The sequence below is a fragment of the Ammospiza nelsoni genome, chromosome 1, assembly GCF_027579445.1.
Source record: "Ammospiza nelsoni isolate bAmmNel1 chromosome 1, bAmmNel1.pri, whole genome shotgun sequence".
NCBI classification, from domain to species: domain Eukaryota; kingdom Metazoa; phylum Chordata; class Aves; order Passeriformes; family Passerellidae; genus Ammospiza; species Ammospiza nelsoni.
Genome location: NC_080633.1, coordinates 150752003 through 150895755, shown reverse-complemented (window position 1 = coordinate 150895755; position 143753 = coordinate 150752003). Strand labels below are relative to the sequence as shown.

Genomic DNA, 143753 nt, shown 5'->3' with positions numbered 1-143753 from the left:
AAGCTCCATTTAAACTTAATCTAGCCACTGATGCGAAAGACTCTAAACATTGTGGTTTTGAATAAGAATTATACCAAAAGATAGCCAAGGAAAATTTCTGTTCTGTACTTACTTACTGGGGGGGGGGGGGGGGGTTTGGGGTCGGGGAGAGTGGGTAGTGTTGCAGACATCTTTTCATTAAAAATCCGTTCTTAGGATTTTTGTTCCTGAGAAGCAGAGAGGCTTCAGGAAAAAAACGTAAACAATGGTTATCTGCTGCTGTGGAATGCAACAGGTGCATCTGTAATTGGCCCATCTTGGATGTTTATAATTAATAGCCAATCATAGCCCAGTTAGCTTGGACTATCTGTCTGAGACACAAACCTTCATTATTCATTCCATTCTACTCTATGCTTAGCTAGCCTTCTGAGATGAAACCTTTTCTTCTATTCTTTTTAGTATAGTTTTAATGTAATGTATATCATAAAATAATAAATCAATCATTCTGAACATGGAGTCACAATTCTCATCTCTTCCCTCACCTGAAAACCCCTGTGAACACCGTCAGACTGGAATATGCCAGTGACATCCTGGTGTCAGCCATAGTGTGGCCAGAAGGACCAGGGCATTTATTGTCCTTCTGTGCTGGGCACTGGTGTGGCCACACCTCGAGTGCTGTGTGAAGAAGCACTAATCACACCATTAAGGTGTGATTAGTCAGAGATGCCCCTGTGTGAATAAAGGTGCTCAGGAGATCATCTACAAACATCAACTGGGATTTTATTTAACAATAAACGTGAGGAAGAGAGATAGAAAGGGGTAGGAAATAGGAAAGTGAGAGGAAAAGAGGGAGAAAATCAGGGATGGGGTAGGGAGAAGAAGAGTGGCGTTGGAAGGTTGTGGGGAAGAGCACGGCTGGAATGGGGAGGTGAAGATGTCTGACAGCAGACAGACCAAGATGTTTGTTGCCAGCAGCATCCCTTTGGTCCTTTGCCTCCCTGCACTTCTCTGCAATGGGGTCCCGGTGCTTTGTGTGGAAGGACACCAGGTCAGTCATCTGGAGTTAACACCTTTGTCCAGTCCGTGATGCAGGCATCCAGGGAGGCGTTTCCTAGCTGCCCTGTGAAAAGAGAAAGGGTTTGTCTTAATTTCCCTGCCATACAGAGGCCCAAGGAGCATTTCTCAGATCCAAAAGCAGTCTAGAGCAGGGTGGGGATGCACCCCCACAATGTAGCCTGGGGCTCAAGTCAGCTTCTGTAGGATTATGGAATGTAGTTTTGTCATCCTTCCTCAGCCGGCTCTCACTGACCAGGCTGCCTTGCTGGTGGCTTGGGGGTGAAGGACTGGGGCCAGCAGCACGGCCTACCTTCGCCAAGTGGTTGCCTCGGCCATCATCGACCCATCCATCCATGCATCCCACCTTTTCATCTCCCTAGAGCCGTTCCCTCTGGGACCTGCCGCTGCCCCTGGGAGCTGGGTGTCCCCAGGGTGAGCCATGGCATCTTTGGCCACCGTCCTGCTGCTGGCCCCGGGCTCTCTCCTCCGGCTGCCCCCTGAGGCAGCTGAAGGAGAAAAGGCGGCGCAGAGCCCGCCCAGCCGTCTTGGCCATGGAGCGCCATGGCCGTGGGGCCGGGGGCTGCGGGACGGCTGCGCTGCCAGCGGGGCAAGCAGGAACGCGGCGTTCCAGGGGCTGGGCAGGCACCGGGCAAGCTCCTGCTGGCGGCTCATCCCCGCAGGGCTTTTCCGGGGGAGGGGCGGCGTGGGCACGCCCAGCCTCCATGCCTGCTGCCACGGCCTCGTCCGCAGCATCAGCAGGCGAGGCACAACCCGCAAACCCCTTTGGCTCTTGCGGCAGTGCCCTGGGGAGAGGCTCGCTGTGCCCCTGGTCACTGAGGTCGCTGTCCGGAGGAGTAGGCGCTGGCTCCAACTCTTCGTCTCTCGGCGGGACAGACAATGGGCTCTCTACTTCTCTGTGACTCTCGCCCACTGCTTCTTCTGGCTCCCACTTCTCCAGGAACTCGTTCAGAAGAGTTTCCAGGGACAGAAAATCCTCAGAGTCAGACCCCAAGTCTGCCAACAGCTCAGGAGACATAAGCTCAGAGAAGCTTTGTGTCTCCACTCTGGCATCTTCAGTCACACTGCAAGGGCTGCGTGGCTCCGAGGGGTCTGCATCTGGTTCCAGGGTGGCACTTGATGAGCCCCAGAGGTCACAGCGGGATGTCATGCGGCTTTCTTCAGTGCTCATGGAGGAGATTTCTCCAAAGATCTCTGCACAGAGTTCCTTTCCCAAGAGCCTCTCCAGCGCCTCTCTCTTTTTGCGCATAATTTGGAGCCTAGCTTCAAGCCCCATGCACGGCTGCATATAAAGTGCAGCATGCTCGGCTGCCCAAGAAGCTGTCCTCTCCTCACCAGAGACTCCAGACAAAGGAGAAGCTGAGAAGTTTGAGCTTTCCTCAGGGTCTGATATGAGGACGAGCTTGCTGTGCCCGTCTTCCCAGGGATCTCCAGCCAGGGCAGAGGCTTCTCCCTCTACATCGGCCACTTTCAATAAGGAGTGTGACACACTCTGCAGGTCGCTGTCCCGCTCCCCTGCAGCCTGTATTTCTGGGAGCTCTCCCTCCTCCTGCTTTTCCTCCACCTCCTTTACAGAAGTGTCCCAGGGCTGCAGGTTTCCAGAGGACGGGCTCTGCTCTGCCAACTGGGCAGGGCACAGGAGCTCAGAGCAATTTGCTGCCTCTCCTGCAGAGCCTGTGGTTGAGCTGCAAGCAGTGGGCTGCTCCTGAGGCTCTACATCCATCACCTGGATGGCATTTGAGTGCTGACAGGTGCAGGTGGATACCATGGACCTGTCTTCTAACAGATATAGGCTCAGGGCTCCATAAGGGTCTTTGAAGGTGTTGCCACCATGCCCTGCCTGCACCTCAATCAGCTCCTCCATTTTGGAGCATCCCAGGTGCTGCCAACCTGGCTGGGCCCCAGTGCAGAGCAGCACGCTGCGTGCAGGTGTCACAGGTGGCAGGTGATGGCCCTGCCTTGCCGCTGACCCCTGCCAGAGCCCTTCCATCCTGCTCCCCAGGGAATGTGTTCCCTGGGCTCTGCCCGCAGCCAGAGTGCCCCATGGAGGAGGTGGCACACGCTCTGGCTGGCCCCTGGCCATGGGGCCCACAGCACGTGCTGTGCCCCTGGGAGAAGACCCAGAGGGAGCTGCTGCTGGTGCTGCTGGCAGAGGGGGCAGCTTGACACTGTCCCAGGCTGTTCCCACAGCACAATCTGTGCCTCTGGGAGAGGATTCAGAGGCTCCTGCTGCTGGCAGAGGGGCAGATTAACACAGTCAGTGGATGCTCTTGAGCTTTGACCACTGAGCTGGTGGGGAGGTACCAGTGTCAACTGAGGGCCCTGGAGAGGCGGCAAGTCCAACACTGCCTCTCCAGGACCCTCCAGGGTTCCCAGCTGGGCTCGCTGCCTCTGGGCCATTGCTGTGCCTGGGCCATCCCAGTGCTGGGCCCTGCACAGAGCATGGCCTGGTGCCAGGCCTGGCTGTCTCTGCCCCAGGGCTTCCCCCAGGTCCCACTGCAGGCTGTCCCTCCTTCCCCGGCCTTCACCTGTTGCCGCTGCCGGTACAGCAGTGGCTGCCCCTCACAGGGCAGGCCATGCTCATTCGCCTCCTGCTTCTTTGACATTGTGGGAGTGCTCTGCTGAACACTGGCCACAATCTCCCAGGTGAGCTGCTGCCTCCAGAGACGCTGCTGCCTCCTCAGACAGCTGCTCTCCTGGGAGTGGCCACTGCAGGGTATTTACAGCCCCAAAAGCTCATGACATGCACGCACATCACAATGGCCTCTGGACATGATGTCACTGTGGGTCACAAAGGCCTGGTGGCCATGGCTGAACCCTTTCTGCCAGAGGCCTGGCAGTTTCCATGCTGATGCCCCTGGACACAAAGGCCTTTTTAAAGCCTTTTCTCCTCAACTTTGCCTACCCTTGTTCCTTTCCCAGTGAGCTGCAGCTCTCTCTTTTCCCACCACTTGGTCCTCCCGTTAAACACACGCAAGGAAGCCCTGTGCCAAAGTGCCAAAGTGCTTTGCCCACCCACATCACCCTGTATCCCAGCCCTTGGCATCGTTCTTATGTAGAGAGACCATCAGAAACATAAAAGCCTTATTGTAAGAGCCACACACTGCCATCTGGCAGGCACCTGTTTCATGTGGTCAAAACATCAAACCCCAAAATATTTTCATTGTGCTTCTTTATCACAAAGCAAGTAGATGAATGTGCTTCTTGCCTGATTGCCATAACTTAATTTTCATGGTTTGATGAATAACATTTGCTCCATTTTCTATGGTGACTTTAACTCTCCACAATCCAGGTCACAGATCCTGTTTCTTGGCATCCTGTAATGTTAGTGCTGAAATTTGTGCTCCAAATCCTATTAGAAATTTCAGCAGATATTTCACTGACCAACTGGAATTAGATTTAATTTACTTTAGTGATGGGTATTGTCTTGTCACAATCATCACGATCACCCCAAATATCACCATCCCAATCTTCTAGGGACACTCTTTCCTAATTTGCTTGGGGTTAGGTGAATGTCAGGCACACATGGGCATCATCTAGATCTTTTCTTCCAACTTTTGCATTTTGTCCTTTTCTTCCTGCAATTACACCTGTAACTGTTCAATTTGCATGTACAGTAGTAACTCAGCTGCTCCCCTGCCTTCTACTCCCTCTCTCAGATCTTGACTCTACATTATGCTTTCTCCTGTCCTCACAGGTGGCTTTTAGGCAGCTGCCTAACATCTTACAAATAATTGCTTTTCCTCTACCATTTTCAATATTTTCTCTTGCTAATTTCATTTGCTTTGCAGTCGCACTCCAGTCATGTCAGTGGTGGTGAGCTCATTCTTCTGAGAATTTGGGACTCAGACTTATTCCATGCTGCCATAAGCAATCAGGGATACTATTCCCCATCCTGACAGCTACACCAATATATTGTGAATGGGTGATTTAGATCACTTAAAGAACCACTGTCAAAGGTATTAGCAAAATGTGGTTTGTGTCACCGTAATATTTTCTGAAAAATCCCTTTGCCCAGGATTTTCTCCTGGGAAGCTGAGAAGCCTCAGAGAAAAAGGAAAACAAATTCTTATCTCATTTGCTTCTCCTGTGTTGTGTTCACATGTGGAATGTGTTTGGAGATTGTTTATCCAACAGGTGATTGTTTCTTTGGCTTCATGTGAATTGTTTTGACTTAATGACCAATCACAGTCAAGCTGTGTCAGGACTCTGGAAGGACTCATGAGTTTTCATTATTATCATTTTAGCATTCAGTAAGTATCTTTTCTGTATTCTTTAGTATTGTTTAGTATTATATAATATAATATAATAACAAATTAGCCTTCTAGAACATGGAGTCAGATTGAGCATTTCTTCCTGCCACAGGGAACCCCTCAAATACAATAGGTTTGGTGGTTTTTTTTAATAAAAGGTTGCAAAAGTGTGACTTAACGAAGCTTGAGGTCAAGAGTCACTGTTTCTGATTGGCACAGTCATTTGAACATTGATTCTAAACTGTCATCTGACAAGTCGAAGTTGCCAAACTACAAGGTTATGCACAGTATCAGTCAATTACCAAAGATCTGCCACGAGTAAAAAGTCTCTCTGACTTCAGAATCATTCCAGCTCAAGGAGAAATTGCAGCAGAGCGAGGCAGCTCAGCTCTGAGTGGTGCCAGTCACCCCCTCCTGGCACAAGGTACTCTGCCTGCAAGGGTAATCAGAGCACATCATTATCTTAAAGGCAGCAATGAATATATTAGAGATGAGGCACAAAGATGTTAAAACTGCTGAATGTTCTTTTTGACAACCTATGAGCTCTCCAGTTGCTCAACTGTAGAACTGCAGCAGCGTTTAGGGCAAGAGACACTTCATTGCTTATAAGCTTATTTTTCTAGTTCTTTTTAAAAAGAGAATAATTCCCATTTCCTAAGGCAAACTGTTAAATATCTCTGTATCTATGCTTATTTTATGATATAACAAAATTCTGGAGCCAGCTCGGTTAGTTTATGTGCCTGAACAAGTAAAACTTGTCAAAATAAGAAACCAATTCATTTTTCAAACTCACTGCACTAAGGGGAAAGCCATCTCCCTGAACTACTTTTCTGCATGTTGGTGACAATAAACCCAAAGAGCTCATTCTCACCTCAGTTAAATTGGCATCAACCTGCTCATTTTCCATCATTGCCCAGTTAACTTCCACTTTCCAGGTGCAATACTGATACCTTTTGCACTTGAGGAAAGAGATGGCAAGACTTAGTTTCATTTTTATTTTGGAAAAAGAACTTTTCTCATGACCTGCAACCCTTTGCTCTGCCAGAAGCTTTCATTTTAAGAATTTTCTTATTTGTACTAAGATCTAGATTTAATTTCTATCTGAAAGTCAACAAAGTTTGAAATGGAAATGAAATACTTATTTTAACAGAGAATAAGTAATTATTGGAGCTGATTATGATGTGATGGGATGAAGGGAAATCTCCACTGTTTGACCTCCTTAATCAAAGTCAGATATTCTTCTAAAAAAGGTTGTGATAGATCATTAAGCAGCAATCTGAATGAAATTATAAAATCAGGTATAATGTCTGTTTTTCTCCACACTCCAAAACTTGAATCTGTTTGTTCTTTTGGTGGATCTAACATTCAAAGCACTGACCCATCACACCATCCAAGCTTATCAGGGAAGTGAACCTTACAAGTGTTAGCTTAAAACAAAATTTGTTATATAGTATCACTGACAATCTGAAGGCTTTTAAAAAGACTTCTACAGAGAGATGTGTGCTTTTCATTTAAGAAAAAAATCAGAAATCAGCAGGATATAGCCAAGCTGCAGCACAGAAAGGGATAAATTCTGCCAAGGTAACATTATCCCCTCCATTTATCTGTCAGTCTTTTCCCATTCTGGATTTTCTCACTGTCAAAAGACCAGGTGCTTCATTGCAGCATCTCAGGGAGAAATGGCCTAAGAATCTGTTTGCTTCTTAGAAAAGACAAAGGGAGAAGTCCATCTTCAAGCAAAGAAAGCTTTAGAGGGATTTTTCTAAAGCATCCCTAGAAGTTGGGGTAAAACTGCTGTTGACATTGAAGGAATTCCTTTCCCTTTCTCTTCCTGTTCAGATACATTAACCCAAGATACGATCTTCAGGGAAATGGAATCAATCTTCACCTCCTAGGATTGTACTGGGGTTTACAGCCCAGGCACTCCTCCACAACCTGAGGCAATGTAAACCTTCTTGATCTTTCCTGCTTTCTTCTAACAATCTTGCTCTTCCCTAGGTTTTGGGTTGTTGGTTTGTTGTTTTTTTTTTTTTTTTTTGTTTTGGGGTTTGTTTTGTTTTGTTTTTTCATTAAAATTATTAAATCTGTGAGAAAATGGCAGGCAAAGTTTGGAAGTGGAAGGATTACCCTGAGTATACTCTCACCCCATTTCAGACCCAGCTTTCCATTCTGTGGGTGGACCAGCCACTGGACACAGTGATTTCATGGACCACTGTTGACCTCTTTTAAGGAAAGGTCTAAGAAGGCCCATTCAATACCATGGGAGAATTAAACTTTCCAAAAAGTGGACCAGTTGCAGTTCAGTGTGAAACCTCAGTGTTTCTTTCCAGAGGAGGATAGAAACCTGTTTTTCTGGCTGACATTGTCCAGCCATCAGCACTGGAGACTCCAGAAGCTGAGAGTTCCTGGCAGGCAGAGTCCATCCAGGATGCTACTGGCACAGTGCTGGCAGGCAAGCCCCAAATAGAGCAGGCTTGTGAGCAATTTGCTGAAGGGAAAGAAAAACCACACTAAAACCTTCCTCAGGATGTTGCAAATGACACAGATCAGCAATTTTGGTAGCAGGTGTGTTTTTCTCAGCATTTTCCCCACCACTTCCCCTTACAAGTTGGATATTTCCTGCTGTATTTCTTGGTTCCCAGAGACTCATTGCTGCCTGTCAGGCAGAAGGATGTTTCAAGCTATATCCTGCCCTACTGCAGGAAAAATCCTCATGCTGGTTTTGGCTAACTTAAATTTCCTTTGAAGACTGTATTCCCAGGTGTTCAGTTTAGTAACTACACGATTTTCTGGATGATCTTATGTTTTACAAATAGCAAAAATTATCTTTTAACAGAGAATGAATAAGGAGAAAGGTACTCTTGACTGCGTAAGAATTGCAGGCTTTAGCTAACAGTTAAAATTTAGAGATGCTGTTTTGAAGGAAGGACTTGGAACAGGGCCTATCCTGACTCTGCAAAGCAAAGACCCATTGCAGCACAGGAGCAACACTCAATAATGTGCTAATTAATCAACTTTCCTTAGAAAGATATCAGAGAGAATAGTTCCCAGACAATTCAGCTGGACAAATGTTTCTGAGCCACAAGAATCAGATGTGATTGAGTGGATTAAAGGAGCAAAAGGGCAAAGGCACACATGGTTCCTGCAGATTTACTCTTCCCATTTCAAAACACTGCCCTAAAACACCACTCTGGGGCAGATTTGCTTGATGGAGGAGAGATTTAGGGTAGCATTTTCCCACAGCACATCCCCATTTCACTCCAAAGTAGCTTCAGTTCTGAGCAGCAATAAAAAGTAAATTACATTTATTAAATCCCTTGATCCCACCTTTAAGGACTGCCAGTAACAGCATTTTCATAAAAGGAAATGTCTCTCTCAGGCTCCAAATCTTCCCATTTCTGCTGTAATTTAAAGTGGGGAATAATTTCTTCAGAAAAGAGTTCTGCCAATGCCTGACATCCATGTTAGGCATATTTAATGTTTAATAAAATGTTGAACATACCATGCTGTATTTCAAATTCTTCAAAGCTAGATACTTGATGAATATCATGTGAGTGAGATTTCAGCTTCATGGAACAGTTTGGGTTGGAAGGCAACTTAAAGATCATCTCATTCCATGAACTTCTTCTGCTCAGGGCCTAATTACCAACCTGGCCTAATTACCAACAGCTCATTGCTACTGCTCCACAGACTTTGAGCTTCCAAATCCCTTTGTGTTTTGGGGAGATTTCTGGATGGATTCCCATCCATTTTGATGGATTCCCATGATGTTGGAGCAGACAAAGTTCCTCTTGGAAGCAGGAGAGGTCAGGAGGCTGGACACACAACACAAATGCTGCTTATTGACCTCAGGACCCCTTGGCTATTTGTTTATAATCTTGAAAAGTCTCCAGAACTTGCAGATAACTAATGAGATGAGCCTCTGTAGAGGCCAAGATCAGAGCTCCTGGTGTCCTACCCCAGGGTGTAGCAAGCACAGGGAGTCATAGAGGGGTATCAGGACAGATTATAAGAGAAAATAACTCTTCTCTGATACACCCTACCATCATCTGGTTTGGTGACTTTACTGATTTTAGGAACTTTCCTACTTGAGGATATGACCCACAGCATTTTTGACATACCCCATATGTTTAATAGCAGAAAATCCAAGAGATCCATGGGCTTGCTGGAGGAGTGCTGCTAGCACAGCAATCCTAAGGGAAGCAGTGGATAAAAGTGGAAGTATGGGACACAGGAAAGCTGTTTTGTTCCTCCCCATTCTCTGCTCTGGCCAAAAGCACCATCAGAACCTCATTTCATCAGTTTATCATTTCATGGCAACCAGATCTACTTTAGAATAGTCAGAAAATAACCCTGAGTCAGACTATGGGTTTTTTCCTGAGCAGATGAAATCAAGGGGATCCTCCTCTCTTGCAAATGGGAAGGGCACTCTCAGTGACCACCCCACTGCAGCTCCTCTTCTCCTCCAGGTGAAGGGAGGACCTTGTGATTGCATTACCACAGTGATACCTCCACCTCCCCATGAAGCAGCTTCCAGGAGTTGTACTCAATCTCCAGCCCATTTGGGTTGATACCATCCCACCTTCCTGCTGAAAAAAAATACATCTATTGAGACCATCTCCTACCACTGCTTTCTGCTCATTCTGGTGTTAGACTCCCACCATCATCTTTAAAGTCCTTAGAAAAATGAAATTGGCCTCCTCAATGAGCTCATTTCTCTACTGCAGGGCTGCAACAGCTGTGGTCAACAAAGATGTGAGAGGGCTTTGAGACCCTGAGACTTTGCCAGGGTGATGGATGGTTATTGGACTCAATAATTCTCTGGAAGTAGTTTTGTGATGCAATTCTATCCTAGCAAGGGCAGTACATTTCCCAAAAGGGATGACAGGTGACTTAGGCTCCAATTTTATCTGGGAAAAATTCTGCTGTCACAAATAAATAAATTCAGGTTATCAAAAAAAAATAAAAAAAAGAAGGAGGAAAAAATAACAGTCCTCTTTGTCCTCTGTGTGTTGCCACAACAATGTAATTATCAAGGAAGGTATTATTAACAACACATGCAAAAGCAGAAAACCTGCATCCAGTCCTTAAGTCTTATCTATTTTTAAATAAAATCACTTACTAGAACGAGATCCTCCAAACAAAGAGAAGTGTTACTTCTTTGGACACTTACAAAGACATTTAAATAAGAATATAAAGATAAATATAAGGCCTTGCAGAGAAGGAAGGATACTATCCAGCTGTGGAGATTTTTGTTTATTTACTGGTGAAAAGACTTCAAAATCTTTTTCAGGTCTCCTCCAAAACAGTCTGGGCTGTAAGGCAGAGCCCATGTTTACTCAGTGTGGCACTGATTTAGCTGTGACTCTGAGAGAAGAGTCCTGCAGGGGCTGAAGGGTTGTGACTGCCTCGGATTTACAGAAGGAAAAGCCTTTGGATCATTTATCTCTGAAGATGAAGTGCCTTCTCTTCACTGTACACAAGGGAATAACAAGGGTATCATTATATAACTATGGTGCTAACCTAATTAATATTTGACTAAGAAAGAAAAAACGAAAGAATAAAGCTTTTAGAAGTTCAAGAGTATTAGATAAAACCGTGGACTTAACAGTCTTCCTCTTTTCATTTCCCTGCTTTAATCTTCAGGTATAAAGAGACTAGTTTGAAATAATTTAGGATGTTTTTATGGGAAGATCACAGAATTGTTGAGTTTAGAACAGAAAACACCTACTCCAACCCTCTTATCAAAACAGGGTCAGCCAGAATAGTTTGCTTGTCTGAGTTTTGAACATCTTCAAGGAGGGAGACACAACATCTCTGGGCAAGCTGCTCTGCTGTTTGTCCACCTTCAAAACAAAATAAAAAAGGAAAAGAAAAGAAAAGAAAAGAAAAGAAAAGAAAAGAAAAGAAAAGAAAAGAAAAGAAAAGAAAAGAAAAGAAAAGAAAAGAAAAGAAAAGAAAAGAAAAGAAAAGAAAAGAAAAGAAAAGAAAAGAAAAGAAAAGAAAAGAAAAGAAAAGAAAAGAAAAAAAATTCTTATGTCTAAATGAAATCAAAGAAGCATAGAATGGGTTGGGTTGGAAGAGATCTTAAAGATCATCCAGTCCCATCCCCCTGCTATGGACAGGGATATCTTCCACTGATGCTCAGAGCCCCATCCAACCTAGCCTTGAACACCTGCAGAGATGAGGCAGCCCCAGCTTCTCTGGGCAATGTGTGCCAGGGTCTCACCACCTTCACACAGAAGAATTTATTTCTAATATTTGATATAAACCTTCCCTCCATCCTAAGGCCCTTCCCCCTTGTCCTATCACTGGATACCCGTGTGAACAGCTCAGCTGAGAAGGGACCTACCAGGATCATCCAATGTCTAACCCAAGCTTGCAGAGGCTGTGGTCAGCATGGAAAAGGTGGAAGAGAGGAGACTGAAGGAGAAATAGGACAGGGACCCTGCAGAGTGTCTCCAGGAAGAGTGAAATAGCTGGATTCAGGATTATCAAATAGACAGGATTCAGGCAAGGACCAGGTGCTGAAAGCGCTGGCGAAGCACTGATGGTGCTCAGCGTGGCAGCAAGAAAAATCTAAAATAAAATTTAAAATAAAGGTGTAAAGTAATAAGGTTTGCACATTAAGGAATTCCTCCAGGAGGAATGGCAGCAGACATAAGCTCACTAATGCCTAACAGCTTCACAGCACAAAAATCTTCTCTCCCCTGGATGTCTGCTTTTCTCACAGAGCCTGACATGCTTTTACCTCTTGACCTGCCTGGTCTGCCTTCAGCCCTGAGAGAAAACAGCCCACACGCAATAAACGTCTGGCATTCCCTCTGGAAAACACAGAGGTAAATTCTCAAAATGGTGTGGTGGAACCTTAAAGTATCTAAATACAAGTACCGTTTTCAGGACTCTCAGATTAAATGATTTTGTAGCATTCAGGTGGATGAATGCTTCACTTCAGCCTTTTTTTCATTTCTGGTTTGTTCTGGGTTTTTTTAATAAATAACCATTTTTGTATAGAGGTCCAATATTCTTTTAGATTGCTAGATTATCTCCAGGTAGTTCACATCATCATTCTACATTCCTTTTATCACTAGCAACTCAACACTCAAACTGATTTTTGGGGTTCCTGTCAAACTTCCCTCCCCTCCTGTAAAAAAAAAAAAAAAAAAAAAAAAAAATCTCTGCCATTTAGATATGGAGGATTCTTTTTTTTTGGAGGTCTCTATGACTTTTCTCTTCCCACCACAAGTTCAATACTTCCAAAATAATTTTAAATAATCTGAAGTATAATAAATGAAACAAGGTGGGCAAGGCAAAGGTCTATTGGTGAGAATCTAAGTCAAAGTCCTTGTGCCAGAGGGCCTTTTCACAGAACCTGTTGCTGATGAAGATTCCTGGCTCTGGTGACTGCAGGTGCCATGGATTTGGGAAAAGCTGTTTGACAGAGTTTTAAGGAAAACAGGTTCTTCAAGGAAAATAGGTTCTCCAGGTGTTGGTACCTGAGTTTTAATATCAAAAAGCATTTTGCAATATTCCTCCATGCAAAAACTTTGAAGTTCCTTCTTCTGATAAATAATGAGAGAAAGCCCTGAATTTATTTCCATTTTCTTGAAGATAAATTAAGGGAAAAATGGAGGAAATTTCTGGTCACCTCTTTTCTGACCACCTTCCTAATTGTAGGGCCATCATCTGGTCTTTAATTACCTCAGTTTTGCAGAGGTGACCTGGTAGAAAATCCAGCCTAATTCCTATGGCTTTAATTAACAGGCGAGCTAAAGAGATCCTGAGACTGTTTATTTCTGTTCCTTAGATGAGCAAAAACATTGACTGGCACAACAATATTTGTCTTCTTTTGGATCCCTGGTTCAAAATGATAGCAAAATACATCAAAACACAATGTGAGGGTATGAGATATTCGTTATTGCAATTACACATGGCAGCCACGTTAATTAGTCATCCCAGCATAGATGGTGAAGAGGGGAGATTATAAATTTAAACAGCTTGGGTCGCAACAGTAACAAAGTTAGAATATAAGCCAAAATGCATTGTGGGAAAGAGATAATATTTTAACTATCTCTATTTTGGAAATGTTCATCAATTGTGAAATGCCATAGGAGTTAAGAAAACATTTTATCTACTAAAACTGATTGAGTGTTGTTTCTCTGTAGAGAGGAAATTCTTGCCTGTTTCTATTTTTTGTTTCTTCAGAAAAATTTTGTCTCCAGAGACTATACCAGGATTCAAGCCCTCTTGAACCATTGCTACTAGCCACAAGCTTGAATATTTTGTTTTGTTTATTAAGGAATAAACTTGTAATTTTGTCCCAGTGGTTAAATTAACTTTGCTTTCTGCACAGTTCCCCAAGCCCAGAAGAACACAAAATATAAGCACTCATTTATTAGAGAAAAAATATCAGAACTGGAAGCTGGATTTTGCGGGGGTTTTAGCAAGAGATTTTCTTCCTTCTGCAAAAATAAAAGGAAGACAAACCATTTACCTACATCCTGCATTTTGGGTTCTAGAAACCTCAGTTATGAGCAATTCAAGAACGTTTGCCTTCATCATGGATCAAGAATGAACAACCTAAGGTGCCACAATATGATTCCTTTTTCCTGTAAGAATCCATCACCCTTTCACAGATCAAAAGTTTTGAGGTTTTTAAACTATGATTTTAGAAAATGTGAACAATTTGATTTCATTTTCTGGGTACACATCTAAAACATGGCTTTTGGAACTTCTCAAATAGGATTTGCAACAATGTTATCCTCCTCTGCCTTCCAAGTCCCTGCTTTTTTCATAGAATTATAAAGTCATTAATGTCCAAAAATCCCTCGGAGATCATTGAATCCAACAGTTAACCCTGTGCTGCCAGATCCAACATTAAACCATGTCCCCAAGTGACACATCCTTTGGTGATCCCACCACCTCCCTTATCAGAAGGTGACTGACCACCCTTCCCATGAAAAAAAAAAATCCAAATATCCAATCTGAACCTCCTCTGGTAAAACTTGAGGCCATTTCCTCCCATCCTGTCACCTGGGAGAAGAATCTGCCCCCACCTGGCTACACCCTCCTGTCAGGGAGTTGTAGAGAGCAATAAGATCCCCCCTGAGCCTCCTTTTCTCCAGGCCAAGCCCTCTCAGCTCCCTCAGCCACTCATCAGATGTGCTCCAGACCCTTCCCCAGCTCTGTTGCCATTTTCTGGACAGACAAAGGTGTCCCCTCTCCTTCAGCATCCCAAAGAAGGGTGCTTGTCCCCACACACCACCTGTGACCTCCCCACAGCTCTGCTGTGGAGAAAAGGATATCTATTACAACTGAGAGAAGGCTCAGATCTCTAGAAGTTTCTCAGGATAAATCCAAACCCTTCACTGCTGTGGTGGTGTAAGAAGTTCATCTCTTCACAGCTTTCCATCCCAAATCTCCTGCAAATTCTCTTCACAGCTTTCCATCCCAAATCTCCTGCAAATTTCCATCCCAAATCTGCTGCACAACACAAGATCTTTTTTCTCCTCTTGTCCCATAAAAGGAGCAGCTCAGCTCCTAACCCTGATTAGTTCTGCCTCTTACTAAGGAGCTTTGAGCCATTTTTAGTGCCAAAATGGCATAGCAAGTACTTTGAGACTCTATCAAAACTAATAACCACTGTCCAGAGTCGTGAAGGACTACAGAGGGGATGTGATTGTGAGTCCTGCCATGTTTTCCATCACTGGAAAGGAAGGAGTTTGGTGGGAAAGGCACCTGGGAGGCCTCAATAATCCCAGAAGTGCAGCCAGAGTGAATTCCTTGAGCTGAACACAGAATGGGGTTTGCCAAAGGGAGGATGGATCTGCACAACCTCGACACATGCAGACCCCATTTCCAACAGCCACTCACCTCCATTTATCTCCTGCATCTCTGGGGATCTGCTTGCCTCCAGCTTCAAACCGGAGATTTATGTAACCTAAAAAGGGCAGAAAAATAGTCAAGAATCATGTATTTCAATTTGCACTTTTGCTGTTGAGGGAGCAGGGGGGTACAGAGGAATTGGCTGGTGGTGATGTTATTTTGGTCAAGAACAAAATGTTCCAAACATGAATGTAGAAAATAATTAATTATGGAGTAACCACTCCTACTTCTTCCTTCTTGCAGATGCTTGAAGACTATTTCTCTCTAAATGGAAGAGAGATACATTTTTGCAGGAAATGCAGCTCTGATGAATACCAGTTGCTGAATTTCCCCTGTCCACCCTGAAACATTTCACCTGTTCATCTAATGGCTTTTTGGAGCAGCAGGGCTGATTTGTCCTTGCCACAGAGTGAACTGGCTTTTAAAATGGATTTATCCTAACTTCATTTTACAGGAGGATCAGTTCTCTTTTCCTGATCAAGTCCTTGGGTCACATAAAACCCAAACATTCTGGGACATGGGGAACAGAAGACCATCCAGGAAAACTATCAGTGATCTCTGGGATCACAGCAGCTTGGATTTACTGGCTTTCCTAGGAAAAAGAATTCACATTTCCTAGAGCAAAAAAAAATCATAATAGTACAAAAATCAAGAAGCTGCAAAGTAAGGAGACACACCGGTGTGTGAAATTCCCCGGATTTCATTTTAGGTAGCCTCAATTCCATGTGGGAAGAAAGGGATAAGAGACAGGAATGTAATAAAGGATTTGATATGGAAGCTCCCAAGACATAAAAATCTTGCCCCAAAATTCAAAGTGTAAATTGAACCTCTCAATGTGTGCAGGGTGATCACATGAGCTGAACAAATGGGGATATGAGGGCGGGTTTGATTTGGTTTTCTGGATTTTAATTTTTTGTAAGTACTTTGTGCTGCACACAGAAAACATGCAGAGATTCTGACTGTGCCACAGGCTGGGCTTACAAGAATTTAACTGAGAGGATAGAAATTCCAAAGAGTTCGGACTGGTTTTGGCCCATTTGGCTACAGGTGGAGTAGAATGCACAAAAGTAGTTCTCAATAACTTTGTGTTAGGTTTAAAAACCCCCAGTGAACACTTTGTTCATTGTATTTACAATTTTTCTATTGTTATTCTATAAAAGTAAGCAGAGTTCTACAATTCCATCTTAGAGATTTCCACAAGGGTGATATCCCAGGGTCATTTCCCCTGAGACAGTATCCAGCCATTTCAGTGGAAATTTCATATGAATAACATGTCCCAGTGAAGAGCTCAATTTCAAGTTGCTTTCTGTGGTAAGGCTGGGGCAGATAGGCAATCCTAAGGTAATATTGAAACCCTCTACAAAACATCAAACTCTAATGAGACAGGCGATAACCTTGGCCTCAAAGAGCCAAAAATTAACTGTCTTTTTTGGCCACTTTTATTCATAATCATAGCTAATCATGATTTTTCCCTCTTCTATAAATTCAGAGCCATAAAATATCCTCTTGGTCTCCCTTATTTCCTCTTGTTGGTGTAGATAAAGGCTACATTACAAAACACTCCATGCCTGTTTATTTACATGTGGCTTAACATAATGAGCCACTAATCTTATTTGAGGCCTCTGAGCAGTATTGAAATATAGATTGTCACTAATAACCATAGCACTTCCATGTCACTGGTGCTGAAATGGCAATTCAACTGTTGACCACAAAAATCCCATTTTTCAGGTTGTTTCTAACTTTACAATAAGTTGGAAGCATCTGTTATACAACAGTTTTCCACCTGTAAACAACATTTCTTGAAAACAGAGACATTGTGTTGAAATATTTTGATTTTGGTGAAATATTTGACAGGAAATTTGGATTGTTTTGACTTCTTCATTTCACTCTGGTGTTGAAGTGTTTTGTTTCAGTAAAGCAGAGAGGGTTTGTTTTGACTTTCTTACTCTGTTTTGTTTCACCCTAATTTTATATTACCATCCTTCCAATACTGTGTTTATGTATTTGCCTGTTACAGTAACAGTTCCTTTAGCCATCTGAAAATATGCTGAGATGAAAGAAAATGAGTATATTTCATCTTTTCTCTGAGTAGTATTGATTACTTCACAACATAATGTTTGTACAATCACTGATGTTTTGGATTTTTTTTCTTTTCTCATTTCACTGAAGCTCCATTTTGCTGTAAAAGCAATTTTCAAAATGGCACCTTTTCCCACAGACAGGGACATTTATTTACCATCAAAACTAATGTGCTAACTAATAGTGTCAAATCACATTCAGCTGCCACAATTAATTTCCCACTGCCTGGCCATGGCTGCCCTTTTTCCTCCTGATTTACAGGCCCTCATTGTACAACCTTCCCCTTGCATTGGAATAAGTTATTTGGCCCCCTTGCTGGCAAAATTAGGTTTTATTTCAGGTACAATTGAATACTGGGAGGTGTCCTTGCCCATGGAAGGGTGTTGGAATTAGGTACCTTCCAACCCAAACCAATCTATGATTCATTCTATAATCCTCTACAAAAGTGTCCACCAAAAGGCATTTTTTGACTCCTGATTCAAGGCAGTGGAAAGCCATGGCAGCAATCAGGTTAAGCTGCACATTAATCCTTAAGAGGTTGTGCAGAAAACTTAGGAATATCTCCAGAGAGTTGGGAACCTTGGTTCTGAACAGCATCCTTGGGATGATAATGGACAGTAGCAGAGTATCTCCACCAGCCTTACCCCCAGTGTGTTACCTCATGTCAGCTTTTGATCCAAACAAATCCCAGGAATTACAGCTAGGGAAAAAGATCTGTGCAGTCAGTGAAGTGGGAGTAGGATTTTTGCTGAAGATTGTTCTCCACCTGGAAGTTTAATGACTAAATTATTGAGCTCAAAGCCAGGTCTGTGTACAACACTGTGTCCCATTCTATATCCCCACACAACCCTGGGAAACCCTTGTTAATTCCTACCACTGTCTCCCCAATGCAATAAACCCCTTTCCTGTTTTTTGTAGCCCAACTTGTGCTTCCTAATGCTCTGGGATGTGACTCCAGGATACTCCAGTATCCATCTGATCTCTCCTGTGCTTTCATATTTATAACCATTTCCCCCCACCTTAACTTTTAATATTCTCCATACTCACCATGCATGAAAACTCTGATGTTTTATTCAGGGGCAGCTGTCTCTGGCCATACTTCTGCCAATTGAATACCAGCACCATAACAATGTTGTTGCATAACTTCACCTTTAATTCTCTGACAATAATTTTATTGCTTCAGATTTTGACTCACATATTCATATTTCTTGATGCTTTCCTTGTTCTCACATCTATTTCCACCTCTGTACTGCTGTTATCTATTATTACCAGGTTGCCACAGTAACTGCATTCCTCAACACTCCTTATTTGTTCCACACCAATTGTTATATGGACTGTGTTTGTTCCCATCATTGCCAATATCTTGATCCTTTTGTTGTTGTTGTTGAAATTTTGTCATGTTCCGTGGTTTGGAAGCTTTTGGCTGCACATCATGGGGCAAGAAAGAAGAGAGGTAACTCCTCCTCCGAGGCCCCACATTCACAGTTCTCAGCGAAAATATTGCTGTTCTCTGAGGCAGTTGGCTCTGACATGTTGTCCTCTGCAGGTCATCAAGTTTTCCACTTCTCTGACCATCCAAGGAGCAGAGATTCTCCCGGTTCACCTGATTCTCCCTGGTGTTCTCTGCAGGACTGCTCTGAGAGTGAGCTACTGCCCACCCCAGCAAACTTGTCCAGGCTGCAGAAACATCCCCATGGGCAGCACTGGAAAACCCCAAATCCCACTCCACACCAGGGCACCCTTCCTGAAACTGCGACATGAACTCCTGCACGCTCAGCCAGGGGATTTCTTTCCCTCTCTCTCTCAACCTCTGTGTTTTGCTGCCCTCTCCTGCCCAGCCAGGAAACCTCTCAAACATCCCAAACCGGAGACTGCAGAGCCCATCTGGAAATTTGAGGCTCCCTCATATGCATGACAAGTCTTGCCAGAGCAGACCATCCCTTATGGAAGCAAAGTGGCAGAGGCAGCAAGGAGGTACAGGGTATCAGTGGATACCAAGATTAACCCTTCCTGAGTATCTGTTCTGGAAAGAAAAGCAAACAAAAAAGCCTAAATCAAGAGCTGTGAGGAAATTGCTCTGCAAAAGAAGCAGTACTCAAATGTTTCTACAGCTTGACCCAAGCAGTAAAGAGGGTGTTATCCCCTTCTTCCTTAACTCTCAGGAGCTCAGGATGTGGTTGTGGGAGGGAGTCAGAGAAGTCATTGCAGCATTGCAGCCGCTGCTGTAGTGGAGCCTCTGAGCTCACAGTTTGGAGATCCCAAATGGCCCCTCCATGTCCGTCACTCCCACAGTATCATCAGCCCCAAAGGCTGGTGACTGTGACCACCTAAAACAGCAAAGGGCAGTGTTGCCATCCCATGCACACAAACCCTGTCCCTGGGAAGCACCTCACTGCCAATGTTCCAGCCTCAGCTATGTTATTGCCTACAAAAATTCTCCATTTCAGGCATCACTGGAGTGATTTCATGGTGCTTTTACTGATTTGTTGATTAATGACCTTGCTGTGCTGCACAACAAAAACTTTCTTGGGGCTGAAACAGAAGCCCAGCACTAAGGACATGAACTGCTACACTGCCATCCAAGCACCAGGAATGGAGCTTCTTTCTCCCACCAAAAACTAACAGAGGTAAGAGCAGATTTGGGCTGATTTTAGTGGGTTCACTCACTTTATTCCTGAAAGGAAAGCAAATGGTTTCCTGTAACTCACTCCTTGTGCTGGGGTGGCATGCCATCCCATGGTAATGCAGCCAGCCAAGTCATAAATCACTGAACCATGGGCTATTTTGGGTTAGAAGGGACCTTTAAAGGTCACAAAGTCCAACCCTTCTGCCATGATCAGGGACACCTTCAACCAGATCAAGTTACTCAGAGCCCTGTCCCAACCTAAACCTGAAAGTTTCCAGGGATGGGGCAGCCACCACCTCTCTTCTCTTCCTTCACTGCTCTCAAATGACAATTGCACACATTATTGAACCCTTAGCTTGCTTTAGACATTAAACATCAGTTTTCCCCACCTGAAAACAGATTGGCAAATATGTATGCATTGCAACATGTGTTTTACACTCACAACTTCCTTGTGTTCTTCATAACTTATTTTCTCTATGAAGCCATGGTAAAAATATTGAAAAAGGTATTAGGGACAGCAAAAGATAGAATTTAATTACAATAAGAATTTATTTACAAGAAGTCTGGAAGGGACTTTTTACTACCCCTTCCCATGGCAACAAGTCTGGGGGTAATCGTCAAGGAGAGGGGGTTTAGATTAGATGTTAGGAATAAATTCTTCCCTGTGAGGGTGGTGAAGCCCTGGCACAGATTGTCTAGAGAAGCTGTGGCTGCCCCCCATCCTGGGAAGTGTCCAAGACCAGGTTGGATGGGGCTTGGAGCAACCTGGGACAGTGGAAGGTGTCCCTGCCCATGGCAGGGGGGTTGGAACAAGAGAATATTGGGTCCCTTCCAACCCAAGCCATTCTAGGATTCTCTGGATATAATTCCCAGCTGACTAACACAGCCACCAGCTGATCCTCATTCCACACAAGCAGAGAGGAGAGACCAGGCCAGGGTGGTGCTATAGATGCTGCACAAACATGGACATGGACATAAATGTGACAATAAAAAAGTCACAGAGAAGAAAAGCTGAGAGGTGACCTTGACAAGTCAACTAATGCAATATTTATTGGCTTTTGAAAGAAGGGTTTATTGAACAAGAAAGAATGACATCAGCCAACAGAGGATGAAAACAAGCACTTGATAAGAGTTGGCTTAAAGCTCTATCCAAGCACATGTGTAGGAATATAAAGCAGGAAGGGGATATATCTAAGACAGGCCTGGTGGATACGCTGTCCACATGCTCAGTGCTCAGGGAAGTGCTACAGGTGAACTGGAGCAGGCAGTATCATGGAAAGGACATTGCAGAGCCAGCCTGTCACCAAATTACCCCAAATCTTTACCAAGAACATAGTCCCTTGTGATGATGTCCATATATGGAGTTTCTAAACCTAACTACCTACCTGAGGGAGAAAATAAAAACAAAAACAAAAAATTCAAAACCCATAAAACTTGGCATCAGCTACAAAGTGTATACATGCCTGGGAAAACTGGAAAAAACCCCACCAGTTTTATTTTACATTCAGATACTAACATTTACACTGAAATGTCAAGCCATAAGAGAATGGAATCAACTGAGCCTGTAAAAGCAAAATAGGCCACATTATTAGACAGCACTTTTAAAATTAGTCTTGATATTCACTTAATTATATCCCCTTGGCTGAGTCAGGAAAACAGAACCTTGCCTTATTATTACCATTTTGTATCATTATGAAGGTCCTTGATTGGGTTCTGTAGATGATCTCAATGGGATCTGTCAAACAATAGGATAATCTTCATTTCAGTGAAAAAGCTCTCTCTCCCAAAGGCACGGGTTTTTTTGATAAATGGCTCTTTCATGTAGACACAAACCTAGCAAGACATTGAATCATGTGTTCAAAATATAATGGCTTAGATGATTAACAAAAAGTTAACATGGGAAAGGTATAATATACTTAAGAAAAATCTCTTTAGTCCTGAGAAGAAAAGAAAGATGGGGTAGAAAAGTAACGTTTACTGCCAGCTCCACAGCAAGTACATCCACACACAGTATAATTATCCAAATTCCACTGCCCTCCAGTAAGGTGGGGTTCCAGAGAACTTAGGACAATCGATCACCTGGAGTTGCCTAAAAATGTAACTCTATTGGAAGGAAATTCTTTTATAAGTTTATCAAAATTATGAGCAATTTCTTCCAACACAGTTAGAACTTGAGTGTAAAATGAATCAAATCAGTGTAATTAGAAAGGTGCATTTGTCAAAGCAGTATTACCAGCAAGGAAGCACATTACAGCAAAAGTGTGGAAAACTGCACTTTCTTTGCTCAGAAAAGCTATAATTTGGCAAAGAACTTCAGTGTGTGCCTAAGTTATGAAGTACATTACATATGATGGAAATCAAGCAGTGAGGTTGTTATTCCCCAGAATGTTGTAACTTAATTTCCTCCATTTGTCAATTAGAAGTACATGGGAAAAATACTTTTTAAATTCAAGAATAAATATATCCAGAGAAGTAGGAGCACAAGTGTGATTGGTACAAGACCTCTGGCTGTGATGTCCAGACCTCACAGAGCTTGTACAACCACGTCCATTTCTGATTCACCTGTGATTGAACATGCTACAATTCTGCCAATAAACCAGAGTGCCTCAGGCCTTCTGGAAAGCCCTTTTATATGAGAAGCGTGAAAATCCTGACTTCTCTTATTTATGATTTAAAGCAGAATCTCCAGAGCTTTGTCAAGGCGGAGAGACATGCGCGCCTCAGGACATGTGGCCACCTCCAGCTAATAGAGGTCAGGAGGAACAACACTTCCCCCCTGGCCCCAGGAGGAACAACACTTCCCCCCTGGCCCCAGGAGGAACAACACTTCCCCCCTGGCCCCAGGACTACCTGCAGCACCTCAAGGTGTGTGCTATGGGCTACTGTACAAGGCAATTCAAGTCCTTTCTCTAATTCCTCCCTCTCTGCCCACCAGGGACATCTCCACGAGGATCTCAAAGGCAACCAGCAACAGGATGAAAGGACACAGCTTCAAGCTGTGCCAGGGGAGCTTCAGGTTGCACATCAGGAAGAATTTCTTCACAGAAAGGGTGGCTAAACTTTGGAATGGGCTGCTCAGGGTGGTGGTGGAGTCACCATCCCTGGAGGTGCTTGAGAAATGACTGCACATGGTGCTCAGTGCTGTGGTTTAGCTGACAAGGGGGTGATTGGACAAATATTGGACTCAGTGATCATGGAGCTCTTTTCCAACCTTAATGATTCTGTGATTCTATGTCAGCTTCCAGGTTAAAACTGAAGGATGGCAGGAAATGCAGCTGTGCACTGGGAACTAGAACTGGAAATGTGGGAAGACAGCAGAGTGGGGAGGATAATCAAAGAGAAGTGGATAAAGGAGATTGGTGTGTATAGTATTGCCCTTTATCTTTTCACCTCAGTCCTGAAGCAGCCTTAAAACTGTGAAGATGGCTAAGCAGAGACCTTTGGACTCAGGTGACGCTGGCAGTGTCCCCACCATCATATAACTTAGCTTCTCTGTCACCTCCAGGGTCCTAATTCTTGATTATCCTCAGATATGTAAACATCAGTTGAGTCCCAGGCTATTTTGCAATAAGGTTGTCAGTCTTCCCCAAAACAGCTGCTCATGGGTAGATTCTTTTGCTGTAAAATTCTTGTTCAGTGAGCAGTGCATGAAATTTCACCAGGTTTGGCTTTCCTTGCCTTACAGTGTGTTCCAACAGGGTCACCTCTGGCTTTGCATCTCCAGGGCACAGAGCCCAAAGCAGTGTAAAAGCAAAAGGTCTCTTCTAAAGGAGACAATTCTTGATCACTGTGGAGGAATGGTGAGCATGACCAATGAGGGGAATAGGGAAAGGGATGAAAGAAAGGCAGTGGATGGATGAGGAGACATAGAAGATGAGGGGATGTAAACCCCAGACCTTCTAATTTCTTCATGGACAGCACCCCACTGTAAAGAATCCAGTTCCCAGTTAAAACCCTGCACTGCAGCTCCTTTCCCCAGGGTGCTGACCTCCCATCTCACCTGCAGAAATCATGGCCAAACACAACAAAGCTGAACTCTGCAGGGCCAAAATTTCTCGTGGAATGGTTGCAGCTTTGGTATGCTCCGGTCTGTCCCAGTAGAAATGTGTGGAGCTTTGACAGAGGAAATCTGGGCCCAGTCCTCAAGAGTTCATGAACCTTTCAGTAAAATTGGCCCCCAATCCAAAAAATCCTGGGCTCACATCCAAGAAAAACTGCAGCTCCAAGAACATCCTGCCTTACCATAGCTCCTCTACATCCATTCACCCAGAGCAATGCCAGGAAATGCTTGATGCTCTTTTCATCTTGAATTGCACACAGAGAAACGGTGAGGGATCTTGGTAGCAAGAAAACAAGCAAAAGCAGAGGGGCCAGGTGTCTGTTAAAACCAGCTTGAAGGATTCTTTTCCTCTCTGGTAGCTGGTTTAACAACTGGGTATTAGTTCACATGAAATTACAGCTGCATTCCTATGGAATTATACACACCATCCATCTGTTCTTGCACTGAATATTGAGGGAGAAGTAAGGAAGATTTTAGGCTTTTCCTCCCATTCTGCAAGAAGAAGGGCATTTGGCTTTTCATATTTGTCAGCCTGCTCTGGGAAAATGACTTTCAAACACATGGCATGAACCCAGAGAGCTGCAAATAGAAAAAGGGATTTGATGGGCTGTGCCCTGGCAGACAATAGCTTTGCACAGGCATTGTTAGGACAGGCATGGCCAGCTTGCAGGTGCCAGGCTTCAGCTGGTTCCCACACAGCCCAGAAAAGGCTCTCGTGTACATCCCTGGCCTGGCAGCAGTGCTGAGCTGCCAGGACCTCCCAGGCTGTCTGGGTCCTCAGACACTGTAGGAGATCAGAGGTTGGACAACCCAAACCCTCCAGGTGGCTGCTGGGACTCTCTTTTGCAGCCCAGACAACTGATGGTGGCCCAAGCCCCTGATGTCATCAAATCATAGAATATCTCAAGCTGGAAGAGTCCCAAAAAGACCATTGAGTCCAGCTCCTGGCCCTGCATAAAACAGCCTCAAAAATCCCACCATGAGCTTGAAAGCATAGTCCAAACGCTCCTTGAACTCAGACAGGCTTAGGTTTGTATCCTGCCCTGCCCATGGACTACCCTTGGAGCACTTCCAACTTTCCAGATACGTGTAAAACCCCACATTTTTCATCCCTCAACAGTACAGAGACCCTGATATGCTGCAGGGAGGTTTCTACCCTGGAATGACAGTGTACACCCAATATCTGGAGTCTCCTCCCAGCTCCTTCTTTCAGGAATAGGGGAGGCAAACTGAGGGGACAGAGACACCCACCTGGCCACAGCAAGGGCCAGAGTTCTCTGTGCCAGGGTGTGAACTTCTTTCAACCCCAGGACACACAGCAAATATCTCAGGGGTTCACCAAGAAACCTTGAGGTGGATTTTTTCAGGTTTAGTCAGACAGGATTAGACCAGCAGGCTGCTGTCATTTGCACTGCATTCCTGGCTCCTGCATGCTCAGTGAGCAGTGAAACCCTGCCCATGGTAGATGTACTAAATGGGCAGGACAACAGTGGAACAGCTTAGCACAACATCACTCTGTAGCCTGTACCACTGACATTGATTTTCCTTTCAATCAAGAAAAAGCAGGGGGAAACTCTGCTGCTACAACTGCCACCTCCAGGAATTTCCAATCGTCCATGCAGAGAAGCCTGTTATCTTCACTTTGCAGATTGTAAAGGAAGCAAAAATCCTGCTGTTGATTTGACAAGCAGTGTCAGCCCTCTGAGAAGCAGGTTCAGGTCTTCCTGACACCTCCCATTCCCTCCACGGCTCTGAGAATGTTGTTTGATCTCTCAGTGTCCTTCAGATCTGCCTCTATAAAACAACACTAATGCTGCTGACCCAGAAGACTCTGTAAGGAGAAAGGTCTTCACTTATCTCTGGCACCACACAGAAAGAACCAAGAGAGAGCTTAAGAAGCCAAGAAGGGGGTTATGTTCTGCTCTGCTGCTTAATTGAATAAGCTGCTATTTGCTAGTAATTAAGGGAAAACTCAAGTGTCTGTGAGTGGGGTGAAAGAGGAGAATTCTTCTAATTTACATCTCATTGCCACTGAGATAAATATGCTTTTCTCGTTCTTATCAAAATGATTAACGAGACCTTCCTTAATAGCAATGTCTCTTAACTATGTTATCACCTAATGATTAAGCTAATGGGTAGCTAAAGCCTGGAAGTTTCACCTGCTTCTTTGTCTTGATTTGGAAAGACAGGGGTCTACTAAGGAAGGCAGGAGCCTCCCCACCCCTCCTGATTGCTATAAATTTTAAATTAAGGGGCTCTCAGGTAAAAATATGGGAAATAACAGTTCTTTAATAGGGAAGAAAAGAAAAACAGGATAAAATAAACAATGCAGTACACTAGAAAAACACTGACAGAGTCAGAACCCAACCTGACACCCTGTGGGTCAGGGTGTTGGTACCAGTCCAATTGGCTGCAGTCCTCCTGAAGTGTCAGGGGTGGTTCTGTTGAAGCAAGGGGGTCCTGTAGAGGAGGATGCATTCTTCCTCTGAAGATCCAGTGGAAGAAGAGACAGCTGCTGTTCCTCTGGGGAATTCAGTGGAGAAAGTCGTGCTGGTTTCTCAAAACCTCTGGATTATATCTGGGTAGCAATGCTTGGCTCCTCCCTCTGGGCGGAGCATCTCACAATGGGATGTTCTAGTTCTTATCAGTCATGCAGTGACATTCAATAGTCTGTTATCAGCAGATGTCCCCTCCCAAGGGAGGAGTGATTGTGGTCCGTCAAAGAGAGAGATAAAGCAAACTGCCCACTTGAGAAAGGTAATCTGCCATACAGATGGTAATTGGAAACATCTTGCATTGCAATCTGGAACATTGTTTCATGAAAAAAAATTTCTCTCCATCCAACCTCTTATCCAGGCCCAGTTAGAGACTCCAGTTCTGCTGCAGATTTACCCAATAATGGAACTGGGAGAGGTTTAAAGCTGCTTTAGTGCCTCACTCCATCCACTACATGATCCAGCCAAGTCTACATCGGTGGTTGTCAGACTGTCTGTAGCCCAGACAAAGCAGACACATCATGATTCCAGAAATCCAAGCTCAGATACCTCCCCACAAGTTGCACTTTTCCCTCACATCCTCCTCAGCCCATGTCACCTGGATTCCAAAATTCATGTAAGTGATGAGAATGGTGTTTGGGGTTGGACCCACACACGTGGTGGATCAGCCACATGAACAGACCTTTGCTGAGTGCACATGGTTTTGGATGAGGATCCACCAAATCCAGGCTGGATTTGAGCCTCCCCACGCTGACATCACAGGTAGCACTCAGGATTTAGGATATCCACATGTAGGTGTTGGCTGTGTAATAGTGTTTGATCTCCCTTTAAAATCAAGGGAGAGCACAGGCAGCACTCAGATGCTTAGAGCAGAGATCTCCACGTCCCTCTGCCACTCCCAGGCAGTTTGGGTACCAAAGGCCATATTGTGAAATTGCCTTGGAAGTCCAGAAAATCAAGTCCTTTCTGTGGTGAGCAGAGTCAGCTGGAGAAAGATTCACTCTAGCACAGATGCCTTTGAGCTATTGATCCAGGAAGAGGTTGGTCACTCATAAGTTCTGGGCTATTTCTGTCTTGCCCACAGAGATTTTTGGATGCTGCCAGGCATGTCAGATAGCATTGGGCATCTTCATTTGGCAAATGAATCCCATCTCTGTGCTGTAATTTGTACTAGCTAAAAAAACAATAAAATGTTCCAAAAAGAAATCATACCCAGTGTCAATGTAAATGATCTCATGAGGTATAATGCTGGTAAAAAAAACCATCCTTTTGGGTCAGTTTTTCTTTTCTCTAAGCAAAATTCCTACCTGACATTTTATGCTTGCAAGAGTGCATTAAATAGCAGCACAGCACTTAACTAATTTTACATTTAGATTGCTTCTCTTCTGTTTGCTGCATGGGATGCTCACTCTGCTCCTTGCCAATAAGCCACCCAGAGAAGCAGAACGACATTAATGATCAGGAAAAAAACAAAAGCTAGTCAATAATAACCTCAGTGGTAATTTCCTGATCAGAAATTCACTCATTTCTTTATTTGTGCCTGGGAGCTCTCGTTGTTCTTATTATGAATCCTCAGGCATAAAAAATGGAAGTGATTTCTAATTTAAATAGAGTCGGTATAACCCTCTGAAAATGAATCTTCATGAAATGATAAAGCAGGGGTCTAATATTGTGTTTTGAAGGGTGCCACATGTTCTGAATAATGCTGTAGGTGCATAACTGAGCAGGCAGCACTGGTTTGAGTGGGACAGAAATGGGACCCCTTTGAGGTTCCTCAGAGACTCCATGTAGCCACATGACAACATGGAGTGGACATGTTGGGGTCTCTAGCTTGTCAGAGTGACCCCGAGAAGAGTTTGAAAGTCTCTTTCCCAGCCCAATGCTTGAAGAAGGAGTCAGAGCTCTTAATTTCTTGGTTCTCAAGGTTGTTTATTGTATCTTATCTGTAAAATTCTTTCTCCTGCTCTGCTGAGGTCCATCCAGTAGGACAGTTCCAGGCACTCTGCCTGCCCCTGGGGCAGTGTTATGTCTTTATACTAAAAACTACGTATACAATGTTTACAATTACTTTCCAATACCTATCACCTATGTTAGACAGTGAGCTTCTACTCTAAACCAATCTAAAAGTGCCAACATCACAGCAGAAGATGGAGGCCAAGAAGAAGAAGGAGAAAGGCTGGACATGCCCAGTTCCCTCCATCTTGCCTCCTGAACCCCCATACCTAAAACCCCAAAATCTACTTTTTCCACCCCATGATACCTTCACTATATTCTACCTAAAACTGCTGTGGCTTGCTGATTCTTCATATTAGGTTGGTAATTTGCTCCACAGGTCATAATCAAAACCACAGGCATTTTGGGCTCCATGCCAGGGCTTCTGAGCCCCCTGGCAGGGGTCATGGCCATCCTGGACAGCCAGAGGGATGTTCTGGGTTCCCACATGGACAGAGGATCTTTGCTTTGGAGAAGACACATTTCACTAGCCCAGGTTGCTCCATGACGCATCCAAACAGGACCTGAGCACTGCCAGGGATGCCTGTGTTGGAAGTGACCTACAAGGATCAAATCCAACTTAGTGTTTTGTGGAATGTGCTGTGGTGTAGCCTCACCTGAAAAAGAGGGACACCTATCAACCTAGAAACTACTGACAGACATGAGACTCTCCCAGGAGTAAATGGAGTTTTCTCAACTGTTGCAGGTTATCTAAAGACTTTTCTTTCTCTGACATGACACACCAAGCCCTCATGTGGACACCAGGGTTGGCACCCTTTGCACACCACAAAGCAATGTGGCATCTCTCTCACTTAGCAGAGAACCAATAAAGCACCAGAGCCCTGCTCAAAGGATTCCCAGACCCTTAGATATGGCATAAAAGATGAACTAGCTCTACCACTTGACAAGGTTAAAGCAGGAAATAATATATTTATTTGAAGATAGACTTGCATCACTGTGCTAGAGTCAGAGGAAACTGTGATGTCAGATTTTATTTCAGTTTTGCAGAATAAAGACCTTCCTTAACTGTTGCACTATCTCAGACAGCTTCTATCTCCTGTCCTGAGCTGAAATCTTTGTCCATGGATTTTCTGGTGTTTACACTGTCTAAAGCAATTTGGGTGTCAAATACAAGCTTTGAAAGTGTCATTTATGTCCTTCCTTCCACATCCACCCCCTGCCCTACAGTGAGAAGGAACAGAGTTGGTATAAAGATGTTTCAAGATCATTTAAAATATAATTTCCCAGCCTCACTCACCTCCTCATGGTCATTTCCTTCCTATTTCCTCCCATCAGTGCAGTGTTTGTACCTGACCTAGCACCTGTCTGGCCCCACCTCCCTGTGTCTGTTACAGCTGCCTAAAACACATTTGTAAAACTCCTGAATGTTGAAGAAATATTAAGCAAAATTCTGCTCACTCCTACAAGGAGGACAAGGACACAGGGATCTGAGCCATTCCTGTTACAGGGAATTTCTGTGCCTGGCAAAGCAGAGCCTCTGTGAAGGCTAAATAAATCCTGAGGTACATGAAGAAAGCAGGACTAAGAGGTGGTTTTAACTTCTGTACTGTGATCTCATGCACAGTCTGGGATCAACTGGGCTGAAAAATATTTACAGGCCTAAATTAAACACTACTGACATTGTTAAAGAACTATGTAAAGATACTTTGGGGCAGGTTTTGAGGAACTGAGCACATAAAGGATGAGGCTGATTTGGCTCTTACAGAGCAAACTGAAGATATTATTTCACAAAGCACAGAAAGAAATGGAAATAAACTGGTTTGTCAGTCAATGTGCCATTTCCTCTTCAACCCTGCCTCTAGAATTCAAGGAGAATCACTATCCAAGGAACCTGTGTACCTCCATTTAAAAATTAAAACTAATCCTCTACTGTATTTTCACCAGCAAAAAATATGATTAAACCACCATTCTTCTGATCCTGGGGAGCATTCAGAGCTCTGATAAGACAGAAATAAATGCAGAGCAAGTGATGGAGAGTCAGGACCCTCGAGGAGAAGGGTTTGGAAAATATCTCTGGGATTCAGAAGGGTGAGCAGTTCTTGAGCATGTGGCTGAAGTAATTGCTCTCACTTCCTTGCTTCACAGAGCAGTTCAGGATAACCCAGCATGGCCTCCCAGCACAGTGGGGGAGAAGTCAGAGCATAAAAACCATATTTCTCTTCTATCTTAGTAAAGAAGAGCACGTGATTTGCAAATTCAGCACCAAATGGGCATCAGTGACATGAAAACCAGGTTATTGGCAGGATATGCTGGAGGTTAAGGTGAACTTGAGGGAATGCTGGATGATGGACATGAAAAAAAAAAAAAAACAACTTGAAATCAAAGGTCTGGTATTGTTGAATTTCTCTATCTTGGGAAAAAACAGTTCCTGGCAGGAAGTTTTTCCAATGTACTGGGACGTGAATTAACCCCTCCCTCTGGAAATCATTTTGTCTTATAAGTGAAAAATTATCAGTTCTATGGCTGTAGTGATGCCAAAATCCACTTTAATGACAGGTAAAAAAATTAGCAGGAAAAAAATATCTCCATCATATACAGAGGAAAATGGTGGCAAGGAAAGGGACTGCTGGGAGCTCAGAGGGGCAGGAGCTGGAGCTCAGGGCTTTGTGGCTGGCAGCTTTTCTGCCTGCCTGTGAATCCCTGATGGCCCAGAAACTTATGGTATATTCTACACTTTCAATAAAAAGAAGAAAAGCAGTTAAGAATCTTTCATCAAAAAGCTCAAGGAGGGGACAGAGCCCAGAGATCTGAGCCAATAAAAAAAACAAAAAAGCCATCTATAAAAGTTGAATCTTCAGAGATGAGCCCACAACTCCACCACTCATCCACATGAATCTGCTGAAATGTGGCAATTCTTTTTTTTTTAATAGAGGAGGTGGGAACCACAGAGAAGAGGGAGAAGGGAAATTCCTGACTGATGCCAAGCAGTGCAGTGGGGTCACCCACCAGCCCCCCTGAGCTGACTCCCCACTGCTCCACACTGGGAGGACGGCCCAGATCTCCAGGACATGAGCTCCAGCTCCCTTACATGGCAAAAACAACAATCACACTGACTAAAAATTTGTATGATTTTTTATTGGATCATAGATCAGCTTTTTGGGTGTGGAAATCTGTATCAAAGGTGGTTTGTGATTTCATTGCAAAGGTTTATTTGGCTAATTAAAAGAGGAAAAGGAGGGTACACTCCCTCTTACTGGGCAATAAATAGGGGGTAGTGAGTTAATAAAAAATAACTATCATGGGGGATGAGATGGTATTTTTTCAGCTTTCCACATTCATCTCAGAAAAAGGCAAGACTATGCACTGCTGGGTAACCAGAATTCACCAAAGGATGATAGACGACTACACACTTCCCATATTTCTTCTTTTGAACATGTCCAGTAAGCTTCACAAGAGAAACTTTAGCAAGCATCCCCTGTATGCTACTCATCAAATCCATCCTACAGCTGCTGTGCCTTTCCCCATCCCTTCAATACTCTGAGCCATGACCACCAACACCTGGCAGAGGAGCAAAAGGAGCTGTGCCTGCAGTGAAACCTACTAGAAAACAGGTGAAAATGGAAATCAAACCAGCAGGCACCTCATGGATTCTTTGCTTCTTTCCTGCCAAGGTCAGGATTAAATCATGAGAAGGTGTTTCTTGCTTGGACTCAGATGTTCACCAGTTCCCATCCACGTCTCACAAACTGCGAGCCTACAGTACTTTAGCAAGGTAAAAAATGCCAATGTATCTCTATCTACAAGGCCTTTTAAGGATAAACTACCTAATTAGGAAATTACACCTAAATTATTTTTACTTTTAACCCAATAACCAATCACCTGTGGGCCAAAATGTGGACTTTTCTATCCAATTACACAATACCACCCAAACCCATGAAGAAGAAGGTGAAGAGGAAGGACCACACTCCTCCCTAAAATCTCCATCTTACTTTATATATATATTACTATATTCTAAAACCTTAAACTCTAAGTTTTCCACCATGTGATATTACACACTTCTGTTCAAACTCTACACCCATAATCTCAGTTCTGTTGTTCAATTTTGGAATCCTTCTCCACGGCCTCGGGTCAAATGCAGTGTTCTCTTGGGGGTCAGTGCCTGACAGCACAGAAAATATAAAATTCTCAGCATCCAGGGTTCCAACAGGCACCCACAGAGTGCTGTGAAGCTGGAGGGGGAAATGTCCTCCTGGGGAAGGCAGAGGCTGTGCAGGACCACCTGAGAGCCCCCGTGCCCCAGAGAGGTTCTCAAGTAAAGGATGTCCCCTAAAGCAGCTCTGCCCATGCTCTGTGGGGTGACAGCCCCCACACCCCAGGCACCAGCAGCGCTCCCTGCCCAGAGCAGGCTCCCAGGGGAGGATGTAAATCCCAGGCAGGGCACGGGTGAGGCTCTGCCCTTGGCTCCAGGTCCTTGGCTTCGGCCGCAGACGGCAGCCAGGGTGGGCAGAGCAGTTTCACACGACCTTCCTCCCTGAACCAAAGCTGCTGACGTCCACCCAGCCCCAGTCCCAGGCACGGGGCCAGGGCCTGCCTGCCAAAGGCTGTCCCCCTTCCAAAACACATCAGCTGGAATTGCTGAATTCCTGAACCTGCTCCGGGAACGGCCCCGGGCTGTGGTTTCATATACACATGAGCACAGCCTGGTGCACAGTGCTCCAGCAATAATCTGCAAACCTCCTCTACACCTCTGAAATAGGGCTGTGGAGACAAAAAAAATCACCTTGCAGATTCACTAGGGCAATCCATAAATGAGACTTAAAATTAAGTACTGACATCCTCATTTTATAACCCAAACCCTCTATCCTACAGAGTTGGGTTTTTATCTTTTTTTTTTTTTTTCTGTTACTCTTATTTTTCACCTAAAATAAATAAGGAAATCATTTATTTGAGAGTTGTCCTTATCTCTAACAAGATACCTGGATTTCCATATCAGGAATTGTTTCTCATTTCTTGGCGATAACAAAAAAAAAATGTGCTCTGGGGAATTCTGATTTACATTCAACAGCTTGTGAGAAACCTATTGATAAAAATATTCAAGGAAGAATTGAACAGATTGTGTCTGAGGATTATCTCTACACCCAAATGTATGTGTAAATAATAAATAAAAGCAATAAAAGCCATTCCATCTGCACAGAGATAGAAGCAGGCTTCTCTTGCAGTAAGAAAATCCATTACTGTAGTTATTATTTACAGAATCAGACAGGTTTGTGTTGGAAGGCACCTTAAAGGTCATCTCATTCCAATCTTCTGCCATGGGCAGGGACACCTTCCATTAGACCAGGTTGCTGTCTCTGGGACAGTGGAGGAGAAAAAGAAGCAAATACTGAATTGCAGAATAACTTTGCAAAATAACATTAAAAAAACCCAGTGGTTTAGCCTCTCTCTGCTTACGGGATGGAAGGAAATGAGCTTAAAGAAACCTGATCAGCTGATAACTGCATTATGCCAATTCATTCCTCCCTCCAGCACAGGTCTTTTAATGAGACCTGTTTGCATTGCAGCTCCCATCCCTTGACTGACAGGCCAAACCCTCTTCTCAGTGAAGTGTTCAGTCCCAGATCATCTCCCTTACAGAGTTGCAAGTATCTTCTGCAAGATTAAACAATTTCTGGGGGAGATTTTCTGAGAGAAATTAATTTTCTTGGGCCTTAATTTATCCTTGGGAAGATCAGCCTAGTCTGGAGGTCTTTCTAGTGGAGAGGGCAGGGGCAAAGACATTCCAGTGCAGAAAGTCTGAAGAGCAGCACTCAATTGGCTAAAGTACTTATTGAAAGTCATAGAATCAAAGAATGGTTTGGGTTGGAAGGGACCTTCAAACACCATCTCATGCCAACCTGCTCCCTTGGACAGGGACACCTTCCACTATCCCAGGTTGTTCCAAGTCCTGTCCAACTTGGCTTTGAGCTCTTCCAGGGATGGCACAGCCTTAGCTTCTCTGGGCAACCTGTGCCAGGGCCTCATGACCCTCACAGGAAAGAATTTCTTCCTAACATCCAATCTAAATCTCTCCTCTTTCAGTTTAAAACCATTCCCCTTGTTCTATCAATAACTGCCCTTGTAAATACACTTGTCTGCACTGACAGCCTTGGAAACCTGCAACCTCTGGTCATGCACCAGAAAAGAAAACATTTAAGTGATATATTTCCCCCATCAGCCCTGCAGCTCAGCCCTGGGAGTAGGAAAAGATTCAGAGAACAGATTTTCCCAGGTGTTCATGCACTGCAGAGCATCCCAGCAGCAGCAGCTCCTTCCAGCCCTCCTGCTCAGCAGATGAGCGGTGACTGAATCCATCAGGACCATGCTCCTAAAAAGTGGCATCAGCAAGGAGAATCCATCAGCAAGGAGAAAAAGTCTTGGAAATATGGGAAGACAAAGAGGAAGGCGTGTCCAGGGAGGACTGCTGGCACTCCAGAGAGGTACAGGGGTGGTGTTGAGTGAGGATGAAGGCAGACGGATTCATCACATCACAGCCATGAGCTGTGACCTCTTCCCAGATGAGCCATGAGCAGGCAAAGACCAAAGCACTTGGGACAAACTGGGAAAATGATCCCAACTCCAGCAAGAAGCTTGAATGGGAGCGGGAGGAAAAGGAGTAAAAGATACAGGATGTTTTCAAAGCCCCATCTCTTGAGGAGCCAGGGGTGTGCTAGCTCTCCAGTGGGACAGCTCTGCATCTTCCTTGTTTTCCCTGGATTTTACCAGCACAAACCTTCCAACCCCTCTATGATTGTCAACTGAGAGGATTCAGAACTAAAGTCATGATTTGGGGCTGCACCATGAAGATGTTCAAATCTAAAAAGAGATGGATCTTTTTCATGAAATGGAAAATGAAACAACTGTCTCCCTGCTTGGCCTTGGAGTTCCTCAGGGAGGCAGATGTTTGATTCCAGGATTTTGGCAGATGTTTGTGCACCCGAGACATGAAGATCACAGAAGGGAGAGAGCAGAATTACAGACATGTACATTGAATCCCAAGAATATTTGCCTGATGGGGGTGTAAGACATACAAGAATTTCAGCAAAATGCCATTAATTAACTGAAAAACTAATTTTATAGAAAATATTTCATATTTTTGGAAATCAGTAGAAGCCCTATTTAGGGTTGCCTGTTCATAAACAAACCCATGTCAGTGGAAAATTTTCAGATTTACATAAACCCTAGGATTTACATGTTTTATTAATGATCAGTAATGTCATATTTATCAACCTATAGGCCAAAAAAGAAGTTAACTGATGGAAGGTAAAACCTGTGTTTGGTTGTGCTGACTGCTCCCACTGTGGTGGCTGGCATTCCAGTCAGCCCCAGACACTGAAAAATCCTGAGTCAGGCCTTAAAACCCACATGTCCCGCTTGAAAACCACAAGAGAATTTGACATTTATGAATAATAACAACAAAAACAGCAGCAGCAACAACCTTGGTATCTCACCCTTGGCATTCTGCTGTATTTCTAGCTTGTATTTCTCAGCTCAAACTTATTTTTGATCATGAAGCCTGAGAATATAATGGGTTAGAAGGTCCTAGAAGTTGGATGCATCAGAAAAAAACCTCATCTCTTGCAAAACAAACAGTAAAATTACACAACAGCATCGTACTTGGCATCTTTACAAAGCAGGAATATTCCTATTTTCTGCACTTACCTAGACAAATCTACCAGACATCTTTCCTCACCAGCATCTAAGGGACTTTATGGGGCAGTAAAATCTGAATGAATAAACCCAGATAAGAAGTAATACATTATTGGTTTGGAAAAGAAAAAGAACATGCTTGTCTTTCAAAATATTTGATCTGTTAAAACTATCAGGGAAGAATTAGGTAACTATAGCTGATTTCAGTCTGTGGGCTATGGGAGAACAGGGGTTTGCATCCCAATGACCTTCTGCACATGAAACATTTACAGACTCCTTTTTGTGTATGTGTATTTGGACATTTTTAGTTGTGTCCTTCTCTCAATTTATTCAGATTTGCATTGAAAAGATGGAATAAGAGAGCAGCAATGTGAAAGCCAAAAATACCCTTGATTTTCATTTTCCAAAAATGGCCAGTTTGGAGGGGAACAAAACAAAAAAAAAGGAAGTTTTATTTGGTGGGTTAAGGCAAATGGCCCATTTTGAAATAAAAAAAAAAATGCTGTTTCCAATGCAAACAAACCTTCTGGCATTAGGAATTATGTGATTGGATTGTGCAAGTCGAACGTGTCTCAGCGGACTGAGGGGCAAAGGGAGCAGCTTTGGGCATGTTCTGGGCTGCAGTCACAGTGCTGGCCTCTGTCCTCTTCTCCTTCCCTCCTTCAACAACCTTCAGAGTGCTGCCTCAGTTTCCCTCGGTGTAAAACACACTAAAAATCGCAACTCTCCTCGTGGAGGAAGCTCTGAGAAGTAATTAACTAATGCTAGCAAAGTGCCAGCCAGCACTAATTGCTGTCATTATGCAGGAGAGGAGCAGTGGGGTTTGCTTTGGTCCTAGTGTCTCTTGTTTTCCTGGACTCGATGAGCCACAGCATCAATGAGCCACTGATGGGGCTCTGAGTGACTCCTCAAGGCACTGCAGCAGGTTCTGAAAATATAAACATCCACAAATTAATTTAGCTCTCCAACAGCCTCTGGGAAAGTGAAGGCTCTTGCCCCCCTCACAATGTGGAATGCTGAGAAAAAGGGAAAGAAAAGTTATTCCTGCTATTCCAGGTTGATAAAGGGCCTGGGTTGAGCTGTACATCCCCATTCACCCTTTGATTTGGCCACACCAGCACTGTGGTGGCTCTGGTGCAGCACCTGGAGCCGTGCCCTGGGAGCAGGAAATTGGGAATGGGGCCAGGCTGGTGCAGGAAGGATGGGGGAAAGCAGCTGGGTTTCAAAGCAGGGGAAGAGAAGGAAGAACTTAGCCTGAGGAGCAAGAGTCAAGGTGTTCCCTGCACCTTCTGGTCAAAAATCTGGCCAAAAATTGGGAATGGTTTGTGGAAGAATCAGAGATAGGGACATTACCAAATTATCTATGGAACAGGAACTTCTGGTGCAGACAGGCCTTTCATGAACATGGAGGTTTTACAAAATAGAGGACCCAAGCTATGATGTGTCCAAATAAACATTTCTCTTCCTGGGAGAGCAACAGCTTCTCTGTCATCCTCAGTTTTCACATCAGGAGAGACTGCTGGGTCAATATCAGCTAGAAACTGTTGATCCCATGGCAGGGGAGGGTTGTAACTAAATTATCTTTAAGGTCCCTTCCAGCCCAAACTATTCTATAAAAATACAGCAGGGTCCAGAACAAAGCTGTTGTTTGCAGTCTGCAGAGATCAAATCTCTGCAGGGACTCACCCAAAGGATGCTCCAGGGATGGGCATCCCCCATGGCCATGGCACCACCAGAGCCTGGAGACTGAGAAAAGGCTTTTTTCAGGTTTGAAAGAGGAATAGCCATGCTCAGGCCAAGTGCAGAGCTCAGATTTAATTGCACTCCCCATTTACACAATTGAAGGGAAATAGATTTGCTGACTGCTGTCCATCTGTGAAGATCTAACAAAGCAGGGAGATGGGAATAGTCCTAGGTCTGGACATGTTCCAAGGTGGTAGCAGCAAAAACAAGGAGCTATTTCCACAGGAAGAGACAGTGTGAAGGAATCTTCTTTCACAGCTCTTTCCTCTCTGGCAACAGTTTCTCAAGATAAATATTTATATATGTATATATGCATTTATGTACATACCCTCACAAAGCAAGGCAAAAAGTCGAATCTTACTGTCTGAAAAGTGGATCTAATCAAGTAAACAATCTTCAGTCTTGAAATTCCCCTTACAACACTTTAAAATGTTTTATTTCAAAGTATAACCTCAGCTTTCCAAGTACAGAGTCATTTATAGATTAACATTTTAAGCATAAAGCCTTTGAAGTCCCTTTTAAACTTCCCAAAATTCTTTGAAGATGGGATGGTTCAAACTTACAAACCTCTGGGAAAGAAGGTGCCCCTTTAGAGCCAGGTGGGCCTGATCATCCTGTTCACTCCAAAACCCCTACAATTAGTAGGATAATTTGGAAAACCCAGCATGTGTTACCCCAATATGACATTAGATGTCACCCATGCACTGCATTTACTGCCTGTCCCCCTCTCCTGGTCCCCACATGGGAAAGCAGCAGCCCATTCCCCGCTCACACCAGGGCTGGTGATTCAGGCTGGGGGGATTTCAGGATATCACACCAGGGAGGCCCATGGAGGGCCAGGAGAAATGCCCACAGCCTGGACCTCATACCTCAGCTTGGAAGAGGTGGGATCAGAGCAGTATCCATGTCCCCACGCCTTGCAGGACAGGAGTGGGTCCTTGGACTCAGAAAAAGGTTCAAGATGCAGATGTTTAACTCTGTACTGTCCCTGACCCGTGACAGCCAGCCCTACCCATGTCTGGGCAGCCTTGAGGGGCTGGAGGGTTTGGAGACGAGTCCCCACTGGGATGCACCCCTAATTTAGCAAGAGCTGTGTGGAATTTAGATGCTCTGTGTCACACACATGTCCATGGCCAGGAAATGGGTCCCCAGAGGAGCCAGGATGGCACAGAGGTACAGGGAACATGTAAGGCAGCCAGGGTGCTCTGCAGCCCCCATTCCCCTGGCTCAAGGTCTCCTTCACACGCCCTCTCCTCCAGGGACTGCTTCATCCTCCTGTTCCCTTGCTAAAGGAGGGGAACCACAACCCTGGGAAGGTGGCCCCCATGCTGGAAAGCTGGGAGGGAGCCAGCTGAGCAGCCCCACGCTGGGAGCCACCCCTGGTGCCATTCGGGCACTGTCCCAGCCCTCCACCAAGTGGGGCAGGATCTCCCTGAGGGCTGACAGGAGCCGGCAGGAGGAATCCCATGGACTGGAGAAGGAGGCCGACCTCATTAAAGCCATGGAAATCCCCTTCCACATTCCCGGCTGCGGTGTTTCCTCTCTTGCAAGAGCGTGAGGCAGTGGCAGGAGGGGGGAGGCACTTTGGGGAACATGTTTACAGAACTCCTGCCAAACCACAGGAAGTCCCAGCTCCTGGAGATGGAGAATGGGCGGAGGAGGAGGCAGATGTGGCCAAGGCTCTGTCAACTCCTCTCCACTGCCACTGGCAAACAAAAGCCAGAGCACAGCAGCGCTGTTGTGCCTGGCCATGTGGGATGCAGGAGGGCCTGGAGCCTTCTCCCTTTGCTGTTTTATCTCAGAGCAGCTCAGCAAGTGAAGTCCTCCAGCAAAGGGGGAAAAAGCACCTGAGAGATGGGCAATTTTTCTGCACACTAGAGTTAAGTACACCTCGCTGTGCTTCTGGCTGTGGCAACTGAGAACAGACTCAGAAATGGGATCCAACAGCTCACCGTGCAGAAAGCTGATACTCAGTTGTATTAAAATATTTTTTTTTATGATTTCTAAACAGCATTCATCTGCTGCACCCTGTTTACCCACCCAAGGAATGCCACCTTGTGGGGTTCTGGCTTCTCTCTGAAGGGCTGGCAGCTGAGCTGTCCATGCATACCAGGAATCTAGAGGAAGGTTTTCCTTCCCAAGGCACAAGATCTTGAACTTCACAATCTTCAATGGTCCCTTCCAACCCAAACCATTCCATGATTTTATGAATCTGCTGCCTCTGCCACCACTCACAGCTGTGACATGCCACTCATCCAGTGGGCTATCAAAGGTTTGGGCAACAGCCTGAAGATGCTCCTCCTTGATCAGAAGGTGTTGGACACCCCTACAAATACATCCTCGAACTCTTGAGTCTGGGCACCACGAGGGTCTCCTCTGCTGACACCAGCTGAGCAGGATTTGGGCAGCAGGTCCACAACTCAGCACATGTTCCACATTCCTTTTAATTTCATTAGGGTCAACAGCCTTACAGCAGTCAAGAATGTTTCTCTATCTCACACAATCTCACACTCCTGGTGGCTTTGGCTGCATCCTTGGTGAAGACCTTGCACTCATAATGGCTTTAACCTGAAGGTGGGTAGGTTTTGATTAGATATTAGGAAGAAATTCTTTACTGTGAGGGTGGTGAGGCCCTGGAACAGGTTTGCCCAGAGAAGCTGTGGCTGCCCCATCCCAGGAAGTGTTCAAGGCCAGAATGGATGGGGCTTGGAGTAACCTGGTCTAGTGGAAGGTGTCCCTGCCCATGGGAGGGGGTTGGAATGAGATGATTTTTAAGGAATCTTCTGACCCAAACCATTCTGTGATTCTATGATAGGTATCTACACAGAAGCCACCATTCCCCAAATTACTCAACACAGCCCTGTCCTCACCATTTCACTTGTTTGATGAGGACAGACACTCCACACCCTGATTTATCTATCAACACCAGCAGGGGTACAGACAGGCAGAAAAACAACCTACCTACCAAAACATTGCCTCATATTGTTCAAGCCAGTCAGAACTGCAAATTAATTCACAACAGACTGAATTTAAGACCTAAAGAAAAATACAAGTTCATTTATTGGACATGCTATTTCAAATTGAATAATATAGTTCTTGTTTAAAAGCCACTAAAGAGACAGATTTAATAAAAGAGCAAAGTTTCCAAGAGGTTTCATCTGACAGTGAATATCATATTGAACACAGTCAGGAAGAAAAGTTATTGTAGTCTATATAATTAGTCCTTCCCTCCACCCCTGTTTGGCAATCACTTTATCAAATTACAGATGTCCAGACTGGATTAAGTGTTGCTGAAATACCTTGCAGTCAAAATCTTTGCGCAGTGTTCATTATCATTAATTAAGTGTATGCAATCCCAGTTCCCAGAAGAATGTCCTTTTCTGTTAGCTGAGCTATATTTAAACTCAGGAGAATTCAGCATACATTTTTAATAGAAATTCAACAGACAGTATTGACATTTCTTTTCTGTTTACAGCAGCCTTTTAACATCACAAAAAACATCACAATGACCCAGGGAGATTGTGCTTCTCCTTTTCAGCTAAAACCCCAGTTCTTTAAACCAATTTCTGAGATCTTTCCATCACCCTATTCTAGTCTTATATCCAGAAATGCCTTGTCCCACTTCTAAGTAGTAAACTCTGAGTTTACTGCTAGATGATGTGCTTGCTTACACCTCCCAGTGCTCTCTCTGCTCTCTCCAGAGGGTGGATTTCCTGACTCACAGTGTCTCTAACCCATTGCCCAAACCGGTTGCTCTCCATCCTGTTTTTGTGCAGCTGAACGTTCCTCCTTATTCCATCCCACATGCCTCCCAACTGAATCTCACCCTACTTTGGAAAGGCCATTATTCCACAAACTGAGGGTCCCCCTCCTTCCCAATCTCATCCTCCAGTGCTTTTCTCAGTTCTTCCTGACTCTGCATGTACAGTGGATTGAATGATCCTCCTCTGGATTCATCCACCCATCCTGCAGACCCATGTTCACCATCACCATCCTTCTCAGAAGTCCTGTTAAAAAGCATCTGAGTTGTGCTTCAGCTGTATTAGAAGATTGCTGATGAAAGCCCTGCCGGAGCCAAGGCAGCTACTGCATCTCTCCTTTGCAGAACAACTCCTGCAAATGGAATTTGATTGATCCAAAAGTTTTCTCTTGACTTGTCCCTAATGGCTGATATTAATTTCTTTCATTACCTGTCATGTGTTTGTAAAATGGTCATTTAATTACCTGTCCTTCACTTGTCTTTTTAAGAGTGTGTGTTTCCTACCCTGTTGACTCTCCCACTTTACTGCACAGGTCTGAACACTCAGTCTTGCTCTGCCTCACCATCCCTGATCCTCAGCATGAAACAGCCCTGTTACAGGTCACTAAGGGAAGAAAAGCCCCTCCAAAACTTATCTGCTAAACATTCCCAATGCCTTCAGTGAATGTGTGGGTGCCATTCTTAATATCAGTCCATTAAATAACACTTTAAGTACACAACACATCACCAGCTTCCCCACAGGTCTGCAGAGCTTTGGCTCTGGTTCATGACATTGTGGAGACTAAATGTCTCCATCCATGGGTTAAAAAAAATGCTGGTGATGTTTATCTGTTCCAAGGAACACCTGTGAAATGGATTCACACATTGAAAAAAGTTGTGTTCACCTCGTTGAAGAAATGAGAACCCAGGATTTCTTCAGTGCTTCCCAGCCAAGCCCATACCCCTGTCCTCCTGGGAAGGAAAACATTCCCATGAAGGCTGGGCTGAGAAGCAAGGAGAAAATCCACACTGAATGAAGAATTTTCTCCCCCAGCAGCATCCCAGAGGGTTTTTGTGTAGGAGCTCGTTCGTACCTGATGATGCGACTGAGACCTGTGCTAAGGTGGCCTCAGGGGACTTTAAAACACACTTGACTGAAGCACCTCCATTAAAAGCTGCTCTCTGGAGTCCTTATACAACCAAAGAAATGGCAGAACATCACTCCTGGGGTCTTTAGGGATCCTCAAGGTAGCAAGCATGAATCCCTGCTATTGGGGATAGGGTTCTCTACCATTTGGGGACAAGTTGCTCACAGTTACAACAGGGAATAATCAGAGCTTGTCTTTCTCTCACTGCTCAGCTGAGACCATCTTCAGGCTGCTCATCTCTCCCGTGTGAGATAAAATTTATCACAAAGCCAGTCCCTCCTTGCCAGAAGATGGAAGTGGTCCAATGAAAACAGGACAAATACACCACCTAATGCCAGCTCTCTGTCAGTCAGCCTTCCCTCTGAAACGAAAAGCAAAGCAAGTCCCAGAGGTCTCTCCTGCTCTGAGCATGGCTTTACAATTATAAATTATCCCAAGATTATCTCTGTCCCTAGCAGTGCTGAATTCACCTCTGCTGTGTTTGCCGGGGGATTAATTGCTGCTGCATTAGCTGCAGTGCAAAACAAAAGCTGGGGATGCAGCAAGATCCTGATTGCCACCATCATTCAGCAAGGGGTGACAAATTTACAGCCAAATACACAGGAAACACTCTTTGATTTAGCACAGCCTGCAATTAGCCAGCACAGACCACTGCTGGGGAGGAAATCAAGGTAAACAAGACCAGGCATCCAAAGGATATGAGCAAAGACACGGATTAGGGTGGCACTGGTAAAAGAGCAATGCCCAGAGCTGACCATCCTGGCTCCAGGAGGCACCATCCAAGGATGAACAGGGGCTTCTCCCTCTTCCCACATCCTAGCATGACGTCTGACAGTGCCTGGATGCAACATCCAACTCATTCCTTGATATCCTCTCCCACACTGTCAGGAGATTGCAGTGGTCCCAATTTCTAGGACTCTGCATTCAAAAGAGATGCTCCAGGACAGCCCTTCCATCCCACCTCTTCCCTTGATGGACCACACATCTCACATGGGGAAATGTGGAGATATCTGAGGAGAGAAGATACCCAGAGGTCTGGTGCTATTGCAGAGCACTGGGCTTGCTTTCCAGATCAAAGCCTCTGGTTCCATCCTGGATATCCTGCCTGAGTGTGAGGAAAGGAGGAGCTTCATTTCCAGCAGAAAAATCTCCCACTTGCAGAGGTCACCCACAGCCTCACCATCCTTGTCCTGGTGGGAACAAGCAGCAAACACATCGCTCCTCACTGAATCTGGGCTGGATCAGAGGAAAGCTGAGATCCATGGGATTGCAGGAGGGCCCTGGACATCAGCTCTGCTGTCATCCCCCTCTGGTGCTGCGGGACTTCCAGGCACATGGAAATGTGGTGAGAGCTCTGGGCCCAGAGGCTCAGATGAAACACCAGAAGCTCCACAGCTCTGAGTGGGACTGGGCTGAAAATCTGTCAAGCTTTCTCATGAGATTTCCTCTCTCCCTCCTGGTTCTGTTTGGACTGGAAACACCATGAGAATAACTTTCCTCCTTGCATTTCAGCAGTTTTGCTTCCGGGCCTGGGCTAAACAAGGAAGTGCAGAGGCGTGGGAACCAAGGGGAGACACAAACACATGGGAGCACAGGATGAATGGCTCCAAATCCCTGCATTCAACTCACTGCTTCCATCAGGGCTTCTCCTGCCAGCTGAACTCCTCTGCACGGGCTGGCACTTTCAGATGGAGGTGGTTATCTGTGGTTCATATCCTTCTCTCCCTCAGGCAGCAAAGCACTCCCAGGAATAACTCAACTTTTACTGCTGTGAGACAAGAACATTTGGATCTTGGTGCCTTTTAAAGACACATCACCCAGCCAGCAGCAGAGCACTTGGACACAGAGCCCAGACCTCCAAACCTTTGTCCTTCTGTGGTAAAAGGGTTTGACTTCTTGATGCATTCATCATCTCAGCACCCTGAAAACAGAGTCCATTTCAGGTGTGGAGTACCACAAACCACTTCATGGGAGGCTGACCCATTCCTCCAGGATCCAAACTTCTTCCCTGTTCCACGCCTTCAGCATCCACTGACAAAACAAGTTGTGCCCACAGGAGCAGGTATGGCATGCAGGGATGAATAATGATCCTATCACCACATATATATTTCAGGATAAAATTCCAGCTTCACCACAGCCTAATGCACCACCCAACATGTGTTTACACCAAACAATCAGTAACTCAAAGCTACAAAGAATGAGGAAATGGGAAGGAGTTTTTCCCATACCAAGCAGCTTGCAATTTAAGGCATTGCTCTTTCCCATAAGTCTCCACCAGCTTGGCATGGAAATCTCTTTGGGATTATGTGGATCTATTCAGCAGTTCAAAGGTTAATTGGAGCTACACAAGCATATGAGCAGAAAGGAAGGGACAATTTCTAGCAGCAAGGTCATGTATCTACTGAGCACTTCCCTCTGGAGCATTCATCATTATTTAATTATCACTGTACTAATAGCTAGCATGAATTAAAGTATTCAGGGTCTCTTAGGCTTTGTGGAAGAAGAAAAGCTTCTGGTTTTTTTAAGAACCCCACAACAGGAGATAGTGGAACATCCTCCTGGCCCAGCTGGCCCGATCTGTGAGCACTTGGGGCAAACAACTGAATTTACTTGACTCTACAACTTTTAGGCAGGACTGGCCCAGATCTTGAGCAAAGAAGTTCCAGGTGTGTCTCAAGGACCTGCAGACAGCACTGGCACAAGCCAGGACAAGACTCATTGACTAGAGAGGCCATTTAAGTGTCTTTAATTTTAACCAAAATAGGTTTAGATTAGACACTAGGAAATATTTATTTACAGTAAGAGTGGTGAGGCCCTGTCACAGGTTGCCCAGAGAAGTTGTGGATGCCCCATCCCTGGAGGTCTTCCAAGGCTGGGCTGGATGGGGTTTGGAGCAACCTGGGATAGGGGAAAGTGTCCCCTCCATCCTGCCAGAGGCTCCTCACTGAACAGGTTACATCTGAATTTGAGCCCCTTAATACCTGTTGCAAAACCACCTTCTCCTCCTGGGTGCTACCTGGTAGCAGCACCTAGACAGGTTCTGCTGTCCCCTTGTCTGTCATGTTCCTGCTCCGAACACATCCCCAGAAGCACAAGCACGGCTCCTCCATGGCCTTGGCTCAGACAGGGAAGCACAGCCCTGAGCCATATCCTCCTTTCCCTGTCAGAAGCAGCAAGAGAGGCAGAAATGCACCCAAGAGACACCCTGTGACTCTTGTCCCTGCCAGCTCTCTCCAATCTGCCCTGCCCAAGGCACTTTTCCCTGTCACAGTCTGGCACATCTATTTCAAATGCTGAGGATTGCCACATATCACAGGGAACAAGAAACAGATTCCCACCAGGGAAGCAGGGCCCTGGAGCAGAGTGGCGTCAATGACATGCCCTTGAGGTTCAGAGAAGGAGGACACAACTGCTTGTTAATCCTGCTTCCCAGCTGGTGATTTCTAGGGATAACCTAGCCAGGGAATTCTAGGGAAAATGTTAAAAGAGCTTCTAGTAATGCACTGTGAGAATAAAATCCCCATCACAGCTGCTTGCACAATAAACCATGTGAACCACTGGACACAGATCCAAGGATCAGGAAACAAGCAGCAAAGACTCCAGCAAAATCACCTCTTTCATTATTTGGTTTTAGGAACCCAGATGTGACCCCCTGTGTTAGGGTAGGTTACATGGTGGTCCCAAGCCTGCCTTTCAACCCCACTTTTCATGAGTCCAATATTTTCTCATGTGCCTTTAATTATTCATGTTCACATGTTCACCCCTACCACATTCACCTCCTTGCCCCTATCCCAGGCCCTCTCCCCAGCTTCCCCAGACACCATGAGCCCTCAACCTGTTCTTGACCTCTCATTGTGGCAGACTTGAGCTCCTCAGACCTTGCCTGTGACTTTATGCTTCAGCACTTTTATTAATTCAGAGATGCCTTGTCTTAGAGGACAGAGTATGCAGCAACCTGAAGGCACGAGGTAAGGCCACATGGTTGCAGCCCCAGAAGACAAGCACATGCTCTGTGCCCAGCTAGATGCTACTGGCACAGTCCTACCTCTGAGGACCAAGAAATGAATCAACAGCACAGTGCTGCACCTTTACACAGGCAGGGCAAAAAGGCAGAGGTGAAGAAAAGTCACAAAATCAGAGCTGCATTACTCAGCACGGTCAGTTTGTCATTGCAGCACGATCTACCACCTGAGTCAGAGGAGCAGAATTCATTCCACTTAAATTTAGACCTCTAAAATGTAGAATCTTATGTCTGGCCACACAGATTCAGCTTCCTTTGCAGTCTGTGATTCATCTGACCTCTCTCAGACACTATTGTAGATTGAATCACACTCTGGTTCTTCCTATTTTTCTGGATTGGCAGTGAAGGGAGCCGACGGTGACTAGTTCATCCAAAGCCAGACAGCTCAACTCTATATGCCAAAATAAGAGCAAAGGAATCCCACTCTGGGTATTGTCATTTCTCCCTAATTGAAGGGCTTAAAACTTTCAAAGCAGAAGGACAATGACAGCTGAATTTGTGGTGGGCTTTTCATGCCAACATTCAGAGACTGCTTCTTCCCTGCCAGCTCACGCAATTTAATTCATGGGAATGTCCAGAAACAGGAACCCCTGGAGCACAGCAATAAAAATGAGCCAGGCTCTGGCATTTCTTTGAGCAACCAGTTCTTAATTATTTGACTAATACAAGCATTGTGCAGTAACCATATGCACTGAGCAGTTTGTGGAGGTTTCTTTGTCACTCATGTACAAACCTCCACAAGGGTCTAGAGTTTCTGCAGAGGTTTGGGTACAAGAGCACAATGGCAAACTGCAACTCTTCTAGGGGGGTTTGAGGAATTTATAATGAAACTGACCTTAAATGTAATTTGGGTCAGGAATGATCAGAGCACCAGGAAAGGCAGGCTAATGCTGGTCAAGTAGGAAATGTATCATGAGCATGAGGCAAACCCTTCCAAGTTCTGGAAGGGGCAGGAGCATGCTGGGAAAACCACAGGAATGGGGGTTTCTGCACAGAAGGGACACAACTATCCTGGGAGGAGGCTGCAAAGAAGCTCTCTGAGCCATGAAAATGGAGACAAAATCACTCACAAGCCCCTGGATGCTGGATACCTGTGGAGATCTGGGCTGTCCCTTCACTAGGAAATAGGTCAAAACCGGTTAGAAATTAGGACTTTTATCATTTCAGCTCCCCAGCCCCAGAAGTGTTGCTAGTTGAGGGTTCTGAGGCAGAGCAAAGCCAGGAGGGAAGGAAATGTCTTGGGCTGTGCCCAGGGGCTGCACCCAGACCCCACAGGACTGTGGCAGGGCCAGGAGGAGAGCATGGGGGAAGGAAGTCTTACGGCAAGGTCGGACAGCAGCTGTCTCGAGGAATGAATCCAGGAGCAGCATCCTCCTGGGATGGGCCAGGAGGATCTTGCATTGACTGACTGCCCTTCCTGAGTTTGGGAGGAAATTAATCTCCCACTGTGGGCTCCAGTTTATTTTTACATTGCAAGTTAGCCCAAAGGGAAAAAAAAGAAAATCATAAAAAAACTTTATATTCCCTAAAAGGAATCACAAATTTCACAGCGACCTAAGGAGATTAGTCAAATCCCTGTGACCGTCAGCAGTTTCCCTTAGGTCAAAGCCTGGCATAACTCAATCTCTGTGAGAAGGGAGGAGTGGCAACGTGGACTGCCCAGCTCTGCAGGCTGGCCAGCCTCTCCAAGAGGGCCCTTCTGCAATATCTGGAGGTAAATATCCCTTTTGCAGTCCCACAGCAAGCAGTGAGGCTGACCCGGAGTGCAGACTGCGAAAGGGAACGTTATCTCTTGCAGATACCACAGTGAGACCTTCCAAGCTGGGAAGCAGGAGGAGGACAAATTTCCCAGGCTGGGAGACATCAAAGGCTGTGTGAAACCTTCCGAAAATGCTCACCCTGAATTTCTCATGCATGGGTGGGCATATGGGATAACTCTCCATAGGGTCAGGGAAATGTGGAAAGTGGAGCAGTCGGGTTCTGATTCGCCTCTTGCTTTGAGGGAGAAAATGAAGAAAATGTAGCTCAAAACCTAAAAATAAATATGACACCCATAGGTTTGGCTTTGCACAAAAACTGGCCTGAGTTAGGTAACCTAAGGCATTTTTTGGATGAATTAATTTCCATCCCCTGCCAAACATGTCTGTGTTAATAGGCTCACAGAAGCATCAGCCCTTCAAGCTGTGCCTCAGACTTCACCCAGAGGATCAGTAATGTGGTGCTGCTGCAATGCACTCAGTGAGCAGAGAGGTGTTGGAGAAATAAACTGAGAACAAACTTTCAGATTTGGAAATGTTCAGGACCAGGCTGGATGGGGCTTTGAGTAACCTGGTGTAGTGGAAGGTGTCCTTGCCCTCGGCAGAGAGGTCTGAACAAGATAATCTTTAGTGACCCTTCCAACTCAAATAATTTTATGTTTTAATGATTACTCTAAGGAGAAATAGGGCTTCCAGCTCATAATCCACAGTTTTAAAAATAATCTGCCTCCTTTTCAGTGAGAGGAAGGGGCTTCTTGATAGAAACCCAACAGAAAATCTCCCCCTCTGTTGTGCAAATACAGAATTTGCTTTACATGGTATCAGGAAGCCAAAAAGGATAGAAGTTCCAGTGTCCTTCCTCCACTGCAGAGAGGCAGGAGGCTTTTACCACTGTTTGTCTCTCTCTGATCAAGTTGTTGGTACAGTTCTTAAAAGAAATAACAACTTCTGCGATTCTTAGCTCTCCTCCCTTTTTCTCTCTTCGTGGCTTCTCCATCATTTGAACTCTTCCAGTAGTACCAGACCTGAAATTTTCAAAATTACGAGTCAGGAACTAGAAAATCCTTACATTGATTTAGAAACTAAAAGATTAAAAACAAAACAGCAAGAGAGACCTCAACTGCAGGGACTTTTGAGTTGCTTCTGGTCTTTGAGGTTCTGAAACCAAGAGTGGGACAGTCCCATTGCAATTTTTCCAAGTATCATCACACCTGCTCCTCTATCTGCTGTTTCTCTCCTTCTGTTGAGTTCTCTTCAGACCAGAAAGCATCTTTGTGTCCTATGAATGTGCAGCATTTAGCACAAGGTGGTCTTCAGGCAGGATGCATCTTCTGGGCATGGGAAAAATGAAGGTGAATTGTTATGATCAGCTGTTTTACATACAAAATACATAAACCCAGAGTAAACATTTGAGAAGTGAAGGGAGCAGCTGGGATAAGGAAGACAGACAGCATCATTGTCCACCACAGCTGGAAGCACTTTCACTCTTCAGTATTTGATCCTGACCCAGTGAAAGCTTTTCTGTGGGGGAAAAGAAGCAATAAATAATAGGGAATCATGGAGTTATAGAATGGTTTGGGTTGGAAGGAACCATCTGGTTCCAACCCCTGCCATGGACAGGGACACAAATCCACTAAACCAGATTGCTCAGGTTCTTACCCAACTTGGCCTTGAACCCTTCCAGGGATGGGGCAACCATGTCATCATCACCATCATCATCATGATCAAAAATATTACTCATCCTCAACACATCAGAATATCCTCTGCTATTCCTCTAACATCTGGGTGACCAAAAGCATGAGTTTGCACTAAGTGGGTTCAGATTAGTCAGAGGTAACATGGCCTTTTGCTTCTGATGATTTCACCAACACGACATTTGTTCTCATGCCCTTCTCCAGCCTCCATCTCCCTCAAAAAACCTGGAAATGCATTTTCCCTAACTGGAAACACACATTTCATAGTAACATTTTCCAGACCACTTTGCAAGAGGTAAAGTGACACGAATTTTTTCAGCACAGTTTTGTAGAAGCTCACAGCTCTTACCTGGCCCTTCCTGTCTGTATCCTGACATATTCCTTCAGTAATCCCCAGGTCCTCTTGGCTTCGTCTTTTAGTGGTGTTTGTTTCTTTGCCCTTCTTAAATAAACTATTGCCAGTTCCTATGGTAACACACCTCATTCTTTCTCTCTCCTCCCTAAAAGTCTCTTCCCATTTAACAGGCTTTTAAAAAGGCTCTATTTATACTTTCTTTTGTTATCCTGCCCCTGCCCCCTTGCAGCCAGACAAGGGCAGGCACAGAGCAGTGCATGCACTACCCTGTGTTACTAATAATGGCCATCCATAAACACAAGAGCAAGCCGTGGGGATCAAAGCTGTGACCTTCAACAGGAGATGCTCTGCTTCCTCGAGCAAAAAGAAAGGAAACCTGAGACACGGCTGGCTCGTGAGGGAAGCGCTGTTTGCAAGGGCCATCCCCACCCCTCCCACTCTCCAGCAATGCGCTGAGGGGCTGCAAGCCCCCCAAACCAGCCAGCATGTGAAAAACAGCCTCGCTGTCTCTGCAGGCAGTTTCCACCTCCCCTCTTTGCTCAGTGTCAGACATTCATCTATATTACCAGTAATTGGATAAAGAGAAAAATATGAACTGTGCTTCTTTTTGCTTCCCATTCCGTGAAAAGAAAAGCTCCCCTCCTCTCTGTGCTTTTTTGTTTTAAATCTCGAGGCTATTACCAAGCATCAAGGTTTATTTCCTTAAGGTTCATCATATAATTTAAATGCAGATTACAACTTATTTTAACCCTTAGCTGAAGCAGTAGGTGGATTTTTATGATGACAACTCATTGTTTCTCAGGCATTTCTCCTAATGAAAAACAAAGGGTCTGAAACAGTCCAAGTACAATTTGGTTCCTTTCTCCATCGAGAGGTTTCACTTGCACAGTCAGGCTGCTGCCAGAAACCACACGTTTTTTGGTCATCTTTAGGGTGTTCCAGGAAACATATTGTCAACAGATCTCAATTTTTCAGTAGGAAAAGCAAGTAGAAGAATGACTCCCCAGCCTTCCCCCTTCTTTCTCCACATAAAGAGAGCTTTCAGGGCTTCTTTATTGATGAAGAATGACCCCCAACAGTTGTAAATCCATTCTTTTTTCTTGATTGTGATCTCTTCCTTGGCTAGCACAAGAAACTGTGATGCCCTCCAAGTGCCACTGCAGAAAGGGTTAAGGTATCTCCAACTACAGCCTCAATAAGCAGCAAAAGTGTCCTGTCCCCAGGGTAGGATCAGTGTATGAGAATTTGCTCAGATCATTTAATGTTTCTAACTTGATTTCCTGCCGGAAAGCTTCAGTGGGCGGAGTTTCTGCTGAACCAGACAGAACTAGAGCTATTTCCTTTTCCAGATTGCTTGTGCATGTCCAGTCAAGCTCAACTGAATTAATGGCAATCGGCTTGTTTCCCCCACACACCCCTTCCCATTCACCTTTTGCAGTGCAAATACGGGAAGTGAGTGATAATCCTGCTGTCAGGGCCTCAGGAGATAGGATGGTTCTACAACCTTGGGCAAGTCCTGTTCATTCTCTGCACCTCTGGCCCATTTCTTGTTAAATTCTGGAGAAAGAATGCTCTAATGACCTATCTCCTGCCCTACGGATTTCCTACATGACCTTGGGAAAGTCACTTAACCTTTGCCTGCCTCCATGAAATGGAGACGAAATCATCAGAAGGCTTTGCTCATTATGCTGCCACCACCAGTATTAAACCATGGCCCATGAGGACTGAGAGTAGAATTCTTTCCAATTTAAGCTTAAAGACAAGTTGCTATTTTCTCCTGAACAGTGCAGGTCTGTGTTGGATCACCTGCAGCACTTCTACAAGGAAAAAGCAGCCCCTGTTACTCCCCACCATGCTCCCAAGTGCAAATTGATTCATTCATCCCCTGCCTTGGCCATCCCAGGAACCATGAGTTTCTTTCACATTCATCACTGAATGCAACCAAACCTCTGGGAAAGGCCAGATCCTGCTCCAGGTGCTTGATTTTTTATCAAAGTTTTAGGTTTCATCAAAGTAGTCTGAGCTAACCCCCATCAAAGATGCTTTCATCAATACTGAGGTCATCTACAGAGGGGTGAATGCAGGACCAGCCAAGTGGGATCCTATGGATCTCATAGGAGAACAAATGGCTGGGGCCAGAGATCTACCCCATGTACATCCTCAGGCTCTACTAGTTTGAATGGTGCCAGGTCAATATATTTGAGGTTCAGTTGGTAATCCAGGCACTCTATTACTGAGGGGAAGGTGGGCAAACCCCCTCTCTCAGTCAATTTTCAGCAGCACCATTCAAAAATCCTCCCCACAGTAAACAGCAAAGTCACCCCAAACAAAAAAAAAAATTAAGCATTGTGGGGTTTTTTTTCTCTAACAGGACCAAAGAGAAATTTCTGAGTGCTGTGTTTCTCACCCTTTTCAAACTGCTGTCTCCACACCAGCCTGTGGGCCCCAGTGCTGGATGCCTGGGGCAGCACCCTCTTCCCCCATCCAGACAGTATCATGTCCTTAGGATGTGTCTACACTCCCAGGTGGAGCTGGTTACACAGAATAGTCCTTTCCTTAGGCCTGGCTCAGTCTGGAGGCCTGGGCGTGAGACAGAAAGTAGGCACTGTTCCTTATCATACAAGGGAGATTATGCAAGAATGTCCTGTAATGAGGATAAGGACGGTGCTTTGAATAGGTATGTGGGGTTGGCTGCAGGTTCCTTCTGGCAGTAGCAGGGCTCTTGCAGCATGGACCATCCCTTGTTTCCAGTGCCAGATGAAGTGGGGCAACCAGCTGCTCCCTAAACCAAATGATCAATTCTGCTTCCTTCACAAAAATATGGCATAAAATTTGAGAACAACATCAATGAAGGAACCATCACCAGGACCTAACATTCAAAATCTTTATCTGCTACTGTTACTTCATCCTCCTTTCTGATTGCTGGCTAATGTGCATGGGAATGCAACGTGTATGGTTTCATTTTCTTAATTGCAATCACCCTGCAGACCACCTTCAGGCATGCTGGGGACCACCAGTAGTGCAGGGACAGCATGTGAAGAAGCCCTGCCCTGGGAGATCCATCCCTCCTTCCCTGATGTGGTTAAAATGCCATTCCAGATTGTGGTGCCTGCAAGGATTTAACGATGTTCTCAGCCCAGAGGAGAGCCCTGGACTATGCCCTGTGCCTGAGAAAGCAGGACTGAGCTTCAGTGTAGGAGGGCAGCTGTAAGAAACCAGGATATCTACAGCGTGGTAGAGTTCCCTTCATAGCCTACCCCATCTCTTCCACATGCAAGTGCAACCCTGGAGTCTCTGGACCGAGCTCTTTGTGTTCTGAAGCCTTCCGTGGCTATTAATACCTGGGGAATCTGTGAAGCAGGCAAACAAGGTTTTGATGAGTGTGGGAAAAAGAAAGGCGTTACCACGTATGAGTGAACTTCAGTTTCGCTCATGTGCTGAATTAGTCAGTGCCTTCAAGTGAATTCCAAGTGCTGGTCTAGCTATTAAATGACTCTTCTTGAAGAGCTAAGTGCTCCATTTTTAGCCTTTACTGGAGGAAAACTAAATTTAAAAAATAATATTTGAATCAGAACTATTGCAAAGGCTTTGGGGTTGGGTATTTTGGTGTGCTGTTTTGGGGTGGTTTTTTCACATTTTTCAACTTTTTGATCTCTCCCAGAAATAAAAAGTAACCAGTAGTCAACACACAGCAGTTGCTGGCTGGAGAAATCCGGGTCAGTTGTCATGCCCATGAATGTGATGTCTGAGTCAGGAAACCTCACTGAGATGTTGCAGCCCCAGAGGAACACGATGTGATAATTGCCTCAACAAAGGACCAGAAGTACCTGGTGTAGAGGCTCAAGACAGAAGCTCCAGTGGCTGAGAAATTCAGTGAAGGACATGCTCAGTTTAGTGGATGGAAAGGAGGTTGGAACATCAACACTGACATCTCAAGAATTCATGTTTCACTTCCTACCCTGGAGGAGTGGTTCCCCCTGCAATCTTTCCAACCCAGAGTTATCACTTCTCTGCTGCTTCCCCCTCTAACACAGTGGCTGTGAGAAGTGCTATCTGCAGGTGGCAAAAAACAGAGCTGTTTTTTCCATCAGTTCACTGTTAATGGTGTCCTGGCTTGAAGAAAGTTGAGTTTGGATGAAATGGAAATGACAGAAGGGGCAGGGGAAAAAAAGATTACAGAAATTTAGACAAAGCAGGTGTATGGATTGCATGTCTATCCTTTCTGCAAACACAGAGGCTGCGTGGGCTAGATCCAGGAAAGTGTCCCAGCTGTAATACAAGCACTTTGACAAGTACACATTAAAACATAGCCAGGCTTTACACTAACACTAAGGCAAACACAGCCTGCTGGGATTAGCATCTATGCAGAGGTTACAATCCTTCCACATTACTTTTCAGTGCATTAGGCTGAAAAACATGCTCAAGGATGCTCACGTGCACAGGAGATTGTCGATATTTGTGCTGAAAATCCATTCAAATTCAGAAATTACAGCTAACATGAAGCCTACTTGATCCTCTTAAGGCTGTGACCTGATTGTGGAAACATTTCTCTTTGCTTGTTTTTCTAAAATACAAAGAAGCAAGGCAGAGGCTTGACTGAAGATGGATTCAGGCTTGCCAGGAGGCCTGAAGGTGTTCCCCAGTTGCATCGCCCATCAATTTTTAATGTCTCCATTTCCCCTCCAGCTCACAATGGACAAAAGCTCCCCTAGTCAGGATATTCTCTGATTCTGTGGTGCCCAAGAGCATCAGCCAAACTGGTATGAATTTACAGCCCCGGCCAAGAAGCAACACTCCCAGGCACAGCAGCCCTTCAGCCTCACCCATGCAAGAGGGATCACGCGGGGTTTGACAGCACTTCTGAGGGAATGTGGTGGAGCCCCATGCTGTTGGCCCTTTTTCTTCTGCCAGAGCTGTCAAGCTGAGGTTGTGCTCGAGCGCTACAATTTGCCATGTGACATTTCAGATGGGAAGCAAAAAGAATGGCTGTGCCAACCACCACTCTCAGGTTCTCTGCAAAATGAAAACCAGATTCCTGACATTTGCTGTGTCTGAGAGAAAGATGAGTCTGTCGTTTTTACAAACAACAAAGGATGCAGAAAAACAAACGTATTCCCTCAGAGCCAAGAGCAGTTCCCCATAGTGCCTGGGAATCCCCGTGGAAGGGAAATGCTGTTCTAACAAGAAAAGATTTGACCAAAAATACCCAACCAAATGCAGCAACAGCAACATTTTTCTTTGTATTTTTTTGTTTGTTTGTTTCACTTCTCGGGTTTTTTGGGGTTTTGAAGAAAGCAGTCACAGGCAGACTTCTCTGTGGGTCCCACCATCATCAGTGTTAGCAAAGGGACCTCTGCCCCGCAGAGCTTTCCCCAGGCTTTGCCAGACTGATTTTAGCACCACCAAAAGTCACACTGAGTTTTCATTAAAAAACCGTCGATGTGAAAACCAGCTAATTTTCTCACTTTGAAAAAGTAGCAGGGAGTCAGACAGCAGAACCTAAATGTCAATAGCAAGGGAAATCACAGGTTTTTTTTCTGTTCTCAGCAGACTTCTTTGCAAGGTGTGAATTTGCTGATGCCTAACCAAGGTTAAACTTATGCTCTGCCTTGAGAGGGGAAGGGGAAAGAGAGAATGAAAATCCCTTTCATTCAGCAGCATGTTTCAAACTTGCAGACACCAAATGTGTTGAATATCCTTTGAATCAATCAATCAATCAATCAATCAATCAACAGAGTCCAAAGTTTTCATCCAAGGATCCATTTTACACATTTACACATATAACACTGTAGTTGCATAAGAATAATGTGTTAAGAGATTTTTGGTAAATTTGGTAAATTTTTGGTAATATTTGGTAATTTTTTTATTTCCTTTACTCTTTTGAAACAGTCATATGCCAAATCGACCCTTCTCAAGTCCTGCTGGAGGACTTGCTGTAGGTCCTAAGAGGTTGGGATGTCAAGGCTGTGTTGTGTAACAGCCTGAAGTTGTGTCAGGGGATGTTTAGGTTGGATATTTGGGAAATGTTCTTCACTCAGAGTAGGGAATGGGATCCCCAGGGCAGTGGTCACAGCACCAAGCCTGACAGAGCTCAAGAAGCATTTTGACAACACACTCAGGAGAGATTTTTGGGGTTGTCCTCTGCAGGGCCAGGAGTTGAACTCGATGATCCTTGTGGGTGACTTCCAACTGAGGATATTCTATGATCTCTGCTCCCAGGCCATCCCCTAACCAGAGAGGAGGACTGCAGCCTTTGAACAATGTTCTCAGAAACATAAAGCACCCTCAGACTATTCTGGTTTAAAGGACACCAGTTTAGTGCCTTTCAGGGAAGAGGTAAAAATAGCCTTAAAATGCAAAAACATCTGAGGGTCTCCCGATATTCATCTCTACGTGTTTGTGTCTCCTGAGGACACAAGGTCTCCTGTGACCCCAAGGCCCCTATTATTCTTTCATTTTTTGAAGCCTTTGGCTGCCTCTGCGGTGACTTCTGCAAAGAGAGTCCACAGCAAGTTAGAAATAAATGAAAACCTGAGATGACATCAGGTGCTCTGCTCCTGTTCCTTTGAATTTATGGTGGTTCTTTCCATTACAGATCTAGACACGGGTTGCGGACACAAAGGTTGACAACCTGAGGTGAGGGCCCTGGCTGTAATGTGACAGCAGCTCCTGAATTGTGTCAGCTTGAGTCTGTGACACACTGGGTGACCCCTGTGCCTCACACATACTCAGAACCACTGATGGGAGATGTTAAATATATCCGGTACAGCCTCAGGAATGGGCAGCCTCCACCCTTCATCGGTCAGAGGATAAGGGCATCTCACCCAGAGGACAGGGGACACTGCTGCACTGAGCCCAGGCCTGTGCTGTGTCCCTTTGACTCTGCCCCCAGGCTCTTCTTTGTCTTCCTCAGCTTCTTCTCTCTCATCTTTGTTTTCTCCTTCTTATTTTCTTCTTATTCTTATTTTTCCTCCTTTTCCCTCTTCCTTCTTCCTCTTCTTTCTCCTCCTTCTTTCTCCTCTTCCTCTTTCTCATCACTTTTTTCATATTTATCTTCTTCCTTCCTCTTCTTCTTCCTCCTTTTCCTTCTTATTTCTTCTTTTCCTCCTCTTCCTCGTCATCACCATTTTCTTTCTTCTTCCTCTTCTTCCTCCTCTTCTTCCTCCTCATCATCCTCATTTTCTTCTTCTTAGAATCACAGAATATTTTGGGTTGCAAGTGATCTCAAAGCTCATCCAGTTCCAACCCCTGTCATGGGCATGGACACCTTCCACTATCCCAGGTTGCTCCAAACCCCTTCCAGCCTGGCCTTGAACACTTCCAGGGATGGGGCATCCGCAGCTTCTTTGGGCAACCTGTGCCTCACCACTCTCACAGGGAAGAGTTTTTTTCCTAATACCCCATCTAAACCTGCCCTCTGCAGTTTAAGGCAATTCTTCCTTCTCCTGTCACTCCAGCCCTTTGCCCTAAGTCTCTCTCCAGCTCTCTTTGAGACCCTCTAGACAACCTAAGGGGCTCTAAGTTCTCTCCGGAGCCTTCTCTTCTCCAGGCTGACCAAGCCCAGCTCTCTCAGCCTGTTTCCACAGCAGAGCTGCTCCAGTGCCTCTGGTTCCATTTCTTTCCTTTTTCCCTTTTCCTTTTCCCTTTCCCCTTTCCCCTTCCCTCACGTTTCCCTCACCCCTTGACCCCGCCCACTCTCGCAAGCCCCGCCCCTTTTCCCAGCCCCGCCCACACCCTATAGACCACGCCCCCCTCCGCCGTCCGTTTCCTCCCCATTGGCTCCTGCGGATGCCACGTGACCCGGCGGCGGCGCGCGCGGGGGCGGGGCCGGGTGCGCGGGTGCGCTCGGGGCGGCGGCGGCGGCGGCTGCATGTGCGGGCGGGGGGCGGCGAGCGGGGCCGGCCGGGCGGCGAGCGGAGCCGGGCGCGGGGCGAGCGCAGCCCAGAGGAGCCGAGCGGAGCCGGCGGGCAGGTCAGTGCGCGGAGGCGGGCGGGCGAGGGGAAACGGCGGCGGCGGTGGCCGCACGTGGGTTCGCCCGCTCAACAATGCGGGCGGGAGGGGTCCGTGCGCCGCCGGCTGCGGGGCCACCGCGGCGTGCGGAGGAGGCTGCGCCGTGCCGTGTCCCCCACCGGAACGAGGTGTTGGCTCCGCCGCAGCTATTCTGGGGCTCTGGTGGGGGGGCAGCAGCGTGCGTGCCCCCCCGGCCCCCAGCGAGGCTGCGGCACCTTCAGATTGAACCCAGAATGAAGGGAGGGGGCCGCAGCCCCGGTGTGCGGGGGCCACACGCTGCTTCCTCCCCGCTGGGAGCCCAGGCGCGGTGCCGCAGTCCCCCACCCCGTGTGCGGGCACGGAGCATCCCGGCAGAGCCCATCTCCGTGGGTGGGATGCAGCGTGGGCACCGTCGGGGCTCCGCGGGGCCTCTCCAGCCCCGTCCGGGCCGGACGCAGCGATCGGTGTCACAGGGGGCCCGAGGGGGAAGCGCCGTGCTCCCGGCTGTCCGGTCTCGCCGTCCCTCAGGATGTTTCCGTCAAACGGATGGGGGAATGGGGCTGCCCTGCATCGGTAGCTGGGGCGGGGGTGGCCTCTCCCGGCTCGTGTTTAGAGCAGGATGCCGAGGGAAGTGGTGGAATCACCACCCGGGGGTGTTCAGAAAACGCGTGGCTGTGGCACTTGGTGACACGGTTCACGGTGGACATGGTAGTGGTGGTGCATTGATGGTTGTACTTGGTGATCTTGGAGGTCTTTTCCAGCCTGGATGATTCAGTGATTCTGTATTTGAGCATGTCTTGTTAGGCTGACAAGCCATTCCTGGCCTTGCTATGGCGTGGGGGCTTGGGAATACCAGTGGTTCCCATTCCATGAGCAGGCAGGTTGCATAGCTGGAGAATATCCCATGCCATGCCTTTCTCTGCCGTAGGTAAAGTGGATTTTTGCGTGCCACTGGAATTACTAATCCAAGCAATTAGCTGGAATCTGTCAAGTTTGTGCTGCTGCCAATTTCTCTGGTTCATTTGGTTACAGCTTCATCTTTCTGCTCAAAGGAACTGAAATGTAAGCAGGGCAACTGAGTGTCTGGAGCTGTTGGGTTGGGTTTATGTTCATCCTTCTGGCCAAAGGAGGATCAGCAAGAAAACTGAGCCTTAATGAAGTTGTATATTTTTTGGCAGCAGTGGAAAAAGAGTAAAGTGGATAAATGGGGCTAGTGCCTTCTTTGTATACGAAATGTCATGCATCTCCCTACCAGGTTGTGAGCTGGATTTAAATTCCACTGTTATAAAGATCACTGATTTTTTTTTATCACATCATTGCTAATAGCTTAAGTTAAAAATGCTGCAGGTGGATTTAAAGCTGAGGGCCTTGTGGGCTCAGCAATGTTCTGCACCAATATTTATATATATCCAGGGGCTTAAAAGTGTGTTGTCACTTGGCTTCAGAGTGAACTGGCAGTGGCTGATGCAGCACGGTCCCAGACACAGCCTCTTTCTGGGGATCTCAGTTGCCACCAAATTTGCCAGTTGGGCAAGTGAAGCGACTTTTAGTCTTTGGTAAGTGCTCCAACCTGAAATTTGTTCCTTTTGGGAACATAAAACTTTAACTTTGGTTAACTTGTGTCAAAGATGTGTGCCATGAGCCATCGCCCTGTTGGGTCTGCTTAGGGAGATGGCTGCTTGCAGAAGCAAAAAGCTTTTGTTACAGCTATTTTATTTTTATATGTGCTTTGATGGCTCAAAAATCACTCAGCTTCCAGTCAAGGCAGTCCTGGGTGAGAAGCATCCACTGGGATTGGCCTGTTAAGTGAGTTTCTTTGATTTGACAGCAGAAGTGCCCAGAGAGACATCAAAAACCCCAACATCAGGGTGTGTTTCCAGCTTCATCATGCCCTGCAAGCCATGGAAATCAGTGGCTTGAGATCCAACAGCACTTGATGTTAAAATAGCAAACAGTAAACATCATCTCCTATCAATAACTTTAATTATGGTTTGGGTTTTGTCTTAAATATACACACATAGTCATAGGGAATCAAAGTTTAGCATCCAGATGTGCTCAGTGGGGTGGTAGCATCTTTGGACAGGGTGTAACATGCTTTTCTAGCATAAATTAAAATAAAAAAGGGGTTTAGCAGCGTAGCATGCTGTTGTGTAAGAAAACTGCCAACTTTTGGGCTGAGACTGCCTGGTTTCTGGGCATCGTGTGCCACGGCGAGTTGGCGGGTGGCGTTCCCGGGCGGCTTTGGACAGGGAGAGCGAGTTTTACCACTCTGCAGCTGAACCCTGACAGGGTTTTTTCAACCATAAAACCAAGTGCAGAGGAGGCTTTGTGTGTGCCACGGGTAGCCAAACTGAAAGCAAAAATAAACACCCGCGAAAGCTGGGTTTTTTTGGTCATTGACAGAAAAGGAAAGTGCCGGTCTAGGGGAGGGTGTGAAGTCCCGTGTTTGTTACGCTCCTAATCTGGAAAATACAGACTGTGGCACATGGCAGCAGCGTGCGTGGCTAATTTTACATCTTGTCCTTTTCCCTTTCTCTTAATTTAACCCAAAATTAAGGAAGGGAAGCAGCACCCATTGACCTATTAAATGTTCATTTTTGCCAAGTTACGCCACTTTGCGAACACGAGACGCGACCGGATTCCTGTGGCAAGGAGCCCTTAAAATTTCAACAGCTCTACCTATAAATATAGTCACCGTGAAAGGCAATCCGGCTTTAAAAGAAAAAAAAAGTAACCATGCTCTTTTATTAGACCCACTGTATCTGCCTGACTTTAGTGCCATGCGATGCATCTCCAGCCGGGCAATGAAGCCCAGGCGGTGTGGAACATTCAGTCTCCTGATTCCTCTTGCTAATTTGTGTGAAGAATGAGTGCAAGCAGAGAAAAAAATAATCATTTTAGTTGTTTTGAAGATTTGAGGGGATGGGATGGTGGGGCTGGATCTCTGCATCCACATCATGGCCTTTTGCAGAGTGATGGTGGTGATTTGCAGTGTGGCTTTTGGTGATGGCTTGGTCCTGGTGAGTTCCCAGGAGCTGCTGCACTGTGGGGCAGTGCAGGATGGAACCTGAAGCATCCCTTGGCTCTAAAGCAATGTCCCAGATGAAAATTAAAGGGAAGAAAAAGAAAGAAAGAAGCTGGCTGCCACCTCACCCCAGAGGTGTCTGGGCTCACCCACTGCTCTGATGCAAGCGCAGCAGCTCAGGGAGCTCCAGGGCTGGTTTTGGACATGCCCAGGGTTTCCCAGGGACAGGCTGGCCTCGGGAGCAGGTACAGCATGTTCTGGGCACTCCTCCAGGCCAGTGGGACCCCCCACCAGCCCCAGATGATGTAGTGGGGTGATGGCCACTGACACATCCTGGTAGAGAAGACAGCACTGCCTGCAGGGCTGGGATTTAGGTGGAGGAGCTGCAAGGGAGGGTGGTTTTGCAGCTTAGTGATGCTTTTCAGCGTGCCCTGCACTTGCATGGCAGAAATCCACCTTTGTGGCCAGAGCAGCTGGGTCACCTTGCAGTTCCAAAACCTGCTGGGTATGGCTGGGCTGGGGCACGGGCTGGGGAGCGTGTGGGAGTGGGGCGGGAGAGCTCGGCACGGGGAATTGCTGCGTGTGCACTTGGGCGAAGTGCTGAGCCTGGGCTGCGCGGGAGCTGCAGACAGAACCCACACGTGACGTCTGAATTTCAGATGATTGCTGGACCACTTTGCCAACAGCCTCTCACAGCTCATCAGCTGCAATATCGCTTCTTCTTTTCCCCGTTGTTTTTTTATTTCCTTTCCCCTTCCCCACCCTGCCTGTTTTCTAAGCCGAAGCAGGAGGGATGAATCCGAAACCGAGGGTGGCTGCAGCTGCGCAGGGTTTGTATCCAAATGGTTTCCTGGAAGGCGAGTTTTTTTGTTGTTTTTCAATCTTAAAAATATTTTTACAGCGAGCGTCTCGTATCAGGGCTGTTTGGATGTCAGGTTTAGTTTCCCATGACATGGAGTGATTAGAGGAGGGAGGGGAGGGAGGGGCTGGGTGCTGCTTTATGTGCAGATCTCTCTGCAGCGGTATCATTGCCTATTGATGGTAAATGTGTTCCCTCTCATCTCTGTGATAGTTCTCGGAGATTTCCTCTTTTACGTCACTGGAGTTAATAAGATGTTTAACTTGGGAGCTGGGGGCGATGTGCTGTGCTGTCGTGTTGCAAGGAACGGGGGGATGACGAGTTCCTGCGCAGACTTGTGCTGGGAAGATCGTATCAATGCTGGGGAGAACAGCTGGCTTTGGAGTCAAACCATTGCCTTTCACCCTTAATGAACCTGACCTGGCTGCATCTTTTTTTTTTTTTTTTTTTTTTTTTTTTTTTTTTTTTTTTTTTTTTTTTTTGATTGTGACAATGATTATTTTCCTTCTAATGCTGAGAGAGGCAACTCAGTCCTCTCTGTCTGCTGCACTGCTGGAGTCAAGGGTGCACCTTGATTTTTTAAGCAGATTCTATCTGCCTGGCTGGACTTTGCTCTTTTTTTGCTCTTTTTTGGGGACCACTGAAGCATTTCATGAAAGCACCTGATGGCTTGTGGTGAAGCTGCAGGTGCAGTAGCTGCAGAGCCAGAGCCCTCTCCAGCAAAGTCCTTGACTGTGTGTTTTGTGTGTCACTGGTTGATTATAGAGTTAAGAGAGTGTTGCTGCTGTACATGCCTTGACCAGGAATAGCCTTCCTCCTGCCACAGTTTGCAAGGCCAGCTCATCGAGGGCAGGCGAGTTGGTCAATAAATGCTCCAAGCGGCACCCTAGGGAGTTGGGAACCAAAATGGGAACACTTGTGTCCTTCAGCTCCTCCTTTCTTGCCAAGTTGTTTTCTTCCCCCAGCTCCTTCTCCAGCTTGCCACTCAAGCCCTCTTCATTCTGCTGTGTTTTTCCACAAATGTTTTTCAAGCGTGACAGCAGGGAGAAGAAAGCCACGAGTGCTGCAGGGGGTTGATGCATATCAGGCCAACTTTGCCTGTGGCTTTGGGGGCCCCTTCACTTCAGTGACTTGCTGGCTGCAGGTGGGTTCACATCTGGCAGCTGTTGGGCTTGGAGTCGCTTCTGTCTGCCACCAGACCCAACCCAGTCACCTGCACATATTCCAAGGCTCCCAGCTCATCCCCGGGGCTTGAGTCAGGCAGGGTGGCCATGGTGTCCCTATGTTGGTGTGGATGGGAAAAGGGCTCTGTGACCCACTCAGGGAAATAGGGACATGGAAGGTTTGCAGGAGGAGCAACCACAGCTCTGGTGGTGGCATTTTCCAGCCTTCCATCAGGACCTGTCACTCGCAGTCCTGATGACATTTATTTGCTGACTTACTGTCACTGATTTTGCTCAGTACCCCTTTTCTTTTTAAGACTAAAATGCTGTTTAAAAAACAACATCCCATCAGCACGTTGGGCTGTTACTTAGTTTTTGGGAGGCTCACAGCCTCCCAGTTCTGCTTTTGCTCTGGGGAGGAAGCAACATGGTTGGTTGCAATTTTCAGCCCTCATGGGAACAGGGGCTTAAAAGATAACTCTACCACATCACAGCTCACACCCTCACTGCTGGATGTGGGAGTTAATTTTTCTCACTGCTGCCATGTACAACAACCCCTCTCTCTGTGCTTTTGCTGGGACAAGGGGAATTTTGGGTGCAACTCCAGGCGGTGCTGGCTCGGCACATGTCCCCAAGCGTCCCAGCTGGGCGGCTGCCCGGGGCCCCCTTGATGCGAACGGGGTCAGCAGCTGGGAAATAGCAGAGCAAAGTGCCTCCCTGGTAATTCCCAGCTGCCGTTAAAGCGGCTTTAAAATAAATTCCCTCAAAGAGCAATTCCAAGTATTTGAGGGTTTGAACTTTTCCGGAGAAGGGTTTGGGAGCTGCCAGCTACCGCACTGCACCCTGGCACGCCAGGGAAAGGCGCCAGGGCAATTGCCATCTAAAAACCACTTTTTTGATGTCTATATGATGTTTATTTATTAGCTGCATGTGCAGCACAACTGTTGGAAATGGGGCACTGCTGGAAGCAGAGTTGTGCTGAACTGGGAAGGTGGGTGGCTGGGCAATGTCCTGGGCTGGAGGCAGTGCCCAAGGCTCAGTGACCCTCACTGTGCCATCCTACCTGGCCACCAGCCTTACCCAGGGGTGCAGCACAGCCGGGTGCCCCTGGCCGCACATTCCATGGCCAGCTCTGCTTGGTAACATGGGCACAACAGAAAACAAACTTTGCAGCAAACTTTGCTCTCCCAGAGCCCCTGAAGCTTGCTTAAAAAAAAAAAAAAGCTTTGGAGCAATGTGGTCTTTCTTTTTCTCATGCTCATGAAAATTCTCATACCACACCAGTAACCTCCACTGCCCTGGTTCATTATTTTTTAAGGTGGCGTTAGGGGGCATTTAAGGGGAGGCTTGTCTCATCCTCTGTGTCCCCTCCTCTCCTACATCCCGTCATGGCAAATTACAGCTTCATCCGTGCTTGTGTGACAGACACTAAAAGGGGGAGGTTTGGTCAACAAACTGCAAAGTTGGTCTCATCCCTGAAAGGCTCTGGGTGTCCCTGTGCTGGTGCTCCCCAGGGTGATGTGTTGCTGCATCCAGACTGGTGCAACTTCTTGGTCACGGGAATGTCCCCATGAGGCTGAGTACCCCGAGCTGGGGACAGCCAAGCTTTTCCCTGCAGAGACAGTTCTGGGCTCTTGCCCAAGTCCCCTCTCCAGGGCCCTGGCACCAGTGCAAGTGCAGCCAGGCTGAAGGCTGATGATTAAACCCATGATCCAGGTCACTCCTGCCCCTCTCAGTGCCCCAAAAAATAAGGATGCTGATAGCAAGACTACATCCAGTTGGGGATGTTGCACTTCTCTGCACAGTTCAGCAGGTTTGGGGGTGAACTGAGCTAATTTGGGGTATAACCACCCCAAAAAAAAAACATTGTAGCAGGGAGTTCTTCCCCACACACCCTCCATTGCCATGACTAAGTTGCTTCCAGCTCAAACTGATTTTGTTCATGGGCTGACCTTTAATCTGGCAGCTTCTTACTGAACTTTCTATCATATATGTAGTTTTTAAATAATTTTTTTTCTGTGTGGGCATGACAACAAAGCTGTCTCCTGAGGTGGCAGAAAACACATCTTACCTCTTAAGAATAGATAGCGAAACCTGCACATGGCACAGGGAGATTTGCTGTGGATGGGGTACAACCCAGTGCTGTCCCAACCCAAAGTCACATCCACTGGACCACACACTTAGCTCCTTTTTTTTTTTTTTTTTTTTTTTCTCCTCCCAAACTAATCCCTCCAGCCCCTCAGGCTTTTTTGTTGTTGTTGTTGTTGCTCCTCTCTGAATTCCTTCTAATTTGCAGGCTCACTGCCAGCATCCAACGCACTATAAAAAGGGGACTTGTTCTTCAAGCTTCCCTCTGGTACAGAGCGTTTGCACAAATAGCAACACGCTTGACAAGTAGGTCTGATTCCCCCTGCTATTACCAAAATGCTCGTAGGGTGCTCGGGGAGTAGAGCTGCTGTCTCAAGACAAGCCAAGCTGAATTTCACACAGGGTCCTGAGCCCAATTCCCAGCCGGTGTTTAAGCTCGTGTCAGCTGGAAAAACGGAGCTGCGTTTTTATTTTCCTCTCCAAGAGTGAGCGGATGCGCTCGCATCCCTCCGTGTCCCCCAGCACAGATGGGATGTGGGCTGTGCCTGCAGACCCAGGTCCTGATGGAGGCAGCCCCAGGGCCACCAGCAATTTTTGGCTGGTCCCCCCCCTGCTGTTACAAGCAGCCATGACACAAACCCCCTGCCAGCTTCCTTCTTAAAACTAATGAGCTGTTTGACCCTGGCAAGTCCTCTGGGAAAGCTGTTGCCAGAGCCTTGCTGCTCACACAGATACAAACTGCTCTCATTTCCAGCTTAAATTTATTTGTGGATGACTCGTACCCATTTGGCCTTGTTCTTCTTGTACCCACACTGGCTTTTAGCTTGGATGGCTCCTTTCCCTGCTCTGGTATTTATCCTCTGGCAGGCTTTGCCAAGTGCTCTGGGTCTGCCAACCTAAATAACCCCAGAGCTCCTGGTGGAGCATGGCTGGGAGGGGTGTAGGGGCATCTAGGCTTCCTCATTCCTGCAGTGGAGACAGCCCCAGCAACTTGATTTGCAGCTCACCCATTGAAAAGGAAAATCCACCATGCTCACCCATTGAAAAGGAAAATCCACCATGCTGCCTCTTGACATCCTCACTGGGGATGGTCCCAGCCTGCAGAAGGACAACCCCAATCACCCTCTCCACTGACAAAGGCTCTCTGATTTGAAACCATTATCTAATTTCATGAGCACACTTCTCTTTTGCAATGCAAACACCATTTTGGCAGAAGATGAGCTTTTTTTTTTCCTTCCTGCTGCCTTCAGGAGCACCTTTCCCTCTCCTTTCTGGTAGTGCCAGGCTTCATGTTCCTGGCCTTGCTAATCTCAGCCCTGCTGTTGTGAAGCTGACATTTCCCATGCACAGCTGTGCCAGGTGCTTTGCTCAAAGGCTGAAGTGGCTTTAAAATGTGAAAGTTCATCAGGTCAAAATACACACATGGCTCCTTACCACTGGCCCCTTTTGGAGCTGTAGGACTGTCCAGGATGATATGGGAAGAGCTGCAAGGTGTTTGCTTTTCCCCCAGGATGATAATTTTTCACCATACTTTTCACTGCTGCATCCTTGCCATGGGTTTTCTTTGCCTTTTATGTGCTTTCTTTGGGATCTCTGTGCTTATTCCTGGTGATGCTGAGATGCTGGCTAATCCATCCCAATTTAGACCTCTGCCTTCACCTTGGCAGGTGGAACTTGGACCTTTGATGGAAGGAAGGATGCTCCAGGTGCCATCACTCACCAGCTCCTCATTTCCTCCAAGTTTCCCTTTAGTTAAGAACCTTTTTTTTTTCTTTTTTTTTCCTTCTCTCCAATCTAAACTGCACCAGTATGTGTCCATTTGAGGCAGGATTTCATGTTCCCCTGCAGTGTCCTTCCATCATTCTGTGCCCTCGTTAAACCACACAGAAATTGGCGTCATCGAGGAGGAGCTGGCCTCTGCAGTTATTAGCAGGATTATTCTCATCTCCTGGTTTCCTGTGAAGCTGCTGGGCTGGTGTAACACAATTCCCACTAAAGCTCATCTCCACTGTCAGGGATAGTGATGCTGATGGGGCACTGAGCATCAGCAGCAGATACCAGGAGGAGACCAGCAGACCCCATCGCATCTTTCCGCATTAAGTGATTTTTGACCCCCACCTCCTCTCCTTCAGGCCATGGTTGTTTAGCACATCATGTTGGGCATTAACTTCCCCTCCTGAATCTTTTCTGAGGAGCCTGTGGGCTCCTTCACAGCTGCAGCTCCAGCACAGGAGTGCATCACACCCTGCTCTCATCGCTCGGTTTGCTTTGTGCATCGCGTTTTCTCACTGCCTAAATCAGCATCCACAGCCTCCAGCACTCAGAGTGGGCACAGCTGGGCATTTTCTGCCTGCAGTGGATCTTCCTTTTTTCTCTCTCCCTATTTATTTGATTTCTCACTGTATTTAAAGGAGAGGTCAGCATGTGTTTTGCAACCTTCTCCTTCTGTTATTAATTTCTTAGAAACAAAGGGGAAGGAACCACAGGCAATAAAGGGCCTGAGGTTTGAGGACTGGCTGTTTATTTGTCAAAGCTAGAAATACAGTGACTGAAGAGGACAAGAGAAAATCCTCAATGCAGAAGTACCTCATTTAAGTTTAGGCTTGTGTCGGTCAGATTTGGTGGGGGGTGTGGATTTCCTCCTGCTGCAGTTTTAGATGGAGCTGTTATCACTGCAAACAGCATCTTAGTTTTGTCTTCTGCACCTCATTTTTTCACCCCCCAGCCTGAATTTCCTGCACCATGCCCATCTGATAGTGGTGTCATGGCACCCCATGCAGTGGGATTGGATTGCACGTGGCTGATGGCAAGTGGGTGGCAATAAACCAATCCTAAGGGGGCAAATGCTACCAGGAAAAGGGGATGAGGAGAGTCAGGGTGCCTCAGATGCCCAAGCCAAAGATGCTCAGAAGCCCAAAAGGGACAAAAATAGGTGTCTGGGTCACTCAAGAGGGTTTGAGGACCACTTAAGTTCTTTTCCCTCGGAAACAGCAATTACCAGATGAAAGGGAATGTCTTCAAGCAGGCATTTTGGAGCATCTGGTTTGTATTTGGCACGATCACTGGGGGAAGCAGGGAGGGCTGGAAGGCTGCTGGGTGGGTTGGTGGCTGGGCGAGGCAGAGGGTGTCCTTCAGGGGATGAATCTGGTCTCTTACAAAATGCATTTTGACACCAGGAGCATTCCCACATCTCTCCTCCTTTTTGGACTGTGCTGTCAATAACTTTTCAAAGCATTAATGCTGAGTATGAGCTGGATTTCTGCTCGTGGGAGGTTAAGGGGTGTCCCCACATGAAGTGGCAAATAGGGGAATGACAGATTTTTCTTTTTAGGTTTCGCCCTTCCTCGCTACAGAGGAGGCATTGGCATGTAATTACCACCAGCTTTAATCCAGCCACACCAACTGCCTTTCTGGCAGACCCAAATACAATAGGAGCCAAAGGTTATTGCCTGCCCTAAATAAAACCATTACAGCCCTGGGGCCTCACCCAAGCCCAGACCGCAAAGCATCCAGGACCGGCTCCATTCAGTTTTTCTGAGTCTGGAAGATTTGGTTTGATGGCAATGACCCATAACTTTTTTTTTTCTTTTACTTATATTTTTTTTACTTTCCCCCTGCAAAGCCACCTGCACACTTGCAACCACTGTGGCACCTGCCAGGAGCAGCACATCTGGCCAGCGTTAGCGAGCCTGCCAAGGATGCACTTGGTTCAATATTTTCTTGCTAAAATCATTAGTGGCTTTAATTGAAGGCAGAGGTGGATGAAGGCACGTCACACAGACACACCCCAGCATGCACAGCTCAGCCCAGCACGTGGCTGTGAGCAGTGTCCTCTCAAACTGCTGCCAGATACAGCCCAATGTTCTGCCCATCCATGGGATGGACTGAGATTTCAGGCACCACATAAGGCCCCATGTGGCCTGGAGTAGCCACCCAGGAGCCAGCGCATCCCACACTGTGCTCTTCTCCCAGTTACTGCTCCAAACTGGGATTTACTCTGCAACCTGAAGGGTTTTCCTCTCTATCCATAAGCAAATACAGCCCAAAGTGATGCAAATGTGTGACCTCACCCAGATCTCAAGAGGTAAATATTGCATCACAATGAGCACGCCCTGTATCCTTTCACCCAGTCTGAGACACTTGAGTCCATCCTGATGCAGGGGCAAGCCAGGCCAGGGAGGGGCTGTATGATGGGAAAGGCTTTCTCCTCACCTCCCAGTTTAATTATCAGTGTCTCATGTTTGCAGCGTGATGGACACTGGTCCTGCCTCTGTGCAAGGCTGCTCTGGCTCCTGGCATCCCCACAGAGCTGCCAGCAGGGAGAAATTGCATTTCACAACCTGTCTTTTCAGGCTCCCACAAGATTACTGGAGGGAGAGGAATGTGCTGAGGAAAATATCCCAACTGCTGTTAAAAGGCACAGCTTTCCCTACCCCTTTCTGGGATGGCCATTCCTTCACTGAACCAGACACCCTCCTCCAGCTGGCAGCACCCACTGGAGCCAGAACTGTGTCACCTCCCCACATCACCCTGGGGTCCTTTTGCCCTCCTGGTCTCCCCTTCATGTGCAAATAATTGAAATTGTGATAAGCAGGCTCTTTTATGAAGAAATTCTGCTTTTCCCTCATGGTGCTCCTGGGACAGAGCTCAGTCACTTTATATCTGGGCAATAAATCTCCAGGCTCTCTAGGGCACACCCGCCGCACAAGGCAGTAATGGGCCTGCCAGATGCTGTTCTGTCTGGGTGAAGAGCTCCCCAGCCAGTGCAGCATCTGTTAATCATTTGCCAGGAGAGCCCAGGCAGTGAGGGAGTCTCAAGCTGAATCCCTTTTGGCCAATCCTTTTGAATCACAGTGAAGGTTTCTGGGCTACCTGGTGCTGAAACACCCTGTGAGCTGCAGCAGCCTGGGCTGAGAGATGCATCCTGCACATCTCAGGAGGAAGGTGAGAAATCTTTCCCCTTGGTCCTTCTTCTGAGAGGCATAAAATCCTCACAAGGCCAAAGCTAAGACACCCTTTTTCCTTGATCTCTCTCTTCTGCTTTTGCTTCAAAATCCAGTGAGCATCAGATGATGAGATGGGGTCCTGGGCAGTGAAAAGCAGTGGGGGATCTTGAACTGGTTCGGTGTTGAGTCATCTCCTCCTGGGCAATGGCATGTGGACAAGGCTGAAAGCAGGGATGGCTTTCTCTGATGTTTCTTCTCTCTTGAGTCTTCTTTCAATATTCCACAATACCAGATCGCTCATTTTGCCTCCAGCAAGTAAAACACCTCCAGGTTCTCCGCAGAAGATACTGTTGCATCTGGGGGCGATGGTCGGGCTGTTGCACTCATTCTGATTTCTCTCCTAAGCTAATTACAAGCCTCTTGGACTCTCTCAGGTGGCTTTGGCAAGTGCTCTGCTTTTCTAGTGCCAGTGCCAGGGAGCCCTGGCCACATCCATCAAATCTTTCCCCAACTATTAGAAAGCAGTTATGCTCCTTGTGTGTCTTTTCATTGCCGGAAGCTGGTAAGTGGATGGATCCTACACAAATAAACTTCTCGAGGGCAGAGAGTCAAAATATCCCTGGGCTTGTTTGGTGGGAAAAGGTTAACCAGCGTGAAGTCTATGAATTGCTGCTGACCTGACTTTGTTGACAAAATATAGTTATTAATTGGGCTTGCAGGCAAACTGCCTGGGGATGTTTGGAAGGAACTTGTCCGTCGCAAGGGCTGAGATCTCCCTGGGAGAAGATCTGTCTGGGCTCTTTGGAGATGAGCCTAGGCCTTGGTCGTGGCTCTGCTTTGGGGTTTTGTTGTTGAGGATAAGACGTGTCAGGGTCTCAGTCTTCCACACTGGCCATGGGGCCACACAGATTCACCAACAGCAGAGCTGTGGCAGAGGACAGGAGGAGCCTGTCAAGAATCCTGGGACCAGGTGACTGAAATGGTCTCTTGATCTACTGGAAGGTCTCCTTGAAGGAGTAAATACTGTTGGCTAGACAACATTTGAAATTCTTTCCAACCCAAACCATTCTGTGATTTTCGTGATGATTCTAATGAGGCTCCTGCATCCCTAAATTCAGGTTTCTTCTCTCAAGCTGAATCCTGTACAAAGCATCATTACCTGGACAGAAGCAGAAGCTTCATGATGAAGTTCTGGAGTGTGACCTGTGCTGTTCCCAGTGTGCTCCTGAATCCCAGCAGCAGTTCACTGCTGCACTGGCACTGGTGACACTCACTGTCACCCTACCCTCAGCCTGGTGGCTTGGTTTTGACAGTGGCAGGGCAATGGTCAGTGCATGTCCCTGGGTGCCACCACAGCCTTTCAGCCCCCATCATGGCAGCTCCAGAGCTGCTGCTCCTCGTGGCTGGTGAGCATCTCACGGCCCTGTGTGAGGAACAGCTTGCTTCCCTCAGCCTGGGAACGAGCACAACACCCACACTGGCACTGGCCCAAGACAGAAGCTTTGGGAATCCTCCTCGACAGCGTGACAGCAAATGCTCCTCTCCAGCAGGGCCAGTGCTGGGAGGCTCCCAGCAGCAAAGCCCATCCTGGTGCAGGAAGAGCTTGCCTTGGGCTGAGAGGTTTCCTGCACCTGCGTGACTGAATGTGCTGGAAAGCACCTTCCATGTGTGCCAGAGTGGTGGAAATCCAACTGCCAGCAGATGAACGTGTCTGTGCCTGTCCTGCCGTGCTTTGAGGAGGGGGGGGTGGCACCTCATGGAGGTGGGCAACGGGGCCCACCTCCTCAGTTTCCCTGAAAAGCTGACAGTTCCCACCTAGGTGAGGTCAGCCACATCCAGGTGGAACTTCATACAGGTTAAGTGTGCTCCTCAAAGGTGACCACGTGCCTGTAGCCCACAGATGAAGCCACCTCTCTGGGATGCTCAGCCTTGTCTAATTCAAGTTGGGCCATGCAAACATGACGTGGAAGAGCCAACAGGAGCAAGATCCTTTTGCCTATTCTTCTTGTGCAGTCTCTGGATGTGGTCTTGCCCAGGCTGAAGTGGCCCCAGGGATGAAATGGTCCATCCAGGCTGGAGTTCAGAGCAGCCTGACCGTTCCCTGAGAGCAGCCATGGCAAGCAGCCCACGTTTCACAAGTGGGGTTTTCCCATCAGGCTCTCCAGCTGCTATAAATAACAGGAAACGTTTTGTCGTTTTCTGCTCTGGGGAAGGTCAGGAGCTGGATTCTGTGGTCTTTGGAGCTTTAATAAGGTTGGAGATTTATGCAGTGTACCCAGAACTCCCCCGGGACAGCTTGCCTGAGGCTGTTTGGCTCCTTGGATGCAGAAGTCCTGAATGCCAGCCTTTGACAAAGTTACCATAGCTGCCCTTTATGAGCTGTCAGGTCCTGCTAAATCCTTAATGTGCTCTTCATCTCCAGGCCAGATGCTAACTCTTGGGTTGCTGCCGAGCCAGCTCATGAGAGGTTTGAACCATCCTCTGTCAGTGGTAGGAAAAGCTTCCACCATGGATCCCACGATGGATGGATCTAGGGATACCTAGATCTCATGAGCTTGTGGGAGCCCATCTTCACAGAATCACAGAATGTGCCCTTGTGAGACCCACCTGGAGAGCTGTGCCCAGGTCTGGGGTTCTCAGCACAAGAAAGACATGGACCTGTTAGAGCAGGTCCAGAGGAGACCACAAAAATGATCAGAGGGCTGGGGCATCTCCTCATGTTTGTGCTTCCAGCAGGATGGAAACCCAGCAAACCAAGTGGGAAGATCCATCCTCAGGGGGTTGCTCAGACCTATAGACAGCTTTTCTGCGTCCTGGAGAGCCCCAGGCTCAGACCTGTGCTGCCTGTAGCCCCAGCAGCCACGCAGGGAGGAGGCAGGGCTCTGTCTGCTGCCTCTCCCATTTCCCCAGCAGATGCAGGAATGCTTTGATGTCCACTTCCCCAGCCCCAGTGCCCAGCACCAGGATTAACCACCCGTCAGATGTCTCCATCGACTCCAAATAAATCTTCTAAACTCAGACAAGCACCACTCAGACGGGTTCCAGCATTCCCCTCTTGCAGAATGAGAGTTAAAAGTAGTTTTTCCCCCTGCACCTGCCTCTCTGAAGCCAAGGCTATGTTTTATTTTTAAAACCCAAGTTTCTTGGTGGTTGGCTCCTCTCCTGGGGTGTACAGGCCAGGGACAAATAGAAAAATTGCCCATCTCAGTGGTACAAAGAAGGTGAGCAGTGTGGAACGTGCTCACATGGGTTGAGAGAAACTCTTCCCCCCTCCCCAATCTCTTCTTCCTATAACCAAGACAGAAATGCAGCTCCAGGGATGATCCTTCAGAAAAATACTGAATTTTGCTCCTTTTTGCATGTTTATGAAAGTGTTCTATTTGTCTCTGAGGGGTTTTTGGGTCAAAGTGAGCATGCCCTGTGCAGATCTCTGAAGCCTGGCTCAGTCCCACTTAAATGGTTTCAGTGAGGCTGAATTATTTTTTGTTAAAGCCCATGTGTTTACATTTCATAAGCTTATTTTAAAACACATGTGTATACAAGAGCAGGCTTATTTATATGGCAGATTGGCCTGCTGTGTCCTTACCTGACTTAAGTGTCAAGGAAGCGGCTTTTTTTAACTTTTTACAAGCAGAGTTTAAAATAAAATACTGGTTTGCTGTGTGCCAGTGAATCTGCCCAAGAGAGGAGGTCAGGACAAGGTCTTGTTTTCCAACTGTAAAATGTTATTTTGCTTATTTACAGAGCTTCCTCTCACCAGCCATCATTTTAGGTTAGTATGTTAACAACAGCTATAGGTAAAATAAAATAAATAAATAGTGTTCCCTGGAGTCTTGGCAAGCTAAAATCCCCAAGTAGCCAGGCTTCCCAGTGAAACAGCTTTTGGGAACTTTCCATCAGTAAAGCAGGATTTGCTGGGTGACCCATTCTAGCCAGGTTCTTGGCAAGATTTCTGATTTCAAGTGCCCCAGGGAAATACTTGAGAAGAGCCTTTGTGGAGAGATTTTGGCATTTTCTACTTGCCCCAGAGGAAGGATTTTATTCTTGATTTTAATCATATGAACTGGTAACACACCAGTCCAGCTGCAGGAAGGTGAGGAGCACTTATGGTGGTGCAGTTCAGTGCTGGAGTGTGAGGAGATGTGTGTGGACCTTAAAGCAGGATGGGGAGGGTGAGGAGAGCCCAGGGAGCTACGAATTTACACAAAACCAAGGGGAAGCTTTGACTGTAGGACATAAAATTCATTTTTCACAAAGAATGAGAAGCCCACATGTATTTTTATGCCTGTGCTTGGAGAACGTTCTATCAAGCTTCCACGTGGGGCTGGTGGACATGGACATGAAGACCTAGGAGGTAATGAGAGAAGTGTTGACATTTACACCCAGGAGGGAGCTGGAGCAGACACAGAGTGAGGGATGGTTTTCCATCCAGAGCAGCTGTAAACCAAAGCCCTGACCACTGGTGGTTATTTAAAGACTCCAGCAGTGTTTCCTGCCATGGGAAGGTGCTTGGCCCACGTTCAGCCTGGGCGACTGCTCTCTGCAAAGCCAAATAAACAGCAACCACTTGAACTTTCCACCTTGCAGGCTCAGCCAGATGCCTCATCCTGGGCCATGACCAGGCACCACACCTCAGATGAGCTCTGTGGATGAGCCTGTTTGGAGGATCCAGAGTGACCACATTTTGGGGTAGAGGGTGCATTTCCTGTCTTTGAAGGACCCTATGAAAGAGTTTGGTGGTCTTTGGAGCTGAGAGAGGGCATTTGGGAAGGAAGGTCTGTGTCTCCATGTCCTTCAGTGACCTTGGGCAGGGCAAAGGGAGGAAATTATATCCTTCAGCTCTAAAAGTGTGCTTTAGATGCTCCATCTCCTCAGAGAAGCACAGTTCATTGGCCAGGACCAGGAATCTCATCCATCAGTCCAGACGTGGTGGTAATGTGTGACTGCAGTGACCATCTGATCTGCAGGATGTCCATGAGGCTGCCAGGGCATCGGGGGTGAGATGCCCATAGCAATACTTCACCCCTTGGGGAGGTTGGAGGTGGTCCCTTCCATCCTCAGCCCTCCATTGACAGTCAATATGAGATGTCACAGTCCTCTTTAGGCATTTTGTTGCTTTTATTGAGTTGTAGTCAACACCGTGCACGTCCTTCCCCACTCTGACCCTTCCCCATGAGCTGAGATGTTTCAGCAACTCACATGAACCCTGCAGTGGATGCCTCTCAAGTCCAGCTCCTCAGCCTGGGAACTTTAGCAGGACTTGGCAGCGGGGGCTGTTGCAGGAGTGTTCCACAGAGGACCCAAAAATCTTGCTGTCAGTGCAGCGTCGGCCAGCCCGGGCGCGGGGTCAGGTCCCTCCGAAATCAGACTGTTGACGAACAAGCTTGAGCACATTCAAATGCTTCGTCTGATTTTCTTGGACTGCAGAGTTTCCAAGGGAGCCAAAAAGCTGGCTGCTCCTCTTGTTGACTCTGCAGGCCAGAAATACAGCTGGGTTCAGTGAAATAAGGAAGCTCACAATTCTTGTACTGGTGTAGCAGAGAGGGGAAAAGCTCAATTTGGAAAAGCTCAAATGTCTTTCTGGAGATAAAAACAAGTCCAAGGTGGTGCTCTCTCCTGCCTGACATCTCTGAATTTCTGGCAAAGAAGCAAATCCAGGGGCATTTCACTTGATCAAGTTTGAAAAGTTTGTCCACACAGGCTTTGAGGAGTGCAGAGAGAAGCTGTGCCAGCACTGAGCTGGGATGAGAGCACAGGAGGCTTCAGGCAGGAGGAGAACATCACTTTAAACTGCAAATGAACCCTGAAATGACAAAAAACTTGAAGCAAGCCCACATTTCGGGTCAGGCTGGCCGTGAATCAGCTCTAGAAAACGAAAGGCAAAACTTTCTGACTTCAGTTCAAGTTATGAACTTACAAACTCTCATTTATCTGGTTTAATGGATGCGAGCCAAAGACATTTTTTGAGGTTAGTGGATGGGACAGCTTCCTGAAAATGAACTCATTGAGAAAGGCATGATTTGGAGACAAAATTTGTCTCAAATTCTCATCTTTTACAAGGCTGGGTTAATGTGACATGGAAATACCTTCTGTATATCCCAGAGTTGCTCTTTAGCATCCTCCATCCATTTAGTGCTCTCTGCTAAAATGCAGAGGCATGATAAATCACTTCCAAAAATGAAAGTTGAAAAAAAAACAAATCAGATTTTAAACCCATCTGAATGACAACAAATGTGTGAAAAGCTTTTGCGCAGGACAGCCATGTAACCTCACTCCATTCCCCCAAGATAACAAGCACAGAGTGGCAGTGAGCTGTGGACAAGTGGGGCAGCCCATGGTCCAGCTTTGTGATTTCATGGTTCAGAGATGGGGATCAGAATAGAAGTGTCTCACATGTTGGTAGTTTTTGTCAGCAAATCTTAGTAGGGTTGTTGTTTTTTTTTTTTTCAGAACAAGGATATTGTCCCCCCTTTGTTTCCCTTTAAAACACTGTTTTATTTTTGCCATGGCTTTAAAAATGGCTGTGTATTCCCCACAACTGTCTTCAGGCATTACAAAAATCAGAATATTGCCTGAAGCCAGGCATAAAAATGCAGCAGAGGTGTCATGCAGGCAGCTGGGCTAAAATTGGTATCTGCTAAAGTTAGGGGAGATTTCATGGAGCTGTTTTATTGAAGGGGACAGGTTGAAGACCAGGGTTTTATCAATACCCTGGCATCAGAGGGATGCACTACTGCATGGTGTGCATCACACCAGGTCCTGCATGGTGTGAACCTTCCTCATGCTGGGTGCTGTGGCTGCAAGCTGGGATGTGCTCCTGGTGAGGAGTTGGAGGTGTTGTCACCAGCTTTGGAGGCAGTGATGCCACAATGATGCTCCTGCCTTGCTGGAGAATTGGATGAGCTCAGAGCTGATCCTTAGTGTTAACTAAAGCCTCCTATTCTTACACTGTGCCAGTCTCCTGGGAGCAGATTTGGGGCAGGAGTTCCTCTGTGCCTGAGTTATTGATGGCTCCATGGGTGCACCCAGCCAGATCACCACAGTCCTGCCAGCTTGTGAGGCTCAGACAGGGAGGCTGTGTCCACATGGGACAGGTTGGTTGGAATTTCCAAACCTTGCAGGGAGGTCTCTTGCTGAGGTCCCCACAACCTTCCAGGTGCCACTATCTGGTGGAGCTTGAGGGAAGTCCCTCTGTTTCTAGTAAATGCCAGCCCAGGACGTGCTAATGACAGCAGAGAGGATGTGCTCCATCTGCGTGACGAATGACACTTACAGGAGATCTGGAAACAGGATGGGGATGTTTTATTGACCAGCTGATAAAAGAAAATGCCAGAGAAATTCCCCTGTGGGAACACAGGGCAGAGTTTCACCCCATGGCTCAGCATTGAATTACAGTGCTCATTTAGCAACCCTTGGCTGCCTGTGCCAGTGCTGCCCACAGTGCCCTGCCAGTACAGCTGCCTGTTTGTAGAGACATGGGCTGGGAACGGATCACGCTGAAAATAAACTTTTTTATTTATTTTTTAACTCCCCCAAGGCATGATCAACTCCATGATGCCTTTGCCAAGACAGCCTTGTGCTGGTAGAATTGAGCCAAACCAGTACCTGCTGACTTTACACTGGAGCAGATGAACCCCATGTCCTGTGGCTAGAAGGGACATCTTCAGTGTCCCTTGTGTCTCCTCCCTCTGTCCCACTGTGATCCAGTCCACACCAGGCTTGTTTTGCTCTTGGTTGACATGTGCAGTGCCAAATTATTTGTGAAGTAGCAAAACATCCTTAGTGCTGGCTGCTGAAGTACTGTGTACACATCTGTATCTGTAGGGTTTTTCTTCTAGGATAGTGAAACAGTATGGATTTCAGCATGTAGCCAGGTATATTAATAGGAATGCCCTAATTTTGCTTTTTCTCTGTACCAAAGGAGCTTACAATGGGGGAATTAATTGAGCCTTAACTCAGCACTGGGTGTTCTGCAAAGTCTCCATAGATATTCCTCAATGTTTTGTTTTCTGTTTGCAGCAGCCTGGCTCTTTAGGAAGCAGCATGAAAAAGAGGTGGAGAAAAACCCTCCCAGGATGCACTCATGGCCAACAGAACAGGGAATGTCTGTCTGCCTCCTCCCCAGACTGAAACCCTCTTGTGTGCCCCTGGGAGCAGAGGGACAGGGACCATTCTGGATGGATTTCAAAGCCAGTATTTAACCCAGACAGCTTGTTACTGGTGTTGCTTTTTCATTCACCTCCTTTCCCTTTTTCCCTGCTGAGAGGCAGAGCATGTGCGTGTGCATCCCCAGAAAAACATTTACTATCATCAGTCAGCTTCATCATAAATGATGAATTTGAGTTTGCAGCTTCCTTTACCCAGGCAAGCTCATTTGCTTTCAGCTTGATTAGAGCCTGCTCCAGCACAGCAAGGGTGGCTTGGAAATGCCACCCACGCCAGGGTGTCAAAAATGCCTCAGAAACCATCCGGGAGCCAGGGAGCCAAGCGGAGCCGGGAAACCAAGCGGAGCCTTGCGTGTCTCCAGGCCATTAAAGCTCACCCCTGGGGCTGGGGAGGATGTGCAGAGCACAGATGAAACGCTGCATCCTGCCTGTCCCATCCCTGCTGGATCCGGCCCTAGGAGCTGAGGAAGTTTTCCTGCTTAGCAGGGTGGGGAGGCTTCACATCTCAGCCTTTATTTAATGTTCAGGTGATAAAAGCGTCGCTTCCTTGCCTGGCGCGTCAGAGCAGCCAGCACCTTCAAACGCTCCCCTTTCTCCGGGGAATTTGCATTTCCCTAAAGGCAGCACCAGATTTATGCAAAAATCTAGATGAAAGAGAGTCAAAGGCAAAGCATGCTCGTGAGTAAGCTTTCCTGGGTACTTCCTGAACAGTCAGACCCTCTCCTTCCAACCTTTTGGGATTTTGGGGAGAACCTGCTGACTGCAGGTTCCTCCAGCCCCAAAAACACTTGGTGATGACCACTTCACCTCCACATTTTCCAAGAGTGGTATCAGTCTGGAAAGGAGCTTTGAGGTTGTGACATCCCACTGTTGGATTTGATTTTTCTGGGTGTACCATTCCCTCTTGTTATGGTGTTGAGGTGGTGTTTCCTCTCTAGACAGAATGGATTTCTTCCTCATCCTGCCATTCCCCTGAGGATGTGGTCCTTCTCCTTCAATGATCTCCAAAATCACCTGGGCACAGTCCATCAAAGCCAGCTGGCTGTGCTGCATGACCTTCTCCTTGCTTTCCCTGACAGGATGGGAAGAGCACCAAGTATCATCATCCCACGGTGGCTCTGACATGAGCTTTTTGCTCATGCAAATCATTGCAATTTCCCTTCCTGAAATACCAGGGCGTTTGCTGGCTTTTACAAAGCCACTGCTAGAAATCCTTCCTGTGAATGACAGGAACAGGATTGGATGACTCTTCATCTTCTGTATCAAAAGACAGTTCATTTAAGTTCAAGAAGTGCCAGGATCTGTATAGTTTGCCATCTTTTTTCAGCTGGTTTCGCCTCCAACAATGGCTGGGAGCAGCCTTGGCATGCCAGAGCATCTCTTGTGTGACAAGTGAGGATGTGATTTAAAATCTGCTCATCTGGGGCTGCAGCAGCTGCTCCCTGCTTCTGGTGTGCAGCCCAGAAAGGGACAGGCTTGGTGGTAATTGGGGAGCCCATTTCTGCAGTCCAAAACCACCAAGTCCCAAGCTGCAGCACTGTAGGGCTCCAGCCCAAAGGGTTTTTCATCCCATTTCCCTAATTCTTAGTGTTCTGTTCCAGCAAGGTTTTTTTTAATACCTTGGTTAAACTTGAATCCAGTTTGAACCCCATTTGGTGAAGTTGCAGGTGGGAAGCTGGGTGGGAGCTGATGTGGAGAACCCAGGGGAAGGGTCATGGTGACACCCAACCACTCTGGCCATCAGACACTCAGAGAAACATGCAGTGGTTTGGGCTTTAAAGATTGTCTAGTTTCAGCCATGCTGCCATGGACAGGGAGACCTTCCATTGCAACCAGTTGCAACCGAGTTGAGTTGGTTTCTCAAGGTCTCATCCAGCCTGGCCTTGAACACTTCCAGGGCTGGTGCAGCCACAGCTTCTGGGGACAACCTGTTTCAGTGTGTCACCACTCCCATCATAGCAAATCTCCTCCTTATGTTCAATATGAACCTGCCCTCTTTGAGTTTAAAGCTGTTGCCTTTTGTACTATCACTACAGCCCCATGTAAAAGTCTTTTTGAATCTTTTTTTTTCAGCCTCTTTAGTACATTGAAAACCTGCAGTGAGGTCTCCCTGACCACCAATTCCTGAGCTGCAGAAAGAGCCACTGCCACATCCTCACCTTTTTATGCCCATCTGAGCTCAGCTGCAAGGTGCATTTCCAAGGAGCTTTGGGTTTCAGAAGTTCTGTAGTTGGGAAAAGATCTCAAGTTGCACCAAGGGAGATTCAAGTTGGATATCAGGAAGAGTTTCTTCACTGAAGGAGCAACTCAGCATTGGAATGGACTGCTCAGGGAACTGGTGGAAAACATCCCTGAAGTGTTCAAAAATGGGTAGACATGGTAATCAGGAATGTGGTTTGGTGGGTAGGATGGTACCTGGTTAAAGGATGGACTTGATGAGCTTGGAGATCCTTTCCAACCTGAATGATTTTACAGTTCTGTCTACAATTCTATTATTGTGGTTTGTAGACCCTGAGCAATCTGAGCTCCCACTGCCTTAATCTCCTCTCTCCAAAGTGATGCTTGATCCTCCTTCCTCCTCCTTCCAGTTTATTCCCCATCTCCCATGTGGACAAGGTGCAAATCAGGCTGAGGACATGAGGCAGTGTTTACACACCAGGCAGGCTTGGCAGTGAGAGTGGGGACATTGCTGTCCCTCCAGCAAGAACAGCTGTGACTTGCAGCATTTCATGCCCTTTGATCTTATATTTGAAAGAAAACCACCTTCATTTGCTCTGTGAGCTCCCACAGTGTGAGACAACTCTTGGCACAGCTTTGGGGTTTTGCACAAGGGTGGCAGGACCATAGGATTTTGTCCTTGTTGCTGAGGATGGCTGGGTCCAGGAGGGTAGGAGTAGGTGCAGGGGAACAGGAGAGGGTACAGGATCAGGCCATGCTGTAGCCATGCATCCAAATCTGGCAGCTTGGAACTACCCACCTTTGTCAACATGTTGCTTTTGCAGAGCATTTGTCCTGTGGCAACCACAGAGCTCTGCTGTGTCTTTCTGCTGGAGCTAAGGAGTTTTCTGGAGGAGGGTTTTAGGGAAAACCATCTCTGCAGGACCTGGGCTTAATGGGAGGAGCCAGGAGTGTGATGTGTTCTGGGGTCTTGATAACATTGCCAGACCTTGACACATCCTACCCAGGAGCAGCCTCTTTTCCCATCTCCCTTCACTTCCTCCATGGCTTTTAATTATCCTGGCTGACACTCAGTTGTGTTTCCCCAGGACCTCTCTGTGTTGTTGATACTCCTGAGGGGACACTTCTCACCTACATGGAGCAGCTCTGTCCCATCCTGCTGGAAAAGGGACATCCCTGGAGGGGCAGTTTCAAGGGGCAGTTTCTGCTGTTAAAGTGACAATAGCCATGGCTGGAGAGGATGAGGAGGAGACAACCCAGGGGGTTACTGTCCCCATGGGCTTGGTGGCTGCCTTCAGAAGTGCTTTGGTGTCCCTCACACAGGATAGGGCTGGTGGTGCTGCCACCTCCCAGCAGCCTGTTAGGATCTGTGTGACCCTGTCTTGGGGTGAAATGTGTAAAACAAAAAGTGCAGAGCAGCAGCAAGATGGTTTGGGAGGACAATCCCAAGCAGCACAGAGTCTGGATGGTGGAGGAAGCTGAGAGACCCACAAACGCCATCTAAACCTGCTGCCATTGACTTGGAAGAGCTGCCTTTCTCCAGAGCTTGGCTTCTCTGCACAATCCTGACCATAGCTTGATGCCACCAGAGATCTTTCCATGGGACACATCACAGGCAGAGCATGTTCTGTCCTGTGTTGCACCCCCAGCATGTCACAGAACACTATTTCAACATTGTCTGCAGGTCAAAATCCACCCTTTGGGTAGATTTGAGTCCCGTGGAGCCCCCTCCATCAGCAAACTTCCATCAAAGCCACCGCAGCCTGCCTGGGCTGGGGCTTGTGCAAGAGGCGCCAGTGACGCAGACAGGGCTCTGGTGGCCTTGGCTCAGGGCTCCTGGTGGCCTGACCAGGTAATGTAGGGACAATTCCCATCAGAATCCCCCCACTGAGGAGGGACATTGCAATTAGCAAAATTCAGGTCTCGTGGGACAGAGGTTCAGGCTCCAACTGCACCTCAAATGGGAGGTCGTGGCAGCTCCTCCCTGCCCTACCCAGGAGTGTGCTGCTGTTTCTCATGTTTCCCCCAAAAAACACATCATTCTGCACCCCCAAGCTTTGCCACCTGCCACAAGTATTAAATTTGCTCAAAATACCGTGAGAAACCACAAGAAAAAGTTGAACAGATGTTCAGCTGCACCAGAGTTCCAGGGTGGGAGAGACACGTGGCAGTGGCACTTGTTAGGGGGGAGCACTGGGGTCAGTTTGCCCCCAGTGTGTGTTTTGGGGCAAGGATGCTGCTTTGGGATTCTTTTCTTTCCAAAGATACTGTTGGACAAGGCTTGAAGCCTGGAAATGCCCAATCACACACAGATTTGCTTTTTTTCCCCTGATTCTTCTGGCCAAAAGAAATCCCTGAAGGATGGGGGGAGCTGGCCCTCAGTATTTGGGGTGCCTGACTTCCCTGTGCATTGGCCACCAGAGCGTGGGGACCATCCATCCCCAAAGGATCAAGCCTTTCACCTCTCCCCAAAAAAACCCTCTAGGGCACACCCTCTGCAGATTTGGGAGGCAGCCAGCCCCAAGCCTGTTATTACTTTTCCCCATGGAGTTGGCCTCTCTTCCTCCCCCCTCTTTTTTCTTTTTTTTCCTCCTTTCCCTTCAAATCCAAGCCAGGAAAAACCTCTGACGTGGGCACACGGCTGCGAGCTCCTCGTGGCTGCTGGGGGAAGGCAGTGGAGGGGATATCCCAGACCATAAAACCAGGATCTCACTGTGAGTTGTCCTCTGCTGGGGACAGGGTGGGAGGGATGGATGGGGGGCAGTGTTCAGCTAGGGAGTTCCTTTTCCCCACAGCATGGAAGGTTTAGTGCCTTTTTCTGGTTTTTATGATTCTCTGATGGCTGAATCTCTTCTGGTTCAAGAAGGAATTGGGTTAAAAAGCTGTCCATGGAGACCTCAAATTCGAGTTGCTTGGGGGCTTTGTGAGAAGGGAAGAGCTGAAATTCCAGCTAAGGGGCTGTTGAAGGGGTGCTTGAAGCATCATGTTTCCTCCAGGGCATTGCCCTGTGAGCTCTGGACAGGAGAGGCAGCCCTGACACTGGTGGCATCACAGGAATTCCAGTGTGAGCACAGGGTCGGTGTCCAGGGGTTGTGAATCTGGGTGAGAGGGAAAAACAACTCCCAAAGGACCTTTGTAGGCACTTTCCACTCTGTGCCTCAGCCTCTCTTCAAAGACAAAAGGTGCAAATACAAGATAAGAAAGGGTTGATCATGTTACCAGTGCCTCCGGTGCATTCCCAGCTTGCACAGTGCTGGGAAGACTTTGCTCTTCTTTTTATCTGACTGGCTGACTCTCTGCCTCAGTTTCCCCATTCCTCCCTCTTTCCTGGTGTCCTGAGTGCCTCCTGCTTGCAAATGCTGGCATCTTTCCCTGCTCTCTAAATGCTACCAAACTCCTTAAGTCCAACTGGAGCTGTAAAATCAAGGGCTGCACAGCTCTCTTCGGCAAAATTTCCTGTTAGCCAGTATTTACTGCACACCAAAAAGGATGTGGGGAAAGATGAATGACTTGGTTTATCTTGCAGGTGTGTTTTCATGGGCTGCCAAGAGTCCCCCATCCCTCTCCCTCTACACCTGTGCATTTTTAATCCTCCTTGTTGTGTTTTGCTCAGAAAACATCACGTGTAGCAAGAAAAACAACCTAAAAATTAACCCCTTGGAGGAAAAACCCCACAATGCTGCCCTGGCAGATGGTGCTGGGCACTGCTTTGCCCCTGGCAGCAGGTACCCACAGCCACCATGGTACCCAGCATGGCTTTTCCAGGACATCCCATCTGCTCTGTGCAGCTCTGCCCTCCCTGGAGCAGGATGTGCTGGTGCTGCTTGCACCTCTACCCACAGATGCTGGCTCCTGCTGCGTGTTTTGTTTCCGTCGCTCTCCTCCCGGACCTTTCCTGTTTCCTTCCGTGCGGATGCAACTGGAGGAAATCTCAGCACACTGGCTGTGTCCCAGCTGCAGTCACAGGCTGGGGACAGCTCTGTGGCTCTCTGTGTCCTGGGACTTGTTCTCCCTGGCAGTGATGGCAATGGTGGCAGTGGTCACACTGGTGGCAATGCTTGGAATGTGCTGGTAGTGCTGATGCTGGTGGCAGTGGTGGTGTTGGTGGCAGTGGTGCTGGTCATGCTGGTGGCAGTGGTGTTCCTCCTACTGATAGTGGTGACACTGGTGGCCGTGGTGGTGCTCATGGCAGTGGTGATTGTGGTGGTTGTGGTGGCAATGGTGACAGTGGTGGTGCTGCTGATTCTGATTGCAGTGATGGTGGTGGCAGTGGTGACACTGGTGGCAATGGTGACAATGGTGATGCTGCTGGTGCTGCTCATGCTGGTGGCAATGGTGACAGTGGTGGTACTGCTGGTACAAATTTTACGTGTGCAGCTGAACCTCAGAGACCTCCTCCCCATGGTCAGTCATGTCAGTGGCAACGGATGTGTGCAGAAACTTCTGCAGGGTGATAACTGGAAATACTCAGAAACTTGGATTCATTTCTCAGGTGATGGAAGTGCTTGTTGGGAGCAGGGAGAGCAAGACTTCATCAGCCTAAAGGGGAAAGGGCTGGTCGGTGTCTTGCTACGTGAGCTGAAAGCAGGAGAGAGGTCAAGAAAGTATGACACGGCTGGGTGTTCTGTTGCATTTCTCTGAAGATGAACTTTGAACAGGAGATGTGCTCACTCTGAGATCTATATTTATGCACGGGTGAGATACACATTGTTTGGGTGAGTGAGAGCCTTTGTTCCGAGTCCCGCTGCTAAGGCTCATGTGGAGCGCCACTTTGGCTCTGCACAGCTTCCTTTTCCTTCTCTTGGGGATGTGCTGTGTTTAGGAAAACCTGACTCCACCATCTGTGTCCCGCTAGCCGGGTACCAGCAGCACAGCCATCGGGTCAGGCAGCTGCTCACTGCTCCAACTGAGCTCTCCCAGTCACTGAGTGAAGAAGATCTGACCTTTATTTTCCATCAAGTTGCCATGAGGAAGATCAGCCTCATTCCTTTGTTGCAGGCTCAGTCCCTGGACATCTGGGATGAGGCCAAGATGTTTGTAATGGTCTTGCCACCCTGCAAAGGAGTATTTCAGAGAGCCCTGTGATCCCCTCAGCTGTGGGGGTGTAAGACAAGGAGATGATGGCTCAGTGGTCGCCATCCCCAAGAGCAGCATCCTTCGCTGCTGTCTTGCCACACTGGTGTGTGGTCATACTGGATCCTCAGTGGGCTCTTGGCTGCAAAATTCTTGTGTAAGAAGCAGAAATTTCCACACTCATGGTGAAAAGAAATCCATAGAATCATTAAAGTTGGAAAAGATCTCTGAGATCAGTTGTTAACACCGCCAGGTGTACCACTAAACCATGTGCCACATCCGTGCCTCTTGAACACATCCAGGGATACTGATTCCACCACTTCCCTGGGCAGCCTGCTCCAATGTCTGAGCATCCTTTTAGTGATGAAATTTTTCCTTATACCCAATCTAAGCCTCCCCTGCACAATTTGAGGCTGTTTCATCTTGTCCTGTCCTTTGTTACTTGGAAGAAGAGACCAACCCCCACCTGGCTACAACCTCCTTTCATCGAGGTTCCCCAAAACGGGTTTGAGCCTGACAGGCCATTGCTGCAGTGCTGAGCATCCTCATCCAGGGCTTGTTCACTGTGTCCTCACATGCTTCCTCTCCATCCCCCGGAGCGCTCAAATGAGAAGGATTTATATTCCACTTGGCAGGTTATTAATATTAGCTGAAATTCCCTTTTCCACATTGTTCTGCCACGCTTAATATGGAGATCAACATCTCAGCCTGAACCGCCGGGGATGATTTGTGATTGAATACCCATTATGGATTTATGGGCTTCAGGACTGAATTGCTGGGATGTGTGATTGCCAAAATACTTGAAACACTTCCACTGGAGAGAGGAGACCTTGTGGGAAAGGAGCACTCGCTGTTCTCGTAGGCAGGCGGTTCCCACTGAGCCTCCCTTACTGGCAGCGAGCACGCCCAAGCCAATAAAAAATTGTCCAGGATCCAGAGCACTGATGGAGCATAAACTGTGTGCTGGATGATGACAGGGGGCAGCGCTGGCATTGGTGCTGGCAGCAGCTCCCAGCCCCACGGGGCTGCTCAGCAGGTGGGATTTAATCCAGGACATGGGTAAACATAGGCACAGTTTGTATTGATGTCCCTGGCAGCCGGTTAAAACGAGGTATGAGGTTCTTTGGAGGGAGAAAAGTCTTTTTTTTTTTGATGCTTTCCCTTGTGCACCTCTGGTGCTGGTGTGTCAAATCAGATTGATCATCAGGATCAGATCAAATCATTAGGACAGATGGCATTAAACACACTGGAAGCCCGAAGAGCAAAGGCATGAAAAGTAAAAGCAAAATATCCTCAAGTCCTTTGTTTCACTGGGCTTTCAAGCCGATGGTTTGTGGCAATTCCTACTTTGCATCAGCTCTTCCCTTTGAGCAGGCAACTGTGGCTGCCCATCTCTCCCACCTCCCGTCCCTTTTTGTGGTTGTGCTGGCCAACAGATTGGCAGCTGGGATATGTAGGAGCCAAAACCACCCCAGTATTATCCTCCAGAAATAACAAATTGGCTCTTACTCAGCCATGGTGATATTGTTTTGGGAGGAAGCAGACCCTACAGACAAAGTGATAGGTGGGATCGTCACCAAAAAAAACACAGTGAACACTGTGGGGGAAGCAGGTTTCCCAGCCCATCTTGCAGGATCATTGCAAGCTTTGAGCAAAAATTCCAGCTGCTGTGGTCCAGGTGGGGAGGATCAGCTACCCTGGGGGGTTCAGCATCATCTGTGGGCTGAGCTGCTCTGAATCACACCTAAATTGCTGCAGAGAGGCAGCTCTCACCTCACTCCCATGCCTCAGCCAAGCTCCCAGCCTCCATCAGCCTCTAAACTCTGATTTCTCAATGGGGACTGGAAAGTCATTCCCCCTGAATGTCCCACTCATCCCCTGCAGCCCAGGTAGGGTTTGAACTTTCCAGAACATCCTTGTAGGACTCTGAGATAGCATTATCCCCTTCTTTACAGGCAAAAAAAATTAGTCAGGTGTGATGGAACATGGTTGTTGGGAAGAGTCTGTGATTTTAGCAGCCAAACTGGGCACATTCAGCAGAGCAGCTCTGCTTCCCCTGACACCTCACCTGGCATTTTCCTGTTGCTATTTAACTTTTTCATTCCTGGCTACCACTGGAGAACAGGAGGCGTTAAACACGTTGTAAATGATGCTCAGGCCTGGACAAACCCATTGTCAGCAGCCAGGTGCTGTCATGAGCTGGTCAGGGCTCAGCTCATCTCCCTGCTCCCACCTTGCCTCCTTGCATAAGGATGAGACAATCCAGAGGGGAAAGTTTCTGGCTGCTGTGAGGAGAGCCAGGGGGGTGCCTGCTGGCCTGGCTCGTGTTACTTATGTGCTTATAGTCTATTTTGAGGCTCTGGCTACCCAGCACTAAGCAGCTGCTGACCTGGGGAAGGACCAGCTTCAAAACAAGAGTCCAGTGGGGAACAACCTGGGGAGGCTCTGGCTGGGTTTCCCTCAGCACTGAGTGGGGCTGGCAGAGCCCTTGCCTCCCTGCTGGGCCCATCATCTCATGGATTTGAGTATTTACACAGTGGGAGTTGATTTTCTTTCTTAATCCTTCCCACTGCCATCCTTGAAAGCAAAGATGCCATGGGTGGAAGGGCCGGGCTCCGTTACTGGGAGCAGTGTGCCGGCGCGTGGGAATGTGGATGAGCAGGCAGGGAGACACATCCATCACCAACCCTGGCAAAATCACACACACACAACCCCCTCCTTGGCCCCCCCTCCCCAAGATAGCTCATTTGCAGGCAGCTTAATTCTCCTAAGAGCATTAGATGTGCATTTAGTGGACATGAGCCCAGTGCCAGGAGCATGTGGCCGATTAGCGGCAGCGGCAGCTGGGTTCGGGCACAGCGTGCATTTGAGGTGGAGATACTCAACATGCTTTTTGGGGACACAAAGGTGAGGTCTGGGGGGTCTGGAGGGGTGTCAGGGGGTTCAGCTGGCATGAATTGGGTACTTAAATCCACCATCAGGTGCAGATGTTGGGTGGTATAGGGGAGCAAGGCCTTCCCTGTCATGTGCTTTCTGTTCTGCTGGTGAAATGTGAGTTACCCTCTCTGGCTTTCCAGTGCCATTCCAGCTCTCCAGGTAATATTTCAGCTTTAGCTTTAAATACCACCCCACTTTCTAATTTGTGATCTCCTGTTAAGATGAGAATGGTCAGGGATGCTCGCAGGGGATGTAGAAAGTGATGGTGACTTCAGGAGTACCCACACCAGCCAGGGGCTTCCTTGGGGAGGAGCACGCTCTCACCATCACATTTCCCTTTCTCTCCCCCGCAGCCTCGCTCTGCACTGGGATTTATGGAGGTGCTGAGGAGCAGCTGTGATCCCCACAACCCCCTGCAGCCCGCCCTGTGAAGCAGCAGCCCCCGGCCACCTCTCCTCGTCCCGCCCAGCACCCCGACCCTCGGACTCAACCATTCAAGGCTCCCGTGCATGGATCTCCCCAGCGAGGCTCCGCTGCCCGACGCCGCCCCGTAGGCTCCCGGCCCCCCGTGCCGCCCCCAAGTACTCCACATACCCCGATGGGGTAACGTGACGGGGGCCACCCTCCCGCCACCACCCAGCACCCCCCATATGCAGAGGCCTTTCTAGAGCGCCCGGGAGCGCGCGGCACCGGAGGCGGCAGCCGCTCGCCATCGCACACACGCAGAGGACGCCAACACTACAGCAAAGGGATTTTTTTTTTTAATTATTATTATTATTATTATTTCATTAATATTATTTCCCCCCTCCCTTCCAATCTGGCTTTTTTTTTCCCCCTGGGAGGCTTGTGGTGTGTCAAGGAAGCCGGTGCGCTCCCAGGAGTTGGGATTATTTGCACAACGTCTGTATATTGAGTTCTTGATCCTGTTTTATTTTTATTTTTGAAGCGCAGAGGGGTCGTGGGGTTTTTGTTTGGTTTTTTTTTTGCCCCTCCACACCACTCTTTTTTTGGGTTTTTCCCCTGCCACTGTCAGCACCACCTCACCTTCCCACTGTCCCCACCATGGCCCGGATGAACCGCCCTGCACCTGTGGAGGTCTGCTACAAAAACATGAGGTTCCTCATCACCCACAACCCCACCAATGCCACGCTCAGCACCTTTTTGGAGGTAAGGAGGGGAGACTGGAAGGTGGGCACCAGGGTCCAGTTGCATCTTTTGGGGCTAAAAGATGATGTGGATGAGAGGGTAGCACATCCCCTTTGGTACCACAGCCCCTGGTGGCATCCTGGGGCAGTGGGTCCAATCCTTGCCAGCTTTTTGGGATGGGATGTTTTTCAGGAACCCAAGTGTGATGTTTGGGCACAGTAGAGATGGAGCAGAGTTTTCCCATCCCCATTGCATCCCCTGCCAGATCCACCAGCACATCATGTCACAGGGTTTTGGAGTGATGCACATGGGTGCACAAAACCCGCTCTGTCCCTCCCAGCACCTCAATAATGGCTTTTGATCCCAAAAGCTGTAGTGCCTAGAGTGTGTTGGGTAGTGCTGGAGAGCTTGGTGTTGAAGAGCCAGCACTAGTAGCAGCTGTGTGAGTGCCACTGCCTCAGGGTGACAGGAAGGTGGCTGTGATTTGGGGACAGCCACCCCTACTCGCTGCAGAGAGTGATGGGGACCACACCAGTGAGAAGAGAGAAAAATTCCCCTTTCCTCCAGTCTCTTAGACTTTTGGCCAGGCTGCTGAGCATGTGGGGCTCACCACGGTCTGGTGAGCAGCCATGGGGAACAAAGGAGGTGGATCACTGGGGATGATCTCATGGTTCCCGGCGAGGCCGGCGCACCGGGCGCGTAATCCGGGGGCAATCCTCGTGCCGGGCACTGAGCCACGCTGGAAGCATCCCAAGGCCCACGCCTGAGCCTGCAGCGGGTTGGAGTGATGATGGGATACAGCAGCGAGGTGGAGAAGGAGCCCCTGAGCCATCTGTGAGATGCTGAGCTCTGCTGGTGGGGCATGCTCAAACTCCCCCACTGCTGCCTCCATGCATTTCTGCTCCAGGAGTGTGACCTCAGCAGGCACAAACAGTTTCTCCTTCAGAGGACTGGCACCCATGTCAGGGATGTTTCTTTGCCTGAGGTATAAAATCCCTGCTGATGAGGCTGGCAGGGCTTAAAAATAAATGGCCCATTGGTACTCGTGACTGAGGAGTCATGAAGATGCTGGTTAAAAATCCTACAAGGCCACGTGGCTTCAGTGTCCTGGGATTTCGTGATTCCTTGTGCCTGCCAGGGATGGACCATGAGTCAAGGGTTCAGAGAAGGGGCACAGCACTGTTTAAGGGTCCATACTGCTCCACACGGTCATAGCAGGGCTTGGATGTGTTGGGGTTAGCTGGGGTGCATCTGGCAGGGTCTGTTCAGACCTCTCCTTCTCCTTCCCTGCCCAGGACCTGAAGAAGTACGGTGCCACCACGGTCGTGCGAGTGTGTGAAGTGACCTATGACAAGACCCCCCTGGAGAAGGACGGCATCACTGTCATGGTAGGTGGGCAGCAGGATGTGCACAGGGGGGCTGCCCCAACACCACCCTTAATAATCCCATCCCTTGGGGCTGTTAAACACCCTGGCAGCCCAGCACAGCATCACACTGAGGCAGGAGCAGAGCTGGAAGCCCAGCTGAGCTGAGCTGAGGCTGGTGCTTTAAAAAGAGCCGTGCTGCCCACGCAGCCGAAACTGTGACTCACTGCCTGAGTCGGCAGCTGCCTCCCTGCCTGTTGCTCAGGCTCTGAAGCATCCAGGGATGAGAGCTCCTGATCCCACAAGGAAGATGCACGTGGTTCCCATTCCCCCCCAGCGTTATCTTATCCTGGGGGGTGCTGTGAGCTCTTCCAGCAGCTGGCTGGTGCAGCTGGGGGGGATGAAAGGAAGCAGGCAGCAAGCTGGGAAAGGCAGAGCATGCAGCTGCCTGGGCTGTATCTTGGCTGATAGGTAATTGGAGATGATGTCAGATGTGATAGCCCTGCCAGGGAGTTCAGCTCCAGCTGGGAAGTGAGGCTCTGCTTATTATTTAGGGAAGGGTTTAGAAAGGCCTTGTGTCTCCTGGGGTGGTCCTCTGTGTGTAGGACCTCTTAATATAGCTCTGTCTGTATAATGTATATCCTAGAGAGAGGAGGCTCTTAGATCCTCAGGGATATTGGGTGGATAATCCCATGGCTCTCTAGATACAGATCCTCCAGATGCAGATGTCTAGATAGAGATGCAATCTGTGTCTCTACTGGATATATCGTGGAAAGATCACTGTATCCTGCATATATAGAATCTGTGTGTTGTAGATCATAGCTGCTCACTTACACACCAAATTCTGCAGTTTACCCCATTTCTAACTGGAGCCTCTAGTCTGAGTTTCTATATCTAGGATATACATACCTCTTTACATCTCTTATATCTCTCTTATGTGGAGAGATACATATCTAGGATGTATTTTATATAGAGAGTTAGAGAAACTATACAAGATACTGTATAGAAACTAAATAGCTTCTATATCAATGTTCTATAACCATATAGAAACTATATAAGGCAAATCAAGAGATATCTATAACCTGGTTTTCTATAGATAGATGTATCTCTGCAGGTACAGAAATATCTCTATAATTATATCAAATCTCTGTATATTTTCGAGATATCATGGTATATATTTTTATTTGATATACACAGTTTGGTATATTTTTATCTGTATCCTCATTTATTTATCTGTATCCTCATAGATAGATCTGGCATATAAATATATCTTGGTGCACAAGTCTGATGAGGAGCAGCTGAGGGTGTTTAGCCTGAAGAAAAGGAGACTTGGGGAAGATCTTTCCTCTCTACAACTTCCTGAAAGGGCAGGAGTTGGTCTCTTCTCACAGATAATAAGCAAGAGGACAGGAGGGAATGACCTTCAGTTGCTCCAGGGGAAGTTTAGATTGGATATTAGGAAAAATTTCTTCACTGAAAGGGTTGTCAAGCACTGAACCAGCCTGCCCAGGGAAATTGTGGAGTCACCATCCTGGAGGGGTTTAGAAGAGCTGTAGATGTGGCACTTGGAGTGGTGGCCTTGCCAGTGCTGGGATAACACTTGATGATCTCAGAGGGATTTTCCAACATAAACAATCCTATGCTTCTGTATATAGACCATATATAGGTCTGTGTATGGAGAAGTGAAGGCTCTGGGGAGACCTTAAAGCCCCTTCCAGTCCCTAAAGGGGCTGCAGGAGAGCTGGACCATTTACACAGGCATGTAGTGCTAGACCAAGGGAGAATGTCTTTAAACTGGCGGAGAGCAGATTTAGAGGAGACATAAGGAAAAAGGTTTTTATCATGAGAGTGGTGAGACACTGGCACAGGTTGCCCAGAGAAGCTGAGGCTGCCCCGTCTCTGGAAGTGTTCATGGCCAGGTTGCAGCAGCCTGGAATGGTGGAAGGTGTCCCTGCCAGGGCAGAGGGTTGGACCAGATGATATTTGAAGGTGCCTTCCATCCCAAACCATTCCATCAGGGGATGATTCTGTAGGGTGCTGTGTCGTCCCTGGTGTGAGCCCCTGACCTGCACTCATGGCTGCAGGGAGGATATGGCCCTGCAGGAGGAGATGGCCTTGCAGGACAGGGCTGGCTCAAACAGTGCAAATACCCTGAAGCCCAGCGTGCTCCTTTGCCATCAGATCCCAACAGAAATCTCACCACCTGTTCAAACACTGAAGTGAAGCAGCTTATTTTGCCTTCTCACACTAAGGGTGACTTCAGCACAGCAGCTTAGTGACTCACTCCTCAACATCTAGGATTAGGGCCCAGTACCCCCCACCCTTCAGGGCTCACCAAGCCACATCCTCTCCAAGTGATGCTTCCCTTCCTGTCTCTCTCTGCCAGTGCTGCATAGCCAGTGGCCTTGCTCCTCCTGACAAATCTGTTTTGGGAAAGAAATCCCCATTTTGGGACACTTACCCCTCATAACTGAGCCCAGGGCTGAGGGGTATCAAATGCAGAATCCATTTGACCAACTTCCTCACCATGCTCCAATTTTGAACCCCTGCAATTTGAGGATGAAGCTCAGAAGGAGATGGGATTTTTTTTTGTCCCTTAGTAGCCTTTCCTGAAGGATGATATTTAGATAGCCTCATTTGGAGTGATCTCCCTCCCTCTGACTCTCTCTCTAGGGCTGTGTGATGTGGCCCCCTGACCATTCTTCTGGTCTTCCCCTCCATGTGTTGCAGGAAGCTGAATTTCAGCACCTCATCAAGCTCGGAGATTTCAACCATCTTCAAGCCACCTTTGCTCAAATCCCCTACAGTGTGATCCCAAACTCTGGAATTAGGAGCTGGCAGGAGGGAGGATGGGAACTGCATCACCCCAAAGCTCAGTGAGCTCATCTGGATGGGGATGGAGCATGGGGTGGCCATCCTGGTCTGCAGAAGCAGGAGGTCATGGGAACCATGTTGCAGATCCTACAGGTGCTCCTGTAGGCTGAACCTGTCCATAGGAGGCCAGAGGACTCCAAACCTAGATTTGTGTGGCTTCAAACCCTGAGCCAGAGCAGCCAGGGAATTCCTGTTTGCCAGATGATGCCACAAAACCACCTGTGTCCCTACAGAGCTACACTGTGAGCCCAGTTGTGGCACTCTTCTACCTCCCTGCAGCTGATGCCCCAAACACCATCACCCCAAGTAAAACCCAACCCCTAAAAGGTTTTCCCCAGAGACTTGACAACATTTCTCTCTTCCCAACCATGCAGGATTGGCCATTTGATGATGGAGCACCTCCTCCCAGCAAGATTGTGGAAGATTGGCTCAACTTGTTGAAGACCAAGTTCTGCGAGGACCCCGGGTGCTGCGTGGCCGTGCACTGCGTGGCCGGCTTGGGCCGGTGAGTCCGAGCCCAGCCCCTCAGCTGCCACCCCTCATGAGTGCAGGAGAGGGAAAACCATGCCAGCTCTCCTCTTCCCCTTCCCCAGCCCCACTCTGAGCAGGATTTTATCCCAGCTGCCACCTCTCCATGAAGGCAAGAGAGGGACAACCATGCCAGTACTCCTCCTTCCTTTTCCCAGTCCCTCTTTCAGCAGGGTTTTGTGAAACCTTAGTGGGAATAGGTGTTGATGGGGAGGATCTGCTACCTGAGCTTCTCCTTGAACTTTAAATGATGGATATTGAACTTTAGATGATGGATATCAGCCTCTGGGCTGTCTGACTGGGGAGTGACAGCCACTGCTTCTGCCTTTCAGAGCTCCCGTCCTTGTCGCGCTGGCCTTGATAGAGAGTGGGATGAAGTATGAAGATGCCATCCAGTTCATCCGACAGTAAGTGGAGCAGGGGTGTGGTGTTAGGGCAGAAAACCCCTCTCTGAGGGAATGGGTTTTGTGACACTGGCGTTGGTTTTCTCTCCTTTGGGAGTGGGAAAACAAGGCATTGGTGTGGAGCATCCCTGAGGGGCTTGTGGCAGTCACCCCATCTCTGCCCTACATTTCCTCCCTAGCTCTCCATGTCCTGGGACTCAAAGGGTGGATGAGCAAGGAAAGCTGCTGGGCTCAGTGCCTATCTCAATCCCTGGAGGGTGCACCTGGCTTCAGCCTCCAAAATCCCTTTCTGCTCCAGTCTCAGCACCCTGACAAGAGTGGTTTGGGGTGGGAGGGATCTCATGCCACACCTCTGACTGTTCTGGCATTTCTCTGTCCCCCCAGGAAGCGCAGAGGAGCCATCAACAGCAAGCAGCTGACGTACTTGGAAAAATACCGACCAAAGCAGAGACTCCGATTTAAGGACCCTCATAACCACAAGAACAAATGCTGCATCATGTAACCTCAATGACCTCTTGCCGAAATCCGTGCACAGACCCCCAGGCACTCGCACACATCCCACCCCTCACCTCCTGGCCCAGCCCTGCACTCCCCAATGCTGCCCCTCTGCCAGGGCTGGGCTGGGGACATGGAGCATCTCCAGTGTGTTCCAGCACTCACAGCACACTCGTCTTGCTGGATCCCAAAAAAGTCTGCTCTCTCCAGCTGCAGCCCCAAGGAGGGAAGGCAGCACTGCCCTTAGACTCTTGGTGTTGGTAGACAATGAGCTCATGTGACTGTTCTTCATCACCATTCTCCTCCTCCCTTTCCCCTCCCATTGCACTCAGAGGGGTGGGCAAAGAGTGCTTGGTTTGGGGTGGTGCAGGCAGGGCTCTGCCAGCTGAGAAGGGATGGGGTGCAGAAGGGCCAGAGCACCCCCAGAAAAGCCTTTCCCCACCTCTTCCCATTAATAAGGGCTGCAGCAGCAGGGATGGAGGTGGGGATAGCACAGTGGCCTCGGGGGGGAAGGTGGTGATAGCAGGGAGAGGTGACAGGGGCTCTTAGCTCAGTAACCCTTGTGACCAGGGGAAGGGCTGAGCTAAGACCCCCAGCACCATTCCCTTTCTCCTGGCCCCTCTATCAGCTCACCACCTCCCTGTTGCCTCAGCGCCAGCCAGGATGCTGCAGATGGGGCTCACTGGGGACTCGCTCCAGTGAAGGCAGAGCTGCTGAGAACCTCGGGGACCACAGCAGGGCTTTGAGGCACTCAGCTTTGCTGGGGTGCTGGATCAGCACTGGGTCCCCCAAAGTGTGGGCTGCTCTTATTTACAGCTTCCAAATTCAGTGCCCAGGATGGTGGGTTCTCTGCTGTCCTGTCCCCACCCCTGAGCTGTGGCACAAACCCCAATTCTGGCTGCAGTGCCCTGGGGACACAGTGTGCCTCTCAAGGCACATCCATGTCCTCCACCACCACTGCATTTGCTGGCCAAGGGGCTGGGCTGCAGCTCTCCATGGGGATTTGGGGCGTTCCTGGCAAGAGCACATCACCTAATTTTGCACCTGCCTTTTCCATATCTGTACTGAGTCACCTGGCACACATCCAGCTGGGGTGGGCTCAGAGCTGCCCTGAGCTGGGACATGAAACATCTCTCAACTTTCTGCCTTTGAACGCTTGCAGCAGCTGGAGCAGTGGGCACCTAGGGGGTGTGGGGGTGGGTTTTTTTCTTTTAATGAGGATAACAAGAAATTTGCTAATTAAAGGAAAAAACTTAAAAAAATACCCTGTTTGTCTTCCGCACATCCTCTGGCCATTCTTTCTCCTGTCACTGCCCAGTAGAGCCCAGGAGGTGACCCATGGTCCCCCAGCCTGATCCCCAGCACTTTGTCACAGCTGGCTGCCATCCACTGCCACCAGGACATCCATGTGGCCCAGGGGATGCTCCAGGTGTCCTTTGGGTTGCTCACACCTCAGCTGCAGAGGATCACAGTTGTTGAAACAAGGAGGGCTGATCTTCCTTCCACCTCTTGGGGTTTTAGGCTGAGCAGCTTGAGATGCCCTCAGTGTCCTGTTGACCCTGAGTTGGGTCTCTCCAAAGGTTTGTGTGCCTTCAAAAATGTAGATATCCAGAGACATTTCACTTCAGAGTGTTCATCTCCTGGGACAGGTGGTGAGGAAGGCTGGTTAGACACCTTCAGTACCTGCAGGAGGCTGAGGCCTGCTTTGTACCACCACATGGGTGAGCAGCTGAGGTGTTTGGAGCTGTTTCCAGCACCACTTCACCTGTCCTGACAGGGGCCAACCCCACTGCAGGGCAGGGAATGTCATCCTTTGGGATAAGTTGTGCTGAGAGAGCTGGGGATCCTCCACATGTGGCCCTGGAGTTGTCACACCACACACCTTGGGCCTGTCCAGCATTGTGGGTCAACCCTCAATGCCTTGAGTTTGTCCTGCTCTATCCTAGGCTGTTGGTTCCCAAGACTCGTGGAGAAGGCTGAAGGGTCTCTGTTGGTTTGGAATAGTGTGGATTGGGCTGATAAAAAGGCCTGACTGTATTAGAGCACCCTGCTGGGTGGGTCACCATCCCCTTCCTGCTTGGGCCTGTCCTGCTGCTGCTAAAAGAGGTGCTGCTCCTTCCCCAGGGACATCGGAGGTGGCTTGGCATTGTGGTGGTGACAGCTCCAGACCCTGCTAGCCAGGAAACTTCCCAGTCCCATGCCCTTCCTTGTGGGAACTGTTGCTTTATGGGCCTGGAGATGTTTCTGCCCTGGCAAGATGAGTTTTCCTCACTCATGCTCATGGCAGCATCACCTGGAACGTTGCCCAGGGCACGAGGTCCTGGGATTCAGCCACAATGCCTTTGAGCTGGACTCAGGCTCGGGACAGAGGGATTTGAATTCAGCCTCCTTTGGCCACTCTTGAGCAAGACTTCACTTAGGTCTCAGCCTGGGTGGAACATGAAGGGGACAGGCTTTGCTTTATGTAGCATCAACCCAATCACCCTCAAATTAGGGAGCTTCTGGTATAAAAGCAGTCATTGATCTGGCCGTGTGGCCAAATCCTGAGGGCATCTGGCTGGCAGAGTGACATCTTGATCCTCTTCAGTTTATGATTCACTGAAAAAAAACCAAACCCCCAACAAACCAAATCATGCTGATTTAATTGTCCTAGATATTTTTCCTTTCTTTTTTTTTCATGGATATCTCCCCCTTAACCCTAAAATGTGCTGCTTCCATGGAAAGGATACCTTGGCAGCCCAAGAGCTGCTGTTTTGCATGAAGGGCTGAATTCAAAGTTTCTCTGGGCTGGACTGCCAAATATTTGGGATTTTTTTTTTTTTTATATGGACTTGGGCTCCTTCCTCTGAGGTACCAGCTCCTCAAAGTTTCAGCCTAGAGAAGGTTACAGAATCAACAGGCTGGGGAAATTGAGAGGTCTTCCAAGGGGGATTTGGGTTAGAAATCTCAAAGAAGAGCTCAAAAGCCTTAAGACAGTTTGGTAATGGGGAAGGTTGAAACTCAGTAGACAACACCAGACAAGAGCTCATGGTTTGGGCTGGTGTTGGGTTCTCTCCTTGTACACTAATCCTCATTTCACCTCAAATGCCAAGATGCTGAAAGGACACCCTTAAAAATCTGATGTATTTGCCAACGCTGTCACTGCTCCGGTTGTTTCCGTCAAGTCCTGGCAGATGTCACAGGGAGCAGACACCCCCATGGCTTTGGCTACAAACCAGCCACCTCATCCTGCCCTTTTCTCCACAAGCAAAGGCTCAAACTGGGTTTTAATCATTTCTCACCCCTATCCACCCCCTCACCTTCCATGGGAAGCCACCACAATTTGCAGGGATAAGGCTCCAAATTGGTGCAAGAACTTTGGAGACCCAAGGGATGGCAAAGCAGAGGTGGCCCAACCATCCAACCAAGAGCCTGCAGCCTTTACGCAGGAGTCAGTCATGGCTGAGCCTCGTGTGAGGGAATAAATCTGAGCAGGAATTGTAGCTGTGTCCTCTCACCAGTGGCACACAGCACACATATGCCCTCAAATATCCCTTCTGTTGTTTGTTTTCCAGTCAGATAGAGCACGTGGAGGGGGTGGGATGGTGGGAAGGAAGGAGATGTGGCCATCACCAATGTCCAGCTCTTAATTTCAGAAAGTTCTGGTGACACACATGTAAAGACTGCATTTGTAAATTGCTGAGTCTTGCAGTAAGGCTGACACTGTGGTGCTTGGGCTGGGAGCTTCAGAGGTTTATGCGGAACAGATTTCCCGAGAAAGCAGAGTCTGGCTCTACCCACAATAGAACGAGTTGTTTCCTTTTTTATTTTTTTTCATTGGGTTTGTTTGGTTTTTATTAGTCCCAGTGGGAAAGCTCACAGGGAGATTCGTGACTTCCATGCAGTTTCCAAGGTCTTGGATCTGTTTTGCTGCCAGCACGCTGGGTAGGTGCAGCTTGGCGGGTGGCTTTGGATAGGATTCTGTCTGGTGGGAGACAAATGTGGCTGGTTCTTGGCACAGAGGGGAGGCCTGGGCCGGGCTCTCGCAGACATTCCCGGGGAGGGGGCGTTCCGCTGCTTCCCTTCAGACTGATCTCCCAATGAACTCTCCACTTCCCTGCTGTTCCTTTCTGTGCAACAAAGAACTGCATATTTTCCTTTTTAACCCCCTGGGCAACCATAGCAGTGTGTAGATTAAGCCCAGATGATTTTTTTTTTGTTGGGTTTTTTGGTTTTGTTTTTTTGTTTTTTTTTTTTTTTTTTGGTCTGAGCCATAGCTAAATTATTGTACCCAATGCTTTTTGTATCAGATGGCATCACTTTGAATATGCAGATGAGGTATAGGATCTTGACACTTTATAACCTTTTTAAAAAGAAACTTGTCTGTTTACTTAATGTCTTGTGTAAAAAGGAAAAAAAATTGTATGCCTTCGGTAATCACTTTTTTTTTTGTTGTTTTTTTGAGTTTTATGAAATTACAGTGGTTACACTCCAGCAGCGAAATAAAAAGCGTTCACTGTTTTGTACATCCCTGTGTGCCTGGTGCTGCTAATGGGAATTATCAGGATGTGGGAGGCTAAGGCAGAGCTGAACTCTGGCCAAGGGTGGAAGTGTATGGGGGAGTTTGTTCTGGCTGGAGAAGAGAGGGCTTCAGGATGGCCTTAGAGCACCTTCAGTGCTACAGGAGAACTGGAGAGAGAATTTGCAAGGGCTTGGGGTGACAGGACACCAGGGAATGGCTTCAGGCTGACAGGGGGTGGGTTTAGAAGAAGAAATTCTTGCCTGTGAGGGTGGTGAGGCCCTGGCACAGGCTGCCCCATCCCTTTAAGGCCAGCTTGGATGGGGTTTGGAACAGCCTGATCTAGGGAAAGGTTTCCATGGCCATGGTGGGGCAGTTGTAACTCTATGATCTTGAAGGCCCAACCCAAACCATTCCATGATTTTATATCCCGTAGAGTCTAACCTTGACTGGACACCCTGGAATACACCCAGAGGAGACACTACACACACCTCACCTGATTCCATTAAATCAGTTGGGTTTTTAACTCCGCTCCCCATGACCAAGGAAGGCAAAGACCAGAGTCTCCATGGCAGCTGAGGAGTTGGAGCTCGCACAAACAGGATGGTAAGCAGGGAAAGCTGACACAAAGTTGTGAGAGCTCCCAAATAATTACATGGGGGTTGCATGGAAGAGTGGGGAGGAAACTCCCCTTGTGCTGCTCTAAGTTCAGGAAGGATTTTAAGCCAGATGCCAGCTGGGAAGAGATAGAGGTGAAGCAGGGTGGCGTGGCCAGAGCTGTCCTTGGATTCCCCCAGCGCTTCCCAAGTGCTTGGCATGGCAGATCCTTATCTCCTGCAGGCTTTGAACCGCAGCTGCAAGGGGCACTGCCTTCTCCTTGTGCAAGAAGCAACTGGGCCTTCAATCAGCCTAATTGCTGCCTCTCCTCTCAAGCAGGAGGGCCAGGGGGACTGCTGAACACGATGTGTGTGCTAGAGAAACACCCACCCGTGCTCCTGCCTGTACATGCTGGCTCCTACCTGCTGCATTCCTCCCTGCTCTCCGTCACCCAGACGCGTGCGCCCCTCTGCAGGCCAGATCCCAACTCTCTGTGTCAGGCTGCTGCCACTCCATGCTCAAGTCCCTGCCCTCCCTATGAGGAGTACTATGAAATTCCATTAAATTGGGGGTTCTGGAAATGCTAAGTTGGCCTCTCACAGGAATCAGCCCAGAGAAGCTGTGGCTGCCCCATCCCTGGAAGTGTTCAAGGCCAGGTTAGATGGGGCTTGGAGCAGCCTGGTCTGGCGGAAGGTGTCCCTGCCCATGGTGGAGGCAGGGGTAGAACTGGATGATCTCTAAGATCCCTTCCAACTCAAACCATTCTATGATTCTCTGATCTCTTCCCAACTGGTGCCACGGTCCACAGTGCCTTAAACAATTCTCAGCAGAGGATGCTGGTACCTGCAAGGTCCATCACAGGCAGTATTGCAGTGCTTTCAGTCTGGCCAACAACAAAATCAGTGAAATTTCCCCTACACACACTTCAAGGTGGATGTCCACAGCTTGGGTTCCTCCCTGACTCCCTTTCCAGTCATCAGAAGTCGAGGGACAGCACCATAGATTCAGGGGGGACTCATCTGAGACTGTCATGGAAGAGCTCCACCACCACAGAGGGACCCCCAGAACTCTCAGCTCACTCAGACACATCCTGGAGACCCCAAAGCCTTGGGAGATGAGCCATGGCTCACAGCTCTCTCTGTCCATGTTCCTACCCCACCTCAGCAAACCTGGTCTACAGAGCAAGGGGGCAAAGGTTGCAGGGTCTTCAGTAAATCCAGATCAGCCACAGACCAGCCTCATAAAACTAGATTAAAAATGTTTTCTGAGGGCTGCCTTGGTACATTCTGAACCATGATGAAACCTTCCTTTGATTATTTTGGACTGCTGCTGGCTGCCATGGCCAACGCTGGTTCTTCCCAGGCACAGCAGAGCTCTCAGCACAGATCCCATCAACCTGCCTGGGATCAGCCCTTTCACAACACCTTCACCTGAGGACATTCTGCTGCCTGAAAGGGTCTCCCCACTTCCCTCTGTGCCCAGGGAGTCTTGAACCATCATCTGTGCAGGGGAAAAGGTCTCACCTGCCCTCAGGACCTGGCAGACCCCAGGTCTGGGCACACAGAGCTGGAAGGTGGGAGGCGCTGCCCTGCTTGCACTGCAGTATCTGGAAACTCCCATGCTGGTAGGGATGAAAATGTAGGGCAACTCTTGGGTTGGAAAGAAAATTAAAATGTTTGCAACAAATATAGCTGAAAAGTCAAGTGGGGAATTAGGAGTGCTTGGCACAGGTACAGGAACACAGATCACCAGGGGTGGGTTCTGCCCTGGGAGCTTTCCCTGGGAAACAGAACAAGGAGGGGAAGGAAAAACTCTTTGCTCAGGCTCCCAGAACAACCCCCATGGTCCAGAAAGGGAATCCTGCAAATCCCACCACAGCAAGGAGCTGTGCTGCCCTGTCTGAGCCACTCGCCGGGCAGCACCTCGGGGCAGAATTTGCTTTAACCATGGGAGAGAAAGAACATTTGAGTGGCAGGAGAAGAGACTTGCAGGGAGCTCAGAAAGGGCTGTCAGCGTTAGCAGCTGAGGAGAAAAGCGTGACTGCCAAAGAGCCACCTGGAGCTTAGTCAGCTCATCCTTTAAAAAAAAAATTTAAAATAAAGGAAAAATCTCAACTGCCAGCCTCTCCCTCATCCCACCAGAGAGCTGAATGTGCCACACGCAGCCGGGGAGCTCCGTGCAGAAGCGGCGGCTGTGAAAATGAAAATATGAAAATAAGAAAATATGAAAATATGAAAATATGAAAATATGAAAATATGAAAATATGAAAATATGAAAATGCCCTTCCCTGGCTGCAGGTGCTGGCTCCTGTTGCGACACCTCCCTTGGGGCTCGCAGCAGAGCAGGGGAGGCAGCACCCACTGTGCTCTCCCACAGCACCAGGGCAGCCTCCAGGGACGTGTCCCGGCCAAGCTGGGCTCGGTCCAAGCACCGGGGGCGGAGGGGATTAGAGACACCCAGCGCTGGCACAGGGAGGATGCAAGAGCTGCCTCCGCCTCGCAGAGATAACTGCGGCTGACTGACTCACCTGAGCCAGGGCATCTTGTCTGGATATCAGGTGGAGACAGGGAGAAGCCATGCATTTAAATGAGCTTTTGATCTTTAAAGCAAACAAGGCCGCCTTGTTTTGCCAGCACTCAGGCAGCCAGGGAAGGACGGCCGGGCTGGGTTTGGGGGGCCCAGTTCAGGGCACTCGCTTTTCATGGATGGGTGAAAGCACTCAAAACAAGGGCTGTGATAAAGGGCTTGTCATGAAAACTCACCTGGAGCTGCCAAAATGCTGTCTTGTGGCTGTGTCTGCGTTGTAAATCTGCCAGGTTGAGTGAGACAACACAGCTGGGTAAGGCAGAGAGGCTGTGACTGCCCCAGCTGCAGCCAAGGGACACACCTGGTAAGAGGAGTCTGGTCCTTCTCTTTGCAGCTTCTCAATTTGTTCTCTATTCTGGGAATATTTCAGGGTAAAGCTATAAGAAACTGGGCTGACCCCCATAACTGCCCTGCTTTGAGCAGGAGACCTCCTTCCAGCCTGAATCATTCTGTAGTCCTATGAAGATCCCAGAGAAGAAAAGGATATCTTATAGCTCATAGGGTGCAAAGTAGGTCACTGAAGGAGATTTTGGAGAGATATTCCCCTTGGGGCATGTGCCTTCTCCTGACAGTGCACCTGTCCCCTCCAGCTCCGTCTGTTATGGTTAAAATGTCCCTGGCTGCAGAGGGAATTATGTCCAGACTGCTTGCTCCCCCCACAGACAGCTCAGGATCCTCTCTAAAGTGTGATTGTACTCAGTTTCATAGAATCGTGGAATCACAGAATGATTTGAGTTACAAGGGGTCTCAAAGATCATCCAGTTCCACCCTCTGCCATGGGCATGGACATGTTTACTGTCCCAGGTTGCTCCAAGCCCAGTCCAACCTGGCCTTGAACACCTCCAGGGATGGGACATCCACAGTTTGTCAGAGGATTTCACCACCCACAGCTCCTCAAATGTGGATTCCAGACTCATCTAAAGCAGTTAAATCCCTTCCCTACATGCACCCATAACTCAACCTACCTTCTGTTTTCTCTTGAGAGTGTTTCTATCACGAGATGCAGATTTACCACACAAAGCCCCGCAATGAGATGTCTCTGTCTCCATCAGCTGTGATCCATCATGTCCTGAAGAGGCTGAGCTGGGGCCCCTCACATTTGGATCCCTCAATCCACCACTGGGGTCCTTTCCAGCTGGATGGACAGAAATCTGCATGGAAATGCAGGTGCCAAAGTGTTACAAAGTGTGTCCTGTCCTGTCCAGGTGGTGGAGCTGAGAGAGGGTCTGGAGAACAAATCTGATGAGGAATGGCTGAGGGAGCTGAGGCCTGGAGGAAAGGAGGAGATTGGAGCCAGGTGGGGTTGTTTTATTCCCCCAAGTTACAAATGACAAGAGGAAATGGCCTCAAGTTGTACCTGGAGAGGTTTTGATTGGATATCAGGAAAAAATTTCCTTCCAGAAAGGGTGATCAAGCACTGGAAGAGGCCAGCCAGGGAAGCTGAGGAGTCACCATCCCTGGAGGTATTTAAAAGCTATGTAGATGTGGCACTTGGGAGCAGAGAGTAGTGGTGAACATGGTGGTTCTGGGTTAATGGTTGGACTTGATGGCCTTAGAAGTCTTTTCCAACCTTGATGATTCTATGATTCTGCGAAATAGTTTCATACTAAGAGCGATTGACAAGTCCCTGTGGGTGTTTGTCCATTTTCTACCCCATTTTTCTCCTCTCACAGCTTCTTCAGGAGTAATTTCACATTTATTTCCAGCTCACTGGAGGAAAAGGCTGCACAGCTTTGGGTCAAGGATTTTCCACTGAAGAAACAGATCCAGGCCTTGGTGATAGCCCACTGACCACCATTTTTGATATCTGTCAGCCAGCCAACTCTTAGCTCATTTAACACGTGCTCTACTGATGTGTGGTGCTTTCCCCCCCACTGGAACACCATACTGTACAAATCTAATATTTCACAAGCATGTTGAAGACACAGTTATGTTTATGGGCCAACCTTATGTTCTAAAATAATGGCATCAAGCTGGTACAACAAGACCCTGCTCCAGAAAACCACACTACGGGCATTTTTTATATTTCTGCTATTTATGCTTTCATTAATCAGATTCTAGATCAGACTGGTTTTATTAACAATCACCCTGTTGTTATTACCAGCCTGACATCACCCCTAGACATGTCTGGCCCACAAAGGCAGTTTTGCTGCTCAGCAAGCTCAGCACCACCTTAGCACTGGTACCAGAGACCAGGAGAAGGTGTTGGCCCAGGCATCAAGGCCTTTGCATCTTCCAAGGATCTGAGCTCCAGGCTTGCTTGGGTTGAGCCTGAGGCAGCTGTTCTACACCCAAAAACCGGTTTCCTTGCTTTGTCCTCAAGTTTGTATGAAACTCAGATAGAAGACAGATATTATGGCAGCCTTTAAACTCATGAGGGTTCATTGTGTGTCTCTTTGCACAGTGGCTAAGGAGAGGAGATGGTTGTGGGGAGCCTGGCAGGATACACCAGGTGAGGCCTGCGCTCACGTCCCTGAGCTGCAGGAGAGGCACAGCCACAGTGACCCTGCAAAACTCCCTGTGTGTGACAGCAGAGTGCTGTGCTACTCGACCCTCGGGCTGTGGGACAGCAGGGATCAGGCTGGGTGTGATTATAGGATCAGAGAATTATTCAGCTTGGAAAAAAACTCCAAGATCACTGACTCCAACCATTAACCCAGGCCCACTGTGTTCACCACCAAACCATGTCCCCAAGGGCCACATCTCAGTGTCTTTTGAACACTTCTAGGGATGGTGATTCAGTGGAGGGTGCAGCAGCAGCATCCCAAAAACATCAAATCCTACCCAAAATCAAAAGGTGAAGCAGCTAATCTGCTGAGACCATTGAAGCATACTCTCAAACCCTGCGTGACCATTTCCATACAGACTCTCCTGTGGCCTCATCTCAAGGTTCTGCTTGGGGCTGTTTGCCCTCATTTTATTCCACATATACAGCTTCCTCCATAGCACGTGCTTCAATTTCTGATCTTCTGGGTCCCCTGAAAACCTCTAAAACTTCAGCGTGAAAAAGAAGATATTTCAGATATCGAGCCAAACGGAACCCTGGTGCAGAGTTTCACCTCCCCTTCCTGATCACACACCCAGCCCAGCCTCCTGCTCCTCCTCTCGCAGCTGGTGCTCCAGCAAAATCATTTGCACACTAAAAACCCCGCCAGACAAAGACCCAGCCGCCCACCCGTGCTCTGAGCCTGCCACCGGCGTAGAGAATCCCCGTCCTTAAGGACACAGCCTTGAACAAAAGCCAGGGAAATTGAAAAAAAAATCAACAAAACAATCTTCTCTGCAGCCTGACCTTTTATTGTCTGAGCGGGGCTGCCAAACCAAACCCGCGCTGCGGGTCCTTCCCTGCATCCTGCCCGAGATTCCTCCCCTCCCTGCAGCCCTGGCGGTGTCGCTGGGGCTTCCCACGAGTGAGGAAGACAATGGGGGGATCCTCGGGGTGGTGTGGGCGGCTTCCTCTTCCTCCACCCAAGGAGGGCCCGGGGGTGGGCTCGGTGGAGGGTGGGATGCGTAGCTCCTGGCAGATGGAGCAGCGAGCGAAGGTGGAGAAGCATCCGCAGCCTTGCGGGGTTGGCAGCATGAGAAGGACCAGAGGGGACACGTCAGGTTTAAACAATCTTCTCCCCTCCAGGGCTCATACAAGACACTTCAGGAGGGGAAAAAAAAAAAAAAAAAAAAAAACAGAAGAAAGAAAAGATAATCCCCCTGTGAATGCGTGGAGCCGGCTGCCAGAAGAAAAGCTTGGCTCAGGGCTGTGCTTGCCCCAGCAGAGCCTGTCTCGCTTTTGCTGCCCTTCACATTCCCCACCACCCCCCGGCTCAGCCCGAGAGCTCCTGAGGACACGAGCTGAGCTGGAGCATCTCTGCCAGGACGTGGCAAACCCTGCGAGCGGAGCCGGGGCTTGTCCGCATCACACAGCGCCGGCTGCCTCTCATTAGCGCTGGGTGATAAATCCAGGGGGGCGATGACAGCCCAGCAGGACGAATCCAAGCGTCCTTCCCTTCCCATTCTCCTCCTCCCATCACACATGGCCGGGCTTGCCTGGTCTCATCCTCCCCCATCGTCCCCGGATAGGGAATGCACCCTGAGGGATGGAGCATTTCCTTTGTGCCCTCCTGTTGGGAGGCAGAGCTGGTCCCGGCCTCCCTGTCCTGCTGAAGATGAGAGGAGATGCCATGAGAGATGGCATGGTCTCTCTCTCCCCTGTGAGGCCATGGAGAGGTTCAGCCACACTGTCCAGCACAGAATTGCAGTGTCAGCAGGCCTGGAAAACCACTTTGGTTTGAGAGGCAGCTTGGGTGAAAAACCACCTGGTCTCATGGTTTACTCCAGTGTCACTGTCCCCTCCTGAAAAACAGGATGCAAAGAGATTTATGGAGGTCAGTCCTGCTGTGAACAGCCAAGAGAGGTGATCCCCAGCATCCAACCCCTCCACAAGCCTTGATCCAGCCTGGCACAGGAGACTGGGAAGGGTTTTAAAAGCCGGGGTGCCATGGATGGGATGCCTACATGGAGGCTGGGTAGAGGCAGGTGGCAGAGAGGCCTCCATGGATCATTGAATCATAAAAGGGTTTGGGTGGGAAGGGACCTTAAAAGGTCATCTAGTCCAGATCCCACTGAACCAGGTTGATCAGAGCCCCATCCAACCTGGTCTTGAATGTTTCCAAGAATGGGGCATCCACAACTGTCTGAGCAACCTGTGCTGGTGTTTTACTACCCTCACTGTAACAAAACTTCTTTCTAAAATCAAATCTAAATTGACATATTTCAGTTTAAAGCCATTGCCCCTTGAACCATCACTACAGACCCTGCTACAAAGTCTGTTCTCGTTTTTTTTATATGCCCCTTTCAGGTACAGAAAAGGTCTTGCTGGAGCCTTCTCATCTCCAGCCTGAACAGCCCCAAATGTTCTGTGCTGTTACCAGAGCAGAGGTGCTCCAGCCCTCTGATCTTTTTCACGGCCCTCCTCTAGACCCACTTCAAGAGGTCCAAGTCTTTCTTGTACCTGGATGGATAACAGACATTGCCCTGACCCAGGTGCAGCACCAGCACTTGGCTTTGTTGAACCTCATGAGATTCCACGGCCAACTTCCCAAGCTTGTCCAGGTCCCTCTGGATGGCACCATGTCCCTCAGGCACATCCTTCAGGGTGGAGAGCAGAGCTCAGCCCATTTTTGCACCAGTGATTCTCTGTCCTCCATCCTTCCAAGCACAGGGAGGGGCCCCTCAGGGGCTGCTTTTCCCCCACAAATCTGGAGGGAACAAAATCTCCTGGAGGGCTTTTCTACTCAGCATCATTTGGGTTGGAACTGCCTGGATTACTCACATAAATCTTTAGGAAAACAAGGGAAAAAAGCTGTGCTGTGGTGTCAAAGCACTTTGCTGTGCCAAGAGCATCCCTGCTGCGTTTGCAAAGCCTTCCCTGGGGTCTTGCAAGCCCCTTCTGTCACTGGCACTTTGGGGAGACCATAAACCATCACTGGCCTGTCATGGTTTTGGGGACTGCCAGCCCCAGGGGTGATGGAGAACAATGTCCTCACTGCAGACCTACACAAACTGCTCTGAGCCCACCCCTGCTGCTGTGCAGGGTGGACAAGCTGTGGATTCTTCCCCTTCTGAGGGAAAAAAATGCTCATGACCATTTCTGAGCTCTGATCTCTGAAAAGAAAGGGGGTACTTCACTGTGGAGTCTCTGCACAGCCTTGTACAGCTGTGCTTTTTTTATGGTGCATTTTCCATCACACCAGACTTGTCTGCAATGAAAAATGAGAGAGGATGTAGGAAGATGGAAGCCTCAGGTTTGGGGTTAAGTCAGGGTGGGATACATGATGGATTGGGAAGGAGGAGCTGCAGGATGTGGCTTCATGATTGTGACAGTGGTCACAGGGGTTTTCAGGTGAAGGAAAAGACGAGAATGTTGACTCCATGTTCAGAAGGCTTGATTTATTATTTTATTATATATATATTGCATTATAACTATACTAAAAAGAATTAGAAGGAAAGGTTTCCTCAGAAGTTAACTAAGCTAAGAATAGAATTGAAAAGAATGATAACAAAGGCAGCTCTCTCGGACTCTGTCCGAGATAGCTTGGTCCTTGATTGGCCATTAATTATAAACATTCAAGATGGCCCAATCAAAAATCCACCTGTTGCATTCCACAGCAGCAACCATTGTTTACATTCTTTTTTTGGGACCTCAGCTTCCCAGAAGGGAAAATCCTAAAGAAAGGATTTTTAGTGAAAAAGATGTCTGCGACACATGATGATGCTGATTTGGGAACACTTATTTCCTTCTGGAGGCATCTCAGACCCTGCCACCAGCCTGGGGAGGAAAGCACCACTGTGGGTTGGAGGATGAGGCAGCAGATGAGGGCATGGATGCAGAGGTGCAGCCTCAAACAGCCACTGATCTGCAGGCAGATCAATTCTCCTCCTTTGGAGCAGCCTGAGCCATTTTTAGAGCACAGTTTCACAGTGGGGTTGGCCGGCACATGTGGCTGGGATGGGAGAGCTGCAGGCCCAGCTGCTCTCAGCCCAGCCCAGCATTGGCCCTGCCATGTGTGGGGTATCAAAGACCTCTTCAGGAGCCCTGCAGCACCAGGGAAGGGTCGTAAGGCAAACTTTGTGGTATTAGAGGAGAGAAGGAGACAGAAGGGATGTAATTCATGACAGGGCAAACTCACTTCTCCTTCTTTCCTCCCCACTAAGCTCCCTGGAAAAAACAGCAGGAAAAAATAAAAGGCTAAACAGAATAAAACAGACTAAATAGAACAAAAGAGAACACCTGGGAGCAGGTCTTTGTAACTCCAGCTGGAGAGGATGTTCCTGAGCTAAGCCTAAAACACTTGAACAAGGCCAACCTTGCCATCCCCCAGGCAGGCCATGTGAATGACAAATGCATCAGCCATGCTGGCAGCTCTCTTTCATGAGTTTCTTTATAAAGAAATATTATATAATTAACTACAGGCCAATTAAACACATCAAACAATCTTTGTTGATAACCTCCACCACCCTGTGCTGTCAGGAAATATGAGAGTGGTTAAACAGGTCTGGGAATAACTCTGGTGGCTTGAGGGTGTCAGGGATGGGCCATGGCTGATCACCTGGATGCTGGAATGTCACAAGGCTCCTCCACATCTCCTGCTTTCCTGGCTCGGGTGGATGCCCCAGTGTGGCTAACCAAACCTCCTGGCACCACAGCTCTGGGACACAAGAGAAGGAAGACACCTTCCAGAAAAAATGAAACCAAGAGCCCTCCACAGGCTCTCATTGGGATGGCCAAGGCCTTTTCCAGCCCCTGACACTCCAGAGCTCTCATCTTTCTGCTGTAGCACCCACAGCAGGTTTGCAATGAGTTTTCTTCAGTGTTTCTGCCCTGTTTCTCCATGTTCTGGGAGAATTGCAGCCACCCACAGCAAACTGGTGCTGGAAAACCAAGTGGTTTCAGAAAAACAGGCCCAGGATTGTTCCAGCCAGTGCCATGCACGAGGGTACAAAGCTTCTGTGGGCTCTGCTCTGCAGAAGGGTCTCCTGCAGCCTTAGGGGAGCAGAAGATTCTCTGGGGGTGGTGGAGGGACCCTGTGCACAGCAAGGGATGTTTCTGTCACAATCCTTTCAGGAGATTTTTCATGAAATAACTTCACTGCTTGGAGCAGCTGGCCCCAACCCTTCTTGAATGAGCTCTCTCAAGGCCAGCCCAAGGAATTGCTCCTGGATCTTGGCTTTTAAGGAGCCCAGCAGTCTCCAGAGCAGTGGTCCAAGAGGGTGCACCAGGGAGAAGCTCTTCCACAGGTTTTCCAATAAGAGAACCACAGCATCTGGAGAATCCTTTTACTAAACCACACACCTCACCGTGGACATTCAGTGCTCCCAGTTAAAGCCTTCCTCAGGAGTGCAGGAGGTAGGAGCTGTCTCCTGTAGTAATATACAGAAAGGGGCTCCCCCAGCCTGGGGTCAGACAGCATAGGCTGGGTGCACCCCAAATTCAGCAAAATACCTAAGCACCCTTCCAGCTGATCTGTTCAGTCTAGAACTTCATGGTGCCTACATCAAACTGGGTAAGGGGAGCTGAAACCCCTGAGATACCTGGTGACTGTTGGCTCAGGTTTTTTCCTCCTTTAGGTCATTTGTACTCATTACTACTGTGTCTTTTTTGGGGAGCTGACACTGAAAAAGTGGTCCCATCACACAGTGAGACAGATAGATGTGAGAGAAGGCCTTTGATTTTTTGGGGCTTTATCCTAATTTCACAATTTAAATGCTTTGGGGAGATTTTTTTTTTGTTTTTTGTTTTTTTCCAGTGCAAATGGAATGGGCAATAATGCCTCGTGCTTACGGGGTAGCTATATGATGTGCTTGCTTATTGGGCTAATAATTACAGGGAAACGATTAATGAAGGGCAGATATTTGAATAGTTAAGTATTATTTTTTTTCTGTTTTTGTTAAATGAGAAAAATGGTCGAGTGCCTTGACTGCTACACCAGGCACTCATTGGAGCTGTAAGATTTGTGTTCCCTGTGCTCTTGGGCTAAGTTAACAAATATTTACAGGCTGGGGATGTGGTTCAGCAGAGCACTCTCAGCTGTGTGCTCAAATCTCCTTGGCCTCAGTGGCACTTAAATGCAACCTTGTACAACGTGCTAGATGTGAGGACCTTGGATTTTTTGGATAACAAAGACAACATTTGTCATTGCCAAACCAAGGGTCACCAAGTCACATTGCTGACTAGCACAAAGCCCTTCGTCCCCTTTGTTCTCTCTGAAATGGTGAAATAGTAGCTGACTAGGTGATTTTCACAAGTTTCTACTTTTTTTCTCTGTGTGTTTGTCTGTGAATGTTGTTGATTTCTAAATTATCTGGATGAAAATCTTTTAACTTGGATCCTAAGTTCACACTTAATTTCTTTGCTTTTTTTCTGCTGCTGCTATAATGTAATCAGATTTTCTCATATCTGCAAGGAGAATAAAGATTACTGAGAACATCGGATATCCCTTTTTTGTGTGAAAATGCAGAAGGACTCGCTCAGATGGCCAGAAAGGTCTCCTCTCCAGAGGGCTCTTTCATCCCTGGCCAGGCTCATGGAGCACTAAGATCACACATTCAGTGTGCACATTTCTCTTTTCCTTGCTCTTGCACTCCCTCTGCCGATCCTGGAGATCTGTTGGAAGAAAAATGATGGTGCCAGAGATAAGGAAAGTACAGGGGGAAAACAGCTGTAGAGCAAAAAATGAACCACCTCATCCTGGATGGAAAATACCTGAAGTTCAGAGGGCAGAAGAGAAAAACCAGAGTGATAAATGAAGATGTGGCAAATAGTTCCTACTATCAGCTGATTTCTTCCTTCTGGTGACCAGTGACATGACCTGAGGGAATGGCTGGAGCTGTGTCAGGGCGGTTTAGATTGGATATGAGGAAAAGGAACAGATGGGATTTACCCTCCCTTTTCCAAACCACGACCATGGTCACCTGTCTGCCCCTCACCCACCCTCCTCTGTAGATTCCTCTTGATCCTTTGGGCTGAACTTGAGCTCTACTTGCATGTTGCGTGCCTACCCCTCAGAAAAACCAAACCTAAACTGAGAAAACTCCTTGCTCAGAAAATCTGGGCATGTCCCATCCCTGGAAGTGTTCCAGGCCAGGCTGGATGTGGCTTGGAGCAACCTGGGATAGTGGAATAGAAGGTGTCTCTGCCCATGGCAGGGAACTCAGAGATCTCTAAGGTCCCTTCCAACCCAAACCTTTCTGTGATTCTCTGACTTTTATGATTCTGCTTTGAGGGCCTGAAGAAACACAACCCACAGGGGCTCAGTTAACCTTTCCCCAGGCCTTGCCATTCATAAGCCAAAGAGATAAAAACTGATGGGACTGCTGGGAAGCAGAGAAGAAGCACAGAATTGCTCTGTGTGTCCTTTGGAAGGTCCCAAAAGGAAAAGGTCCTTGACAAGGAGTTTATTTTCATTTAAAAATTACAGGCCCAGCTCAACCAGTCAAATAAACAAAGCAAGTCTGTAAAACAGCAAGTGCAAAAGGTCCTGGGTTATTTATAAAGGGCTTTTAAGTATATTAGGCCTAACACCAAGATAAATCAACCCTGCTAGGATTCCAGTGGCATATCACATGTGGCCCTAGCTGTTGTCAGCTTTGTGCTGGAATATATTTAGTGGCCTGTTTCATTACAAACCTTCGCAGCTATTTCCCTAGTGATTCTCCCTTGAAAATTAATACTTTGGGACCAGACACAGGTTTCTGTCTTCAGTCACATATTGATTTGATCAAATCCTTCATGGAGTCATGGAATATTTTGGGTTGGGAAACATGAAAGATCATCTTGTTGCAACCCCAGCCATGGGCAGGGACACCTCTCACTATCCCAGGTTGCTCCAAGCTCCATCCACTCTGGCCTTGAACACTTCCAGGGACAACGTGTCCATAGTTTCTCTGGACAACCAATTCCAGGGCCTCACCACCCTCACATGGAAGAATTTTTCCATCATACCTAGTCTAAATCTACCCTCATTCAGCCTAAAGCCACTCCCCTTGTACTCTCTCTGTATGCTCTAGTCAAAAATCCCTCTTCACAACCATTCAAATCCATGCCACTGCATTCAAGAGACATTTTCCCCTCAGTGTGTCACAGAATGGTGAAGGACCCTGTTCAAGACCAGGTTATTGGATCCAACAGGAGTGGGGTTTTTTCCTGAAACAGGACATTCAGTACAGAGAGTCACCAACATCTGCCACTGTGAACTTCAGTTGAAATAAATCTCAGTGATTGCTTCTCAGCTGATCAGAAGGAAGATGAGGATGTTTGGGATCTTGTAGGATTTGTTCACACGGTCCTTTGAAGATCCTGGGCAAAGTCAGTGCTGGGCAGCAGCCATGTGCTCCTCTGCTGCTCCAGCTCAACCTCTTTGCATTTCAGATCACTCCTTACAGTGATCTGGCACAAACCCAGAATTTCTTTCTGCATGTTTTCTTCTCCAGTCCCACCAGAACAACTCTGCACCTTCTCCAGGGTCCAGACCAAGTCCAGCACAACAGGAGTGCACAGAGCTGAGGAGGGTTTGACTGGGGATTCATGGTGTGATTGTTGGGACTCTTCTGGTAAGGGCCAGGAGCTGGATTTGAGGATCCTTGTGGGTCCCTTCCAACTCAGGATACCCTAGGACTGGCTATGGAATTGTCTACATGGGCTTTACTTCATGCTAAGGGTGCAGTTTAGTGTCCTAACACAGGTTTTTCAGACCAGATGGGGTGTTCCCATCAACCTCCAGCTGCCACAAGAGGATATGGGTGTCTGAAGGGTTTAATGGCCTTCCATAAATACCTGTAGGGTGTTTTGAACAGTACCAGATGTTTAGGCAACTTCTCAATTCTTTGTAAACCCCCAAAAACTTGGAAAAAATTTATGCCATTTAGTGCCTTGCACTAAAGTTAGGGGTAGCCCCATTTCCAAGCCTCATTTCTGCTTTTTATTGCTCCAGCTCCTGTTTGGAAAGAATGCCACATGAGTGAAGAGAAAATATTCTTACAGCAATGCCCAGATGGGTGCCCATCACTGGGATCCCAGTCTGCTCCCCAAATAATCTGGCTGGTTTTGCACCCTGCTGGAGCAATCTGGACAACTGATCCACCCTTCCTGAGAGGATTCAGGACAGGCTTTTCTGCCCCATTCTGTGATGAATTCAGACACCTCTGGGATCCCCTGCCTGGGAAGGTGATCATTTTCTTTCACTGCCACAAGGCCAAGGGCAGCATCACAGGTAAGTTTTCTGAAAGGGAATGCAGAGAGGGAAGAACCTGGTTTGGGAAATCCTTTGGATTTGCTTTTTTGATGCCAAATTCCTAAGCTGTTTGCAATTTGTTGAAATGAACTCCAGTTTAGTAACACCCAATAATTGCCTAATTGGTTTGAACTAATTGGCTACATACAGCCCAGAAGATGCCAGCTGGTGATCCCCTGCCTTTCTGAAAGGGCTGTAGGAATTGTCTGCAGGAACAATTGCTCAGCAGGAAAGGCATGTTATGCAAAATCAAGTTTTGCTGTGAGAAAAAGCTGTGGTTTTGCTCAAATAATTCAATTTTTTTGTTTGTTTTTCTTCCTGGAAAACTCAAATAAAAAAATCTTCATTTGAATAAGGTTAGTGCCAAACATTTGCTTTTAACTTTGTGCTATGACACACACAGAGCCCCAGCTCCTTATTTCAGCTGAGCTGTGTTGGTGGTGCCTGTGAACACAGTTTTGCTTTCTCCTTAGAAAAGAAGCACATGAAAACACTGAGGCTGAGGAAAATAAAAATTTGGCTATTTGGCTGATGAGTTATATTATATAGAAATTTCTGTAGTTATTTTCTCCCATGGCTAGAAAATAAAACTGGGGTTTTCTTCTGGTGTGATCTCAGCTCTCCAACTTAAATAGAAAAGATCACTTATCTTAAAAATAAATTAGAAAACTTTTAGCAACCCCAGAGACTCAGACGCTCCCTATGAAAAACAGGAGTCCAGCCTCCACTGCACATTACTTTTCTTTCTTTGCTCTCATCATCCCAGCACTCATCAACTTGCTTCCCAAATATTTCTGAGGTGAGGGTTGAATCAGGCTGAAAATGCTGAGGATGAAGGTCACCTCTCCTTGGGACCGGCCACACCACCCTTGCTCTGGTCAAGTTTTCACTCCCGGGCAGGTTTTTCCCTGCTGGAGCTGCTCGGTTAATTCTGGGAACTTGCACCAGAGGGCGATGCCAGCCCATTTCCAGCCTCATCCCTGAAAAGGCAAACTCTGGGTTGCATCCCTGGATTGCTTGGTTTGGGGTTTTTTTGTGTCTTAGTCGCTGATGCCTGCTGAAATCCCTGAGCCAGTCCCACTGCAGTGTTTCCTGATAAGCTGTGCTCCCATAGGAATTCACTGCTGTATTTTGCCATTATCCTGTGGGGAACAGAGAGTCAGGAGAGAAAACAGCCTTCACTGGATCCAGGACAAGGAAACAGTCACAGGGATCACAGCATGGCTGGAAATAAGGGCTCAGAGCAGAGGGGAATGGAAGCTGCCAAGAGCAAGGTCAGGGCCGAGCAGCCAAAGAAGAAACTGCCCTGTCCACCGGCTCAGTAGAATCAGAATCATGGAATATCCTGAGTTGGAAGGGACACAAAAGGATCATCAAGTCCAGCTCCTGGCCCTTCATGGGACAGTCCCAAAAATCCCACCATGAGCCTAAAAGCCCTGAAATGCTCCTTCAGTTCTTGTTAGGCCATGATCATCCTGACCTCAAATAGACAGGTAGGTATTCCCACCTCAGGGCGTTAAAAGCAGCTTGCACAAAACCCTGATAAATGCATATCTCTGATCACTGATCCCCACATGCTGCAGAACAGACTTTGCAGTGATGTTAAGCAGATTTTGTATCTCTGGGTTTTTTGGGGCTCCCCTCCAGCAGCTCCCAAGGGCCCACTGTCAGAGGCAGATTGCAGCCGTCCCAGTCTGCCTGGCCACCAGCATTTTCACCACCCTGATGTGTGTTCCCAGTGCTCCCAGAATCTGTCATGGAGCTGCTCAGTAAAGAGAAACTGGATTTACAAAGCTTGTTCTTGGATGGGAAGTGCTGGCAGGGTGACAGACAGACCCTGCAGGTACCATCTGATCTCTGTCCAGGTGGGATCACAGCCCTGCAGCCCAGAGGGTGGAGGCAGAGCTCATGCTACGAGCTCTGTGCCTCATCTCCTGCCAATCCTTTGCCTTGGTTTGGGATGCAGCATGAGCAGGGCTGTAGGCTGCACACAGAAACACCTGCATGGAAAAAAACAGCATGATAAGCAGAGCTGGACACAAAACAGACCTGTCCAGACATACTCTGGGAAAACTGAGCTGTTTCTGCACAGATCTCTGACATGCTGGTCTGAAAAGCAGCAGCCAGTGAGAAGGAACTGGTCCCATTATCACACTGAGGATGCAGAGGTTGAAAGTTGGTTGAAAGATGCAACTTCCCAGCCTGGCCCATCTCTGTCCAGCATTTTTTAGGAATTATTTCTACCTGAACAAGACTGTGAATGTGATTTACCTGTTCAGATGGGAGCCTGGTCACCCTCCTGTGCAGAGGTGAACGGATGCTCTGGGGGAAGCAGGGAGAAGGTGGCAGGGCTGAGGAAAGCCGCCTGGCCTCCCTGGGACATGACATCTGCCATTGCTGCTGCAATAACAACTACTTGCTCTGCCTCCCATGGTTTAAAAGCCCAGGTCACAGACAGGGAAAATTTCCATCCCCCACCTCCCCCTGCAAGCACAGCTTGATCCAAGGGGAATTCTGGATCAGAACCAAAATATGTCCTAACATCAACATGTGCAAAGGTTTAGAGAACAGCTGTCAAACAAACCCTGATCAGTCATTGTTTAGCAGCTATGGATCCAAGCTACATAAACTGGTGACAGAGCTCACTGGGAATTCATCCACCTTTCTCTTCTGGAAGTTCTCAAGGAATTCAGCCATGACCCAGCTGATCTCTCCAGTCAGGCAGATGTGTTTGCAGGTGGTGTCAATCCCCTGCATGACAGGATAAGCAACATCTGAGCACAGGAAGAGCTCAGGGGAGAGAGATGAAGGGAACAGAGGGCAGGATGAAGGCAGCTGGGAGGCAAATACCGCACAGAGTTGTCCCTCCCCTCTATTCTATGGAATGGGTAATACCATGATTTCCATATTCTCAGAGATGAGAAAAAAATTTAAATCATCATTTTTATGCCCAGAAAATCAGAGGGAATGGGATAGATGTGGTTATTTGGGATATGGGATAGATGTGGATATAGGTCTGGTAAGTGACCTCACCCAGCCCACAGGTCACTTACCAGAGTTCACATCTCTGTTCCACCCTCATCCAACCCAACTTCCAAACACTGCCACAAGCAAAACCATATTTACTCTGTTATTCCAGATTCCCACAGTCTGGAAAGCTACCAACCTTTCCCAAACTGGTCTCAGAGCCAAGATAACAGAGCCTAGTACATGGTTAATCATCACTGCAAAGAATCTCTACTGTCACTCACTTTCTAACAGCTGATATTCACAGCAGGGATTTCAACCACTGTGATCCCTGTGCTGTGGGATTTCCACATCCCCCAGGCTCAGATAAAATGGCACAAAAACTCCCTGCCCCTCTGGTTTTGGCCCCAAATTCAGATGGGGACCTGAGAAATTTTTCTCAAGTGATGTTTCATTGAAATGGGTATGTTCCCATGCAAAGTTTTAGTTTCAATTATATCAGCACTTTTTATGGGGGAAAAAAATTAATCAGAAAACATTCCAGTCAGATCTAGAAAAATTTGCTAATATTTACCCAAAAAAGACAATCATGGCAGACTTGTGTCTCATTATCAAGATATTTGGGCTTTCAGGTTATACCCAGAAATCTTTCTGATGTAGAAACCAGGCCTGGCAGGCTTTGGATTGATGACTTTAATATGTCTGTCTTTCCTTGATTAGGAATGTTAGTATTGGCCTTCCTTTGTTCTGCTGAAAAGCCTTTTCTGGATTCAAAGGCATATTTATTGCAATCTCTAAATTCTTCATCTGAACAGGGAAAGGAGGCTGAATCCTTAATAAAGACTTCCTTCCTCCCAGTGTTATTTATTCATTGGATAAAGATAGGCTAAAATAAACACAAATTACTCGTAGACTTTAAAACTTCAGTGATTAAAACATCATTCTCCTGTGAACACTCCACATAAATTTCTTGATTTCTGGGACACCATTTCTCAGTTTCTCCCATTCAGCCTAAATTATCTCAGCTGGCAGGCAAAGCCAATCTTTATCATGAATGAAGGTTACAGATTTTTGGAAATAAAGCCCTTTGTGCTTTCTGAGGTGGAATTCCTTAAACTGGGAACCAGTTAGGGCCAAATATGGCCAAAAATAAAATGTTTTCTGATTGCCGATCATGCTAGAACCCAACCAGTATCCAGAGTCAGGCAGGCAAAGGGTTTGATAGCAGCAAATGGAAAGGGCTTTCATTCTACACAATGCATGTAATTAATTTGTGGGACTCATTACCAAAGGAGGTCATGAAGGCCAACATTACACATGAGATTACAAAAGATTTATAAAAAATTGTGCAGGATTTCATTGGGATAACTTAGCACAGAGGTCTTGCTGTGACTTCAACATCAGGAAATCCCTAAAATACTGAAAAAAAAAAGGCAGGGTCTGCCTTGGTCTGGGCATCTGTGTTTCAGACCCACTGAAGGGGCAGCAAACAGAGGCACCCTGGCAGAGTTTAGCAGTTATTTATTGACCAGGGTGACAAGGAAAGATTGGGGATTAAGGACATAATTCTATATTTAATAGGATGTGGAGAACAGCTTTTCAACTGCTGTAAATCAGTTTGTGTTCCTGGTTTTCCATGAGCCTCTGGAGATTTTCCTTTCCCAGGGATGAAGTTCTTTTTGTCTTTTCCTGCCTGTGAGGACACCCATTTCCAGCACGCCCAGAGCTTTGCAAAGGGTCCTGGCAAAGCTCTTGAGGCTTGCTGGAGTTTTCCTCATGTCCCTTCAATCTCTGGATGTTCACAGGACCCTGACTCAGTGCTGTGCCCACACAGCCCATGCAGGTCTGATGGAGCTCAGGCACTTCAGCACCATCCAAATGCAGGGGAGGAACCCTTCTCCAGTGCCAAGCCCTGCATCTTCCTCTCTTCTCCCTTGATCTTAAGCCTTTTCCTCTCCCTTCAGAACTGCCTTCAGCAGGGAGGGGAGGATTTCTTAGAAGTGCCCCAAGAGCAGCTAAGAGCTGGTTTGGGAGGGTTTTGATAGTGTAGTCTTCACTAAGCAAAGAGCAAAACCTCTTGGGATCCACCAGCCACTTGGATTTGAGAGGTTGGAGAAAGGTATAAATCAATCCTCCAAACTAATCATGATAAGGAAAGCCAGGCCTCAGAAATAAAGGCAGAAACCTTCTCTTGCCAGCAAGATACTGTGCATACTAAGCACAGAGTGGGCACCTGCTTGGCAGCCCCCAACCCTTCCCAGAGGATAGATTTATCTCTTCCTACAGGATTTGCCACCATCTCAAAACTTCTTGAGGTTTCTTTCCCTGTCATTCCCTAAATAAATTTTTCTAATATCCATAATATGAACTGGTCCCAGGTTCTCCAAGGACAGATGGCTCTATCACAGTCAGGATCAGATGCTGATGTAAGACTCCAGAATTTTGCCTTCCTCACTTCTCACCCCTTGTGATACCCCATTTCACTAAAGCAATTCCCAGCCAGCAGCCCAGCGGCTGAAACTGCTGCATGGAGAGGAGATCTGCTCCTGCTCTGAAGGATTTATGCCAGCTGACTCAGTTTCTGGAGGCTGCTAGGGAGAAAAGTTGCCTCCAAACAAGAACAATTTGTCTGGCAAGTTCTGTGCTTGACACAGACTTGGCCTGGGATGGTGGCGGCCCATGGAAAACAGGAGATTTCAGACCTTTCTCTGCTGGTTTGATTAGCATAGATCCCCCACAGAACTGACATCATATGCCAAATTATTTGGGATGAGAGGCAACATCTCCCTCTGAGCCAGTGGCTTTCCCTCTGTGAGTCAGGGGGTTCAGGACATGGACCAGCCTCACCCAGGGAGCAGAGCTGTGGCCCAGGGGCAGGCTCAGAGGTGCACCTGGTGCATGCCCAGAACTCATCACACTTGTTTTTGCCAGGAGTCTGATGTCTAGGAGGTCTTCAGGGTGTCTTGCCTGGCCCATCCACACCACAGAGCAATGGCTGCAGGAGGGTGCCCCAAAACACCTGTCCTGATTTAGGGAAATATGGGAGAGAATCTCCAAAGGGAGCCCCTCCAGAAAGCAAACCCACACGGCCCCTCTCCCCAACCAGTTCAGGAAGAATTCCTCGGATAAAAATGGAAAGAATCTCTTTATTTAACAGGCACAGCACCCCCAGCACACAAAATGAGCAATACCAGATGGCAACACTTTTTCACCACTCTGAAAAAGATGACAAATTCAGAAAGTCTCTCTGGGGGTGGTCACTCTGTTCTCAGTCCCACCGGCGCAGGGGCAGCTGCTGCCCAGAGTAGGCCCCGCTAGGCCGCAAGGTGCAAACTCTCGGGGTTCCCAGGGCCCAGTCCGGAGCAGGTTCAAGTAGGTCCAACACAAAAGGAAAGGAGAAACAGTCCAGGAAGAAATTTGGACTGTTTAGCTAAACTAGCTAATGAGCAGAAGCAAGAGCAAGCAGAAGCAAAGCATAAGCAAGAGCGAGAGCAAAGCAAAAAGCAAATCAAAAAGCCAAAGCCCCGCTATGTACTGCCTGTCTCTGTGTCCTGCCACGCTGATAAGAAACCCAAACAAAACTTTCACTCTTCAGAGCCAGTCTTGAAGGCACAGAACATAATATCCAGCATAAACAGAACACATGAATGGGGATACAAGCATCATAACATCACCCTAGGACAGCACCACAGCTACATGAGGCAAAGTGGGAAACATCAGCCTCAGAGGCATGATCCTTCTTGTGCTGCATTCCAGCTTTCCTTCTGCCTCCAGACTAGTGAATCCCACCCCCCTGGCCACCTGCATCAGCCTGCAGAGCTGAAATTCTGACAGAGATGCCACAGACAGCTCCTGTCCCCTGTGTGATCCCATCACCCAGCCAAGGCTACTCCATGTGAGTGTAACAGAGACAGATTTCAGAGTTAAACATCCTGCAGTTCAGAAGGGGCTGCCAAAGGAAAAAAAAAATTCGTTTCCTTCCTTTCTTTACATTATTCTGGCTGGATACACCTCAGGGTCTTCCCTGGTATTCATTAGTCTTCCCTCCCCTGTCCCCACTGGATGGATGCATCTCCAGTTCAGCACAGGCCAGGAGCACAAGTCTAAACATTGAAAATTCCCTGCTTGATACCAGAAATCACTCTCATTTTCCCCAGTGCCAGCTCTAATGTCCAATACTGTATGATTATGGAAGCTCTAATTCCCATTTTGACATCTCAAGACAGCACCACTGTGCCCTCTGAGAGCACCTCCTTTCCTAGGTATGCTTTGGAGCCCCTTCCCATTTCTGAAATAAGAGAATAGGGTACTGGATCAAGCCTAGAGAGAGATTCAAGGTGTCCTCACACTCAGGTTTTTGTCAGCATCAATTACCAAGAAATTGCACCAATAGAAGCCTCACCAGGAGGTTGTTGTCTAATGGCACCCAGTTTGATGTATGCGAAAAACCATTTCACCTCCCTTTGGGCTGGTTTCTGCTCCTTCTGCTGCCAGCTCTTGATTCCTTCCTTGTCCCCAAGCAGAACTGGAGAGAACAGCAGCTTCTCCTGAGCCTTGCACCCTGCAAAGGGCTCTGAGTAACCCCAAAAAGCTGAGCCAGTTTAACAACACACTTGTTTTATCCATTTAACTAACTCAGCTTTTTCTTCCTGATTTGTTTTTGCTGACCCTGCAGTACAGTTTGCTGCCCTGCTCTGCAGCCCAGACCATCTCCCAATCCTAAATCCCTGCATCAATCCTGCTCATCATCAGAGGAAAGACCCTTTGTAGCAGACAGACAGCAGCACAGGGGTTTGCTGACTCTGCCTATGCCCCTGGGAGGCTCCAAGCCCAATTTTTCACCCCATGACAACCTGTCATCCCTGTGGGTTCAATCAGTGTCCCATGGTGGGCACTGGCATGGATTAGCTCCCTTGAGGAAAAGGAGACCGAGTTGCCAATGGATATTATAGCCCTGACAGCTGGATTTACACTTTGTTCCTCTGGCTTCACAACTTGTTGCTCTGCTTTGTGTCCAGCCCTGCTTGAATCCCCCCCTCCCTCCTCTCCCTTTATGTATAGATATTTTATTGCAAACACTCTGCCTTTTATGACCGGATTTTTCACGCTCCGGACCACTTCCTCCATCAATTCTTTTGTCACTTTTACTGTCAGCTGCTCCTGGATAAAAATAACAAGAAGAGCCAGGTTTTGTGAGCTGGCCTGTTCTCTGGGGAGAACCTACCAGAATAACCTGCCAGGAGAAGCAGTTTCTAATAATAAAATGCCCCATGAAGAGCAAAGAGCCCAGTGCATTGTAACTCACTGTTTAATTGAAATTATGACCTCCTTTGAGACCTTCATTTGAGCAGAGTGTTCATAAATCAGCCTCTCACAGCTGTCCCCAGCCTGAGCTGCTGTGACTCCCCAGTGAGACGCTGTTGCCATCAGAGCTGAGCTTTGTCCTGCTCCCACCCAACTATGGGACCCACCAGCCCCTCCCCCAGGCAGTCCTTAGTGACTGATTTAAAAGGAATCATGCATGAAGTTAATTTCAGAGGAAAACTGATCCATTTCCAGACCCCTGCACCTTGTCTCTTACCAGCAGCGTCTCATTAGGAATGGGAAAAGCCCCAGAGCCAGGGAAGGCTGATTCTCCTTGCTTGCACCCTGTGAACTTTAAGCTAAGAAAGCAGAATAATCCCTAATTGCACACCTGATGTAACTAATGCTGGTTTTCTACCACTTCTGAGTAACTGGTAAGGGACTCTGTTAGAGAGGGATCTTCATAAAACCCACAAGAGCTCAGCCAAGCAGAGCTGATCCTGCTTCTGTTCTTAACCCAAGCCCAACAGTCCCTATTTCTGCCAGCAGGGAAACACTCCTGGGATCACACTGGAATGTCATTTTTCATACTGTCAAACCCCTGGCACAGCCAGAACTCTCCTACATGATTCTATAACACAAAACTCAGGAGTTAAAGCCAGGGTTTCCCACCAGAGAATTTGTACACAGCCACCTTGTGCTGGATGTAAGGAGTGTTCAGCTGTGCCCTGGTCATTCCCACAGAGCTCAGGGCAGTGGGAAATTCCCTGACTCGGGACAATTTACTGTCACAGGCATCAGTGGCCTGTGCAGATGAGCTGGCCTTGGATCTGCTGCCCTTCTTGCCCCAGCATGGCTCAGACTGTAGAGCTTTGTAGGACTATTCCTAACGGGACTAGGAGTCAGTGTGGCAGACAGGGACTTTGCTCCATGTTTGCCTACAAAACCAGTAACTGGAACTCATCCCCACAGCAGTTCCCAGCTGCTTTGACCAGCAGAGCTGTTCTCTGTGATCAGAGAAGTTCCATCTCTCTGCTTGTCCTTCTCCACACCCTTCAACACCCAGCCCTGGTTTTACAAACTCCAAGACGCCTCTCAGCCTGCAGCTTTCTGTACCTTCACCTTCTGCTCCTTGTGCTGTTTGTATTCCCCAAATTATCTTCCTTTTAATCTTTGCAAAACAGACCTTCCTTGCTGGTTCTCAGGCAGGAAAGAGAGGGCACAAGCAGGCATTTTTCTAGTCCACAGCAGAAATCTGTGTGCTGCAGTTTTAGCTCTTTCCCTTCCCGTCCCAATTGACTACGCTTCTCATGGCAACTCAGAAGAGCTTCCCAAATTTTCATAGAATGCTTAAATGGTTTGGGTTGGATAGGACCTTAAAAATCAGCCAGTTTTGAACCCCCTGCCATGGGCAGGACACATTCCAATATCCCAGATTGCTCCAAGCCACGTCCAACCTGGCCTTGAACACTTCCAGGGCTGGGGCAGCCACAGCTTCTCTGGGCAACCTGAGCCAGGGCCTCATCACCCTCACAGTAAAAAATGTTTTGCTAATATCTAATCTAAACCTGTCCTCCTTCAGTTTACCCCTTCTTCTATCACCCCACGCCCTTCTCTTTCAGTGATTGCCATTTTCTGGTAGAATAAAAGCCAACTCTGAAAAACAAAGCAGGCACTGCTGTACTAAAAAAAGAGAGAGCAAAATTCATTTCACTTTACAACAGGCCTCCAACAGTTAAGCATTAAAGATGAGTCCATCATTTGAATTTTTCTCTTATTAGCATCTGAACAGACCATCCCATGTGTATTGTAGCTGAGTCTTTTCAGATGTTAATTATTTCTGATAAAAATACCTTCCTATAAAGATGGAAGTTTCTCCTTTAAGTGTTTGCATATCTGCCATATAACAAGGGTTACAGTAAACAAGGGCTGGCTTTGGCATAGAATTCAATTCCTTTCAGGGAAAGAAAAAGTTGACTTACATTCTAATAATTTTCTTTTGAAAATGAAGCTGAAAAAATAATTTCTCAGGGTTTTCTCAAAAGCACGGAGGGGAATGTGGTACAGCAGCTCATAAACACCTGGAATATTAAGCAGCTCATCTCCAGATATATGAATTTCATTTGTATTACAAACTAAACAGAGATACTAAAGTTGCACAGGTTTTTTCATTTGCATTTGTGAGACTGAGAGTTTCACAGACAAAATGACACAATTGTGACTGTAATTGGCAGGAGAGTGCAGTTCCCAAGTTGACAGGAAAAAAAATTTCCTGTCCAAATTGGATTCATATCAGTAAATGCCTCATTTTTAGTTCCTACAAACTGGAAAATTTCCAACTAAGGTGCACACCCACCAGACTTGGCATTTTATCAGTTTCACATCAGAAATTGATACCAACTGTGCTGCAGTGCCACAGGCAGCACCCACATTCCCCTACTCCTGGGTTTAATCCCTCTGAGAATTTACCCAGGGCTCCAAATCTGGCAGGTTCCAGAGTTCCTGGCCCAGAATCCTGGCCAGCTTCCACTGAAGCCTAACCTTGGACTCAGTAAAATCACTTTTAACCCAGGTTTTTTTTAAATGAAGAATTTTGTGCTTGCTGAATTGATATTTTCCCATGACTCCTTAAAAAAAAAAAATTAATATTTCCAGTTGCTACAGTAGGTCTTTTATGTGCCTGTCCTTGATTTTACACGGATATCTGTGCAACCTCTCCTACCCAACCAAGGGCCAAGCATGCATAACATAACCACATAGCTAATAAAAGTGGTTATTTCAGACAGCCTGGAAACAGGAGATAAAACCACAGATTAAAAATAACTTAAACCCAGATGAAGTCAAGGTTGAAAACTCATCAACAGCTTTCAGGTAAGCAAGTTACAGAGTGCAGGTGCCAAAAAGAAAAAAAAGTATTGCAAACACTGGGAAGTTACTTTTAGTTTAAAGAAATCTAACCACTTTAATGTAAAGAAACACAAAGGATAGGCAAAAAATTAGCTCTAACTGTAGGTAGTCCACATTTCACTGTGATGTAATTCTATTTTAAGTCATCATATAGGTGAGGTGCCCAAGGTCATGTTTGATACTCTCACTTTTCTCTTTTGTGATGCAATTGGGACAAAATTAACAAAATGGACGTCAAGAGCCTTAAAAAAGTGGTTTTGCAGAAGGCCATGTGGGCAGTGGAATTTTCTTGCAATAACAGTCTTCGTGCTGGAGCAGTTTAAATCTGGATGAGGCGCTTGAGAACGAAGCGAAGAGAGAATCTCGTCCCGCTCCTGCCGGGGCATGTGGACAGGGTGACCTAACAAGCCTTTCCCATCTGCCATCCCTGTGGTTCTCTGAGAAATGAAATCCCACAGGACACAGGGCCTGATCCTGAGAGGTGAACCCAGAGGACCAGACTTCACCCTGCTTAAGCTTTGCTATAAATAAATTTGTCTCAGGGCCAATTACTGGCATTTGCCTCTTTCTCAATCGTTTCAGTCAGAACCTCTTGGCATTTAATGATGTGATTTTTCCAGCAATATGTGAATTGCTTTCACTTCTGTGTTTTTCCCAGCTGTCTGACTCAGAAATGTGGGCTGACTTGGTTAAATCAAGGGTGCCAATGCTAGAGAGATGGGCAAAGATGTCAAAAAAAAAAAAAAAAAAAAAAAAAAAAAAAAAAAAAAAACCCCAAACAAAACAAAAATACCCCACACCCTTATTTTGCAAATATTTGTGCAAAGGAAGAAGTGAATCTGCCTCTCGTGTGTCTCCCCTTTGCTGAGATCATAGTGAGAATGCCAGTGGATGGCTTTTCTGGCAGGAAAATTGGTGTATAAAGCACACATTAAGTGAACATTCAAAAGTAATTCAAGAGGGTTAATTTTCATGGTGCAGCCTCATCCTAAGTGTCATTAATCTCAACAAAGATCAAATACTTTGCTGATTAACCTGTGTACCCTGCAAAAAGTTAACCAGACATGAAGCTGTCACTAACTGAGAAATGTTTATCACCACAAGATGAAAAATAATGTCCTATAATATGCACAATCAAGAAAACCTTCGTCCCCTAGAGGACAAATTAAAAACAGAAAAGGAGGCTAAATTCCTGGTCTGTGTTATTTAACTGAATTATGTTCTCAGCCTTCATTTCAATTTTTTCATATGTGCCTTCCAGTCTGGGGAAAGCATTTGACAACATTTTAGGACTGCTCAAATTTTTTTTGTCTTTGTGAGAAAACACTTATGTGCATTAAATCCACTATTTTCTGTCCAACTGATAATTTACACAAGAAGTTTCTAATTTTTCTGCAATAATTTTGGCCTTCAAAAATACCCTGGGACAGCCATTTTAGTCCATCTAATGGATGTTATCAATTTAGTCACAGCATCACAGAATGGCTGAGTTTGGAAGGAACTGGTGGGGTTATGTGGTTCAACCTTCTCCCTCCAGAGTAAGTTGCCAAGAACCTGAAAATTATTTTCACTCAGCTTTCAAACATGGAAAAATGGGAACTTTAAATATGCTAAAAACCATATGAAGTTACAGAAAATGGACTTTTTTCACATGCCCATCTGGGGGCAGAAGGTGGCCTTCTGGCACATCCCAAGTTCTTCCCCACATGCTGGCCCCACTAAGATCAACAGCAGGGTTGATACCAACCTGCTGTGTCCTGTGCCTGGCAGCTCCAAGAATTTGTCATCACCAGGGTTGCCCCTCAATTCTTGATGGAGAATTTCTTCCCCTTCATGCCCTACTGGGCTAGAGGCCCAGGAATCAATGGTGGAAAAATGCTGATGACAAAAATGCCATCTGATAAAGATAAAAGCTTCCAAGTTATGTTAAGTATAGCACACACATATTATAATTTCTGCAGCAAGAGTGCTTAAAGAGTTTTTCTAGGATTTTTCTCACCCACAGAGGGTCCTGAATCCTGGACAGAACATGTGTTCCATAACAGTCCTCCATGATTCAATAATGAAACCTCCATCCAGCCCAACTTCAGACCAGAAAACTACTCCTTGACATCCCAGAATGAGATATAAAGGAGTCTTTTGGAGTACAAATAGGGGGTTTTCTCCTTCTGATTCGTTCCCTGGTTTTCATTTGCCATTTCCTGTGCACCCTTCACAGAATCACTGTCCATGGTGAAGATGAGGGGTGGATTCAATGTGGGACTGTCTCAAAAGGCCACTGAGCAACGAGATCGGAGGTGAAAAAATCCAAGTTGAATGAAGAAAATGTCATGGTAGACATTGGTACCTTGACCGGTGGTAAGATGGACAGACCTGGGGATAGGCAGAGGGATTTTTAAGGTCCCTTCCAGCCCAAACCATTCTTTGATTCTGTGGCACTCCTGGCTCTCTGTACCTTTTCACGACAGATTGATCTGTGTCCATCTTGGACAGAACCACATCATGCACCTGAAAAAAAGGCAACAAAGAGAATGTCCTCCATGTCCTGCTGTGTTTATATTCATTGTCCCCACCCTTCCACCCAAGGCCTGTGTCTGGAAGGTGCTGAGTCCTTACTGGTGGAAAAAACAGAAAAAGGCATTTTCTTCCCATATCCACACCGTCTCAGCACTGGACAGCTGGACTGTGTCCTAAGCTTCCACCCAGCCTGAGTGTGTGGAAACCCAGGGCACTGGTAATATTTCTCTGTCTGTTCTGGAGTGCCCTGACCGTCAGCGGAGCACTGACTTTGATCTTCATTCATGGAGAAAATTTCCTAGATTTCAAGATAAACAAGAATCCACAAAAGTGTGAAATAGAGAGTAGTGTAGGTGTATCACTTGGTGAGAAATTTAGGTTTTGGGATTTTTAGTATGTTGTGGATGGAAGCAAGATGGAGGGCACAGGGTGTTGTCCTGGGTTTCTTCTTCATGCTGCTTCTTCCTTATTCTTCATGGGTTTGGGTGGCATTTTGTAATTGGACAGAAAAGTCCACATTGCAGCTCTTTGGGATCAGTTATTGGGTTAAAAGGGAAAATAATCCAGGTGTCAGCCCTTAATTGGATAATTTAGTCTTAAAAGACCTTGTAACAAGAGATTGTTGGCCATTTTGTGCCTTCTAATGAAAGACTGCAGAACTCAGAGTAATGAAACTGTTTTACTGATAAGAAATATTAAACACTTGAGCCCAAACTTGAACTACTGTCTCAAGTGTCTTCAATCAGACCCAGAGAAACCAACAAATGGGATCCCCACATGAGTGGGCTTTGGAAGTTGACAACCCCTCAGCAACACAGTTATTCTGTAATAATCAGATCAGTTATCAGTGATAATGTGAAATGCATTTTTGGGGAAGGCTGAGGCCACACTGAAGAATGACTCTACATAAGGAAAAGACAAATCCATGCTCCTTCTCCCAGGATTTTCCCCTCACTGAGCTGAAGACAGGCTGACCAGCAAGTTACCAGGCAGGTAGTGAGCTCAGCTGACAACAAAATATCCAGTGGTTTCAGTGGCAGCAGAAAACAGCCTTGGGGAAAAAAGGGCAAAGAAAGGCAGCAAATTCACTGGTGCCATAAATGTACCTGCACATCAGCTCCCTATCTGCAGAGGTCTTGTGTGAGCCAACCTCCCACCAACACCACGAGCCCTCAACTGTTCCGGACGGGTTCATGGCAGGGTGGATGTACACCAAGGAGTTGCTGAGCATCAGAACCCTGCTCTGCCCAGACAGAACTCCCTCCCCACAGGCTGACATGGCCTGCATGAGGTAGTGCTCAGGAGGCAAGTGGCTTTTGCTAACCCATTATGCCAGGCCAAGGAGGCAGATGAAGGAAATCAGGGGTGGGGCTGGGAGCATCCCAGCATTGCCACACAGCACCATCATCCAGTGATGATGGTGCTGCTGAAATCCTGCTGATTTCAGAGGCTGTCCTCACCACCCCATGCTGCTGACACCGTGCAGATGAAGGTGATAGTACTGGGAAGGGTCTTTGGGGTGCTGTTTCAAAGTACAGATTTCTTCAGGATTCTTTTTTTCCCAGGAAACAGAACAGAGGCCAGGTTCCAAGGCAGATTGCCAGGCAAGCATCCTGGAATCTCCTGGAATTTCAGCTGTGAAGCACCCTGAAGGTCCACAGAAAGCCCAGGCTGCCCAGGAGCCCCCACATTAAACAGCAGATAAACATGGCAGGAACCAGGCAGATGTGCACTACAGTCCATTTTGCTTGGAGCTTTATCAGCCCAACTGGATTTGCTGGCACATCAGTGCCATGGAATGCTCCAAGGCATGGGAGGGTCTGGACTATACTCCCACCCTAAGGGTAATTATTCTTTATTTGTCTAGTTCATTACCTGGGCAGTGTGTCTGATGGGGCAGAAATGACTTCTCATTTTATCTATTCACAACACCTCCTTTCTGAAAGTCCTGCAGAGAAAATTAGAACATGATAGACTTGGAGATGAAACTTTTCTCTTGGAGACGCCATTCTCTTGGAAATATGCCAATTTCTTTTTCTTTTCTCTTCCTTTTTTTTTTTTTTTTTTAATTTAAGGGAGAGAAGTGTTGACAACCTTTATGGAGTCAGGAAGAATAAATATTTTATAAGATGAAAGAAGCTGGCAGGTGTGACATGAGCTCTCATCTTACAGAGCTGTGGCTGTAAGGAGAAGGATTAGGGCATGGGTTTTTCAGGCATTCATCTCCAGCTTGTATAAACAAAACTCTTATCCATCAAGTGAGGGCTTTATGTCCCAGGGAATGTAGCATTTTTTTCCTGAGAGCTCTTCAAAGGAGAAAAGGAAATGTAGTTCCAGAGCTGCACAACTTTCTGTAAGCCATCGTCATGGTTGATGTCACCATAAATAAACAAAGGAATGCTGGGGCCAGCCATGACAAAAATGTCAAATTCTTCCTAGAACAGTTACCTTGCCTGCTCTGAGAGCAAAGCAAGCTCTTGTCCCACTGGATAGAGGGGTTCTTTGGAAAATGGAACAGAGCCTGGAAAGGCCACAGAGATCTAATTGCTGATCCACATTGTCACAAGTACCACCATTTTCATCAGTGGACAGAAAAGCCCCAAGAAAATTCTCCTCCTGGCCAGTGCTTTGTCATCATACCTCATTTGTGTGGCCAGGGGTTTACATGTGGAGGATGGGGGCATTATCCTGTAACAAAACAAATGTTTGCTCTCTCCTCCCAAGTTTGCCTGAGAAGAATGAAAACAGGATGAAATGGCACCTAGGCATAGGATGAATGGCACCTAGGAGGCAGAGCAGCTTGAGACTCCCAAATTTGGTGTCTGAATTTCCTCTTATAGGCACTGAAGTTACAGTCAACAACCCTGGGACTCAATCCAGCCCAACCTCAGCTTGGGATGGATTTACTTGCCTGAAAGGAGACACTCACAAAGGTGTTCAAAGGTATCCAAGTCATCCACATGAGGCTCTTTAGAAAAAACACAGGATCTACTTTAGATAAAGAGTGTTTCAGCAACTGAATCCTACCCAGAACTGCTCTGTGGGGGTCAATGACATTGACAAATCAGGTACAGATCTGTCCCCCATTTGCCTTTTGTTCACCTAAATGATTCCACAAAGTTTGGAGATACCTGTGCCATCTTTCCTGTGAGGTCTGAGGAAAACAAAGCTTTCAGCTCCCAAGGGTGCCAGAGCAGCATTTCCCCTGAAGCTCTGAGGAGGCACCCCAAAAAAATCACCATTCTCCAGCTCAATGTCATACTGTTTTAATGAAACCTCTTGATTTTAGAAACATTCATTATATTTGGGCTTCCTACTATTTATGCACCATTTCCCACCTAGTCTTTTCAGTGGCTTCACCAGTGATGATGGAACCTCTTTGCAAATTATGATCATGCTGTTTGATAAGAGTTTCTTCATCCTATAAGGCTTCATTTGAATGTCAGTCATGTCTACCTGTTTCCACTAGCTCAAAAATAAGGATTCAGTAGAAAACCCTGAATCACTAGGCTGTGTCTGAACCCAAGGTTTGTATCCTCTGGGCTATTTCAGTGTCTCCATTTGGTGTAAATGTCTCCATACTGTCAGTTCCTTCAGCAGCAACAGAACATAACTACATCCATTTTCCCACTAAAATAAGGATTTCTTTGACTCCATCCTAGAGGTTTTCATTCCCTGGCTCTGGTGCACCAAGCTGCACATACATCACCTCTCCTGGACCCTTCAGCCATCCCCTGGGACCAGCAGGAGAACAACTTGTGTGAGTCAGCATCCTGCCTCCAACAGTGGACGCCCAAGAAAGAACATAGGCTTAGAACAAATGTGTAACAATATTTCCTTGAAACACTTCCCAGCATTCAGCAGCTTGTGGGTTGGGAATTTCCCAGGTAAGAAAAGGGATCTTTGCATTTTGTAGTCATCAGTGAACTTTTCTCCCAGACTTTTCCAGTCTCTTTTAGAGCTTACACAAACTTTGCATATCCACAAACTCCTGCAGCAAGGAACTCCACAGGTTTTTTAACACAGAGTGTGAACAACCATCTCTTTTTTTTCTCAAACATGGCTCTCAGTAATTTCTCTTGGTGTCCTCTTGTTCTTGAATAGGCAGGGGCTGTGGAGAGTTATCCCTGAGTCCCCACCTTTCTGTTACCTTTGTGCTGCTGGAGTCATATTGCCCTATGTCCTTTCAGTCCTCAATTTTCCTGAAATCCCAAAACTTGGCTGCACTGTTTCTCCTCACTGCAGGTCAGCAGAGGGAGCTGATGGTCTGAGCCCTTCCAGCAGCTGCTATTGTTTTTTCTGTTCCAGGTTTTAACATTCAGTCTAAATATAAAACAATGCCCATTGTCTCTCCCGGCTGCACGGCTGAAAGTTTCAGAGGAATGAAATCAAATAGCCAAGAAAGGCAATGCACTCAAAAGGAAGAATGCTGGTAAATAAGATCACGTTTTATTGAGAACTAAGACAAATTTCAGGGCTTGTCCTAAGACAGCAGCCAAGAGAAAAAGAGAAGTAAGAAAAAACAATCCTGATTCAGACTCCTCAGCAAGGTTGACAACTCGACTTTGGTTTGTTTTTAACCATTTGCCCTCATATGCATTATTAGAATATGAAAGATCTTGCCTTGAATGTCCCATACAATGTGACAGTGGGGTCTGCAGGAAGAAAGTTTGACTTTTGTAGGAAGCCCACTTTAATTCTCTGAGATGTCATCTGAAGTGTCTGTGCCTCAGTTTCTCCCCTCCTCTATGCTTTATCAATTTTTTTATAGTTGCATCAGGACAAGGAACATGCCCTAGAGTCACAGAGGATGGAATTATTTGGGTTGGAAAGCAACCTAAAGATCATCCAGTTCCAACTCCCTGCCATGGGCACAGACACCTTTCACTAGACCAGGTTGGTCAGAGTCCCACCCAGCCTTGAAAATTCCAGGGATGGGGCAGCCACAGATTCACTGGGAAACCTGAGCCAGGGCCTCACCACTCCCATCACCCTCGTCACATGTTCAGCTTGGAGGAATTGATTATCTGCAACTGTCTGAAAAAGCTCCATTTCCAGAGTCTTTCTCCAAATTCTTGAGCATGTTTCCCCTGAATACTTTATGCACTGTAAAAGGGATTTGCCTGAGCTTAGGGGAAAACCAGGAGCTGGGGGGATGTTGCCCAAGAGGAGGTGAGGTCTGCCATGAGATTTAGGACGTGGGAAGCCCTGTCTGCAAACCCTGCAATCCCCACATGTCCCTAGCCCAAGGCCTGGACCCACCAGCTGAAATGAGCTCCCTGGGGAGCCAGCTGCATCAGGACAACCAGGAGCCTGATTCCTTCCAGTCTTCCAGAAGCTCCAAGGGGAAACAAATCTGGTTTTGGTCCGATTTGGACACAAACGAGCTCATAAAAAAAAAATTACAACCCAACACTTGATGAGATTTCCTGCCAAGGGGAAAGCCAGTGAGCTCTCACTCCCTCCATCACCCCTGGTTTTGGCATCCTCCAGGTCCCATGTGCTTTGGCCAAGTTTTGTTTGATCCACAGTGCAAAAGAGCCCTGTGTCTCCTCTTCTGGCAGCTGGATTGCACCACTGGGTAATTCTGTGGCTAAACTGTTTAAATAATGTTAATGTCTTTACAAATTCACTTTCAAAACAGCCTGAAGTGTAAAGCCAGTGGAGCTGAAGCAGCTTGCTGGGGCTTAGGCGTGTTTAGATAAGAGTGGGTGCAGAGTAAGCTTTCCACATGAGCTACAGGAGCCAGAGATTGCTGCCTCTCAGCCACCTCTCCTGCAGCAGGGCAAGGATGGAAAGCCAGCACAGCTAGAGGCTTTGAGATCAGTGTTTTTGTTCTTTTTGGCAGCCAAATCCCTCTGTGGCAGGTGCTGCTGGAGAAAACCACAGCAAAGCCATGGGTAGTGTCAGGTTTTCAAAACAGCAATAAATAAAATTTTAAAAAATTTAAAAATAAAAATAAAAATTAAAAGGGTTACCTGACAGTGCTGAATACACAATGAAAAATCAAGATTTGACACAGAGCAAATCTGGCTCATACCCAACTACTTGAGGCAAAATTGCAATTTTCTGGCCAGTGTCCTGCTCTCTAGCTTTTATTCAGGATGCTCTCTGGCTCCTCAGTTGATAAAGAGGAGCTTGAGAAATGCAACACAGCTTGCTGGAGGGCAAAACTGAGCTACATGAACCTGGGGAGAGTGCAAGGTACAGGGACACAAGTCCAAAAGCAGAGGCACAAACGTGGCAATGGGGACAGTGACTCTATTTCCCCACCCAGACCTTTTCTGGGCTCAGCACAGAAAGCTGGGAATGCCAGAGCTCCCTGTGCTTGTGTGTATTTGCACACTGACCCTGCCTTGTACCTGCACTGGATTTGTGCCCACCACAGGTCATGCTGGGATGGTGAGAATCATAACAGCATCATGCAGGATTATCTGTGCCTCTCAGCAGCCCAGATTTCACACAGGTCACCCATGGCATTCCTGTAATCACAGTTGTACTCAATAATCTCTCTTGGCCAAATAAAAATAGGCTGGGGCAATGTTTGTGCTTTGATTTACATCACGATAAATCAGCTGTTCTGCCCCAGTGGTCAGCTGTCTACAGCAAAGGAAGAGTGAGGTGAAGTCAGCACAGACCTCTGGAGTGTCTGCAGGGGAGATTTAATGTCTGACAGCATGGCTCAAGCTTGTGTTTAGGAAACCAAACAACTTCAAAAGAAAAATTAAGCACATGCTTAAACAATACAGATAATAAAACACTAAAACAAGTCAGTAATGGGAAGGGGTGGATTTGCCAGTTCTTTATCCTTCAAATCAAAACCAAACACTTTTCCAGTGAAACATAACTTATGGCAAGTGAGATGTTCACTGAAACACCCTTTGCCACAAACTCTGGAAGATTTGGGGGTTCTACTAAGGAGGAAATATGGATTTGCAGCCAGTACAGAACCATCCTCAAACTGGTCCTGACACCAGCTAAGAGGAAAACCAGATATGACCAAATAAAATCCAAACACCCCCAAAGCTGCACCCATCCTGTGTCCAACACAAACCAGCAGCTGCTCCTTCCCTCTGGATTCAACCCTTTGGTTGTGCTGTGCCCCTGCCAAGAGCATCCACACTTTTCCCAAGAGCAAACCCAAGATCCCAGGAGAAGAGGAGGATCAGAGAGGACCTCATCACTCTGTAAAACTCTCTGAAAAGAGATCAGAGCCAGACTCTTCTTCCAGGTGACAAGGGACAGAATGAAAGGAAATGGCCTCAAGTTGTTCCAGGGCAGGTTTAGATTGGATATTGGAAAAATTTCTTCACTGAAAGGATGCTCAGGCACTGGAAGAAGCTGCCCTGAGAAGTGGTAGAATTACCATTCCTGGAAGTATTAAAAAAACATGGATGTGGCATTTAAGGACATGGCTCAGTGGTGGACTTGGCAGTGCTGGATCAATAGACTTAATCATCTTAGAGGTCTTCTCCAGCCTTAATGATTCTATGCTTTCTGAAGCCACTGTCTCCAAACATGCTCTGCACAGAGCTGTTTGTGGCACAGAGCTTGTGCAGTCCCAGGGCTGGGTCTGGTGGCACAGTCTCATGCTCAGAGCTGGGTTTAGGTACTGTGTGGCACATGGCCCATGCTGCCAGGCCATTCCCATGTCCCACAGTGCTGGCACACCTTCCATTGCACTGGATGGGGACTGCCAAGAACTCCTGCTCTCTCATGAGCTTCTGCCCTAGAAGTGGTGAGAGTGATTTTTCCAGCCAGGAATAGAAAAAAAATGCTAATACACATCATTCCATCAAGCTGTCCCATCTCTTCCCTTCCAACTGCAATCCCACAGGTTCTGCTACAAAGGAGAAGAAAGATGGGAACAAGTCATTTCAAATGGGAAGTCTGGGGGAAACTATTTCACTTTGTCAGGTCAGTAGATGCTTCCCAAATATATTTTTCAATCTGTGCACATCTGGAGTTAATACAGATGGTGAATAAGAGCATCCAGAGACTCATATGTGAAGGCTGGCCACTGGTCATCTACAGGATCCTTTTTCTTAATACTTCCTTCCAAAATTGTTCTGGGCAAATTACCCAGCAATGATGCAAATCCTGAGGCTGCTGAAGTCAGGAGGAGGTCTGCCAGTGACTCTGAAGATTTGCAGTCTTTTTTTAGCCCTGATAGGAAGAGAGAGATCAAGCCATGGAATCATTGAATATCCTGAGTTGGAAGCAACCCACAATGGTCATCAAGTCCAACCGCTGGCCCTGCACAGGACAATCACAAGAACCCCACAAAGCTCCTGAGATTGTTGTTCAAACACTTCTTGAACTCTGTCAGGCTTGGTGCTGTGCCCACTTTCCTAGGGATCCTGTTCCAAATGTCCTTGTACCTGTTCATCCCTCACCTGGGCTGGAGTCAGGTCCCCCCACAGGCTCAGGTGTGTCAGAGTAACCCTGCTCAAAGCACCCACAAAGAAAACAGCACAGGAGGAGGCACAAATCCACATTTGCTGAGGCTGGACACAGCCCAGCAGCCTTCCTTCATCCCTCCCCATGAGAAGAATGGCCTGTAGTCCCACCCAAGGGATTTTTCTCTTCCCACACCCTCAGTCCCCACGTCCTCAGGGCTCTCCCAGGTTGTAGGAGGACAAAGGCACCTCATGCTGCTCCAGGTTTGCTGTGAATCCTCCCAGCCCAACCTCTCCAGCACGTTTGCCCTGCAATCCTTCCCCAGCTCGTGCCCTGCCATGATTCATGGCTCCTCTTCTGCTCTTCCTTATAAGGGTTCTTGGAACTTCACATTTCCTGCCCTAGGAAAGCCAATGCCAAAAAGTGCCTTTTTCTCTGCTCTGCCACCAGCCCTGGCTGCTTCCCTGGTCCCCTGCCCATGCTGAGCACAGGCCCAGCCTGCCCCACAGTGCTCCCCACAAGGGTTCCTTGGGGTGCCCCTGTCCCACACCATCCCCTGCCCCACAGCTGCCATCCACAGGCACGGGTCCTTCTCCATATGGCAACCCCCTGGTCATTCCCATGGCCCCAAATTATGGAGCAGGTGCAGCAGGGCAGATTGTCCAGGGAACAAATCCCTGCTGACCCAGACATGGGAAGTGGCTGTGGTGCAGCAACCTCTCTCTGTTTAATCTTGACTAAAGTGTTAATTTTCATCTAATTGCAGCCAAATCAGAATTTTTGCTTTTATGTTTTGAGGTGAGATTTTTTTTCTATTTGGAAAAAAATGGAAAAAAAAAAAAAGGCTGAGGATTCTTTTAGAGAGCAAAAATGTAATAAAATTAAAGTAAGTAATAAAATAAAGTAATAAAATAAGTATAATATAATAAAGTGAAATAAAATAAAATAAAAGCACAGGAGTGCAGTAATTAACTCTTAGAGCCATAAAACTACATGTTTTTAACTGCCATAGTCCTCAATGGGAATATTTTGGTCTGTAATGACAATCTGCCTTCTCAGCCGACCTTTCATGTCCAGTGATTTCCTGACAAGGGTTTGTCAATCCTGGCTGTGGCAACCAGCTTGAAAATTCTCTTTTTGCAGCCAGGGAATACAGCACATATGGCAAAAAGGGATTGGCAGATTCAGGAAGGCAATTCCCAGAAAAAAAAAATCTGGCTGGTGAGAAGAGGATGGAAAGGAAAACTCTCATGAGACAGAAAATCCTTTCGAGGTGAGATGAGATGATGCAGCTCTTCAGACACACCAGCTCTCTCTCCAAACATCTACTTCTCCAGAATATAAAAATAAAACAAGGGTACACAAAGGGACAAACAAGTGTGGAGTAGGAATGAGTTGGCCAGGAATTCTGGAAAAGGAAAAACTGTTTTTTTCCAAACATGTTGGATGGGAGAAGAGCATCCAACAGGTGGGTACCCAAGCCCAGCAGGATGGAGGATCACTGAACATTGATCATTGCTTCTCATTGAACATTTGCTTCTCATCAATTCCCTCCCATCTGCTGACAGGCACAACACTCACAGTGACAATCCCTCCAGAACCATTGCAAAGAGAAGTCTGAAGAACAGGAAAAATTTATCCTGCTGAGTCTTATCCAAAGGTTAGAATGAGTTTTCTGCAATTTCCTCCTCCAATGTTTTCCACTGCTGTGTCTCAGGGTAGCTTTGATCTGTTTTCTAGGAGGATAAGCCTTCTTCCTTTTCCAGGCAAAGCCAGCTTGTCCAGTTCTCCAGAGGACATCTGCAGAAGTCCCCAGGGTCCTGGCTGCAGTTGTGGTGTTCCTGGAAGGAGTGGGGATGTGTGGCCAGGGTGATTCCTGTTCTCAGCTCTCACACACTCAATTGGAGTTTGCAGTCACAGAGAATTGGCTCCAAAGCCCAGGGTGTGATTTCAAATCCCACAGCCCGTGCTGCCTCCCTGAATTGCAACTGCTTTTCCATGTCTCTGGCAGGTGAACAAGGAGGAGGTGACACGTATTCTCACAGGTTTTGGGTGAATTTTGCTTTTGCTGCTCACATTTAACAGCCACATGTTGCCACTGACATTTATCTCTGATGCCTTCTGTCTCTTCATGAAATGATCACAGCTCTCTGGATGGAAAATTTAGCTGCTCTGAGGATCAAGCTGTGCTGCTAGTTCCATGTGGGAAGGATGGGAAGTGGATTAAGAGGGGTTTCAAAACACAGATTGAAATGAGGGGCAGGAACAAGATCTTGGTTTGGAAGCACCATGAAAATATCATCTTGGATTTCAGCACACTGAAAGTTAGGAGTGAATTGCACTCCAGGATTTTTCAGACTGGGGGAAAAAACAAGAGAGAGCAATAGGAAGGATGCAGAGATTTAAAAAACCACGAAAGAAACAGAAAGGGTAGAGATTTTTTCACTGTTTCTTTTAATGCAAAATCTAGGGAAATCTAATGAAACTAAAACAAGGAATCTTCAAGGCAAATACAAGTCAGTTGTTCATGTGACATGTGGTCATACTGTGAAAATCCTCATCACAAGATTTTATGGTGCTAAAAGAGGTTAGGCTGACAGGTCAGTCATTCCCAGGGTCCTCCTGGTCTCTCTTTTTATTCTCATTAAAAATAAGTTCAATGGTTTCCTTTTCTCAGTCCCTGGGGACTTCACCGATGGCCACGACTATTTAAATATCTTAGAGAGTGGCTTGGCAACTGCCTCAACCAATTCCCCCAGGACTTTGGGATGCCTCTTGTCAGGTCTCACAGACTTGTACATGTTCACAATCCTCAGGTCATCACAAACCTGATCTCCTACAGTGGGAGGGATTTTTCTCAGCCAGCCCCCGCCTTGTAGCCCATCCAGTTTAGCTGTACAGATGATGTTTATGCTCCTGGGATGCTCCTGAGTGATTTACTGCTGTAGACACAGCCTGTGCATCCCTTCAGCTCTAGCCATGGTGGGACATATGAAGACAAAACAGCACAAACGCTGAGCTGCAGTGACATTGAGGTGTTGGATGAGGTGAGTTCAGCTGTGACTTAAATTCCCAATGTTCTTCATGGCTTGCAGCTGTTCTGGACATCTGTGGAGAACATTGTTCACCTGATCCAAAACTGGTGCTGATGCTCCCAAGCATCAACAATCACTCAGCATTGATTAAACACAAACACTCAGTCTCCCCCCAAGCTTGTCTCTCTCCTGCTCTCTGCTCTCAAGTTCAGTCTTCCCTCAGGGGAACTGCTGCACAACTTGGCTTTAACCAAAATAAACTGTCCTGGCACGAGTTCCTGTTTTTCAAGATATAGCTTTAAAATAACAAGGGCCAGATTTTCCCCTTCCTTGCTCTTACAGGCTCCATTGTGAAAGCTTCAAAGATTGTCACCTACAACACCATGGTGACCCCAGAGCACCCATATATTTATTCTCTCATGAGAGGCATTTCTGTAGCTGATGGAGATTTATAGGTTGAAAGCAGACAAGATTTTCCATTACTTGTAAAATTATGGAAAAATCAGAGGGACAAAGATAGCTTGGGGCTTCCAAGTCATAAAACAACACTCAGCCCATCTGATTTTAAGTGTTTTAGACTTTATATCAATATTGTTCTTCCATGGGGGGGTAGGAAGAGGGACTCAGGGGGAAGAGGGACTCATCTACCCCAACAGCAGGAGAAGTCTTTTGGAAACAACAACAAAACCACAGGCCTGGGTAATCCCTGTTAACAAAACAAAGCTGCAGTTTGGATTGTGTGTACAAACTCAAATCAGGCAGATTTATTCCTGTGGTGCTATGAGACCAAAGAGATATCAAAATGGTCACACAAGTATTTTTGGAAACTCACCAAGTGCATCCTTTTGTCATCTTCTCTTTTCTACTTCAATTGGAAGGAATTGAGCCCCAAGCACTCTAATCCAGCTTGGATCTCCCACTCTGTTCCTCCTGTTATTTTAACTTTAGGCACAGCAGTCCTTTGAAAAAGTGCCCTGTTCCCACTGCCTGGGAGCTATGGGAAAAAGCTATCTTGGTCCTATCAGGAATGTGCCTCGCCTCTGCCCTGCGGTTGTGTTGCCTTCAGAGGAACTGGTGTCACGAAGCGCTGCAGAAGGACAGGCCAGAGTGTTCCCTTGGAAAAGCTGAGGAAAGGAGGAGGACAAGTGGCCCAGGCTGTGCTGTTCCTTTGCTTCTGAGAAGATGAAGGAAAGTTGGAGATACCTGGGTTGTTTTTCCCGGCTCCTTGGGGATGTTTTAGAGGTGGAAAGTTTAGGACAACAAGAAGCAGGATTTGAAAAACCCAATCGCTGTGAGCAGCTGGAGGCTGAGTGGGATTTGATGTTCTTAAAAGGTCTTTTCCAACCTTAATTATTCTTCCATTCCAAGATTCTAAGGGAGATGCTTCCCAGCATCTCACACAGTGTTAGGAACTCACACATTTGCAAGTGAATGAAGACATTTTTGGCTGGTTTCTCTTCGCAAGGTATAGTGGGAGTTCAGAGCTAGTACACATGGATACACAGACATGGAGACTCCCACACATCTGGGTCTCCAGCCAGAGCTGAACCCCACCCTGGAGACAGTGAGATGAATTTCCAACCACCTGGCCAAAGGGTTTATGGGTGTGGGTACCATTAGAATTACACAGCAAGGGTTGGGTGGGGAAGAACACATTTTGTTGCTTGGGTTTGCTGCATGTCCTACTTGACACGTCTTACCTCCTGGAAATTCATCTTTCAACCCAAAGGTTCAGCACCTTTGAAGGAGGAAGAACTTAAGAGAGAAAAAAGGATTATAGTGAGTACATACAGACCGTCCATGTGAGCACCTGTACTTTCCTTCCAGCCAGAAGGGGTGTGAAGCTGGAATACATTCCATGCTGAAGAGATACATCTGCTATTTCCCAAATAGAAGCATTATCCATGTAAAGTTAGACTATCCTGCCCAAAATTCCTTAACAGAGCTACAAGAAATGACCAGAAGTGGCAAGCTGAGAAACTGGGACACCCAGCCTTAGAAGGATGAGAGCCACTGCCCTCCGTCTCACAGCCTGTCCAAGCTCCAAGCTCCAAAAGTGTCTCATGCCAGTGTCTGGGAAGTCCACCTGGGGATGGAAGATTTGTCCCCTTAGAAACTACAGAAGATCCATGATCTTCTGAACCAACTGATCAGTATTTCCAAAGGTATCTCAAATTCCACTAAATGCCCCTGTTGAGGTAACTGGAGCCTGACCATTCCTGACCATCTGACTCCAACAGTTTGATTTCAAGGAGTGTTTGGACAACGCTCCCAGGACCATGGTGTGATCTTTGGGGTGACCTGTGCAGGGCCAGGGACTGGGCTCAATGATCCTGGTGGGTCCTTTCCAACTCAGCATATTCTATGATCTTCTCCTACACCCACACCCAGCATCTCTACCAGATTTGGAGGTTTAGCTTGTGACTCTTGGTTGCTCAAAGTCCTGAAATGGGCAGGTATTTTTTCCCTTTATGTCCATAGCAAAATTCTCACTGAACTCAGAGAGAAGAACCAGAGATCACAGCCCTCAGTGGTGGGAAATGCATCACAGACAAGGGATGAGGAGGGAAATCACAGAAAACAGCTCAGCTAAGGCTCCTCCAGACCACCAACATGGCCTCCTTCACCTCAGCCTACTCCTCAAGCACACGGACCCCATCTGTGTCCCCAGCTGCCAGGAACATTGTGCTTGGCACCTGATGTGCCTCCCGCAAAAACCCTCAGCTGTGCAGAGCATGGTGGGCTCCAATCTGGAAGCACAAGCCACTCTGAGAAGAGCTCTTCTCCCACTTGCTGTGATGGGACAGAACAGGTCAATCCTTTTGCAAGGGTGCTAGGCCAGCTGCCAAGCCTGCCTGTGGGGAATCCATCCAAACTTGACTCATCCTCAAGTGATTCAGATTGTTCCCTTTGGTCCTTTGAAAAAGGTTATCAGACTTCTTGCATCAGGCCAGAGCAGGGTTGATGGATGAGGGAAAAGGCAACATGCACCACACTTGGCCTCCTTAAGAGTGATTTGAGACAGGCTATCCACTCATCCTTCACAGAAATCCACTTTCCACATGTGAAATGAAGGGGTTTGCACTTCTCTGCAGCATCTGAGCACCTCAGGAGATGACCTTGGGCTAGCCAAGCATCTTGGCTCTACTGGACTGGGAGCCCATAAAAAGCAAAGCAAGGGCTGAGTCAAGCCCTTGGTATGCTGCCCTTGCAGCAGCTCTCTGCAGTAAATGCACTGGCCAGAGCACAAAGGCCAGGCAAAGAAATAGCACATCCAGTGCCAGCACTTCCTAGAACTAGGAACATCACACCCTCCACAGACATCCCCAAGATCACACTGCTTTCCAGGCTCTGGAGAAACCTGGGAGAAAATGCCTC

The 143753-nt window shown here is 47.3% G+C and overlaps 1 protein-coding gene across 1 annotated transcript; it reads left to right on the top strand.

Annotated features, from left to right (window-relative positions):
* The first annotated feature begins 58421 nt into the window (after positions 1–58421).
* PTP4A3 (protein tyrosine phosphatase 4A3) lies at positions 58422–100286 on the top strand. Its single transcript, XM_059478361.1, has 6 exons — positions 58422–58518; positions 89324–90137; positions 91412–91504; positions 94729–94859; positions 95215–95289; positions 95671–100286. Exons 2-6 carry the CDS (start codon positions 90033–90035, stop codon positions 95786–95788), a joined length of 522 nt encoding a protein of 173 aa, XP_059334344.1. The 5' UTR covers positions 58422–58518; positions 89324–90032; the 3' UTR covers positions 95789–100286.
* Positions 100287–143753: the final 43467 nt, after the last annotated feature.

Coding starts and splice junctions, on each gene's coding strand:
- PTP4A3 (XM_059478361.1), top strand. CDS start 90,033: ATGGCCCGGATGAACCGCCCTGCACCTGTGGAGGTCTGCTACAAAAAC. Junction 94,860..95,214: donor TGCGTGGCCGGCTTGGGCCG/GTGAGTCCGAGC, acceptor TCTGCCTTTCAG/AGCTCCCGTCCTTGTCGCGC. Junction 95,290..95,670: donor GCCATCCAGTTCATCCGACA/GTAAGTGGAGCA, acceptor CTGTCCCCCCAG/GAAGCGCAGAGGAGCCATCA.